At 40.1% G+C, this 144179-nt stretch overlaps 1 long non-coding RNA gene across 1 annotated transcript; it reads right to left on the reverse strand.

Annotated features, from left to right (window-relative positions):
- Window positions 1-74227: 74227 nt before the first annotated feature.
- Window positions 74228-77412, reverse strand: LOC124108356 (uncharacterized). Its single transcript, XR_006856663.2, has 2 exons — window positions 77305-77412; window positions 74228-77006 (listed from the first exon to the last, which is right to left on the reverse strand). It is a non-coding gene; the product is annotated as an uncharacterized LOC124108356 (long non-coding RNA).
- Between the last annotated feature and the right edge of the window lie 66767 nt (window positions 77413-144179).

Genomic DNA, 144179 nt, shown 5'->3' on the forward strand with positions numbered 1-144179 from the left:
TGGTGGTGATTTGTGAACAGGTGGGCTTACTTGGCTGAACATTGATTGCCATTCAGTCTTAGGAGTTGGGGTTTTCTCTGCAGTTCTTTAGATAACCAAGGTTAAGGGGTTTGATCTGTGAATATGAACATTTCTAGTCATCACAAAAACAAAGGTCTCTGTAGCCCTCATCTTCATTGATGGTCTTTGACATGATGATAGACAGGTTTCAAAAGGTTCTGATGTTTGAGGGTTGTGTTTTGCCTGGCTGCTATCACCCTGCTGACCCTGGGAGCCTCTCTGACCATACTTTTCTCTGATAAGCTCTTTCCATCACCCCCTTGTCCTCCAGAACTATCCTGTGCCCCCTCTCTGCTCCTGATGCACTTACCACGCTGAATACTCATGATTTGTTTTGCATGTGTATCTTTCCTATTGGATTGGGAACTGCTGGGGATCAGAGACTTTATTCTTATTTATCTTTGTATAAATAATAAATGTACGGGAGTGTCTAGCAGTACTTAACACATTATTGGTATAAATAAATGAATAGATTACAGCTTTAATAACATTGTTCCAGGGTAACCCTTTAAAATATTTCCAATTTTGTTTACAATGCAATAAGTTAATCATAGAAATTTTAGATGAAAGGAAGAGAATAAAATCACTTATCATTCAACTACTAGGGTAACCGTTTCAAACATTTTGATATGTGTGGTAGAGAACTTTATTCCAGATGTGTGACCATAGATTTAAAGAGAGAGAGAAGAGAAATGGTATAATATGACACATACTATCTTCTAATCTGCTTTAAAAATGCTATTATATTGTGAATATTTTTCCATATCACACATTCTTGTGCTATCGTGCTTTTAGGGATGTTAGGATATATTATAATTTATGTGACCTCTCTTATTTTTGGACATTTATATGGTTTCCAATATTTTGCATCCACAGAAACTGCCACAGGAATGTCCTTGTGTGCATCCCTGATGACTTCCTTGGATAGATTCCTGGTTGTCCAATTGCAGGCATAAGGAGACATGCATTTTTAAGGTCTTCAGATTACATTACAAAGTTGTAATAATTTATATTCTCACCAGTGGCATATGACAATTCCCATTTCTCTGAATGTGTGCTATGAATAGGTGTTGTTATATACGTGTGTCAAAAAATTGTCATTTTAAAAGCCTAAAAACCACATAAAAAATCAAAATAAAACCTCGAATCCCTGAAGTCTCCCATGAAGGCCTCACATTACTGGAACTTGGGTGTGCCAGGGGAGGGTTAGTTTAAAATTTTCTGAAAGTGTAGCTATGTAGGGCTAGGGTTGGCAGGTTTAGGGAGAAGAGCGGAAGATGGGAGGCAACTTCTAGGAAGCCTACAACCTGTGTCATGGCAGGGAGTGTGGTGAGAGCTCTCAGGCCCAGGGAGGGATGCTGCATCTATCTGTACAGACATCAGCCTGGGCCAGGACTGGAGAACCAGGGAGAAGACAGGACACAGCAAGCATATGCAGATCAAAAGCAGGCCTAGGGATGAAGGACACAGAATGAAAGTCTGTGAGAAAGTCCAGACTTGAACTCAAAGACAAGGTTGGCTCAGGGTTCCTGAGCAGGTGGAAAGTAGATGCTGTTCCAGAGACCATGGAGAGATGACCTTTCCATCCAAACCTGCCAGAACTGATTTGAGTGATGGCATTGCCACATAGCACATGACCCTGAGCAAGGCACAAGGATTGTATGGTCTCACATTCTTTCCCCATTAAAAAAAAAAAAAAAAAAGAGGAGAGATTTAACAGTTTGGTTAAAATAGTCCTAAATTTCCTTCTAACCCAGAAATTCTCTGCTTCTCTTTTAAATGAAAACAAACAGGGCTCTGTTTCTTGGGGTGAGAGGAGGGAAGGATTATCCATTATGCAACCATGAGTTGAGCCTATATTTAGATTCATGCTTGGGGATTATTGCTTATGACAACAAATCATCACTCAGAAGTCCACTAATAAGTTGAAATAACGACTGCAGTTTGAAATGCTGAGCTGTGGTGCCGCTTCAATTTACTTGAATGAACACTGGTGATATAATCAGTGGCAAATATTTCTTTTCTACCCAAGACATCTGTCATGTCCAACTCCTTCCTAATGGCAATCCCTAAATGGGAGGAAAGGCTGCTCCCTCAAGCGTTCTCGTTTCTCTGTAGGTCTATCATTAATGAGAACTTTGGTTGGGTTGGAAGGGACCCGAAGTCTGAGGCAAGTCTGGGACTAAACCCCAGCAAATGTAAAGCCATCACTGCTTAATTCGAAGTGACACTTTTCTGTGTTTGGCTTTCTCAGCATTGCAAGCTGGGATGTTTGCCACTGGAAAGTCAAAAATGCCTGCAAAAACAAATGCCCAGTTTTCAAATATCTGGTCTGTATCATTTATTTTTAATACTAAATGTGACATAGTGTAATGTTCTATCGATTAAATTAAACTGCACGGGTGATGGAGATAGCATTTCAATCGAATTCTTAGATGAAAAATGAGCTCGTGTCGAGGCGTTTTCCTGGCAGTCGGCTAACATCCTGATAGATGTTGGCTGGCTTCACTTAAACAGCTGGATCCTTGCAGCCATCAAGCTGTGTCTAAACAAGGGGCGCCCCACTCAGGAGAAAGGGGTCTGGGGCCTTTAAGGAACAAGGAAAGGATTTCTTGGTTACTCGAGAGCTTTACAGATTGATTTTTTTCATCCTGTGATTGACATCTTCTTGGAGACCTTGCATGCTTTTTTTTTTTCCTTTGTGAAGTCATTATGATACGCCGCACAGCTGTAACAGAGGTGCCGAAGAGGCACTTTGTATTCAGTTCTACCAACCTTCCCAGTTGCCTATGAAAGACAAAAACTATTCTGTTGTTGTCTGCTGTTTAAAGATGCTCTTGTGCAAGACTGGGATCCTAATTAGAGGAAGATATATTCCATGTCTGTATAAATGTGTCAAAATATACTCTATTGTCATGTATAATACTAAAAAGAACAAAAAAAGAGTTAAAAAAAGAGAGAGATGCTCTTGTGTTTGGGTCTGGTGTAATTCAAATGTGCTATGGTAGGAAGGTGCTAGCTAAATTTAGAACCTTGAGGGGGCTTTTCTGGTAGGATTGCAGCAGTTTGAGGAGAAGCTATGTTTCTTGCATTAGCACAATTTCTTTTCTTTATTACACCCACAATATGAGACAACAATAATGTTTTTTTATAAGAGACTTCTATTTCTGAGTAAAAGGGTTGCAGGTGGGATGAGAGTCTCCTTAGTGACTCTTTGTCTAGAAATTTTGTACTCAGAAACTTAGGTCAAGATGAAATACCTTCTTTTGGAACATGATGATTCTGGGGAAACAGAGATGTTGGGAGAAATATGATAGAATGAGGCCATTTGGGGCCCAGCAGATGTGCTCATTTGGACTAGAAGGTTGTAACTTATAAGGTCATAAGTTTTTGTAGCTGTACAGCCCGGGCATAGTTCCCTAGAGAATGATTAAGACCTGAGACCCATCTCTTAGGGACAGATAGCCAAAGACAATATGTAACCACAAGAGTCTAAACCAAGAATGTCATGGGAAGGGAGTGCCACAGGTCAGTAAGGCTTAGGAGATGGTGCATTTCTCTGGAAAGAGCCCAGCACAGGTGGATGCAGTGCACAGAGTTCAAGAGACCATCAAAGGAGGCATGAATTGCCTTGGGAGGACATCAGGTGTGTGTGTGGGGGTCGGAAGAGGACCGTCCCAGCAGTATGAAGCAATATACAAAGCACAGAGATCAAGAGATACAGATGAAATACGCAAGAATATCACCAGTGAACGGTGGTGTCAGAACAACTAGAGTCATCAGTGGATGCATTGGAAACTGAGCTTAAATAAATTTGGAAGTAACTATTATAAACATGGACTTCAGAGAAAAGATGACGCAGAGAGAACCACAGAATAGGTTATGACACAGTTGCATAATAGAATACTATGAAGCAATTGAAAAGAATATTTAGATTGTTTTGTATGAATGACAGGTATATCTGAAGTGAAAACACTACGTTCTAGACAGTCTACTGTGATCCATTTGTGAAAAAAAGATGAAAAAGTGCATGGGTATGTGTGAGAACATGTATGTATTTATATGCATTTAGATATAATATTATATATATTTATATATAAAAATATATGTATTTATATATGTATATTTATATATTGTATTTTTATATATATTATATATAAAACATTTTTAGAAGTGATCACAGATACATGAGAAGCAATTTCTTCTAGGAGGTCAGTGAGGGTCAGGCTTGGGAAAGGATAGAAGAGAATAAGAAAATGGGACTTTAAACTTTTTCTTCTTATATACTGCTAGCATTTATTTTTACTGCGAGCAGGTGTTACTTTAGTAGTGAGAACAATGATGATGATGAAGAAGGCAGCAATAAATTGGAGAAGAAGAGAATAACATGTATGTTGAAACCTTGTTTCTAGCTAATCAAAGGAAGCTAGAATGATTTAACAATTGCTTAGTGACAAGTAATTCTCCCAGCTGGGTGCTACTCGTGGTAATGTGCCTGAGGGGGGACTAAATTAAGTATGAAGACAAGTCGAGTATGATATACAGTATTTTCATCCCTCAGTAAATCCTTTTCTTTCTGAAGCCCTGAGTGGACTGCTCAGACACACACCCAGAGATATTGGCTGAGCTGTCACCTGCCACCCTTGCTGCAGCCCAGCCATAAATGTGTCCAGGAAAGGCCCTGTTGATTCTGCCTGGGATGATGCTCACCACACAGATTCTGTCCACACAGTTGTGCTTGGACAGGTCTGCGTCTGGTCTGGCCTTACATGGGAGGGGCCGCCAGCTCAGCAGATCACTGAACAGGGATGAGGACACAACAGAATGCTTTGGCGGCCCTATTATCCTTGTGACTCAGGAATGTCTCATTCAATATATCAATGGGCTACTGTCTCCCCTTCCAGTGGGGGAGAGCAGGAAAGACTTGCATATCTTCTTGAGCCTGAAGGAGGGAGGCACTTCCCAAAAGCTATTCTCGAATGTCTTCCTCTTGTGATTATAAGGGAGGAGGCTGACTGGGGCTGGGGGTGGATAACATTTTTCAGCTTCTGGCTGGGCTAGCAGCCCAAAAATCTTTTTTTTTCCTCCCTGCACCATATGGATACAGGAAAAGTATAAAGGATGTGTTCCCTGCCCTTGAGGAATTTATAATCTAGTTGGGGGGCAGCCAAATTGCTGCTGGGCAGCCTTGAATCAGCTGCAACATGAGCTGGTGAGATGTGGCTTGTGCTATCCCAGCAGGTCCCAGCTGTGCCCTTTCCTGGGGGTCCAGGCCTAACCTCAGCCTGAGGCTGCAGGTCAGCAGGCTGCAGGGAGAGGCACTATCTAATTTCTTTTGTTTCATAGCATTGGTTTTGGCCATAATCATAGGAATTTCTCAAACTAAATGCTTCTGGTGAACAGTCTCTGGTTCAAGTTCACAAGCCACATCATTAATCATTCATAAATGGTTGTAGAATCCCCTTTCCTTTGCCAGAGAAAATATAGAGAATTGTAAACATACAAATAAAGGCACATCCCAGCACCTAGAAAATTCATCCTTTTTGTGGTAATAGAATTTTCAAAATTGGAGAAGACTTTAGAAATCACCAAGTTAAGCCCTGTGTGTGTGTGTGTGTTCCCGCGCGCGCACGTACATTTTCACCCAGGGCCTTGTGTGCTTACTACACAAGCACTCTACTATTGAGCAAAATTCCCAGGCCTGACCGTATCATTTTATATTAGGGATCTAGAGGGCAAAGGCACGTGTTCTGTTGATGGCAGACATTTATTAAGTAGATCATATTTTCTGCCTCTTAAACCTGTATTCTTTCCCGTGTTAGAATCTGGGAATGCCTATGAATGTAGATTGAGTTCATTTCATTTAAGCATTATTTCCAAGGATGAGTTTATGTCATTTCAGTGTATTTCAAAGGAAAAGAGATGAATTTCTAAGTGAGATCTTGATGTTTCCTTCTTTATTATGTGACTACCTAATGTCAACATGAGAGGTTGAAAAATGTAAAGTTAATTCATCTCTTGTGTTTCCATAGCTGTCAGGTATGAGCATCGGGGAAAGTTGGGCTGAGCGGAAGATGAGGAGGGAGAAGGAGGCTCAGATGTGCAGATTAGATGACTTGTCAGAGCAAGTTTGTGCTTGAGATGGGTTTATAGGTAGGAGAGAGGCAGATAACACATAAGCGGAGGTGGGAGAGGACAGGTGTGCTGCAAGGAGCAGGGACCATAAAAGGAACCAGCAAGACTCCAGTCCCAAAAGACCTGTACTCAAGGCAGGGACTTAGGAATGAGACAAATCCCCAGATACTGACATGGGCAGCTGAGTCTAGGGCTTTGCTTTTAGAATTGGGCACAGAGCCCTGGATTAACAGCAAGTTGACTAGATACTGAGTCTCGAATCTGTCAAGCCAGGATTCTTTCATTTCCTCCAGACCATGAGTGCATTCTGATGTGAGGCTTAAATTAAGCAGAAGGGACCAGGGAGCATGCGATCATTATAGGAGTTAAGGCAGAACAATGACCAGAATTTGGGAACAGATGGATTAAGAGCAACACAAAATGGATCAAAGGTATGCAAAAGAGAATAGGTCCAAGGTCAGCTCAGTAAGACTTGTCTGGTCTGACTTTCCATACTGAAATTTCTAAAGAAAAGCTATTATTTAGAAGGGCTTTTGGTAAAATATAGAAAATAGAAGGCAGAATCTAGAGACAAATGTTGGCAGTGGCTATCTAAACACCATCCAGGGAGCAATATTATCCAAAAGACTTGGAGTCTTTGGGTCTCACTCTAGTCTATGACTTTGGTAGAGGTGAAAGCCAGTTTAATGGGAATCTGAAATATTTGAATTGTAGAACCCCCCCCCCCCATACCCCTCTACCCTCTGGCTCCCCACCCTCCAGGCAGCTTTCTGAATGAGATCTGACTTCTCATATATGCAGGATACACCATCCTCTGTGCAAAAAGTAGGTTTCTTTTTTTTTTTTAATTGAAACTTAATGAATTGACTTTCTGATGTATACATTGGTCTCTGTGAGATTGCCATTAAAAGATGAGTCCACTCCGATCTGTTGTCAAGCTTTCTAGGGCTGAGGGCCAGATTCTAGTCTGCACAAAATTCTTAGTGTCGAATGCCATGTCTGGAGGTAGGTGACAGCAAAGGACTGTCATGAATGCTATGACAAGGGTTTGTCAGCGTGCTCACAGCGGGGGTGGGGGATTGGCAAAGACAACTCACAGAAAGAGCAACTTCTAAACAAGGACCCAAAAGGTCCTGTTGGATTGGGGAGAGGGTTGTAGGGAGACCGTGAAGATGAAGATACAAGAAATTCAGAAAGAGGCCTTAGTGTAAATGGAAAGGTGAAGAGAGCAAAGGTGAAAATAGTCTTTCAGAAACTTGGCTCTGAAGAGAAAGAAAATGAGCTATAGAGGTAGTTAGAGAACCAAAGTTTTCCCTGAGGCCCTTGACATAACCAAAGGCTGGTTCTTTTCTCCTCTGGGTTGACTCTTCCTTGGAGGGTATTTACCTAGTGATCAAAGACCCAGGGATTCGTCCCTGCCTCCCACTTTGCAAATAGTTGGTTCATCCCTTAAGAATATGTTGGCAATTAGGGGATCTGATAGCTAATCTGTTTAGCAATCTGGTTGCTAAATATAAAGAAAATAAACTTCATTTTTTTTTCTCCTTAAATCAAGGGAAATAAATCAGATTGAAAGAAGGATCAGGAGGGTCTTTAAAAAAGGTGTTTCTCTTTCCTTGAATGAGGCTTGTGGCATCTGTGGGCGTGGCTTGTTATCACTGCATGCTCTGTGCTGAGAAGGTGACTGAGTGAAAGATGTGACAGAACCGCAGAGAAGAAAGTAAGGACCAAGTCCAGAATAGATCTCTGCACCTCTACGCCTCTTCCAAGGAGATGGGACACATGGACGTATTTGGCTAGCGTCCACTGAATTGTTAGCACTCATGTACACATTGTGTCAGGTGATACAGTTGGGTGACAGTGAGGAGCCAGGCAGCCCTCAGGAAGATCACAGTGAGTGCTTTCCTTCTCATGCAGCTTGTTGGCAAAGAGCCCTGCACCCTTCTTTTCAGAATCACATTGACAAATGTCCCCTAAGGAAATTAACATTCCCATCGCTACTGACTCATCTGATGGGAACAATCGGTTCACCAACCGACATGTGGGCCAACCCACATGGCCTGTCCACCAAAGCTTAGAAAGTTCATTTTCCCCCATATGCTAACGAATGATGGGAAGAAGGAAGCCTTTGGCCCAGCCCTCCCCCTTTTTGTTGCCATCAACTGACCTACATTTCTCTGATGTTCTGGGAATCATGAATGAGCTCGACATTGTAATGGTAGCATGCTAGAGAAGAGGGGGAGAGGAAAGGAGCAGAGAGAGGACATTTTATCATCTAACATATTTTACCAAATGTCACAGAATAAGCCAAGGCAGAATACCTCCAATTGCAAAGACCACTGTTCAATGAAATGTTTTTTAAAAAAATCTTGCCCAGTTGAACAGGGCAAAAAATTGAAGCAGGGGCATATTTATTCATATGTACCTGTCTGTCCCTTTTCACTTAAGAGTGTTCTGAAACACATTAGAATTCTCTATGTCATTAGGGACTTGCTGGGTAAAGACTATACGCCTGAGCCAAGTTGTACCCTTAACTAGGAAGGATAATGATGTGGGGTATGTGGCATTTAGCTTAAGAACACATAAATCTCCTGATTTGTAGCTCTCATTAACTTATTGACCAAACAAAACAAACCTATCAACTGGCTTTGGCTGCAGGTAGCTTATTTACTGACTGCCTCTCTCCTCATCTCCTGACATAAGAGATAGATGTAATTTAAGATGAGGATTAGAAATAACTATTCCAAAATCCATGTAATTCTGGTTTTGCTTCTGGTAAAGGTTATTGTATAATTAGTTGATTCATAATGTACTCTAAGTATCATATCAGAAGACAGAACCCTTTGGAAACAAATGACAGATGATCTACAAAATAGATAACCTGGCAATGTAAACATTAGTAGGGGGAATTCATTTAGTGCCTGCTAACAGCATTTGATTTAATTTTGCCTATCTTTTATCAGATTTTTCATGTATAAACCTAAATGACAAATGATAATTATCTTAAAGGCATGTGGTATGATAAATCTAAAGACACATGATACGTTTTCTCATTTTTTATTGTCTCAGTTTTTTTTGCGATTTATTTATTTTTTTATTTTTGGCTGATTGGCTTGTTTCAAAAAGCTCATGAATTTTTACCCATAGTTCATTTCTTGGGGAAGGGCCATGATTAAGGTCTCAAAAATGAATAGGCTTGGTTTAATTCTCAAATGACAAGGAATCATCCATGATGTTTGCATATCAATCTAATCACATTAAAGTATTGGTTTGGGGAACATTTGATTCTTTATATTTGCCATTTTTCACTTGTAGAAATCTGAGTTTAATTTATGATGGTTTATATTTCTAGCCAATACCACTAATGTTCCAGGATTTTTCATACTATGTATCATTTGATACATATTATCATAAAGCTTTTATATTTTTCAAACACTTCAGCAGTTTTATGCATGGAGTTTGTTATTAAATGTCATTGTGTCACTTTATGGGATCCTATTTGAAGACAGTTAGTAGCTAGAGAAAGAGATGAGAAACGTTTATAATTTGACCCCAAATAAACTCAAGGGCAACATAGGACTTAGTAAAAGAGAATGTGTATTTTTTTTTTCATAAAATGTAGCCTAAACAAAACAAAAAGAAAACCCAAGATCAGACCAAACTGAAAAAAAAAATGTACTTGGTAGTCATTTAGTAACCAGATATTGGGTTTTATATGTATGAAATTCTAGACAAAGTATCATGTATTGGAACAACCCTTCCTATATTTCACTATCATCCTATATGTCACTCTGTGACAGCTCAAATGTCCCTTTCTCTACTTCCCAGATAGCATTAGGGATTCCTGTGCCTGCATTACCATCACATTTTGTTCATATACATGCTTGTTCTCATGTGGTCAGTTGGCTAGTTTACATGACTAATACCTGCTCAGACTGGTCTTCATAAGGAACAAGGACTTTTTCCTGTCTGTCCTTGTTTTTCTAGTGTCCAGTGTCTCTTCCTGAATCATAGAAGGAACTCAATCAACATTTCTGAAATAATACTTTATATGACTTCTGGTCTGGGGATATTAAGAATTTCATCATCATTACAGAAGGAAAGGTCTGATTGGATCATCCTTCTTATCAACCATTTTAATGGTTTAGTGGTAGGGTAGCTGGATACACCTAACAGAAGAGGGAGTAGAGATCTGGCAGGAATTGACCGTAGTATCAGTAATGCAAACCAAGGAGTTTACACATTACCTATATTGAGGCCCTTTTCAGTTGGAGCCTGTCTAGAATCAAAGAGATGTGTAAAAGAAAAATTCTTTAAACATGGAAATCCCTGTTTCCCTGAATATTTTGGGTATCCTTTCTAAGCTGTTGTAGCTGGTACATTGCCTAAGAGGAGGCAAGTGAACCATATTTAAGTTGGGTCCTAGAACAGCAGTGTAGACAGTTACCACCATGGTAACAGCAGTGTAGACAGTTACCACCAAGCTCAGGAATAGCAAAATACTCCTACCCTGAAATATTTTCTGAAACTCATCCCTTCGTTATAACATGCAGAAATAGAAATTTTGGGATATTGTATTATCTTTGGAGCTGCCTCTTCCAGCACTTCCAAGCATTCAACTCTGGTTTCTGGGCGTGGACTCTTCAATTGAATCCTTGTTCCAAAATCTGGGAACCTCCATGTTAATCTGATCCTTATCATTAAGCAAATAAGAAAGATGACAGCCTTTCCAGTTAAGGAGAATTCTGAAGATTTGACGGCACTGCACCGTTCACACTGTGCGACAATCACCCATTGTATTTTTTTGAAGTAGCTCCTGGTCTTAGTCCCTCTGTGATGTTCCTCCCTGTGGTCCACTGTCAGTTTGCCTCACTAGTTACCTGCTGGATTCCTGTAGGCATTTGAGGTAGGTAGCAGTCTATGCCTTCTGTCTCTGACAGTTGTTCTTTCCATGATGGTGACTGCCATTCATAAAATAATATTTATGCCTCATGTGTACATACTGAAAGTGAGAGAATCCACTATTGTGCTTCTTGTCAAGCTTGGCAGGAAGTGCTATTTTTTAATTGTTTTTCTTTCTTTAAGAAATAATTACATAAGGGGAAAGCTAGGCAAGTTGGTGCATGCCTATAATCCCAGCTGCTCAGAAGGTTGAAACAGGAGGTATGCAAGTTCAAAGCCAGTCTCAGCAATGTAGTGAGACCCTGTCTCAAAATAAAAAAAAAAAAATGGGTTGGAATGTAACTCAGTGGTTAAGCACCCCTGGGTTCAATCCTTGGTACAAAAAAAAAAGAACATACGGCTGATGACTGTTTGCGAGGGTGGTGAAGTTTCCTAACTGTTGATGAAAGTCAAAACCACAGAGAGAAATAAATGCTACAGGTTTAGAGAAGATGAAACTGAACACAGTGTTCTGGATGGGTGTCTGTTGCAGTCATGTCAAGGGTACCCTGGAACTTCTTGTTGTGGCTTTAGTTCTCCTCGTCCCATCTTGAACAAGGGCTTATCTAGACATGATACCTGGCTGCTCTACACTCATCCCCTCCCAGTACAAAGAAAGAAGACAAAGAGAAGGATCAGTGGAATAGATATGCTGGGCTTCTGTTTTGTTTCTACAGCTCTATCTCAAATCTAAAATGTACACTTTCTTTCTGCCTGACATACAAATCACTCTGATCTCTTTTAGAAATGGACTATTATGAGAAAAAGACTTATCGGCCAATATTCTACTTTTTATTTAAGTTACAGTAATTACCCTCAATATTGAAAGAGAATAGTTAAAGAAATAGTTTTAAGTGGACCTACAGCCTAAAAAGAGGTTTTAGTAGGAAAATGGTCAAAATGATTTAACATTTTGAAAAATCCCATTCTGACCTTATCCTAATGCATGTCATCAGAAAATTAAATTTGAGATGCATCCCTTTGACTTGGTGTCAAAGGACACAGGGCCTTGAAAGAGACTCACAGGTTTTTGGTTCAGTCCTTTACAATTGAGATGGGTGGGGGGAGAGGAGAGGAGGTGCAGAAAAGGCAAGTAGTTGAAGGTGGGCATTTCCTGTCTGTTTCAGTGCCTTCTTCTTGTCTGTAGCCCTAATACATGATGTGAGGGGGGGGATTCAGACTTATCATTGGGAGAAAGATCAGTACATGGTTAGGTAAGTTCACTTACAAGGAAACTTGCAACTCAGTCAAGGAAGAGACTTTAGGTCTCTCTGTACTGGGGAGGTGGCCTCTGTGGTCACCAGCTGGGCATAGTTCTGATGGAGTTATGTGGTGAGTGGTGAATGGTCTCCACAAAGTCTGGCTGGAAGAAGACAAACGTAAGGGGAGATGGGAGGATGGAGACAGTCTCTCTCTCTTTCTGGCTATTACAGCTAAGGGAAAATGGGATGTCTGTTGAGGATCCATGTATCATATTTGTGGGCAATGACAGTGGTGAAGAATGGTGTCATTGGGAGTTGGGGGCCTTGGACCTGTGGAAGCATGTCACAAACCCAGCTGTGGCTTGGCATTGCCTTTTGGTAAACTATGGCCTTGTCATAAAAGTACTGTGCCCCGAAGCCTTGAGGATGTCCAGCTGTGTCAACATGTTTTTCATTGTAACTTTTGTGGTTTTTAAAATTAAAATTGCTTTTTTTGTTGCTGCAAAAGCATTTTTTTGTTCGTCTTTTAAATTATACATGTTAGAAAGTACAGGTAAAGAAAAAAGAAGATGAGAAACACTCATAATTTCAGTTTATGAGAGTTAAGCACTGTCAACCCTTTGGGGTGGGATACACTTCTCTCTCCCAGTACTGCTTTGAAATAGTCTTGATTTAGTAATGTGGTATGGACACAATTCCTATCAGTAAGTGCTTATCTAAGTTAGGTCTGAGGGCATATCCATTGACAGAGAGATTTTGCTCCCCAGAAGGTGAACTTTTTTTGGAGGGGTGATATTGAAGTGGTGAGCCTAGGAGAAGGAACGGACACGTGATTCACGGTCTTCTGGATTCTCTCCAGGAAGAACAGGACAAGGGATTCTCTTACTAACCCCAGTACTTAGTCACATCGCTGTTACTACTAACCTATCTATATGCAATGTTTTGCTGAGATTTCATTCTTTCAACTTGGATTGGGGTACCAAGTACAGTGAAGAACTTCCTAACTATGAAACTGTGGGGTACAGTGTCAGGCCCTATATGACGTTTTCCACTCCTGTGAAATCCAGACACTATGACCAACACTCTTAAATTTAGACTCCCTGGTAGGTGAACCCCTGATTCGGGTAGAAAGTTGGAATCGATGGCCACTGACCTATGAAAAGCTACTTTGGTAGTAATTTGAAGATGGAGATCTTGGCCCTGATCAGACCACAAAGCTCTTAGCAAAAAGCCCTGTCCACTATTGGGATGCTTGGTTTTTATTGCCAAACAGGTGAATGTTGGGAACATCTAGGCATATGTTTGGGATTATACTCTGGTTAATCATATAAAAAAAGTGTTAAGATGACTAATTAATTTTTTAATCTTCTGTAGAGGCACTATTTACATCCAATGGGATTGGAACCTCTATAGGACTTTTCTATTATCTCCATGTGAGGTAGGAAAGTTGGGGTTATAAAGGAAGGGAAAGTATTTCATCTGGGGCAAACTTGGCAATCCATCCTTTCTTCCCATCTCAAAGGCCACCGCCTTTGTCTGGACCTTCACTTCTCTTGTCGGGACTACTTATTGGGCCCTGACCTACAGTTTTTCTGAAAGCTTGTCTGCCCTTGGATTAACTTCTTATTAATGTAAAGCTCAGTTGGGTCCATCTTGATAGTTTTGCATTGTGAAAAAAAATATCCAGTCTCTTGTTGTAACATTCAAGGGCTTCTAAAATCTTTCACAAATCAATGCATTAATTTTGCATATTTTTGAGCACTTGTTATAAATACTGCAGACAGTGGTATGCACTATGGAGTCTTCTTTAGTGCTGTTTCTCTAAGGTTCTTGTGAGTCAAACTTAGAGACGCTCCCTCTGGGCTTCTGTGCCTCTGAACCTTGATACCCACCAATCCTTCTGGCCACAATACTTTTTCTTCAAGTCTCTTGATTGAAATCCCTTAAGACTCAGTTTGAATACTACCTCTTCTGTGAAGCTGGCTGTGAACCCTCGGGCAGGAAGCATTCTTTCTCTCTTCCAAACTCTCTTAAATGCCAGAATCTTCCCCTCTTGGTTGATGGATTACACTTTGTCTTGCATTTGAGTCATTTCTGAATATGTATTAAAATCTCTCTATTAACCAGTAAGCTCTTTGAGAGTAGGATGTCCTCTCATTTATCTTTCTTTACTTCTTTTCTGGAGGATAGCAAGACACAATGATTAAGAATTTGGGATTGAGAATGTAGCTCGGCAGTAAAGCACTTGACTAGCATCTGTGTAACTTCTAGTTCCATCAAAACACTGAAAAAAAAATCTGGACTAAATGTTGGCTTTATTAACTGACTGGATGCATTACCTAACACGGGGTGAATTATCATCTGTAAAATGGAAATGATAGTTGGATTTATCTCAGAAGTTTGCTTGTGAAAATTAAATAAGATAATCTATGTAACAGTGCTTACCACTGTGCCCAGCACAAAATCAGAGTTCAGTAAATGTTGTAACATATTCAATTGGAACATGCAGCACCTAGTCATTCTTTTGTTCTTAATATGTTTGTTAACAGAATTGGCAACTGGTATCTTAAGTAGCTCAGTAATCATTTTTAAGTACTTGTTGATGAAAAAAATGAATCTTACTATAGTCATCTATATTTATAAATTGTTGTTTGGAAAGTTGAATGATCTGAAAAACCAGATTGTTTCTTCATTTTTAATTTATTTTATTTTTTAGTTATCAGTAGATCTTTATTTTATTTTACTTATTTTTAAAAATTTGTATTAGTTGTTGATGGATGTTTAGTCATTTATTTATTTATATGTGGTGCTGAGAATCAAACCCAGAACCTCACACATGCCAGGCAAGCACTCTACCATTGAGCCGCAACCCCAGCCCATGTTTCTTCATGTTATCTTCTCTAAATAGGTTGTCCGGCTGTATCTTTCTTACATGTTACCTTTGTTTTGATATGAATAGTAAGAAAAAAAATGACAAGTAGTGACTATGAAATGAATAAAACTAGCCTCCCGTCATCTCCTTAGAATTTCTGGAAGCTGGTTGCTTCTGCCTGAATTTTCCAATGGGAGAGAACTCTACCTCAGGAAGAGCAAGGCCCTTTTGCAGCCCCAGAGAAAGAACCATTCAGGCCCAATAAGCACAGGTCTCTGGATGCAACCTAGATCCATAATGAAGCTGAGCCCCAAACACCTTCTTCCAATTTGTTTTTGTTTTGAAAAACAAGAATGCATTGTGAAAAATACTCAACCGTTTTTACCAATGGTGGAAAAATCTACATTTATGACCTGTGAGCACAAGGAAGGCTGATGGTTACAATGAAAGTTTCTGCTGTTGATAATGAAGATGATCATGTGACAAACTCAAATCAGGGATGCAGCATCAGAGAGGCAAGGGGCTTAGGGGGACCAATTCAATCCTTCTGTTTAAAAATGAGGAGTGGTTCAAGGACTAACATATGCCTCTGGCAAAGGGCAGGGTGGCATGGTGGAAGCCAGATTGATAGAGTCTGGCCATGAGTCAACTGTGGGCACCAGTTAGTGACTTGCCCGACCTGTGCCTCAGTTTCTTTTCATATAAAAAGGGGATGACTGTACTTAACTCATAAGGGTAGAGTGGGTACAAGATCACTTAATGTATGTAAAGTCAAAATTAGTCCAACCCACAGTGATTAGCACTGAATATAACTTAATTTTAGTGGTAGGAAAAAAAAGGAGGTATTTAAACAGAAACAAAACAAAATGAAAAAAAAAACTTTCCTTTAATTAATCTACTTTCTTCTCAAAATATGATGGTTTATAAAACACACTGACATTATTCCCCACTGAAGGAAGAAAGTAGGGTTACCATAGATGCCTAAAGAATTGCCATTTGGGTATTTTGTGGAGGTGCAGATCAAGGGTAGGAGGAGAGGGGAGGAATTGGCTGGGGTTGGTATGTTAAGTGGGCTGCACCTGTGGTGCGCCTTCAAAGACCAGGGGAGATGTCTTTGTATCGAAACTCTTCTGGTGTGAGTGTCCTTAAAGTCCCTTGGACAAATTCTTCTTTGGACCATTCGTGGCCCTCTCTGTGCAGTTCTCATTCAACATGAAGACATTTGGCACTGGAGTCAGGGATAACATCAAGTGATTAACATATTAGCACTAGGCCTGAATTAGTTTAGCCAAGGATCTGAGGCAAGTATTCGGTGCCAAAGGAATACAGAAGAAGAAAGTGCCCAAGTCAATCTTTACTACTATTTCAGTTTTGCCTTGGACTTGCAGAGCTGAGAATGGAACAAGGAGGGCACCAGAGACCTCCTGGGGCCTGGACTTGGCCTGGCTTCATGCTGACAGACTGCTGAAGGCCGGTGCTCCCTGACTCAGACCTTAGCCAACACCATGCAGCTGAGAGCACGTTGGAGCTTCTGAAGCTCAGCAGGCCCCAGAGGCAGAATACGCCTCTCACAGTCCACTTTTACTGCTTGCTTGCTACCAACGTGTGATCTGTGAATAAATTCAAATAGCTGCTTTGTGGTGCACAAAATGGTCTTTAAGCCACCAGAAGGGATTAGAAATTGAGAGTCTTCTTGCTTATTTATTCTTATAGTAAATTTAAAAATGCTAAGTCAATGCATATTCTAAATTAAGAAGAGAAAGAAAAGGCTCTCAGGGTGAAATTCTGTATGTCAGGCTCGATCAAGAGCTGGAATTGTAAGGGGAGATTTAGAAAATCTGGTAATGTGTTATTAATAAGCTAGCAGAAATGAATCAACAATTTCAATTGAGAAACGTACTTTGCATAAAATATACTCAATAAGAAAGAATGCATAATATCTATTTTTCACCACATATACCAATTTTGCTATCTAAACACTTTTAAACTTACCAACTTACCAGGAAATTTATACACTGTTGAAGGTCAGATTAAATTTGTAAACAAAAAGAAAAATCCAGAATTTTTTAAGGCATTATGTCTCATACAGCTTACAAATAAATTATACTATTAACTGTAGCACACACAGAAGCAGAGAGCAGAAATAAATCAGTTCTAAGTTCTTTGAAGTGAAACAATTGTTCTTTTCCTCTGATGAAAAGAAAGTGGAGTTGGGCACAGTAGAACATGCCTATAATACCAGTGGCTTGGGAGGCTGAGGCTAGAGGATCACCAGTTCAAAGCCAGCCTCAGCAACTTAGCAAGACCCTGAGCAAACTCAATACCCTGTCCCAAAATTAAAAAAAAAAAAATAAAAAGCATTGATTATGTGGCTCAGTGGTTGAATCCACCCCTGGATTCAATCCCTAGTACCAACAAAAAAAAAAAAAAAAAAAAAAGAAAGAAAGTCCACACTTGTACACACTGGAACACAACATCTGACTTTTAATTTTTAGATTAGGAGCTATTCTAAGGACTATGTGTATCATTTGCTTGGCATTCTAGAGTAGTGTTGAGAAGCAGGAGAAAGACAGGTACGTGCTGTGAACTGAGTTGCCCTGGAGATGGCTGCTAATTTGACAATATTCTCACTGTACTCTAGGGGAGTGAACACAGAGCGCTGCTCATGCTCAACCCTTCCCAACTCTGCGTTCAGTGCTGCTCCTCTGGTAGCTTGGAATCATCCCAGTGGAGGTATTTACACCAAGCACCACAGACAAAGACATATGCCACAAACTCACCCCACCCCCAAAATGTATTCTATATGGCTCTCAGCAACTCGCTAAGTGTCTTTATTCCTGTTTCCTTGTCTCTGAAATGGAGGGAAAATATCTGGCCTCGGGTGGTTTGGATGAGATAATTTATATAATTTATAATGGGATAGTTTATATAATTTTTTCAACAGTGCTTAGCCCATGGTTTTTAACAAATAAGAGTTAACATTATGTTTGGGGTCAACAAGGTTCAAGGTCCTCTAGTGGAGAAATCAATGTGATAAGTCCTTATGGGGAAGTGGTATGTAAGTGAGGATGAAAAACAATAGTTAACATTTTTAGAATATTCCCTGTGGATCAGGCACAATGCTAGGCACAATCTATACATGATGTTCTTAAATCCTCATTTTACAAACGGCGAAAGTGAGGCTTAACAAGAAATTTACCCAATGATGTAAACAGTAAGCTGGACATCTGCAGTTTGAATCAGTTCACCTCCACAGTCCATACTCTAAAGTCCACAGGCTTGTGCTTCTGATAAAGCCGGAGAGGGCATTAGAAGAGGACCTTAGGTCAACCCAGTTCAATGTCTTCTTTCTCATGAGGATCAATGAAGCCAAGGGAGACAGAATGACTTGGGCCAGGCCACAGACAAGCTTTTGTATTTCCTGATTCCACATCAGCCTTCTTTTGGTTTAATAAGAAGATAGCAAGACTTGCTATTCCCTTCCAAAGGGAAGTGGGTAGTGTGTGCACCCTGAAACGGGATCGGCAAAACAAGGAAGGCAGAGTGAGAACCCCAAATCTGCTATTTTAGGGTCATTCTCATATGGGGGCCAATATCCTTTCAGGAGTCTTTTAGTGACAATATGATGGCGCTTTTATTCAGCAAGAGTCAGAAGCTGATCAATGGACTTCACATAAACTTTTTCTTTTTTCTTTTTTTTTTTCAATACTGGGGATTGAACCCAGGGGTGCTCTACAACTGAGATACATCCCTAAGCCTTTTTTGTTTTCCTCTTTCTTTGTTTTGAGAATTTCACTAAGTTGCCTAGGTTGGCCTCAGATATGCACTCCTCCTGCCTCAGCCTCCACAGTGTGTGTCACCATGCCTGGATAAACTTCTAAATCCCAATCAGTGTGATACCCAAACTTTACTTAGATAACAAACACATTTCTTTCCACTTCTCTGTGTATGTATGTATGTATGTATATGTATATGTATATGTATATATATATATATATATATATATATATGTATAAAAAATTCCCCAGTGTTCAAGCCATCTAACCCTTGCTAACATTTATCCCTTCCCAAGCTGAACTACTTGTTTATGTAACAGCCAGAAAAGCATGTATGTGTGAGCAGGTATGGCTATGTACAGATGTGCTTGTGCAGTTAACCTCTGAAAGAAGTGTGGAGTGTCCATGTTCCTACAACTAGAGGGTTGCCCTGGTCTCAGGGCTGAGAATGTGGGTGAGGCTTATGACCTGACAAAATTTTACCCAGCCTAACCTGGAAGGTAATCTTACTAATCCTTGCTGGGCAATTGACCTGGTCCAGGCAATCTTATTAGATACAAACCAGGGGGAAGGTCTGCTCTTCAATGCATCAAGAAGATGAAGTGATCCAGGAGACTTCTAACCCAAATGAAGATTCATTCTTCCTAGTGCACAGCTCGCAGTTACATTGGCAGAGCAAAATCTCCCATATTTTTGGCATCACTTGCTCAGGAAAATGATCCTAAGTTATGAATGTTTTCTATTTTTATTGATAGGAAAAACTATATAGTGACTTAAAATATACCTTGTGTAAAAGTTGAGTTTCTCGACAGGAGGTAGATGTGGTAGGATATTGAGTAAAGTGAAAATTGTTTGAGAAAGGATATTCTGGAGGGAGAGGATAGGATAGGGGCAGGTGAAGAGATCTGAGTCTGGGGAGCAGCTAAGATCGTTGTCTTGGTGTGTGGAACCAGAGCCTGAGACAAGGATTCTAGAGGATCTGATGTATTGAGGAGGTGTCCTTGAGGAAAGGGATACAGAAGGCAGGGAACCAAGCAAAGAAGGATGTGCTTTCTGCAGGAGCTAAGCTTCAGCTTGGACTTATGAGGTCCACTGGGCAGGCAATTGCACCATAGAGATGGCTGTCCCTTAAAACACAGGGCCAGCTCTTGTGCCCGAGGTAGTCATTCATGAGCCACTGACCTTCCAAGGTGAGGCAGTTCCAACTGGGCAGATGGTGATTCTCTTAAATTGTGCATAGCTGTGTGTCTTTTGCATCCAACAGCCCAGAAGCTGGGGGCTGGGTAGATCAACCTGAACATGGGCAGGTACCAGATCATTCGTTATGTTCATGGAATAGCCCAGTGGCATGGTGTTGAGAGTTTGGGTCTGATCAAAATCATGCTGTGGAAAAAGGGTATGGGGATCTGTTGTGGTTCTAAGCAAGCAGGCTTCAGAGCAGACTCAGTAGCTGGAATCAGCCAGCCCCTAATAGGATACAAATTCCCTGGGCACTGGCAGTGAGGGCCTGAGGACTCAGAGGGACTTGCCTCTTTCTCTCCTGTTCTTGAGGTGGTGTCTATAAAACCCTCATGGAATTTGCTTAGCTGCTAAAGGGAGACTTATTGCTTTGGGATTTGGTAATTCTCTAATGTTTGGGGGAAGGGGAAATGGAAGAGGGAGAGGCAATGTAAAGATTCAGTTTTTCCATGAACTGGGAGAATAACATGGAGGCAGGAGCAAAGATGGAGTTCAGAGTCTAGGCTTGGCCAGTTTCATCTTTGGCCTCCTAAACAGAGGGCCTAAATTCTTGTTTAGGTGGAATCCATTTTCTGGATACTTAATAACTTCATGGTCTGGGGCAATTTGCTTAAGATTTCTGTGCCTTTCTTTCTCTACCAATTAAATACAATGAGATTGATGATAGCAAATTCATAATTACTGTGAGGACTCTATAATATATTTAAAGTTTTTGCATGTAGTAGTGCCAGTAAGTTGGGTTATTACATGAGATGTTTTTCTTAGAAGTTGATGGACTTGGTTAGCAGTGAAAAATTGAAAATTTCTCTTTCTTCCTCTTCCCTTCTTCCTCTCTATAAATCATATACATTGAATGGGTTCCGATTGTAGTTTGGTGTCTAAACATAAGGGAAATTTTAAAAAAGGAAAGAGAGAATTCAGAATGTTGCAAAAGAGCAGATAATCAACATATATTTTTCCACATATGTTATTACATTCTATGTGTGATTTTCTTTTGCTCGGAACACTTGCATTTGTGAAACTAATTTGGGAGCAGTTAGAGCCCAGGAGATGAACCGAGTTGAAGTAAAATCTTGCTGGTTACCATGTAAAGGGACTGGCAAAATTTGACTTTGAATTAGCCTAGTTAAAATAAGCTTGTATTTTAATAAAGTAACAATAAGACAGTGTAGGCAGTTGAGGAATGGGAATTGTTTTGAATGACATACTACTTGGGGGAAAAAGACCTGTGATCAGAATAACAAGGTTTCACTGTACACTGCATATTGGATGAATTCTGCTGCCTCTTAGAAATACTCTTTATGTCTTGAGTCTTTTATGATTGTCGTGCCATCCGGGGAGCCACTTAGTCTTTTGTGTCATTCTGTTGTCAGCCATAATGAAATAATTGGGATGACAATTATTTGCTTGTTTGGTTTCAAAAGTTTTCTGTGTCTAATTTCTTCTATTGTCTGCCTCGTGGTACCATGGTGTGATACATCATGCCTGCCCAGATTTCAAGAACAAAAAAACATGCATTTTTTTTTTCTGGGAGAAAGGTCCCTTAAATAGAGTTTAATAGAGATATATTAAAAGTACCATACTGAGTACTCAGAATAATTGCAGTCATTTATATCTCAAATAGTTTAAACATAACAAGATGGTGGACAAGGTTGTATCTACTATGGTTGTCCTAATTGTATAAACTCCAAATGAAAATCAATAGATAGACAATGAGAGATAGGTTTGAGATTGGACTTATTATAAACTTCTCAAGGAATATGTCAGCTTGAAATACAACAGTATATATTGTACCTATTCCATGTTAGTGATTCAAATGGCATGTTTTGATTGTGAAACCTGGGTAACTTTGGCTCCCTCTCATTCCTTAACCCTGCCCAAAGATTACAAGGAATTGACAAAGGGTTCAGTAAAGAAGGTTTGGATCAGGACAGTGATGGCTGTCGCCATTACTCTGCTTTATAATCTTGGCAGGAGGGGGGTTAACCAGGACCATCCTCCAGCCTGGGATGACACCTATTGAAAGTGCTCCAGTGCTATTTTGAGGAGGGTGGTCAGCTATGACCCAGATAAGCCAGGGTAAATGCATTATTAAGAGGTATGTTTCAAAGTCTTATCTTCAAAAGCAAACTCCCCCTGCTACTTTACTTTTACAAATTATTATTTGTTTAAAGGTGGGGGCATGGATAATAATTCTTCCCTCATAGTGTTATTGTGAGAATAAATGAGACAATGCAGATAAAGATATTTAGTCTTTAGCATAGTGCATAACATAGACTCCTTAAATGGTTGTTAGTTTTGTATTATTTTGCAATTCTTTCAGCCCCTGCTACATTCCCCTGTGTGTGCCTCATCTACCAGCAATTTGCAAACACACTCAGGGTCAGCAATTCTTGGTTCTAGATTGCAAGGTATGGGAACATCTGCCCTCTTCCTCAAGCTCTTTCTGGGCTGTCCTCTCATGTTTGCTCCTTGGCCCTACTCTGAGGTTTGGTAGGCACAGATGGAAAAGAGCCATTGGTTTTTAGAAATGTTTAGCAGAAAAGACGATGAAAGGGTCTGACACTACATTTCCTATCTGAAACAATCTCTCAAATCTGTCATCTTAGGAACACATGTATACATGTAAACAGATACATATACTGTGCATGTCAGATATAGTCTATAGGAGAACAAAAAGTCTTGATGAAAATGAATAATTCAGCTGATCATCCAGATGTTTTAGCTATATGGTGCCACACAGCTGGTTGATCTGAAACAGCTAGCTGGTTAGTGACTTGCAAATAAAACATGTAGATAATAGAATCTCCTTTTCTTGTTGCAGATTTTTGGCATCACGTAGATATAATCTAAATGATATGACAACATATGGTAAAACCTCTCACATTCCAAAGCATGCAAGCAGCTAGCTAACACTTTCTACTAAAAAACTTGCTCATAGGTATTTTGATGAATCTAAAATCTCACAAGGCACATCATTTGAAAGAAATATGGCAGCAAAAATACTGCCTTCAAAGCAGGGGTATTGAAAAGTGTCAGGCAAACATTTTTAACCTTGTGTTTGTGCTCAATATGGTCAAAATAGAGTAGATTTTTCTTTTATGGAAATAGTTTTGAAAGGGGCTAAAAGACAAAGATTTAATATTTGCAGGAAATCCTTCAGATTTGCCTAAAAGCTACAAGAATTTCATGTTTGGCATTCTCATAGAGTGAGCATTTTTGTTTCTTGTGTTCAGTTCAAAGGGAACAATTTAATGTTATGCTTTGAAATTAATTACTGTGGAAAGTCTATGTACATTTGATTATAAAATAGAAATCAAGTTGGACAGGAAGCGAAGTGAACGAATGGAAAGCTAAAATAAACACACGAGCACCACGTGAGAGGTGGGAGGTAGTTCATTTTTAGTTTTTCAGATCACAGTAGATTAGTTTCAATTGCTAGATTGAAATTGTTAAGTGCCTTTTTCCAACCCATGGAATGACTGAAATTGAAGAGTAAAATGAAAACATATTGTACTGGATTTTTCATTCCAGGTGCAGAGCTTTAAAGAAACAGGGAGTATGAAGACTTGAATGGGAGAAAGAGGACATCTGTTCAGGGTTGCAACTATAAACGGTCCCAGTCCAGTCTGGCAATGTATATGCCCATGTGCCATTAAGGAAGGCTACTGTCCCTTAGCATAGATCATGAGCTCTAGGGGATTGCTGATATGCAAAAGGTCAGGACCCAACATCAGAAGCTACTCCAAGGTTTCAGGACTATCCCACCATCTGGATTTTTATGTCAAAATTTTGAAAAAAATTTTTCCACCTTGTGGAGATTTCTGCAGTTCAGTAGTTAAACCCGGCATCCTCTGCGAGCACAACAGTTCTCTATCCATGATAAGTTTCAACAAGGCCTGATTAATTGGATCCTATGGATCCTTGAAGGTGTTAATGTCAGGTATTCTCCTGACTTTTTCATTAATTCTTTTCTCAACAAGCATTTGTTGTTGGTATATGTCTTTCAATGCCGCCTACATTTTTCTTTGTTCTATACATTCATCTCAAGTTACTTTTCTTCACCTCTATATTTCATATTTTCTCTTTTTAAAATTAATGCTTCCCAATTTTCTTTATGTCGTATGACTTGTGTCTAATTTTTATATTTGACTTTTACTCTTTAAACTCAGTTTTTGCAAGCTCCGAAAGTATCTTTAATGGAGAATATCTCTACTATGTATTGCTCTGCTTTTTATTAGAAGAAATAAAACATGAATTTGTAAATCTGGATCTTACACTAACTGGAGCCAGAGAGTGGTTTGACGGGAAGGATGTCCCTCTTGATCCCCACAGAATACGAGGAAGAAGTTCCACCTGTTTTTGAGCCTTGGGTCTTAAATTCAATGTTTTTAAGAGAAAGGGTCTTACCTGAAATAGCAGTATGTATGTTCAACCTGTGAATTCTCTCCATGATTTCAAGTGATATCTGGGAAAATTCATTTCCAAAGGCATGAGGTGCAGAGAAAGGGAAACTTCTCTCATGAGTATTTCAGGAGGTTGTATTGTGTTCTTGGCTCTTGTGCTCCCACATGAGAAAATTTCAGGCAAGATACAAAACTTAGTGAAAGTATAGCAATTTATTAGAAGGGCAAGGAGAAGGGAAAAAAGAGACTCAAGGGAGAGACTGTATCCTCCCAGAAAGTAGGGTGACAATGTGTCCCCTGTGTTTTCCTGTTGGAAGGGTCTTAGGGAAGTTTCTAGAAAGTGCCACCTAGATACCCCTTCTTAACTTTTGACTGACAGGATGACTGCATCAGATTTTTAAGTTCCTACTGTTATTTTATGGTCAGTGGTCTTTGCTTTGAATTATCAGGTAGGTCTTTCTGAGTCCTGGGATCTTTGGTCTGTATAAAGGTCATAAAAGTCCCACTTCAGAGTAATGTGTGTTCTTCATATCTGTAAGAAGTTCCTGACAGTAGTTCTGCAGATAACAGGTTTTTTGATGAGGAATGTAGCATATCCTATTGACTTAAGGCAGGGTAGGGCCAGAGTGCTATAGGTAAATTGCTTTTTTCAAAAAAAGTATGTGTGTGTGTAGGCATGCAATAGGGGGCCAGCACAGTGTCTCCTTACAAGTTTCTGCTGTTTGTGTCAATCTGCTGCCTATCATGAGGACTGAGGAGTGAAGAACAATCAGAGATTTATTACTTAAGGACTCTCAGCCATTCCCACACAACCCACCTTTAAAGCTCAAAGGGGGAACTGTGCTATGATTCTGTTTCTCATCATCTCCTACATCTCCTGCATTGGGTAGCACTTCAGCTTCTGAAGACCTTTCATGTCATGGTCCCTACCTCTCAGCGAGGAAGCAGAGGCTCAGAGAAGCTAAGCAACTTGTTCAGTCTCACAGCTAGACTGATGAAAAGCTAGACTACTTGGGCTTAGGAGTCTTGTTGAGAAATTCAGTTCCTAAGCTGACACGATGGAGTGTTGGGCTTATCTTTTCTTTTAGAAGATGTAGGGTCTTCTGTTTAGTAGATGTGTAGGTTTCTGATCCACTTTAGAGTTTTGTGCAGGGTGAGAGATAGGGGTTCAATTTCATTTTGCTACCTATAGGTTTACAGTTTTCCCAGCACCATTTGCTGAAGAGGCTATCTTTTCTCCAATGTGTGTTTTTGGCGCCTTTGTCTAGTATGAGAAAACTGTATTTATGTGGGTTCGTCTCTGTGTCTTCTATTCTCTTCCACTGGTCTTCATGTCTGTTTTGGTGACAATACCATGCTATCTTGGTTACTATGGCTCTGTAGTATAATTTAAGGTCTGGTATTGTGATGCCTCCTGCTTCACTTTTCTCACTAAGGATTGCTTTTGCTATTCTGGGCCTCTTATTTTTCCAAATGAATTTCATGCTTGCCTTTTCTATATTTATGAAAAACATCATTGGAATTTTAATAAGAATTGCATTAAACCTGAGTAGTGCTTTTGGTAGTATGGCCATTTTGATAATATTCATTCTGCCTATCCAAAAACATAGAGATAATTCCATCTTCAAAGGTCTTCTTCAATTTCTGTCTTTAATGTTCTGTCGTTTTTATTGTCGAGGTCTTTCACCTCTTTTGTTAGATTGATTCCCAAGTATTTTTTTAAGGCTATTGTGAATGGAATAGTTTCTTAATTTGTCTTTTGGCTGATTCATCATTGCTGTATAGGAATGCAATTGACTTATGGGAGTTAATTTTATATCCTGCTGCTTTGCTGAATTTGTTTTTAAGATCTAGTAGTTTTCTAGTGGAGCTTTTGGTTCTTCTCAATATAGGATCATGTTGTCAGCAAATATTTGTATCCCTTTAATTTCTTTCTTTTGTTTGATTGCTCTGGCTAGAGGTTCAAGGACGATGATGAACAGGAGTGATGAAAGAGGGCACCCCTGTCTTGTTCCAGTGTTTAGAGGGAATGCTTTCAGTTTTCCTCGGTGTAGAATGACATTGGCCTTGGGTTTAGTGTATATAGCTTTCACAATGTTGAGCTATGTTCCTCCTATTCTTAGTTTTTCTCGTGTTTTGAACATGCATCAACACTATATGTTGTCAACTTCTTTTTCTGCATCTATTAAAATAATCATGTGATTCTTGTCTTTAAGTCTATTGATGTGGTGAATTGCATTTATTGATTTCTGTATATTGAACCAATCTTGCATCCCTGGGATGAACCCCACTTGATTGCGGTGCACTATTTTTTTAATGTGTTTTCAAGAATCAATAAATGGGATAATATCAAACGAAAAAGTGTCTTCACAGCAAAGGAAACAATCAAGAATATGAAGAGAGCCTGCAGAATGGGAGAAAATGTTTGTCACCTGCACCTCAGATAAAGCATTAATCTCCAAGAAATATAAAAAACTCAAAAAAATTAACACCAAAAAACCACAAGTAACCCAATCAATAAATGGGCAAAGGTACAGAACAAACACCTCACAGAAGAAGAAATATGAATGGTCAATAAATAAATGAAAAAATGTTTAATTTCTGTAGAAAGAGAAATGCAAACTAAAACTACACTGAGATTTCATCTTACTCCAGTCAGAATGTTATCAATCAAGAATAAAGGTAACAATAATGTTGGTGAGGATGTGGGGAAAAAGGTACACTCATACATTGCTGGTGGGACTGAAAACTGGTGCACTCACTGTGGAAAACAGTATGAAGATTCCTCAGAACACTTAGATGGAGCTACCATTTGACCCAGTTATCCCACTCCTTCGCATATACCCAAAGGATTTAAAATCAGCATACTACAGTGACACAGCCACATCAATGTTTACAGCAGCTCAATTCATGATATCTTAAGTTATGGAACCAACCTAGGTGTCCTTCAACAGATGAGTGGATAAACAAAATGTGGTATATAAGTACAATGGAATATTACTCAGTCATAAAGAAGAATGAATTTATGTCATTTGCCGGTAAATGGATGTATCTGGAGACTATTATGCCAAGCAAAAAAAGCCAATCCAAAAAAAAAAAAAAAAACCAAAGGCTGAATGTTCTGTCTGATGAGTGAATGTTAACACACAACAAGATAGGATGTGTGAAGATTTGAAGTTTAGAAGATTAGGCAAAGGGGAATGAAGGGAAGGGTTGGAGAAAAGGAATAGGAAAGACAGTGGGATGATTCTGACTTAACTTTCCTATGTACTTATAGGAATACACCACAGTGAATCTCTACATCATGAACAATAACCACAGGACTGGAATTCTAATAAGTCTACTCCATGTTTGTATAAATAAGTCAAATTACTCTTCTGTCATATAGAACTAAAAAGAACAAAAATTAAAAAAAAAAAAAAAAGGAAAACTAGACTAGAGCTTGATGGACCTCAGTGCTCTTTCTTTCAGTACCTGAGCTCTATGGTGGCTCAACTGGCCCCATGTCACAGTGATGGTCCCTATTACATGACCTGCTGGGTAATTTCACACATCCTCTGCCCAGCACTTCCTTAGATAGTGACTGCTACAAAGACAGGAGCTCTACCCGGCAGCAATTATTAATATTAATAGGTAGACCTCTAACTCTCGGCACTCTGTTATTTGTGCACGAGGGGGCTGTTATGGAAGAAAAGGAAGAAACATTTTCCTGACGGGGCTTTTCAGGCTGGGAAATCGGCCATTCTGACTTAAATTCATATTGTTACTAATTGGGGGTGGGGTTTTTGTTCCTGGATATGCCTCTGATTTTCCTCACTTACTTGATTTTAAATGAATCCACACATTTTACCTGATGAAACAAGAAAACAGCTTGTGCTGCCTTGGGAGGAAGTATCTCATCTAGTAATCATGCTTTGGAGGCACTGGCACCGCTGAATGCTGACCCACAGACAGACCAGCGACAGAACCGTGGGAAAAGCGGTTCTGTTCAGGGCTTTGTCCTCAACTGGATTTTAAAAACCTAGTCTTTAGAGCAAAGCCTTGAAGGGTGAGAGGCGGCATGCAGGCAGATTATTAAAGCATTTGTCATGAAGTTGCAGGCATGCCCAGGAAGGGTGCCAGTCCTGCAGGCAGAGCTGCCTTGCAAAAATGTCTGGTAAATCATCAGGAGTTCCCCAAAGAAATCTCTCAGCAGGAAAAAAGAAAGGGCAAAGTCACTTCCTAGCAGCTCTAGTTGCAGTGGCTTCTGATCTCTATCTTCAGAAATGGTCAGCCACTCGTGGGAGGCTGAATTTGGGGATCAGAAGACTAGACCTTTAGGATTGCTGCATTGATGTTTCTGGGTTCATGTATATTTGCAGGTTCATTGGTCTGTTTATAAGAATGAGAAATACACACGTATAACGTTGGAGATTTTTCTCATGATAGAGCCTGTTCTGTTGTATTTACACATTCACTTCTGATTTCTAGTCTGATTAATTTATACGGTGGTCAATTCTGTTGACTTCAATTCAGTTCATATAGGAATATGCTATTTTTTTTTTTTGGTTTCAATTTCACTACAGTGTTTAGTTAAATTGCCTATTTGGCTTTGGCCATGGCCTCTAAAGGATAAGTAAACAAATGTCCCACTCTAAAATTATTGATGGCATCTCTGAAATTGAGTTGATCAATGGCGTAGTGGCTACCTTACCCACCTTCATGTCTAATTGGCATAATAAAATCAGTAATAGAAGCAAATCATGCCTATACGAATAATCACATTAAAATACAGGTAAACATTCCACATGTAATGTGCTTTATATTTTGAAATCATCAGTCCATTTAAAATACATGTGCATGTTTATTATTTTAAGAGTAAAATATGGTAGTTATTGATGATTATGAGTGTCTTGCAAACAAAACAGTAAAGAATGTTTTAAGTCAGGGCTACAGATTGACAAGTTAGTGAAAGGATATTAGCTACATAGCTTTAAGAGTGATTATTTCTTTTTTGAGCTAGCAAATGTTTATAGATAAATAAATAATACAGAAAACCCCATAACAATAGAGATTGCATTGTATCATAATTACTGTCTTTGTAGAACTATTCATTTGCATTTGAAAAGTTAAACAAAACTTTAGGAATAATTTATTTTTTTCAGTTATTTAATTTTATTGAAGTATAAATTTTTAAAGAACAAGGAAATAAGAAATTCTTCAGAGGACTTGTTATTACTAGTACCATCATTTTTTACCATCATTCCAAACTTAAAAATTTTAACTTTGCATATCTTAAAATCAGTATATATGATTTACAAACAGCAAAATTCAACCTTTGAGCTGGGCATGGTGGGGCATGACTATAATCCTATCGATTTGGGAGCCTGAGGCAGGAGGATCACAAGTTTTCGACCAGCCTCAGCATTTAGTGAGTCCCTGAGTAACTTAGTGATACTCTGTCTCAAAATAAAAAAGTTTAAAAAGGGCTTGGGGATGTAGCTAAGTGGTAAAAGACCCTGGGTTTAACCCCAGTAACAACAATAACAAAAAAGTCAACCTTGTAGATGTATAATTCTATGAATCTTGACAAACATAAACAATTATGTAATCACCAAATATAAAAATTTCCTATATTAGTTTGCTAAGGCTGCCATAACAAAAATACCACAGACAGTGCAGCTTATACAACAAAAATTTACTTTACCATAATTCTGGAGGCTAGAAGTCTAGGATCAACATGTCAGCAGGTTTGGTTTGGGTTTGTTCTGACTTTTCCTCTGTGCATGGACATCAGCTCGTATCTTCCTGGAGAAACAAATTTCATTTTCTCAGATTCTATGGAATCTGCCATATTGGATTAGGCCCCAGCTAAACGCCTCAGATTAACGTGATTGCGTCTTTGTAGGCCCTATCTCCAAATACAGCCGTATTCAGAGGTACTAGAGATTAGGGCTTCGCATATGAACTTGTGGGGACACAAACTTGAGCCTATAACAGTTCCCATCAATCAGTACCAGAAGTTCCCTTGTGCCCCTTAGTGTCAGTCCCCTCCCTGTCCCCAGCCTCTGGCCACACTGGTCTCTTATTCATTTCTCTAGTTCTGCTTCCCAGACTGCCCTGTGAATGAAACCGAGCAGGGCTGTCTTGAGGGATGCCTGCTTGCCATTGGAAGTGGCAGGATCGTCCTGGTATAGGGACCACCTAGTGCAGGGCCACACACATGGAAGTGGCCCAAACTCCTAAACTGCCAGTGCCCTCTGAGTTGATGTTCCTGCTGAGCTAGATGAACACAGACATTCCCCTGGGAGCAGCTGCATCCACCATAGGACCACCCCTTGGCTCCCCCTGTGCCCAGTATCTCTCCCAGGTGGAGACAAGCAGAAGGGAGTGGGAGCAGCACCAACCAGGTGGCTGAGTGAGGTGGATTAGCTGGTGCTTACCCAGGAGGAAAACACGGTGACCATGCCTTCTCACAAGGGCTCACAGCTCCTGTACATAAGGACTAGACAACCCTCTTTGGCTCTCCTGTTCCTAGAAGCCATGAGTGTCATCTTCCTTATTCCAGGCTTTGTCTTGAGATAGTTTACAAGGCAATCGATGAGATTATGCATTAATACTATCAATGGCTAAAGTAATCTCTATACCACCCATAATGTGACGGGCAACAGTATAAATGCTTGGGGTAAGTTATAGTGAGCCCCATGATAGCATAATTAATTATCCTTTCCTTTCCATGAGGTCTTACTGAAAGTGAGGTGTGATTTTGCAATTTGGGGGATTTATAAGTAGAAATTCGAAGTGCTTAAGGTATTAGGTTAACTAATTTGTTTTTTGATACTGTAGTGTAGCAATTGGACTTGTGAAATTTTCTGCCATTTATTTCATGGGGTAACAGAAAAATTGCCCTCATGAGCTTTCCTTACCCCTGTCCCAGAGAGTGAACTGCTCTTTCTCCATCATAGGAAGTGGGTAGGCAAGAGGACCTGATAATAATGACAAATGGCAGCATAAAATCATTTCCCTTCTCTTTTCTAAAACACATTACAACTAACAAAATATTTTAAAATCATGATCTCATTTGATTCTCTCGACATTGCTATTTTTGATCTTTCATACTTAAAGGAAATTCTCCAATGTTAGTTTATAGAAACACAGACCTGTGGAGCTGGAAGACGCCAGGGAAATCAGTTTTTTTCTTTTAAAAATTGTAACATTTCAGAGAGAAACATCTTAGTCTGGAATTAATGTGTGTGTGTGTGTGTGTGTGTGTGTGTGTGTTTATGATACAAATGAGGAAGCTGAGGCCAAGAATATTTCCATAACTTGATTTGATTCTCAGGAATGGATGTGTGGTTGCCTGGTCTTCAGCTCACTGTCGGTGCTATACTTCTACCTGCCTCTCAGAAGGTCAGGTTAAATTCCCACCATTAGCATTACAATTTTTTTCCTGTTCTAAGGTGCGTTTGGCATACGGGGTTCATTTTATGATCCAACCCTACATGTTTGAAGTGCTTACCAAAAGCATTGTGTTGAGCAGAATTTTGAATCCATGTCTGGGCTAAATGCAAAAGAGTGTCATAATTGACTCCTGATGTCTTTTATGGATATAGGTTGGGGATAGTAGCAGCACCCATATCTGAGAACCCTGGGTTAAGGAATTACTACTCCCAGGGGTCTTTTTCTTTATTATTTAAAAGGAATATCTTTTGGAATATTACATGAGGTAAATAAGTGTTCCCAGCAATTAGTAACCTCTAAAGATAGGTGATTTTGAAGGGAGACAGGATACATGGGTCTGGCGGTTGGCAAATTGGCTATAGAAGGCATAGTAGGGACCTTCAGATGGTGGTGGGGTTCTGGAAGAATCAGGCAACCTGGGGCCTTGGAAACCCAGAGCAGAGCTATGGTTAACACTAACAGGATAAAGGATTCTAAACCAGAGGTGGGAGGACCCTAGGATAACCCTATTCCAGATTTCCTGGGACGTAAGACTTTCAGTTTTAAAACAGTCTGGGGCAAACTGGAGATATTGTCACCCAAGAAGGCACTAACAAAAATTTTGCATGCTTCATTGTTTGCTAAGGAGAGAAATACCATTGATCAGTGTGTTCAAAGCTTTGTCATCATAAAGGTGCAAAATGAACTCCCAGATCTCAGAGGCTTCCAACCACAAACATTTCCCCTTTTTTGCTTGGCAGTTCTGTTGTGGCTTGGCTGATGAAAGCTAGGCTCAGCTGGACTCTAACTTGAAAAATTGGATCCAAGCCTCCTCCATATGCTTCTTCATTCTTCATTCATGTTTTCTGGGATAATTTATTCCTATAGAAATGGGAAGCAGGAGAGGGCAAGGTAAATTATACAAACACAGTCAAAACCTCTGCTCACGCTACATACACTAACATTGGCTTAAGCAAGTTATAAGGCCAAACCCAACATCAGTGATGCGAAGAAACAGAATCCAATTACTCTAAGGCCATATTACTGCTGGGTCATATGGTGGAGTATGTGCATGCGTATTCCTCCCCAAGACAGGAGTGAAGCCTGGGAAGGATACACAATCTATAAAGTCAGTAGTTTGAATACAAGTGTATCTCTAGTGCCTGGCATGGTGGGTACCCCATAACTGATAAATGAATAAATATAGGATTTTCTAAAGTGGTGCATGTTCCCACTTTAAAAAAAAAATCATTCAATTCCTTTCTCATTAAATATTAGGGCTTCCTAAATGGCTGCTGAACATCAGATGTTCCAAATGGCTACTAGGAAAGCTTCCTCTGGCCTCCTGTTTACCCCTTGTTATCTATGAGGTGCTTTTTGTTGTTTGTTTTTCAAAGTTGCTTCTAATTTTGTTCCTTATCTTCCAGCTAGCCAGCAGGTTCCTGGAGGCCAGAGGAAGTCTGAGAGGTGTCCTTGGCCTTTCCCTAGCAGGGACACACCATGCCTTGCATATTTCAGGAAAGGTGTTAATTGCCTTTGATCTCTTTTGTCCCCTCCAGCTCCCTTCCCCAGCCCAGTGGCTGGCGCATGGTTGGTATTCCAAAAAGAATCAGGCATGGGATTTTAGAACATTATTTTTAAATTTCAGAATTAAATGAAGACACTGCTACCACCTTCTCTTCCCCTGTTCCTCTGCCCCAGTGGTCTGCGTATGTGTGGTAAATTAACTAAAAATCATTCTAAGAGTTTTCTATGAGTCTAAGTATTACATCTACAATTTGGGATACTTTTGAATCTTTTTCCCCTAAGCAGCGAAAAAGATAGGTAGTGGGGGGAGGAGGTGAGGAGGAAAAATTAGCCTAATATTAGACGCGTCTGCAGGGAAGTTGAACCCCTGAACCTTCTCTGGCATACAAAGGGACTCAGAAGCCTCTATTTCCCTTTGCAAAGACTCAGGTGTTCTTTTATATGTAGGATCCAAAGTACACAGGAAAGAGTCAAGGCTCTGAGCTCTTTAGGTCAATCTTGGCTTTGGCTCTGAAGACCTACACAAAAAAAAGTCTGAGCTCCTAGCACAGCGGAAGCCACAGTTTCCTTTCAAGCTAGAAAATTTATTCAGAGGCTTAAAATAAAACACTGGACCAAACCGGCTGCCTTCTCTGTGCATTCCCCCAGGGAGGACTCCTCTTCAGGCAAAGTTGAAGTTACGCACCTGAACACAGACATCTCTCCCTATTCAAAACACATGTTTAGGAACACATGTGGGCTGCATAGTAATTTCATGATGTAGAACTGTATACTTTTTCATAGGTTTGAATAAAGAGTGGAAAATGCCTTCTAACTAAAAAGTAGCCTCCGAATGGCTATAAGATCACATGATAGAATGAGAAGAAATAGGACGTTAGTATTCCTTAAAAGAATTACAAATTATAGGCACTATAACTGGATGCTAATCCATATAAATCATTTTGTGAAGTCATCACTAGGGCAACGTATTAAAATCCCGAGGATGATATTAGAAGGGGTCACTTCAGAGATTGGCCTTCCCTGGACTCAGAGGCTTTGGAATTGGGGCTTCCTTCCTGTGCCAGCTTCCTCTCCCCTTTACTTCTCAATGTGGTAGCCAGATACACAGAAAGAAAATATGCAAGAGAGTTCTTGTTGTTGTACTTCTTCTCCTTCTCCTTCTACTGAGGATGTTTTTTTTTTTTTCCAGGTACAAGGGTGTTTTACCATTGAGCCACATCTCCAGCCCTTTTCATTTTTAGACAAAGGTCTTGCTAAATTACTGAGGCTGGCCTTGAACTTCCATCCTCCTGCCTCAGCCTCCTGAGTTCCTGGGATTACAGGTATGTGTCACCATGCCCAGCTATAAGGGAGTTCTTATCAGCACTTTTAAAAAAAGTTTTAGTTGTAGATGGACATGATAGTTTTCTTTATTTTTTTTTCCTGTGGTGCTGAGAATTGAACCCAATACCTCACACGTGCTAAGCAAGCACTGTACCACTGGGCCACAACCCCAGCCCCTTATCAGTACTTTAGATCATTTGGTTTTTTTCTTGTCAAACCCTGAGGAACATAGCACACTTTCATCACTAGTAATAACTTGCTGTGACAGTGACTTTCCACTGGGGTTCTTGTACAGTTAAAAGCCCTTCTGAGTAACTGCCCTTCCCCTATAGCTATTTCCTTACTATAAGGCTTGCTTCAGTTATCCTACTCATTTGCAAGAGGGAATCCCCCCACCAAGCCCCCCAGTTCTGGGGATCAAACTCAGGACCTTGGGCATACTAGGCAAATGCTCTACCACCAAGCTACAGCCCTAACCCCTAAGTGGGAAAATTTTACTTGCTAAAATAAAAGACAAATGAGTTCATTTTCATACACCCATTTAAGAAAACAATCCTGGTAATCACCATGCTAATAACTACTCTTTAATGAGAACCTTCTAGTCTCCAGGTAGAGAGCCTAGAGGCTTTTCATGCATCATCTCATTTATTCTTCCCAACAAACCTGGGAGCAAACTGGGATCATCCAACACAGAGAAGAGGAAACCTTGGTTCTTAACTCTTGCTAATGTCATTCTGAATCAAGAGTCAAAGTCTGCAAGCAGGGCAAGGGTGGTTTACTGCTTGGGTAACAGAATGTACTTCCTGTCTTTACTTTGCTCCATTTGCCCTTCCTCTGCTCAAAACAAACAACATCAAATAAACAGGAAAACCAAAGTTTCTCCTCTTTAGTAAAGGCATTCAGGGCCACCAATTTTGTTTGCACACACAGTGCACCTTCCATCTCCTGAGGTCACCAATTATGAGGACTATTTTGTGAGTGGTGCCCAACAAAGTAGTGTAATGTGGGAGTCCCAGAAATCAACTGTATCCCCTGTCTTAAACCGATAGTCTCTTACACCATCCCATGATATATCATGGTGATGCTTTGGGGCACTCGTGGTCCAGACCTGCAATGGAGGTTGCTTTTAGCTTTAGCCTTACTTTGGCAGATGAATGAAATCAGCACCCAGACCCTTCACAGGTAACACACATCTTCATGCTGTCTTCTTTTGAACTGGTTTTCCATACACATTTATGTGCTGGGAGATGTCTATAAGACAAGAGTTATTTAACATTATAAGTGTTTCTCCCTCTAAAAAGGGGAACAGTTTTATAAAAAAAAATCAACTTTAATTATAAGAATGTATGATGTCATTATGGCATTGGTTTGTTGAAAGCCTGATAATTGGATTATCATTGTGGGTTGTCATTAAGGAGAACATCACTCTGGATTAGAGGAGTGGCCTAACTTGGTCTCAGAGCATTTTGTGGGCTTGTTTCCCCTTGAGCCAGGCTATACTCTTGTCTGAAGTAATTTTTTCCCCCCATGGAGTTATGTACGAAGATGTACCATGTCTGCATTTGCCATTTTTATTCCAATGAATAAGAAAAGCTGCTTTTTAATCTGTTTAATTCATTTTCACAGATCAGTGCATTTGCAAAAGTAGAGAACAGAGACGTGAGGTGAAATAGGGAGTCCTGACAAAAGCAATTGGCAAAGGCACAATTTGCAATAAATGAGAATCTTGGAATTCTATTGCCAAATTATGCAAACCTTTCCAGAAAGAGCAGGTCAGAGCAGATCAGATAACTGGCTCACAATTAACACTAACAAAGACCAGAATCACTGCAGGTCCTGCTCCTTCTATTTGTTTCCCTGTGGGTGTCCAGAGTGAAGAAGTTGTCTGGGAACTTGTGGGGGGGATGAGTTAGTCTGGAAAGCAGAGAGAGAGAGCAGCAGGTGTAAAGGGAGGAGGGTCCAGCACTGTTCAGACCTTTGGAGGACTGCATTCCTGTTGCCAGGCTACCTAAATCTGTTGGATGTCTCAAAGCCAGGAAGTGCTAAAAAAAGTGCATTAGTTGGACCCAAATGGACTTTTGGGACTTTCAATAACAAAGAAGGGTCTCAAGGCTTGATCCACACAAGTTAAGAATACCCCCTGGAAAAGGAAGGAAATCCTGGTTGTATAGGCCCTATCGGTTTGGCACTTCGGAATTTGAACAGTGACTGAATTATTGAAAGACCACATGAGTGGGTATTTTAGGGCCCTGGACATAACCCTAATATGTGAAACTGTGGCCAGTCCAATGTTCCAGTTCTGGCCTGGCCCTCTGCCTCTGTGTCCTGTGGGGCTTCTGCCTGGCTCCATTCTGGCTCCTTCCATTTCTGGCACAGCCCTATTGTTTCCTAGTCCAGAGCCCCAATGTGGTCGTTGCAAATCAGAAAGCCAGATGGATCGGGAAGGAGGTAATACTGAGTCATCTCATTTGTCCTCACAGCATCCGTTTGAGGTAGGGAAGAACAAGAATTAAAAATGACATTACAGATAGACACAGTGAAGCACTGGGAAGGTCCAGAGCCAAGATGGTGGTGATGGGATGAAAAGCCAAGGCTTCCTCCAGCCAGCCTGAGACTCACAGGCTAGATGCAGCTGCTTGCAGACAACAGGGAAACAGAAAAGCTATGCTCAGCTTTCTGAAAATAATTTCTAGACCACATCCCAGCTAAAAGGAATGGGAAAATAGAACATGTTTCTCCCTCTTTGTTGCATTGGTCAAGCAGATTTTCATTCTTGTGGATCCTGCCTGGTCAAAAATCATCTGGAAAAGTGGCCAAGACAGAACCTGCTGTTTCCCTTTGGTTCTGACAAAATAGAATGGCAAACTGACATGGTGTGCAGATCCTCCCCAAAGTGCTGCTGGTCATGCCCGGGGTTGCCCTACTGCACTGAGCCACCCCATTCGGCTCAGACCCTGCTCACGAGGGTACCACCAGGCACCAGGCTCTGCCAGGAAAGAGTTTCAACACAAATATCAGGGAACTTGCCCCACCAGCCAGGGCACCTCCTGTTAAAGTGTGAGGCAGCCTATGGGAGGGAGCAGTGGGGGTGTTTTCTTTCAGAAAACTGGTAAAAAAAAAAAAGCTAGTGCCAAAGTTTTAGGATCCTTACAATGCTCTCAGATCTCTTTTTCCCAAATATTATTTATTGTCTCTTACATTGTGTCCTGTGGGGCTTCTTACATTGAAGAAGCCTCTTCTATTGAACCCTAGATGGCAGAAAATTTTAATGGAAAGAAACAAGCTCTGGGCAGGCACCTCTGCGGCTTGGGTCCTTTTTGATGGATCTAACATCTGTATTGTTAGTTATTCATCCAGTAGGGTGAGAGATGCATTCTGATTTTCTTTTGGGAAATTTCATTCTTATTAGTAAACACTGTTCTAGCCTTAAGGAATTTCCAATCTAATTCAAAGAGAAAAGGCATACATATTTTTTTTCCCTCACAATATCTTTGTTTTGTTTACTTATTTTTATGTGGTACTGAGGATTGAACCCAGTGCCTCACATGTGCAAGGTGAGTGCTCTGCCACTGAGCCCCAATCCCAACTCCAACTCCATAATTGTTTTTATCACATAAGAAGTTAATATTTGTAGAATGGTTCTTCCTGGTGATCTATCTAAGGGTTGCTTTTGCCTGCCAAACTAATCCACATCCAGTGACTCAGTGATCTACTGAATTGCCTAGCCCTGTCTTTGTGGTATGGCATTTTCCATCTGTAGACTTTCAGAGCTGTGTACTTTCTTTTTGCAGATAAGGACATTCAGATCTAGAGACGTTACTGCGTTTATAGGTGTGTAAGATACATCTTCCCCCAAATGTAAGAAAAATTTACCTGCCTCTTATGAGCCATAGTTACTTAGGAAGGAAGTTGTAAAATCCTGAATTACTTGATAGCAGTCATGTCTTCAAAAGAGAAAATACTTTATTTTGTTCCTATACAGTATAGTGTATTTTCACTGGAACATTAGAATTAGAAATGTTAACATGTAGCAATAATCTGGAGAAGATAAATTTTGAAGAAATACCACTGTCACGTCCATGAATGCAGCACAATTTATCATTTCCAATAAACTCATGAAGGAAGCACGAAAAACACACTCTCCTGTTCTGCAAAATTATGTTCCTCATATGTATGCATCTTTTACAGCAGTAAATACATTGAATAAAGCTTTAGATCTCACATGGCTGTCTTTGCAAATACTCCTTGCCCCTTCAGAAATAATCCATTGTAAACAATGTGCAGAACTGCTAAAGGGATTTCAAAGTTCTTTTTTCTCCATTATCAAAGAAAACCATTGGAGGGAAAGGAAGGAGCAGGCGGAGGCAGGGGTAGAGAATGTCAGAGATAAGAGCTACTTCTGCCAGAATCCCAAGCCCAGTGGCTGGTTAGCGACTCAATGCAGAGGGCCATAGAGAAAGCTCAGCTGGTGGTTATAAAAAAGAGAGAGAGAGAGAGAGAGAGAGAGAGAGTGTGCAAATCTGCTCTCAGCAAGTAACAACCTCCATTTTAACCTGGGCCAAGTGGGTGGAACTGCCCCTCCTCCCTAGCCCACGGAGTCCTCAGCTGCCCTTGACTTTCATTTGGCTCTGAATTTACTAGTACAGAACAAAGATGGGGGCTGGGAAACACAGTGGGAACTGCCCCAGGCTGCACACCAGGCCTTGGATCTGAATGGGAAGTATGCTATTAGTCTATGAAATTGCTCTCTGGGTTTTCCTGGGCTTATAAAGTATTTTTGTACTTCTATACTTTTTTTCCTTTTTAATGACTTGGTTTTGAATTGGCCAGTGGACCCGTCTGTTTGCTCAGCTTGATCTAAATTGGCTTTTGGTTCAAACTTCAAGCAGCTTTTCAGTTTGACTATTCTCCCCACCCTCCAGGAAGACAACTCAACCCCTATTTAGCATTTTTTTTTTTTTTTTTTTTTGCTGAGGAGAGAACCAGCAAGCTTGCAGTTAGAATCTACATTTGAATGTAGTATTTGGCAAAAAAAAAAAAAAAAAAAAAAAATAGAAAAGAAACAAAAAAACCAAATTCCCTTCTAGATTTATTGAATTTGGTTTCTTTATTTTGGGCCCAAATGCTTCTCTGTCATATTGTTCTATATTTCTCTGGAATTCACTTTCTGTGGCTCTTTCATAAGAGCTGTAACGCCAGCTCTTATGAACAAATGGGGAGGCAGTTTGAGTTATGAATACAGTGTTCATTCATCACAAGACAGTGACAGGAGACACCTTATACAGTGTCCTGAGCACACAGACACTACCTCCATGGAAGATTGCATTTTGAAAACAAAATTATCCCTTAATCTCTTAAATCAATCAAACCTCCACACTTAGTAGTTAGTGTGTCAATGATGAACATATGTGTGCTCCTAATAAAGTAATAATTAATCATTACTGTGCAGGTGCAATATTGTATATTAAGATTGGCAGTTTAGAACTATATGTAGAATATTAAGGAGAAAAACTAGTCGCTTTCTTTCCCATAAGTCAGTTTCAAGCAACATTTTTCTCTAAACTTCATTTGGGGATTCTGTATTTGATTTAATGTGGATAAACAAATTTGGGAGAGCAGAAAGGTTCGTAAAAATTGTCCTTTACAGAATCGCTGGGGCAATTGTGGTTACGTATTGATCCAGCTTAGAAGTTTTGAGTGAAACTAGGTGCAATGCGTAAACAGAGACACAGTACAAAGAATCACTGCTGCTCAAGGAAAAAACAAAACAAAAAACAGAGCTGGACAATAAAGCGACCCAAACAGATTTTATTCAGGAACAGGGGAAAAGAGATTTCACTATAGAACTGGGCTCAGTTCCAAATACAGCCTGGATAAAAGAGGATTTATGGCCCATGAGCAGGGTGGGAGTCAATGAATGGGAAAATCCCCATACTGAGAGGAAACAGGGGCCAGGAGGGATTTGGATAAAATAGACCAAACAAGATCCTTATTGAAGGCAGGCCAGGCTGATCAGGGAGGGGACTACTCGCTCAAACTTGGAGATGCAGACCCCATAGATAGACTCCAAGGACAAGTAGAAAGTGAAGTTTAGGCAAGGAGTCTAGTACTGCTGAGATGTGTGATGATTGCTTTAATCCAGCTAGGCTAGTTATATTTTAATGATAAAAAACAAACCAAAGACCAAAAACCCAAATTTTAATGCTTCATGTAATAGAAATTTCTTTCTTGCTGGCCTTTTTTGAGTGGTTTGATGTTTGTCCCCTCCAAAATTTTTTGAATTTTAAGGGTTATTATAACAGAATTAACAGGTGGGGTCTTTAATAGATGATGAGGCCATGAGGGTTCTGCCCTCAGGGAGGAACTAGTGTCATTCTCTCTCTCTTCCTCCCTTCCTCTTTCTCTCTCTCTCTCCCTCCCTCCCTCTCCCTCTCTCCCACCCTCCCTCCCCCTCCCTCTCTCCCACCCTCCCTCCCCCTCCCTCTCTCCCTCTCTCCCTCCCTCCCTCCCTGTCTCCCTCTCTCTCTCCCCCTTCTCTTTGCCCTCCTATCACGTGGTATCTTCTGGCATGGCAATGGCTGATGCAGAAGTCAGTCCTCACCAGATGCTGGTGCCTTGATATTGCACTTCCCAGCCTCCAGACTGTGAGCCAATACATTTCTGCTTATTATAAATTACCTACTCATAGCATGGATGGTGGAAGGAGACCCTCATCATTATACAAAATATATGTATGAAGATGTGGAAAAAAAAAGTGGAAATAGCTCTATGGCAGAGTACTTGCCTAGCATGCACAAGGCGCTGGGTTTAATTCCCAGTAACTAATCCCCGCCCCCCAACTTTAGTGTGCAGAACTGAAAATAAAAATAGAAATAACTTAACCTTAAAAAAAAAACAACATGTTTTTCTTCTGTTTTTGTTACAATTAAAATGGGTAAATTAAATTTAATATAAATGAGATTAGTCTTCTAAAAAAAATAAAAATAAATAAATTACTTAGTCACAGGTCTTCTGTTATGGCAGCACAACTGGCCTAAGGCAGTGAAAGAAGAAGTAAATCTGTTTACACAGTCGCTCACAAAACCTGACTGTTGAAGACCTGCACTTCTGGAGCAATCTGCTCCTTTGTGTTGCCATGGCAGGACAAGATACTAGAAAACTGTCCCAAGTCTTGTCATTGCCTCATCCCAGAAGTGGCACCTGCCACCTTCTATTATAGCTGATGGGCCAGAGCCAGTCACATGATCCTACCTAGCGACATAGGGGGCTGGGAAGGGAGTGTGTACAGGAAGATATTTGATGAGGATTCTTGTGGGCTCCACATTTATGCCTGTATATGTGTATACAACCAATGCCTTCTATTTCTGTTGGAACAATGGTGATAGAAAATATTGCAAATATGTTATTCAGGTAGAGAGGAATTCTTAAATTACCTGGGATGTTTCTTGTAATCTCAAGTCAGCTCAAAAAGATAAGATATATTTAAAATAAGATAATTACATGAAATTTCTTTACCCCAGACACCAAAATTCCCAAGTGATGGATACTCAGATTTCCTATTTTTAGCACTTTAGTGTCCTTCGAACTTTAGTTCAGAAAATATACTAAAAGGTGACAGCCTATATTTTGGAGTATCGTTTTTTGGGGAGGTGTAAGTAAGTAGGAGCTGTATTAGCCCAGCAGTATTTCTTTGGGCCAGATCAACATGTAGTAAATAACAACAGCCAAGAAAGAGGACCGTATTTAAGCAGTTTGGCACAGATACCACCACTCCCTATTGTTTTACTCCAGTTCATGTACTGATTGTTTTAACCTGACAGGGGCTTTCTGTAGTATTTAATGGAAGTATGTAAAAGAATCAGTAAAGAGGTATGCTAGGTATTTCAGAGAAATTAGTGAATAAAGTAGACATGCAGAGAGAACTATGCTAACTCTGGCAGTAGTGGACATTTAAAAGGTCAAAAAAAAAAAAAAGCCTGTATTATGCAGGAGGAAAATTCCAATTATGTAAATAGGGGGTTTCACTATATTACTTGTGTTAATCTCTTAGCCCCAAAGGACTAAATGGTTTTAGTGTCTAGTGTACAACACAGAGTCCTTAAGTCCATAAAGCAGTATTTAGTGGAAGAAATAGAAAACTCCAATTTAATTTAAAATTGATGCATTGTGGGGAGCTCTGACTTTTCAATCTCAGCACTTCAGAGATGTGAATGTGGAGCTGATAAGATTCTACTGCTGCCTATGAACTGGGGAGACCCACTCTTTCCTGCCCTGTAAGACCCACAGGGCAGATGTCAATATTTGGTGGGTCTGAAGCCAGACTATTTTCTCTCTCTCTCTCTCTCTCTCTCGCTCTCTTATTTTATTTTGAAATATTTTTTTAGTTGCCAATGGACCTTTATTTTATTTATTTATATGTGGTGCTGAGAACCGAACCCAGTGCCTCACACATGCTAGGCAAGCGCTCTACCACTGAACAATAACCCCAGCCCACTATTGTCTCTTTAACCAAGACACATGATTTGGAACAGAAAATTTTTTGATATCCACATGTCAAGTCAGTTAGAATTAACTAGTTTGCTGAACAGCTGAACCAGATTTTACAAACTCCAGCTCATTTGGGGTCCTAGATTCCTTCTCGGCATGCTGATTCTCAAGCTGGTGCCCATTATGCTGCTCATATTAAAATGCTATGAAAGCAAAGCATTTTGTGTTGAGTGGTTGAGCAAACTCTATTATACAGTAATTATACTATCAGTATAGAATCTAATTTTACATGGAGGAGGGGGTTTTAACCAAATGAAAGAGGAAAACTCACGAACAGTATTTTTTCATTATCACTATGGGATGGTAAAATTGCAGAACTATGCTAACTTGGGAGGCTATTTTTAAGACTATTTTTACTAAATAAAATTAACTCCAATTTTGCTGGAGATTAACACAATGTAGCCACTATAACAATGGATGTAAATTTCAAGGGCTTGCCTCTAGTTGCTGCTTTATTGAGCATGCTAAAATTTCTGTCGATGACCAATCATAGGCACACTTGCTCCATTATGCATGCTATTTTAAGAATCATCCAGACACTAGGCCTCAGGGTTGCAAATGAGTAGGACCTTTTCAGATATAATTCTTGCTGACAGTGGGCTGTTGAAAGTCCAGGAAGCTGGCAGAAAGACCTTGTTAGCTATAGTGTCAACTGAGATACTCAAGTTACTCGAGAAGTAACAAGATTGGTCATGACATTTGTGGAATTAAATACTAGTATTAAGTGTCTTCTGTGTAGGGACATGGTATAGGGACCATGCACCATTCAAAGATGAGGAAGAGCCAGGTCAGTTCTCAGTGAATAGATCATCTACTACTAATTGGTTGCATGTTTATTGATTGTTACATAAATGTTGGATATTAAGTCAATTACCAAGAAAGGGGTTATCCAGTGTGTGGATTAGCTGGATCTTTATTGCTCTTTTTTCTCTATATTGTAGCTCACTTCTACCTCCTCAGAGACAAAGATGAAAAAATAAATGGAGACAAAACCCAAAAGCAAATTTGCTGCTTGGTAGTAAACCTGGAAAACTGGGTAGTTTAGAGCAAAAAAGGTATCAGCACAGGAGTTATGGATTAGATGATTTTTGTTTGTTGTCTAATACTTACTGCCAGCTAAACAACATTTATGTATTCACTGGCTGTACACATATTCATATGTACAAATATATGAGTATCATGAATATTTATATAGTACAAATTCCCCACACACTTAGGCATGTGTATATGTATAGCACATGTGTATGCACAAAATCTATGTTTTACTGTGGCTTATCATGATTTGTATATCAAGTATACCTTAAAATCTGTGTATTTAAGGCTCGGTCACCAGCCTGTGGCACTACTGGAAGATGGCGGAATCTTTTGAAGGTAGGACCTATTGGAAGGAAATTAGCTCACTGGGGACTTTGAAGGGAATATTGGGAGAAGTTTTGTTTGTGCTCTCTGCTATGATGTTCTGCCTCCATAAAAATCCAAAGCAATGGGCCTCCATTATTGTGGACTGAACTCATGAACCAAAACAAATCTTTCCTCCTTTAAGTTTATCTCAGGTATTTTGTCACAGTAGCAGAAAGCTGACTAACACACCACTAAAGCAGAGGAAAAGCAAGTCGAATAATCAGGCTTGGGTCTCCATTTCCATAGTAAAAGATTATTATTTTTCTGAGGCTCTACATCCAGATGCCTCTTAGTCTTTGGTCCTTCTGTAGAATGTGTGGTAGCTTGCACAATAAAACATACTTGCAGAAAGCACTTTTTCATTTATCTGATGAGTTTCTTTTTTTTTTTTTAATTTTTTTTATTGGTTGTTCAAAACATTATAAAGCTCTTGACATATCATATTTCATACATTAGATTCAAGTTGGTTATGAACTCCCAATTTTACCCCAAATACAGATTGCAGAATCACATCGGTTACACATCCACATTTTTACATAATGCCCTATTAGTAACTGTTGTATTCTGCTACCTTTCCTATCCTCTACCATCCCCCCTCCCTCCCCTCCCATCTTCTCTCTCTACCCTATCCACTGTAATTCATATCTCTCCTTGTTTATTTTCCCATTCCCCTCACAACCTCTTATATGTAATTTTGTATAACAATGAGGGTCTCCCTCCATTACCATGCAATTTCCCTTTTCTCTCCCTTTCCATCCCACCTCATGTATCTGTTTAATGTTAATCTTTTCTTCCTGCTCTTCCTCCCTGCTCTGTTCTTAGTTGCTCTCATTATATCAAAGAAGACATTTGGTATTTGTTTTTTAGGGATTGGCTAGCTTCACTAAGCATAATCTGCTCTAGTGCCATCCATTTCCCTGCAAATTCTATGATTTTGTCATTTTTTAGTGCTGCGTAATACTCCATGGTGTATAAATGCCACATTTTTTTTTATCCATTCATCTATTGAAGGGCATCTGGGTTGGTTCCACAGTCTAGCAATTGTGAATTGTGCTGCTATGAACATCGATGTAGCAGTATCCCTGTAGTACGCTCTTTTAAGGTCTTCAGGGAAAAGTCCAAGAAGGGCAATAGCTGGGTCAAATGGTGGTTCCATTCCCAGCTTTCCCAGGAGTCTCCATACTGTTTTCCAGATTGGCCGCACCAGTTTGCAGTCCCACCAGCAATGTACAAGAGTACCCTTTTCCCCACATCCTCTCCAGCACTTGTTGTTGTTTGACTTCATAATGGCTGCCAATCTTACTGGAGTGAGATGGTATCTTAGGGTGGTTTTGATTTGCATTTCTCTGACTGCTAGAGATGGTGAGCATTTTTTCATGTACTTGTTGATTGATTGTATGTCCTCCTCTGAGAAGTGTCTGTTCAGGTCTTTGGCCCATTTGTTGATTGGGTTATTTGTTTTCTTATTGTTTAATTTTTTGAGTTCTTTGTATACTCTGGATATTAGGGCTCTATCTGAAGTGTGAGGAGTAAAAATTTGTTCCCATGATGTAGGCTCCCTATGTACCTCTTTTATTGTTTCTCTTGCTGAGAGAAAACTTTTCAGTTTAAGTAAGTCCCATTTGTTGATTTTTGTTATCAACTTTTGTGCTATGGGTGTCCTATTGAGGAATTTGGAGCCCGACCCTACAATATGTAGATCGGAGCCAACTTTTTCTTCTATCAGACGCAGAGTCTCTGATTTGATATCCAGCTCCTTGATCCACTTTGAGTTAACTTTTGTGCATGGCGAGAGGAGGGGATTCAGTTTCATTTTGTTGCATATGGATTTCCAGTTTTCCCAGCACCATTTGTTGAAGATGCTATCCTCCCTCCATTGCATGCTTTTAGCTCCTTTATCAAATATAAGATAGTTGTAGCTTTGTGGATTAGTCTCTGTGTCCTCTATTCTGTACCATTGGTCCACCCTCCTGTTTTGGTACCAGTACCATGCTGTTTTTGTTACTATTGCTCTGTAATATAGTTTTAAGTCTGGTATCGCTATACCGCCTGATTCACACTTCCTGCTTAGAATTGCTTTTGCTATTCTGGGTCTTTTATTTTTCCATATGAATTTCATGATTGCTTTATCCATTTTTACAAGAAATGCCGTTGGGATTTTGATTGGCATTGCATTAAACCTATAGAGAACTTTTGGTAATATCGCCATTTTGATGATGTTAGTTCTGCCTATCCATGAACAGGGTATATTTTTCCATCTTCTAATATCTTCTTCTACTTCTCTTTTTAGGGTTTTGTAGTTTTCATTATATAAATCTTTCACCTCTTTTGTTAGGTTGATTCCCAAGTATTTTATTTTTTTTGAGGATATTGTGAATGGAGTGTTTTTCCTCATTTCCGTTTCAGAAGTTTTGTCGCTGATATACAGAAATGCCTTTGATTTATGCGTGTTGATTTTATATCCTGCCACTTTGCTGAATTCATTTATTAGTTCTAGTAGTTTTTTTGTAGACCCTTTTGGGTCTTCTAGGTATAGAATCATGTCATCTGCAAATAGTGATAATTTAAGTTCTTCCTTTCCTATTTTTATGCCTTTAATTTCTTTCGTCTGTCTAATTGCTCTGGCCAGTGTTTCGAGAACTATATTGAATAGAAGTGGTGATAGAGGGCATCCCTGTCTTGTTCCAGATTTTAGGGGGAATGCCTTCAATTTTTCTCCATTGAGAATGATGCTAGCCTGAGGCTTAGCATAGATAGCTTTTACAATGTCGAGGTAAGTTCCTGTTATCCCTAGTTTTTCTAATGTTTTGAACATAAAGGGATGCTGTACTTTGTCGAATGCTTTTTCTGCGTCTATTGAGATGATCATATGGTTCTTATTTTTAAGTCTATTGATGTGGTGAATAACATTTATTGATTTCCGTATATTGAACCATCCTTGCATCCCAGGGATGAATCCTACTTGATCATGGTGCACAATTTTTTTGATGTGCCTTTGTATCCGATTCGCCAGAATTTTATTGAGGATTTTTGCATCTATGTTCATCAGAGATATTGGTCTGTAGTTTTCTTTCTTTGAGGTGTCTTTGTCTGGTTTCGGAATCAGGGTGATGTTGGCCTCATAGAATGAATTTGGCAGAGCTCCTTCTTTTTCTATTTCCTGAAATAACTTGAAAAGTATTGGTATTAATTCTTCCTTAAAGGTTTTGTAAAACTCCGCTGTATACCTATCCGGTCCTGGGCTTTTCTTGGTTGGAAGTCTTTTGATTGCTTCTTCTATTTCATCTATTGTTATTGGTCTGTTTAAGTTGTGAGTATCCTCCTGACTCAGTCTGGGCAAATCATATGACTTAAGGAATTTATCAATGTCTTCACTATCTTCTATTTTATTGGAATATAGGTTTTCAAAATAATTTCTAATTGTCTTCTGTATTTCTGTAGTGTCTGTTGTGATATTGCCTTTTTCATCCCGTATGTTAGTGATTTGAGTTCTCTCTCTTCTTCTCTTTGTTAGCATGGCTAAGGGTCTGTCGATCTTATTTATTTTTTCAAAGAACCAACTTTTAGTTTTGTTAATTTTTTCAATAGTTTCTTTTGTTTCAATTTCATTGATTTCCGCTCTGATTTTAATTATTTCTTGCCTTCTGCTACATTTGCTGTTGTTTTGCTCTTCCTTTTCTAGGGCTTTGAGATGAAGTGTGAGCTCATTTATTTGTTGGTTTTTCCTTTTTTTGAGGAATGACCTCCAAGCGATGAATTTCCCTCTTAAAACTGCTTTCATTGTGTCCCATAGATTCCGATATGTTGTGTCTGTATTTTCATTTATCTCTAAGAATTTTTTGAGTTCTTCCTTTATGTCTTCTGTAACCCATTGATCATTCAGTAACATATTGTTCATTTTCCATGTGATGTAGGATTTTTCCTTCCGTCTTTTATCATTGATTTCCAGTTTCATTCCATTATGATCAGATAAAATGCATGGTATTATCTCCACCCCTGTATATTTACTGAGGGTTGCCCTATGGAATAATATATGGTCTATTTTTGAGGAGGATCCATGTGCTGCTGAGAAAAAAGTATATCCACTTGATGATGGTTGATATATTCTATATATGTCAGTTAAGTCTAGGTTGTTGATTGTGATATTGAGTTCTATAGTTTCTTTATTCAGCTTTTGTTTGGAGGATCTGTCCAATTGTGAGAGAGGTGTGTTGAAGTCACCCATAATTATTGTGTTGTGGTCTATTTGATTCTTGAACTTGAGGAGAATTTGTTTTATGAATGTCGCAGCACCATTATTTGGTGCATAAATATTGATAATTGTTATGTCTTGTTGGTGAATGGTTCCTTTTAACAGTATATAATGTCCTTCCTTATCCCTTTTGATTAATTTAGTCTTGAAGTCAATTTTATTCGATATGAGGATGGCCACCCCTGCTTGCTTACGAGGACCGTGTGCATGGTATATTTTTTCCCAACCTTTCACCTTCAGCCTGTGTATGTCTTTTCCAATCAGATGTGTCTCCTGGAGGCAGCATATTGTTGGATTTGTTTTTTTAATCCATGTTACCAGCCTATGTCGCTTTATTGGAGAGTTTAAGCCATTAATGTTTAGAGTTACTATTGATATATGGTTTGTACTTCCAGCCATGTTTGATTATTTATCTTCTTTTTTTTTTTTAATTTAGTTTGTTTCTCCATGGTTAGCTTTCCCCCCGCCCTCTGTCTTTATAGAGGCACTTCCCACTGATGGTTTTGGTTATTGTTTTTCATTTCTTCCTCGTGTAGTGTTTTGCTCAAGATGCTTTGCAATGCTGGTTTTCTGGCTGCAAATTCTTTTAGCTTTTGTTTATCATGAAAGATTTTTATTTCGTTATCGTACCTGAAGCTTAATTTTGCTGGATACAGAATTCTTGGTTGGCATCCATTGTCTTTCAGTGTTTGAAATACGTTGTTCCAGGATCTTCTCGCTTTCAGCGTCTGTGATGAAAAATCCGTTGTTAACCTTATTGGTTTACCCCTGAATGTAATCTGCCTCCTTTCTCTTGTAGCTTTTAGTATTTTCTCTTTGTTCTGTATATTGGATATCTTCATAACAATGTGTCTTGGCGTTGGTCTACTGTGATTTTGTGTGCTCGGTGTCCTGTATGCATCTACAATTTGTATATCCGTTTCCTTTTTTATTTCTGGAAAGTTTTCTGTAATTATTTCTTTCAGCAGGTTACTCATTCCCTTGGTTTGAATCTCTGTACCTTCTTCTATCCCGATGACTCGTAGGTTTGGTTTCTTTATGTTATCCCATATCTCTTGGATGTTTTTCTCGTGGTTTTTAACCAGCCTTTCTGAGTTGGCTAGGCTCTTTTCAAGATGATATATTTTGTCTTCATTATCTGATGTTCTGGCTTCTACTTGCTCCACTCTGTTAGTGATACTCTCAATTGAGTTTTTAATTTGGTTTATCGTTTCCTTCATTTCTAGAATTATTGTTTGGTTTTTTTTTATAATCTCAATCTCCTGATAAAGATGCTTAACTTCTTCTTTTATCTGTCTATGTAATTCATTTTCAAAGTGTTCTTTCACTGTTTGGATTTGCTGTCTCGTATCCTCTTTAAGGTTCCATTCCATCTGTCTAAGGTATTCCTTGAGTTCTTTATATGACCATTTTTCTGCTGACTCTAGGTCCTCCTGAATATTTAGGCTGTCCTTCATTGTTTGTACTCCTTTTCTTCCTTGCTTTTTTATGCTGCTCATGTTACTTCTTGTTCTGTTTGACTGCTGAGTTACTGTTTACTCTTATAGATTTATTTGATGCTGTCGCGCTGGTTTCAATGCAGTTATCTCCTCCGCCCGTGACGCCATTTCTCTGCCATGGTGATATCCCATGCAAATGGTGACCGTTTGTTCCCTTTGCCGGATGACCAATGCAATGGGTGGGTCCTGACTGTCTCTCCCAATCCCCGTTTCAGTCCTGTGGCCACTGCCTATGAAGGCTCGGTTGGCTTTTACCTCTGTAAGTTCCTACGGGCCGGCCAATTATTTCAGCGGGATCGTTAGTGCTGAGTCACACGAAGCAGGCGAACCGGAGCTTAATTGCCTCCGATTCGGGCTCTGTGTGTGTGTTCTGAGGGGCCCAGCCTGTACACCCCAGATCCACGTCAGCTCAGCATTGCCTAGTGATCCTGAGCAAACCTATCTGATGAGTTTCAATGTGTTAATATCTGCAAGAAACTTTAACAAAATAAAAAGAAATATTCATAATAAGATAAAATCAGGAAATGGGTCAGCTCATTTGCTACCATGTCTCTGACACATCAGTGCCAAGAAATATGCCATTTTTATTGCATCATTTACTTTGGATTCTGGTTTTTGTTTTCAAACTTGAGAAGGGAAACTAATTCCAGGAGAAGGTCTGGCTTTCCATTTGGCCAGAATCGCAGGAAGAAGATATTACCCTTGCAGAAGATGGGAAAAGAAGAGAGGATGCTGTTCCCTCCACCTTCCTTTCTCATTATCTGGTTAATCTTCCAGAAGGAAATGGGTGATCTTTCAGCCCAGTGCTGTCCCCTGCAAAACTGAGTCTTTCTTCTTAATCTAGTGGTTTCCAATATTTGGGGACAGGAGTGATAGCCCTTTTCAACCTACAATCATTCATGATCTCCCACATGGTACCTGACTCCGTGTTTTTATATTCTTTTAAGGTCATGATTCTAGAGACCCACTGTCATGGTTTGAAGATGAGGTGTTCACCCAAAGCTCCTGTGTTAACATAGGAAATTTCAGAGGTAATATGATTGGATTATGGGTCTAGAACCTGATCAACCCATACTAGTTTGAATAGACTAACTGGGTGGTGAGCGCAGGCAGGTGGTTGCATGAGGGGTCTCTGAGGTAAGGCATGCCTTGGAAGGGTTTGTCTTTCCCATGGTCCCTACCCTCCCCCGCTGGGCTTCTGGCCACCATGAACACAGCAGCTTTCTTCCAACACCTCTGCCATGGTGTTGTATTTCACCTTGAGGTCAGAGCAACAGAGTCAGCCCAGCACGGATGAATCCTCTGGAACCAAGAGTCAACTGAACTTTCTCCTGTAGGTTGTCCTTGTCAAGTATTTTTATCACAGTGATTAAAAAAAAAAAAAAGCCTAACTAATATCACCCTGCACATCCTCAGGTGAGGAATGTTATGGGGAAGATTCATATTGACTTGGGTCATATATCCATCTTTTCCTCAAATAAGTATCAGATCCAGCCCTCTGGGCAGGATCAGTCCCATCTAAACGACATTGAATGGGCTGCTAAGAGAAAACAGCAGTTTTGTAGTCAGAATAAAGGAGATGGGATAATGAGCTGGCAGAAATAGTAAATGTTTCCTACATTTACAAAAGTGCTTGGAGAAATCATGTAACAATATACGAACGTAGAGCATTGACTGCTTTCTCTCCTTCTGCTATAGATTTGAAATATTGATTAAAAAAAGTAGAGCCTTTGTATTAATAAATACAGCAAACATGTAGGCAGTGTGCTCTACTTCACTAGTTTTCAAGTGCATATAGTCAGATCTCTTACTTTGCAATTTAGTAGCTCGAATACTCACTCATGTTTATGAAAATAAATTCTAATACATCACTCTTGGATCTTCTGCTAACACTTATTTGTCTAAATGTTCCCAAATTCACGTGACCCAAAGAGAGTCAATTACTGATGTCCTTAGAGATTCTTTCTTGCATACATATGTTGTCACTGAAATCTCGTCCTGAACTGTCCCATTGATGGACCCACGGTGTGTCTGACACCTTCGGTTGGTCTTGTCATAGACTCCAGCAGAACCATCTCACATGCTCAGATACCATTTTTCCCACCCTCCAGCCAGGATGGAATCATGTTCAACTTCAGCTTAATGTTATTTGGGGACACCATCTCAAGGGGGTCCTTGGAGCTACCATGATGGATTGTGAAACCACGGCCTCCATTCCTGGTAGGTTTGCCTCTGGGATCCTCAGGTTACTTTTACTAGCCCTTGGTCATGGCTCCCAGTTGTTGTTGTTGCCCTGTGGTATCTAGATCTTTGTGTCTGAGTTAATACCCAAAAGAAATCTGAGTAAGATTCTCTGAAAAGGCATCTGGATTCTTGGATTTATCACACAAATTGGGCGAGTGGGGGAGGGACTGCTTTCCCCAAGCCTTTGCGAAGGGCAGGTTTTAAACGTACCTTTCCCAAGAACAAGGGGGTGTTTTTTAACTTTAAGTTTTATAGAACAGCCAAGCTACTCTTCCAAGAAAAACAACACAATCTTCCCCAAGGGGACCTTCTCTTTCCAGATGGTAAAAGAGTAGCATAATTGTTTTAAAATTCTTCCTCCTTGGGCATCCTGTTAACACAAATGTAAACCTGGTTTTCTGCCTCAAGTTTAACCCCTCCGGATGTGTTCCCCACGTTAATGAATGCCATCTCTCTACCCTGGTGACCAAGGCAGAAATCTGGAAATTAAGTTTGGCCTTTCTCTACTGTGTTTGAGCAATTAGAAAGTCTTGTTTCTATTTCCTAAATATCAGTTGGATTTTTGTATACACCTTTCAATGCCTCTCTTTCCTAAGTACCGTAAAGCCTCCTCTGAATTTCAACAATGGGTCATTCTAATCTGGTGTTCATTCTGAGGATGGGGCATTTACTAAAATGCAGATGTGATCCTGTACAGATTACACGTGGCTATGATGACTACGGTTGTCCTGGTTGTCTTTAGTCATGATTCCAGAACCTTTCCAGCATCTTTCTCTCCTCCCCAGCATCTTTCTCTCCTCCCCAGCATCGCCTCTCCCTGTTTCAATTTTCATAGTCTTTGTTGCACTCATACCAGAGTCCTCACACTTCCTTGGGGCTCCAGGCTCTCTCCGGACCTGACACATGTTTGGCTTTCATTTCCTGGAAATTCTCCCTCCACCATGGTGCGCATATTCCTACTTAAAATCGACTGCAGATACTCCCCAGCATGGTGTCGCCGCCCCTGCTGTGCACCCTGCCTCTCCTCCATCATGTCACAGCTCATGTCACTGCTCTCAAATTGCTTTCCTGTCAAGACTCCAAGCTTCATGAACATAGGCCTTATCTGCCTAATCAGCATCATGTTCCCCAAAGTTAGAACAGCACCTGGTGACACTGCCGGTTCCAGGTTTACCTTGATGAGTCCTGCTTCCTCAAATGTTCAAGGGTAATATCAGAGAAGCACATTGAGGCAAGTGTAGAGTAGAAAGTGAGAAGCTTTATTAAGGGATAGTAAAACAGACTCCTCCTGGGTGGAAGAAGGGGACCCGAAGGCGGAATCCATGGGACAAGGAAGTCCCGTCCCTTTTGAACACCTAAAGTTTCCTTTGTTCTCCTGCATTCTTCTCCCTTCTCTTGTTCATTTCCCCTCATCCTGAATAGTGACTGGGGGATGTTGGTGGAAAGGCCAGCAGGTGAGCAGGTGGCCTGGAAGGACTTAGGAGAAGTGCTAGGCAGGAAGGGAACCACAGCCCAGGGTGCGTTGATTGGCAGTTCTCTGTCTGCTCTGAAGTTGCTTCATTAACAACATTTTTCGGAGGAGTAGGTAGTGTCAAAGGGCTTTGGAGACTTGAACATTCCAGTCTCCAAGGGAGGGGGGGTGGGTGATTTCCAATTTCCGGGACTCAAGTCAGACTCCATTTTCTCCATCAGACCCGATTTACACTAACTTCACTAACTACTTGTCTTTAAATCTGGCTTCACTGGTACATGATGGACACCTAATGCACATACACTTAAGCAGTAAATACAAAAACAAATATGAGAAGACAGTATGATCTGTGGGAGAAATTTCCAATGGCAGTCAGAAGGTATGAGTTTTCTTCCTTTTCTTTTTTTAAAAAATTTATTCTTACTCCTAGTCTGATGTTTTAATGATGACTTCACATTACTTTTCCACCTTAGATGAGTGATCACACCTGATGGGAGAGAATCTGTCCTTGGGCAGGGGGTTCCTGGCTGGGGCTTCTGGAGGTGGCTGTCATTCACTCTTGATTAACTCTCACGTTTTCTACCCGTGACCCTAACTACTATGGAAAAAAAAGTAAATGCCACTCAGGCACCTTAGAATATGAAAAAAAAAAAAGCGTTTGAAGTCCCCCGAGTGAGATGACTGATTAGTCTAACGGTGACTTTCCAGTGCTCTTGAAGTGAAATAATGGTCTCAGAGGTAAATTATACAACAGGAATAATGTTGCAGCCGATAACACCAACTTCCTGACCCAAGGGTGCTCTCTTTACCCTCCAAAAACTGCATTTCCACCAATAAAATTCAGAAAGCTGCTTATCTGGGCTGGAGTTCCTGTGACTCCGTTAGACACAGGGAATGCTGGCAGTGGCTATCTGTACTAATTTTCTCCTCTTAAAAAATGCATTTAGAAAACTGTTCAGTTCCTGTAAAGAAAATATACATCTATTTTTTTACAGTGCATTTTTAAAATGGCAAATCGTAAACTACTGACCTTAAGAGAAATTCAATAAATCATTAAAATGCTCTGCTTGCAAGCCCAGTTCTGACTCATTCCTTACACTTGGCATTATCAGACACATTAAGACTTTAGTCACTCTGACCAACCACTTAGATATCGCACACTGCGGCAGCCTTCTGCCCGATGTTCGCTTCTGAATCAGGGAGATAGGATTTTCTTTTTGGCTCCAAATGTAGTATTTATGTATTTATTTTTTGAGATGAAAGGAGTGGAACCCAACTTTCTGTTTTTTCTGCAGCCCGAGTGTTGAAACCTACCCATTTACAGAAAGGCTCTCTGCACCTCACATGGCTAGTTGGGGTCTCTCATCCAGAATGAGTGAGAACTGATAGACACCCCCAAATGTCAATCTTTGGCTATTCTCATTTCGAGAGACTAAATGTGGGATGAAATATTTTAATTTATTCCATTTGACTATTTTATTGTTGTTATTTGTGATTTTTAAAATTTCAGTTACTTGAAGGAGCTAACAAGTCATCTCTGTTTAACAGTTAAAGTGATACAGATATAGGTCACATAATTCAAATTCTTCTTGAGTTTTCTCTTCTCCTACCCACATCCCTAATTTTAAACTTCCATACTTATGCAAGTATATAGACATGTGTATAGGAGATTTGACTTCATTCTATTTAGAAATATTTATTGATATGAGGTTCACATGAACGAATTATCATAACTTGTGTATGCTTTTTAAAAATAATTTTTAAAATTTGTTCTAATTAGTTATACATGACAGCAGAATGCATTTTGGCACATCATACATACATGGGGTATAACTTCTCATTCTTCTGGTTCCACATGATGTAGTTACACAGGTCATGTAATCATATATGCATACAGGGTGATAATGTCTGATTCATTCTACTGTCCTTCCAATAACAACAAAAAAATGTATGGCAGATGGCTCCGGTTGTCCTGCCTTCTGAACCCCACGGGACTTCTGCTCTGTGAATCTGGCTCCTGTGCACCACGGTCAGTGCCTGTGTTTGTTTTTATTTTATGTGTTCCTATTTTCTCCCCCCAACTAGGTTTAAAGCACTATCTCCCAGTGCTTGGCACTCAGTAACTGACCATTTAGAGCTTTTTTCTAACCAACTTGCAGGCCGTAAGTTCAGTTTAATTTAAATGGAGTCCTTTCTGCAGGCACATGCTTTGAAGCCATGCATTTTATTCTCCATGTCCACTAGAGCCAAATATCTGTGCAACTGAAGTAAAGCAGACAATTGTATAATTGCCCAGCTAATTGCCCAGAGAGGGAAGGGAGTCCTATCTGAATAAATCAGGTGATACTGGCATAGAAAACTTGTAGAGAAGGGAATTTTTTTTTCTTTTATTAAACTGTTTCTGTGGCATGGGCATGGGGGTGGAATATGCTTCCTGAATAGGCAAGGATACTTGGTGAAAGGTCCACCAGGTAATAGTGAAAGTCACCTTCCCCCATTATTATTACACCACCAGGCACTGTGCAGGAGGTGGGAAGTCAGTGCTGAATAGAAATCCATAAGGTTCCGCTCTCAGATGGCTAATAGTCTGTATGAGTTTTATAAGGCTGATATAACAAAGAACCACAAACAGTGTGGCCTAAAACAAAAGAAACTTATTCTGGAGGCTAAAAGTCTGAAGACAAGGTGTTGGTAGGGCCATCCTCTTTCTGAAGATGGTTGGGGAGAATCCTTTGTCTTTCCAGGGTCTGGTAGCCCCAGATACTCCTTGACTTGTGTCAGTATGATTCGGATCTCTCTCTGTCTACATATGGACACCTTCCCCATGTTAATAATGTATCTTATGTAGACCAATGGGTGCAGAATAGAAGACACAGAGACAAACCCACATAAACACAGTTATCTCATACTAGACAGAGGCGCCATACATATACATTGGAGAAAAGATAGCCTCTTCAACAAATGGTGCTGGGAAAACTGGAAATCCTTATGTAGCAAAATGAGACCCCTATTTCTCACACTGCACAAAACTCAACTCAAAGTAGCTCAAGGACCTACACATTAGACCAGAGACCCTGTACCTACCTGAAGAAAAATAGGCCCAACACTCCATCATGTCAGCTTAGGAGTTGAATTCCTCAACAAGACTCCTAAAGCACAAGAAGTAAAAATAAAGAACCAATAAATTGAATGGTATCAAAATAAAAAGCTTCTTCACAGCAAAGGAAACAATCAAGAACATGAAGAGAGCCACAGAATGGGAGAAAATCTATGCCACCTGTATCTCAGAACACTAATCTCCAGGAAATATAAAGAATTCTAACAACTTAACAACACCGAATAACCAAGTTAATAAATGGGCAAAGGAACTGAACAGACACTTCACAAAAGAAGATCAACAAATTGATTGATTAATAAATATATGAAAAAATGTTCAACATCTCTAGCAATTAGAGAAATGCAAATCAAAACTACACTGAAATTTCATCTTACTCAAGTTATCAAAAACACAAGTAACAAATGTTGGTAAGAATGTGGGGGAAAATAGTACACTCACACATTGCTGATGGCACTGTAAATTGGTGCAACCACTCTGGGAAGCAGTATTCCTTAGAAGACTTGGAATGGAACAACTATTTGACCCAGTTATCTCCTCAGCATATACTCAGAGGTCTTAAGATCAGTATACTATAGGGATGCAACCACAACAATGTTTATAGCAGTGCAATTCACAGTTGCTAAACTATGGAACCAGACTAGTTGCCCTTCAATAGATGAATGGATAAAGTGAGTATGGTATGTACTCTCAAAGGAATATTACTCAGCCATCAAAAGAATGAAATTATGGCATTTACTAGTAAATGGATGGAGCTGAAGACTATCATGCTAAGTGAAATAAGCCATTTCCCCCAAACCAAAGGCTGAATGTTCTCTCTGATATGTGGATGCTAACACACAGTAAGGGGGAGGGGAGGAAGAATAGAAGTTCATTGGATTACAAAAGGCAATGAAGGGAAGGGAGGGAGGTTGGGAATGGGAAAGACAGTAGAATGAATTGGATATTTCTTTCCTATGTAAATATAGGAATACATGACCAGTGTAGTTCCACATGATGTGCAACCACAAGAATGGGAACTTATTTTTTTATTTTTATTTTTTTTACATTGTACATGATTGTAGAATGTATTCATATTATACATACATATTATACATTCATATTATACATACATGGAGTATAACTTCCCGTTCTTGTTGTTTTACATGATGTGGAGTTAAACTGGTTGTGTCTTCATATGTGAAGATAAAAAAAATTATATACAATTCGTTGTACTGTCTTTCCCATTCCCATCCCCATCCCTGCTCCCCATTCCCCTTGTCCAATCTGGTGAACCTCCACTCCTCCCCCAATCCCTACTCCTTTCCTATTGTGTTTTTTGAGTTCTTTATATATATTGGGAGACTAATGCTCTATATGAGGTACAGGTGGTAAAGATTTTCCCTCATTCTGTAGGCTTGCTCTTCATGTTCTTGTTTGTTTCCTTTGCTGTGAAGAAGCTTTTTAGTTCGACACCATCCCATTTATTAATCCTTGATTTTACTTCTTGCGCTTTAGGAGTCTTGTTGAGGAATTCGGCTCCTAAGCTGACATGATGGAGTGTTGGGCCTACTTTTTTCTTCTAGTAGGTACAGGGTCTCTGTTCTAATGCCTCTGTCCTTGATCATTTTGAGTTGAGTTTTGTGCAGGGTAAGAGATAGGGGTCTAATTTCATTTACATATGGATTCTCAGTTAAGAATGGGAAGCTATATTTCATGGATGTATAATGTTAAAATACATTCTACTGTCATAGAGAACTATAAAGAAGAAATAACAAAATTTTAAAAAAATCATGTGTTTTTTGTGTCTCCAAAGGCTTTCTCTGTGTGTCAGTTTCTGTGTTCAAATTTTCCTCTATATTCATATACATATGAATAGGGACCTTTGAAGGACACTATTCATCTTAACTTGCTTAAATCTCCAAAGACCCTTGTCCCAAATAAGGACACATTCATAGATTTTGGGGATTAGGATTTCAACATCTCTCTCTCTCTTTTTTTTTTTTCGGGTTGGTGATGGGAATTCAGTGCAACCCACGGCAAACCAAGGTTTTTACCCTAGTGACTCAGACAGACATTTAGTCAAATAATTAGAAAAACAGATACAAAATAACAAAGGAAAAAAGACCATAGAGGAGAGAGCAGGATCATATAATGGGGATTAGATTTGGTCAGGATTTTCAGAAAATAATGCTTGGCTGAATAGGTATTTAAACTAGGTTCAGAGGAAAGGGAAAAGCAGGTTCAGGCAGAGCAATCTGCACATGCCAATGTCCCAAGGGAGAAGAAGGCTTAGAACATCAAAGACTTATGTGACTGGAATGGAGGAGCCTGGGGGTGTCCATAGGGTGACTAATGCCCCAGAGGTTCCCCACCATCACACCACTAGGGCCTGAGAGAGGCACTGGGCCTAGCATTCTACACCTAAGAAAAGTAGGTAGCCACTGAAGGGTTTATCCCCAGGGCAATTTGTTGGACCCTCATATCTCAACTGTCACTCTAACTGGAGGGTGGACAGGCAGGACAATGCACTCAGGAAGCTCTGGCAGGTGCAAGGTGACCCAGCTCAGACTGGGGAGGTAGAGCTAGAGACCCATAGAAGAGGAGACATCCCAAAAAAAGATTTGGAGAAAGAAAAACAAAACACAAATAGAAATGAGGGGTTGACAGGAGAGGGTGAGGACTTTGCCCAGGAGGCATGAAGGCTCCTGGCCTGGGAAGGCTGGGAGCCAGCCCTGGAGGACCAATGGCTTTGGGGAGGGAAGCTGAAGAGAGCAGTTGTGTTTGAATTGACATTAACATGACATCCAAGAGGAGGTGTCCAGCAGGCTGGTGGATACGCAGGGCCCTGGGGGAAGCAGCTCACACCTTATTGAGACACTGAAATCCAATGTAAAACTGAAAAGAGGTTGGGTGAGGGTCCAGGCTCCACTTCCCATGCCTGGGGTAAGATCCTGGGGCCTCAGGGGTTCCAAAGCAACACACAGCAGGTCATTTCCTACTAGCCGCATTATCAGTGTGGTAGCCACCAGTGATCAAGACTGGGGAGCCTGCTGATGGGCACACAGGCCTAGTGATGGGATTTTTTTATTCATTTTTAATTTTTATTCTATTAATGCATTATAAAAATACCTAACGTTAGCTTGATTAAACCATATTCTTACATACACATAATATAATTTGATCCATTTCATTCCGAAGTGCCTTTCCTTCCTTCTCTGCTCCTCTGATCTGTGTGCTCTAATCTCTCTTCTATTATTGTTATGTTAATCAGTGGTTATATATCTATGCAGGAGTCATGTGGCATATTTGTACATAGACATAATTTGGTAGATCTCATTCCCTAGCACTTCTCCATGCCTCCTCTCCTCCCTCCCTCTCCATCCCCTTCCTCTACTCTGTTGGCCCTTTTTCTATCTTCATGTTAAAAATCTTTTTTTGTCCTTTGCTCTCTCTAGTCTGAATGAGAGAAAATATTCAACCCTTAATTTCTGAGTCTGGATTATTTCACTTGGCATTATGTTCTCCCGTTCCATCTGTTTACCTGCAAATGACATAATTTTATTCTTTATGGCCGAGTAAAAATTCATTATGTGTGTGTGTGTGTGTGTGTGTATGTGTGGGTATATATATCACATTTTCTTTATTCATTCATCTGTTGACGAGGTTGGTTCCATAACATGGCTATTGTGAATTGTGCTGCTATAAACATTGATGTGCCCATATCACTATAGTATGCTGATTTTAATCTTTTGGATAAATAGCAAGGAGTGAAATAGCGGGGGTCATATGGTGGTTCCATTCCTAGGCTTTTGAGGAATCTCCTTACTGCTTTCCAAAGTACTTCTACTAATGCACTTCTACCAACAATGCCTGTGTGGACCTTTTCCACCCATATCCTTGCCAACAATTTTGATGACTACCATTTTAACTGGGGGAGATGAAATCTCAGTGTAGTTTTTATTTGTAGCCCCTTTTCATATGTTTGTTAGCCATTTGTATTTTTATTTTGAGAAATGTCCTTTTTAGATTTTTTTTTTGCCATTTATTGATTGGGTTACTAGTCTTTTGGGTGTTGGTTTTTGAGTTCTTTATTTTTTAATTTAATTTCATTTTTGTTGCAGTGATGGGAAAAACAAGGTTGACTGAGGGGACAGAAATAGCACACAATTTAACAGATTTTAATTTCTCCATTAAAAAATTCACTAAAGTAGCTGGGTAGTTCATGATCTCTCATTGCTGTTCTGTTTTGCATCACAAAGCAAGATTTACATAAATAATTTAAAAGGCTGATGAAGTACTACTTTCTCTAACCTTGCCAGCATCCTCTCTACCCCATGCAACTTTACTCCCCCTCCATCCTCTTGAGGACATCTACTTTCTCTGGCTCTTTCCCTTGGCTTTCCTGGGAGGCACATGTCCTTTAGGATTTAAGATGTTTATAGCTCTGCCTCTTGATCCAGTCTCCAAACTCCAGCCAGATGGTCTCCTCCCTGGCATTCAGCTCTCTCCTGGAGTTAGCTCGCTGCTCTCCAGGGCTCACCTCCCTTTGCTCTGGGCACCCAGCTCGGCACTGCCCCTTCCAGCCAGGACCACCTTGCTTTGCTCATTCAGACTTTCCCCAATATAGAAAAAAGAAGAGCTGAGAGCGTCGCCCTTTCTCTCCAGCCTGGCTCAAATCCGGAAACAATTTCTTTCCAACTGGGGGAAAAGTTACCTTAGCAACTAATTAACTCAATTAACTTTCCCCATCCTCCTTTATCAATATTCAATTAACATGCAATCGCTTCTTTGCTATGCTCTGTGGTTTTATAACCTGTGGAGCAAAAAGCTGAAGTGGAACAGGACTGCAGAGGAGCAGGTGAGGCCCGTCTCAGAGGAGCCTAAATGTTCAGAGGGAGACCCAGAACCTGATGGCGCCTCCTGTGCCCCCCACCCCCTTGGCTTGTTTTACATCCCCTGGATGCAACCGAGAAGCAGCCGCTGGCAACAGAGGAGATAACAACAAAACTCTGGGGTGACAGATTAAATTTCTGGCATAGTCAAATAGGGGCTCCAGAGCAGAAATAGGCAGATTTAAGGAAAAATGAAGTTACAATTTGTTTTTTCAGTTTGAGTTTATGGACAGGAATTCATATTATAGTTGTCAAAAATAATGGAGGGCAATGAAGTGATGCCTACTCGATTCACCGACTGTTTTTACTGTGAAGGTCAAGAAGTAGAAGGTGGTTTTTCCCTGCAGGAATGAAAGGGGAAGTGAGCTGGGTGCCAGTTTTTCTCCCTCTCCTGTTCCTGAAGCTGAGGAATAGTCTAATCCCCATATTGGTTTAGAAGCCCAGGTATTTTCTTCACCTTCTCCAAATGTGGAAACGAATTGCTCAGCTGGAAATTCACACTGCTACACCCACCATTTCATTTGTTTCTATTACCTCGTGATCACCTGCCCTAGACAATTTCTGCATCTTGCACCTGGCCGTGTATTTGTTGTTTGCATCATCCATTCTGAGAATGAATGGGGTTAAGAACAAACACATCAGTTATCCCACTCCTCCGTATATACCCAAAGGACTTAAAATCAGCCTACTATACTGATGCAACCACATCAATGTTTATAGCAGCTCAATTCACAATAGCTAAGTTATGGAACCAACCTAGGTGCCCTTCAAGAGATGAACGGATAAAGAAAATGTGACACACACACTCACACACACACTATGGAATATTACTCAGCCATAAAGAAGAATTAAATTATGGCATTTGCTGGTAAATGGATGGCACTGGTGGCTATCATGCCAAGTGAAATAAGCCAATCCCCCCAAAACAAAGCCTGTACGTATGTTCTCTCTGATAATGTGGATGCTAATACACAATTGGGGGCAGGCAGGAAAAATAGAAGTTTAATGGATTAGATGAAGGGAAATAAGAGAAAGAAGGGAGGATGGGAATAGGAAAGATAGTAGCATGAATCAGAGATAAATGTCCTGTCCTTATGTCTGAATATACAACCAGTGAATCTCTACATCACTGAATGGGATCCTAATTAGAATAAGGTATACTTCATGTATGTATACTTATGTCAAAATAAACTCTTACTATCATGATTATCTAAAAAGGACAACAAAAAAGAATAACCATAGAATAACTATTCTTCCAAACAAATCATTTTATTTGTGATGCCTACTCAATTCACAAATAAAATGATTTGTTTGGAAGAATAGTTATTCTATTCTATATATGTATTAATGCATAAATACATAAAATAATTCTAATGCCCCTGTTGGGTGTTTACTCCCTGTAATGTGTACTCCCTGAGAACTTGGTTATCTAGGTAAGGCTGCCCTGTGAACTAGATGCTACTGGCCCCATTTTACAAATGAAGGAAATAAGGCTAATGAAATGTAGGTATCTTGGATAAGGCCACATGTTGAGTCACCAAAGAGCTGACATTTGCATTCAGGTCAGTTAAATGCTGAAGACATTCACTCAGGTCCTAACTGCACGCATGAGCATGGGAAGAGAAGTCATTTTCAGACTCACACACATATCTTCTTCAATGTTTTGTCCAGAGACTCCCTGACTCTGACAAGTTATCAAATAAAGTCGATGCTTCCAGAGGTGCAAGTCAAGTGTATACACCAGGGGATGATCTCATGGAAAGTTTTCAGTGGTGAGATTCACCTCCCTCTCCCCACTGTATAAAATCTATACATATCGTGTTTGTGGGCAGCCAACTCTGTCCTCAGGGCTACCCAATGTAGCAAATAAAGTTATAAAGGGCCAAACTAAATTTAAATTTCATAGAATCAATGGATTATTTATAATTGTCAGTATCTCCTATGTAATATTTGGGATACACTAAAAAGAATTTCAGTGTTTGAAATTAAAATTTAACAAGGTGACCTGACTTTTATCTGGCAATCCTGGCTAGACTATAAAGTATGTGCTTATATTCTTCACTCTCTTGCCCGATACTGAATCGCACTGTTGGCTAAGACTAAAAGGAATCACACGTTCACCTGGCCACCGGAACACTTCCTGGGGAACGGCCTTTGGGGGTGTTTTGCCCCAGGTTGGTCTTTCCCAGCAACTCCTGTCTCCTTCTCTGAGCTCACCAGCTGAGGAGACGCCCATAACTTGGCTCTTCCTCCCTCTCCCTGTCATCACTGTTTCCCTCCCTGATACCAAACACAATCATCGCCGCCTTTCACAATCAGTACCTGGGTACAGATGATTCTGAGGTCAGCATGTTAGAGGTGAAGAGAATGGTGGAGATCTTTTCACAAGCAAGGAAGCTGAGAGCCTCAAAACACCACCTGGTCAAAGTCACCCAGCTAGATAGGGGCAGAGCTGGTACCTTACCATGATATGGGGCCAAGTTTCCCCCTGCCCATTTGTCTGCAATGTGAGGTACTTTCCCCCTTCCCTACAGTGATGAATCAAAAGTACCTAAAACCAAATCAAATGCAAAATTGCCACTGATTTGGTTTTAGGTAATTTTCATGTATATTTCTCTTAGTCATTACAGTGACCATGAAAATAACTCTTATTCATTGCTAAAGTTGATCCACCAAATTTTCAGGCTACTAAATCTAATTTTATTCTTCCTCCAAATACCCCAAGTACAAAAGGGCCCATTTAAAAATAACTTACAAAGACTGAGTTTGTGAAATACATATTTATTCTTAACCAACTCGATCCTTTTTTCTTTTTTTTTTGCTTCTTATTTCCAAGGGTGATAGTTATTGCCTTTGGTGAGGCAACCTATCTAATCTGGTACTGACCCAATATACACAGCCAAAGTCTTCTTACATTTCCTCCTTCTTCCTTTTCTATCAATCCCAGCATGCTGTGCAACACAAGTTTATTTTATTGCTTTGAGGAGGGGAAGAAGATTTTTGAGTGTATATTTCATTTAAGAAAGGAGGAAGCAAGAATATAACACAAACACTTAGAGGAATCTTCTTTATTCTACACTGGAAATGGTTGTATTTGCTATGATTAATTTAGGAAGAGCTTGCGTTCATTGGAATATATGAATTATTACAGTCACTATCCTTAATTAAGCACTAGCTTACATCATGTAAGGTATGTTATTTACTGCAACTCTATTTCTCTCAACAGCCATGTGAGGTAATGGTTATTATCCATTTCACAATTGAGGTAAGGATTATTATGCATTTCACAAGAGAGGAAAAATGAGTCTTTGAGAGATTAAGGGATTTCCCTAAGGTCACATTGTCAGGAAATAGAAGAGTAGGGAATGCAAGACTGTCCAACATGAAAGTCAATGTTCTTTCCAAATATTCGTGTTTAAAGAAAGTTATTGAGTTGTATATTTAGGGAGAATTTTACATTATTTCCTCCACTTAAAGTTTCACAAGGCATATCAGAATATTAAAGACTGAAAGTTTCTGGAGAATAAAAAAATCTCCTTGGCTTTACTTAGAGTTTGCACATGGAATTTATTTGATCATGGGGCTTGGTTTTTGTCAGGGGCCCTCTGCCAACATCTCATGGAACTAATGCTTGGGATAGCCTTACTCATCCCATAGAAAAGGTTACGGTTGCACCTGGAATTACAAAGAGCTTACCACAGGGCCTTTTGAGGCTCAGGGAATGACTTTAGGAGGAACTATTCACAATGTAGAAGAGAATAATGAGCAGAAAAACGAAATTTGAAATATCTCAAACACTATCATGTAAAAGAGGGCGGATTGGATTTTTCAAGTGTTCACGAGGGGTGAACTAGCACCAATGCACTGAAGGCACAGGAGGACAGATTTTGGTTTTACTTAAGTAAAGTGCCAACAACTGTACTGGACCGCCCATTATTAGATGTAATGGACCACAGGCTCCCTGCTGCTTGGTTAAGAGTGCACTCTAACATCAGCTGAGCTCTCAAATTTGGTGACCTTTAAAGGTTTTGCCAAGCAATATTCTCTGCTTTTATTTAAGCTGGTTAATCTTATGCAAAATATATCAATATAGTGATGAACAGTTGGTATACCAGTTTATAATTGTACAGAAAATAGCCCATTGCATATCAAACAGTCAATCATGTGACTTCTTCTGTTTTAATTTTTTTTTTTTTTTTTTTTGTTCCTGGCTGCGCATGCTGTAGGATGCTGATGTGAATTCCACAATTTCTTTCTGAAACAGGCATTCTTTCTTTGGGTGTGTTTCACTTAACAGAGGATTGCTTATTGATGTAGCCAAGAGCGTGGAAATGGTCTCAGGAGCAATCCCGATAACATGGAATCAGAGTGATTTTTATGGTGTTAGTGTGTTGAGGTTGGTGCTTTATTTCTGTGCAGACAGTGCTAAATTTCTGATGGGACAGGTCTGTGTAAACAGATGAGATTTTAAACATCTTCGCTATGTTACTTAAGTAAACCCACATTAAATATATTGACATATGCTGCCCAAACTCTCAGAGAAGAAATTGTGAAAACATTAAAACCTTTTATTCCCTAGGAATACAAATATCCACTGTGACCTAAAATGCTACAACACCTTCAGGGTGCAGAGCGTTTGGGAGCCTTGATGCTGTTTATAGAAGGCAGTGATGTGTTTCCATTAGACTATGAATAATTTTACAGTCAAGAAATATGACTATCTCATATGCTTGCATTATAAATCCATGACCATGAGTATGGGAATAACCCAAGCTGCATACACACAAATATATTTTTTCTATTAATGTGTGTTTGCTGTCTGTTTCCTTTCTGATGTCTGCTAATTTGCTCACAGACAAGCTGTAGCAGGCACTGAATTGAAAAAAAAAAGAAAAAGTGAAGATTTATGTAAGCCCAGTCTAGATTTTTCTATAGTGATTCTGTTCTGAGTGCAATTCAATTCCATATGGATTGTCTAAGGATTCCTGGGCAGTACTTTGATCATCAACTGCCACTGTCCCTAAGCCTCTACCTCCCCCTTTGTATTCACTGCTGCTGTAGACTCAATTCTATGGATTCTTGTTACTCACTTCCTGGCGCCTCCCGACCCTCTCAGTCAGAATCTGCATTTTAACAAATTTCCCAGGAATTCATGTCCATACCAGCCTTTGAGAAGTTTTGCTCTTGGTCGCCTCTTGGCCTCTCATAAAGGTATTCCTCTTCACCTCTCCTGCTTTGTCTCAAGTATGGACACCAAGGACTGCCTTGCCCCTGTGATATATAATACATTTAATTCATGGCTTCCAGGGACCGAGGAGCATAATAGCATGAGAACATTGGAGAGTGTATCTCAGAGTCTCTGCTCCCCAAGCCTGTCATGGTTTCTTACAGGAGGACCATCTCCTTCTCTCAACCTTACACTGAAGCTATGTTCCTGGAGCCTACTCCCTCCTCAAACTGAAGTTGGCTTTGTTACAGATTTCCCCCTTAAGTGCTCAGGACTCTAAGTCTCCTACCTCTGACACACTCAGAGTAGGCCACAAAGTAGCACCATGACTGTTGCTTCCAACAAAGGCAAACCTCCCCACCAGGTGTCTTCACTCTTCTCTCTTCACCTTTCCTTCTAGGCCTGGTCTCCATTTTTTCATGGCCAGAAATCTCTTTAAAAGGTTTTTTCAAGGTGCTGGGTTATGGCTCAGCAGTAGAGCGCTTGGCTTAGCAGTAGAGCACTTGCCTAGCACGTGCAAGGTTGGATCCTCAGCATCACATAAAAATAAATAAATAAAATAATGATATTATGTCCAACTACAACTGAAAAATAAATTTAAAAAAAAGGTTTTCCCAAGAAAAATGGCAGATTTTCCCCCAGGGTTAGGTCAAATATCACTATGAGAGATGGAATCAGTTGTTATAAGATTTAAAATGAATATATATACACAAACTCATGTTGTGTGGATATACATAAGAAATGGTACTATATATTGTATGCTACGTAACATGCTATATATATGTATATATGTGTGTGTATATGTATGTATATGGCATTCTACACTTTAAATACATATGGTGTTCTATACTTTAAATTGAAAAGTAATATAATTTTTTGGATAAATTAGGAACAGAATTCTGTTATTTGGATACCAACTGCCATGAAGAATACTGTTTTGAAACCCTCATTTTATTCTTTTTATTGTGTTGCCTAGTTTCAGTTATGTTTATACCTCCCAATTGACATTTCAGGCAATGACACTAAATTATTTTAGAGTTTCTTAGGAGGTAGATATTATTTTGTAATAAAAGAGATTTGCAGGCAAAATTCAGCCTTCATCTTTATTGTCCTTGCATCTTTTTTTTAGAGCTTCTATTACTTTGTTGTCTTCAGCTGGTGTATGAAATATTTGAGGCTGGGGACTGAGTTCATTAATTGAAAACTTTTGTGTGTGTGTCTCATTTTACATTTAATCATTACAAAATATCTGTGATATTACTATTATTTCTATTTTAAAGTTGATCACTCTACTGATGTTAATTAACCATTTGGCATAAGTCAGGGAGTGCATATGATTGAGTCCTGCCCTTAAGGAACTTACATTTAGTAGAAAGCTCAATTACATTCGATAGACATGAGACCAACTGCCTCATTTTCGAGATGAAGACACCAAAACTGCAAGAGTTTGTTCTTTTCATAGTCAACTTATTAGTCAGGTCCTAACCAAGACTGAAGCTGGTCTGACTCTGAGCTCATGCTCTTCCTTACACCACAGGTGAGATTGTACAGCCTGTAGCTTCTCAGTAGGTGTTTGGGTGATGACATGGTGAAGAGTTTGTTTGGGAAAAAAATATGTTTTTAAATTGCTTAGGGTGGAGATGGAGGTGTTGGGGCATGCTCAAACAAAAGATTCTATCAATCAGATTAAGAAAGACTTCCTCTACCCTTTCCAAGAAGAAAGGAAAAGATTTAAAAGAATGTGTGAAAGGAAATAGAAGGGGGGGGGGCGCAACAGGGGGCAACAGGGGGCAGCAGACTCTTAGCCAATTGGTGAGTTCAAACTCCTGAAGCTACCAGTAATGTCTGCTGAACAGCCTGAGTGTGAGAACAGCCCTATTGCATGGGGCCAGAGGCTATATATGTGGCAAGACTATCTTTTCTCCTTCCTTCCTTCCTTCCTTCCTTCCTTCCTTCCTTCCTTCCTTCCTTCCTTCCTTCCATGAGTTCACAAACATCTGTTTAATTCATTATTAAATACTTTGCACAATGAAAGGAATACAAAACAATACCATGCCATTATAATCCTAGGAGGGAAGAAAGAAATTAGAATATGCACATGAGTAAAGAGTTGTGGATCTTGAATCCTGGTACAGAAGGAAAGAAAGAGGAAGAGGAGAGCTGATAGATAGGATTGCAGAATGTTAGCCTCTTGAATTTGGGTATCTTAGAAATGAAGGGCACTGAATTTTTGAAAATATATTTTTAGGAAATATTTTAAATATAGGAAGCATACACAATAGTACAACGAACGTCCGTATAGTCACCATCTAATTTCATTAAATGTTAATAATTTCATTATTTTTCCCTATGTATTTTTATTATACAATTTCTCTTCTTGTAATTTCTAAAATTTTTAATATTTTTACTGGTGCATTATAGCTATACATATAGTGGGATTTGTTGTTACATATTTGTACATGCACATGATATAAAAATGTAATTTCATTTATATCATTCTCTAGTATTTCCCCTTTCCCTCCTTTCCTCACTCCCTGTACTCTATTAGTCTCCCTTTGATTTTCATGAGACTTCCCCCAACCTTTCTTTGTCTTTTTCCTCTATAGCTTCCACATATGAAAGAAAATATACAACCCTTGATTTTCTGAATTTGGCTTATTTTATTTAAACTGGTTTCTTAGGCTGGGATGTACCTCAGTGGTAAAGTGCTTGCCTCACTTTTCTAAAGCCCTGGGTTTGATCCCCAGTTCCAAAAAAAAAAAAAGTGTCCTCAAGCCCCACCATTTTCCTACAAATGACATAATTTTATTCTTCTTTATGTCTTACAAAAATTTCATATAAATTATATATATATATATATATATATATATATATATATATGTGTGTGTGTGTGTGTGTGTGTATTTATCCATTTATCTGTTGATGTGCAATAGCCAAACTATGGTTCCATAGTTTGGCTATTGTGAATTGTGCTGCTGTAAACATGGGTATGTGTGTATCACTATAGTATGATGACTTTTAATTCTTTAGCTAAATACTGAGGATTTAAATACTCTTTAGCTAAATACTGAGGTATAGCTGGGTCATATGGTCATTTCATTTCTGTTCTTTTGAGGAAACTCCATACTGATATGCATAGTAGTTGTACAATCCCATCAACAATGAAAAAGTGTTCCTTTCCCCGTACACCTTCTCTAGCACTTACTATTGTTTGTCTTTTTGATGTGTCCCATTGTAACTGGAGTGAGATGAAACTCAGTGTAGTTTTGATTTGCATTTCCCTAATTGCTAAAGATGCTGAACTTTTTTTTTTCCAAATATGTTTTGGGAGAGGCCTTCTTTATGAAAAAGAGCATAAAGTCACAAGAGATGTAAAAAGGAAAAGAGTCTTGGAAGGGCCTGCACAAATGAAAGGAAGGCTGGTAGGTTTAAGCATCATGAGCTCATCAGCTTCATGGGCCATTCACATCTGAGAGGATCTGTTGTATTAAAGGTGTACATGAAGTAGTGAAGGGTCTGAACACAACATCTGGGTTGAGGGGAAATGAGGCAGAGACAGTTACTCATATGTGGTTGGGGAACCAAGAGGTGGGGTGAGGGATTTGGCATGAGAATGTAAGGGTTGGGACCTTCTTCCAGATTGAAATGGATGTGTGTGTTGGGGGATTGGGTCTATTTTACCTATTGAGTAAATCATACCTAAAGCTTGAAGGTAGAAGACAACTTGGTAACATCAGAGGGCTTTAAAAAATAAATTAACAAATAAAATGGTTACTATTTCTTTTCATGCACCCTATGCTTTAGTCAAATTGAAATATACTCATTGTGTTGGTAATTTGCAAACTTACACATTTAAACACCTAAAACATTCAGAGATGATAGCAAAGCCATTATAGAAAGGTTCCTAGCAGAAGTGGGAAGATTATAAATGAATCTCAACCAATGATAACAGACTCTTAAAATGAAGTATGACTTACTGTTCATGGGTAGGAATTTAATTTTTTTGAGTACTTAGCTGTATTCTGGATACCACCTAGAAAGAATTAGACAAACATTCTCTCCTAAAAGAGATTACAGACTAGTAAGGAGCTATCTCAACATTTCTGGGAGAAACAACAGGATAATATAGAAAAATCACGGTTGTAAGGAAGTCTGAATTCTTAATGAAATCGTGGCATGAATGAAGGGAATGAGGTTGGCAGTCCCATTGTAATGGGTTCTTCGATGGAGCAATTGGGAAAAAGGAGAGATGGGGCCTCCAAGATGATGTGTCAAGTTCGCTTCTGAGGAATGTGAATCTTGTGTTGAGGAGCTGGGAGCTATAGAGGAGGCTGAAAGAATAATAGGATACAATTACCCCAGAGACTCCTGTAACTCATCATGTGGCATGTTATGCCCTGGACTGACAAAGGGACTAATATCCTGGCAAAAGGTGCATACTTTGGATAGTTGGGACATGACTACTTCACTCATTGGCCTCATAGTAACTAGCTGCTCCCCAAGTCTAGTTCCTCTTTTTCTCAGGCACACAGCAAAGCTCAGGTTCCTGGCATCTTTTGCAGTTAGATGTGCTGATGAAAATGAGTTCTGAACAATGAAAGGTGGTTAGAAGTAACGCAGACCTTGAGAAGTTCCCCATAAGAACCTTCCACATGAAACCCCACTACCCTTTCCACTATAGATGGGTCTTAGAAGTTCTGTGTGGAAACATAGGAGCCAGGAGATGGAAGAAATCTGTGTCTCTGAATCACAATTTGGAAAGTGAGAATAAAAATCTACTAACTAAGAAGACCTAAGCTGGGCCCAATGGTGCACACCTGTAATTCCAGCAGCTCAGGAGGCTGAGGTAGGAGGATTACAAGTTCAAAGCCAGCCAATTTAGCAAGGCCATAAGCAACTTAGCAAGAACCTATCTCAAAATAAAAAACAAAAAGGGCTGAGGGTGTGGGTCAGTGATTAAGCACCCTGGGTTCAATACCTGGTACCAAAAAAAATAAAAAATAAAAAATAAAAAGGAACTGTTTTGAATACATGTTAGAAATGTTTGTTGTCTTAGCCTACCTACCAAGATTTTGGTTTTCTGTTTTCAGAGACTATATTATTCAAACTCAAAGTTCAACAATCTGTGACCTCTGGGTCAAATCTAGCCCTTGTAACACATGAAAAAAATATATATATATACATTTATATTTTAAAAGTGTTAATGAAGAGGGGCTGGGGCTGTGGTTCATTAGTAGAGCGCTTGTTAATGAAGAAAAAAATATGTGACAGAGACCGTAGGTGACTCACAATATCTAAGATATTTGCTATTGTGCACTTAGCAGAAAAAGTTTGCTGATTCCTGTTTTAACCAATATAGATTTCCTATGACAGAGACCTTGAATCCTAGACAGATAGAAAGTCTTCCAATTATATGACAGATAACTTTTTGGGTGCAAATATATTTGAATATGTTAAAAAAAGAAAGCTATAGATTTCCACTACTAGGAAAAAAAAATGGAATCCTGGCAACTGACTTTACATTTTGATCTAAAACAATCACAAACCTTTAAGCCTCTAAATATATGTTTTCCAGATATTGAATATCAGTCAATGAACAGTGATCTCAGAGAGACTGGAAGCAAGTGGTGAGCTGTGGGCTTGCCCAGCCCTCTGCCTGGAAATTCTCTAGGCCTTGTGTGTGCCTGTGCACATGTGTGTGTCTGGGGGGAACAGCTTGGGGCCTGGCAGCCTCTCTGACTTGAGGAGAGAGACAGAGCTAGGTACCTGAGGAGGCCAAGGTTGGGAGAGCTGTATTTAGAACTCTGGAGAGGGGCAGAGTCCCCCAAAAATAAAACTGTTGAGCACTGGTTACCACATCCACATGAGGAAATTAGCTGACTCTGAGGAAAGACCCATTCAAGAGAAAGTTAAAAAACAATCCTCATAGCTAATGCAGGAAAAAACTAGAGATAGTGCCTATTTCTACCAGAGTAGGAACCTCATAATGCCATCCGCTGGAGTACTAAGAAGGATTTGCCCTAGCAGTAGGGCAGAACAGCCCTGAAGCTAACAAAGTTTAAAAGCAATATCCAAAGGATTAAACTTTCCCCACGTAATTTACCTGCATCCCAAAACAAATAAAAATCAAGAAAGTCTGTAGGAAAAAAAAAATTCAGTTCCTAGAAAGGTAAAATTTACAAGGTGAGGCGTCTAATAAAAATTACCATAGCAATTACAAAATTGGGTGGAGGACTTGAACAGTGACTCCATTGAAGGAGATACCCCGGATGGTTAATAAGCATGTGAAAGATGTTCCAATTCGTTAATCATTAGAGAAATGTGAATTGAAACCACAATGAGGTACCAAAACACACCTATTAGAATGCCAGGAGTTAAAAAGACTGCTGATACTAAGTTTTGGTGAGGATATAGAGCAACAGGAACTCTTATTGGTAAGAACGTGAAACAGTACAACCATTTTCAAACACTGTTTGGTAGTTTGTTGTAATGTTTACGATACCTACAATAGGATTAAGTCCAATATTCCAGATGCTTATTCAAGTGAAGTGACAGCTGGGATCTGCACAAAGATTTGTACATGGATTTTTGTAGCAGCTTTATTTGTAATAGTCCTAGACTAGAAGCAACCCAAATGTCCATCAGCAGGATAATGAATAAAGAAATTGTGGCAAAACAGATTACCAGACCAGGTGGCTTAAACAATAGAAATTTATATTCTCACAGTTCTGGAGGCTAAACTTCTGACAACAGGGTGTGGGCAGGTTTGATTTCTTCTGGGGACTCTCTCCTTGGCTTGCAGTTGGCTGCCTTCTTCTGATGCCCACACATGGTCTTTTCTTGGTGCCTATATCTTTGATGTCTCTGTGTGTCCTAGGCTCCTCTTCTTCAAAGGACTCTAGTCAGATTGGATTATGGCCTCATTTTTTTAAAATTAATTAATTAATTAATTCTCTCTTAAAAGGCATTTATCTCCAAATATGGTCATATTTTGGTGTACTAGATTCTAGGGCTTTGACACTGAAATTTTGGGGAGCCATAATTCAGTCTGTATAACGCCATGTCATGGAATTCTACTCAGAAAAAAAAAAAAGAACTATTGTGACATGCTACAACATGAATGAACCTTGAGATAGTTATGCTGAATAAAATAAATCATTCAAGAATGACTGTATATTCTTTGTCTCCACTTATATAACCTTCTGGAAATTGCTAACTATAGTGGCAGAAAGGAGATCATTGTTTGCACGGGTTGTGTTACAGTTGTTCGATATCTACAGCTTATTGTATTTCAACTGAAATAAAATACCTTAGTAAAAAAAAATTTTTTTAAACATGAACATGTTATAGTTTTATTTATAAAGCATGACAGGCCTAAATTCACATTGCCATTTTACTATTCTAAGAGTAAAAATAAAGATAACTACCCCCCAAAGTGACTGGTTTGGATGGATCACCACTGTTCTGGTTTTTATCTATCTTCAGCGCCTCCTTTGCCAGTACCAGATCAACTTCCTCCTTTTTTCCAAAGGAAGAACCTCCCATCTTTTGGTAACTATTCCAATGACAGAAGTTAGCGTGGGTTCACAGAATGAATCTACCACAGAGAGAAGTTGAACTGAATGCTGGAAAGAGAGAACTAGCATTGTTTGAGATTCTGATTCTGGTTCCAGTTGATGCTGAAAATCAGTTATATCTCTAATCTTTCCAAGTAGTTTTTTTTTTCTCCTCTCATTGTTCCTTATTCTTTTTGTGTGAATAATTTCCTCATTTCTCAAATTGATTTAATGGAAGCTCCTGTCATCAAATAGTGTCAACAGTTTATTGTATATTTAAGAAATATATTTCTAATTTCTATTTCTTTCAATGACTGAAATCCTGGCGTAACCCTGAGTAAATAATTGGAGGTGGGTCTGACCAAATCAACAATTCCATTTAATTTCAACATGTTTATCAAATAACACCTGAGGCATTGTATAACATGGTGAAAGGTATTTTCATCAAGAATGCATTTAGACAGACACTCAGATTTTAAACAGCTAAATAATTTTGAGACTTCCCACTGTAAATAATTTTGTAGCAAAACTCCCAGGTGTGCATTTCTGGAAACAAATATAAATGGAGCCCAAATTTAACTCACAGAAAATATGTGACCATGGGGAGATGAAAGTCAGTGAATAATAACTTTTACTTTCCTAGAATCCTCTGGATTCCAAGCCACCTGTGGACTAGACACTGTCTCTTAGGCTTTATCTTTCATGCTAACTTACACTATAATCAAGGGAAAGCTTTTTGGTTCCAATGAATTTTAATTTAATAAGATTCTCTGAATGCAGCCACCCATTCCTCTCTATTACCCCAAGCCTCTTTGGAAGTACAAAATGGAACAGCTTTTCATTAGTGTTTCTGTTTCATTTTGTCTCGTTGTTTATTCTTTAAACCCTTTTGCACATCGCAACTGACGAGTTACATTCTTAGTAGTTTCAGAAGTAAAAATAGGTCTTTCACATCATTGCAGGGCTCTTTTCCTAAAGCACGGTGGTGATGACAGAGTTAGGTGTCAAGTTTCCTCTTCTCCCTCATATAAAGTGAGATAGCAATGTCCTAGCAATGATCAGATCAGGGCAGAGAAGAGCTAAGCAAGTAATAGTTCTTAATAAAAACCTATCAACTGATCACATAGTGGGAGGTATTCAGAAATTCTATGACAAATATTCACATACACAACCATTTCTCTGAAATAATTATTTAAAATTAAAGAGGAATACAAAAAGCACATGCATTTGGAAATGTTTCAGGGTTTCTTTTTTTTTTTTTTTTTTTTTGAGGTAAGCAAAATTTGTGTCTTTACATTTGTTTGAATGAGCACCTAACCAAAACTATTCCTAACTCATCAGCCCAGGAGAAGAGCCCTGTATTTTTGATGCCAAAATACACTCTTGTTACATTTTCATATTGTCAGACTGTGACTCTTACCCCAATAGGATCTTTTGGCATCATTAAAATACCTTACTTTTTCACTGCTTTCTCCTTTTAAGAGGATTTAGTTCACAGACACATTATCATTTCTAATAACAGCACAGCATTTTATCATACAGTTCCGTCTCGTGATAGAACTCAGAAAAACTTAAAATATTAGCAAGATGAGGTATGGTTCTTAGGATGCCTGCTCGTCCTGCTTCCCCCATTATAACTTAGTCTCACTGTCTCACTTCCTACCTCTAAAGCAAGACGTTCAATTTACTCAGTATGTTCTGCAGGGGTGACATGTGGGATTAATGAAGACTATCAAAAGTGATACTTTTTAGGAAGTGAAAATTGAAAGACTGACCTCTGACACAGGTGTGAGATAGGAGAGACTCAGCTTGCTTATCTGTAATATGGGAACGGTAGCAATGTCACAGGGTTGTCATGACAATAAATCTTCAATGATGAATGAGAAAGCATCTGAGCATCCACCTCTGAAAGCATCACAGCTGAAAGGAGTCAATGAATATCAGCACCCACCAGGAGCCCTGGCTTTCTGCTCCAAGTCTTCCCTCTCTCCTTGCTTTGTCAGTTCCTCCTCTTTTCCCACTGCTGGTCCCCGGGAAACTTGTGTTTCCTTCCTTCCTGTCAAAGCCCAGATCCTTCCTTTACAACCTAGTGCCAACAGCCAGTAGACGCTAAAGAACATTTTAGCAGGCCGTGGGTTTTCAGATGTCTGCGCCTGGGTGGGGTGGGATAAAACCCAGGAGATGGGTATTCATTTACCTTGCCTACCTACTCATTTACCTGGCATGAGTCTGCCTTGATGACTGGCAATAACAGGGTTGATATCTCGAATATTAACAACTGGTTCTTCCTCATCAGAATGGATGCAGTCAGGAAACAACCGGTCGGGCCAGAGGGTGGATACTGGCTCTATTGATCTTGGTAAATCATTCTAACTGATCCCTGTGTTCTTTGTTCTGTGACTTGTGCAATTCAGTATCATAGTAAGAGCTGTGGAGTAGTAGAAAGAACCCAGGATTGGGACTTCCATTCAGATCCTGTCATTTCCAAGCTGTTCAACTTGATGGCAGTTTTCTCATCTCCAAAGGAAAATAATACTCACTTCGTAGGATTTGTTTGTTTTCAGTCCAGTTTCTAAAGATACTCTTTCCTCGGCTTCTGGAGGTAGCTGGGGTTTCAGGTGTGAACACCACACCCACCTTCAAAAGAGATTTTTATACGGGGATATTTTATAATGAGAAGAAGGTGATAGAGCTATTAGTTCTGATGATTCAGTAGTTCCAGTTTTTCTATATGTAACAATGGCCACCAGTGATGCACCAAGGCCACAGATTTCCAAGATTCTGGATTTTGTATAAAATGATATCTCACATTTCAAGGCTTAGCAAGATGTGCTGGTGTATATTTCTGGGTGCTTGGAACTCTTTCTCATCTCTGACATAGCATTTGTCCTAAATCATTGCTAGTTAGTTCTCTTCTAACTCTTTAAAAATCTATGCTTTCAGGGCCAGGCCTTTTTATTAGGATATTTCTTTGGGGCTTTGTGTTGCCTGCCAAGCCAGTTCAGACTCACTTTAACTGAGCTCAGCTGCTGAGGATTAGTTTCCTGTCCACTTCAAGGCCAGGCTTGACCAATTCTGATCTGAATACACAGAGAAGGAGAGAGAGAGAGATGTGGACAAAAGGTTTCAGGCTTCCCAATCAGGGTTTCCTGTGGCCCTCCCCGCCCTAGCTATTGTGTGCTTCTTTTGTGGGCTGACTCAAAGCTGACCTGCCATGCAGTGTTTGATATTTATATTTCTGGAAATGGTTAGCCACATTACTAGGTAATAAGGTTGCAAATTCTAAAGTCTCCCTTGTAATCCAGGTCAGATGTTGTCCTGGGAGTGGGTGGGAAGGTAGAGAGGCCAAGACTGAGGTTGCTATGCTTGAGGGCAGATGATGAGATCATTGCCTGGCTGCTGCAATCCTCCCTGATACTTATCTGCACTCTGGTGCAGAACCCACTGAGCTCTTAGTTCAAGTTCAAGAATTCTTGTCTCCTTTAAATTTATGCTGCACTTGAATTTTTTCGATTGTTATTAACACTCCATATTTAATGGAATTTGCCTTTTAAAAATAGAACATTAGCACGGGAAGAGAACCAAGAGATTAAACAAGCCAGGGCCCCCGCCCCCCCCTTAGGAGAGGAGGGAACACACATTTGACTTGCCGTGGGCCACAGAACCATTCTGTGGAAGAGTCAGGTCTGAGGGACCCAATTTCCTGATTCCCAGTTGGCTGCTTTTTCAAAAGCACTTTCCACGCTAATTCCTGCTGGTGAGGTTTGCCCTTGACTCCTCTGATGCTCTCGGTTGGCTGCATCCATCTGTTTGTTCTAAATAAGTGCTGTTGTTTCTAGCATACACATCCCGGGGCATTCTCTAATATACAAGGATCAAAAAGTGCTCAGGATGTGGCCAAAACCTCTGGGAAGGCCAGGGATGGGAGAGAACAGAATCTATACCAACATACCACTGTTTCATTGACTAAGTCAAGGTAGTGATGGATTTTAATACTTCAAGTTCACCCTTGGGATGGCCCAGGGTGGTGGGCCAGCTATCTCGTCTCTTTTTCCCTCTCACACAGACACCTGGAGCCAGAGGGTTTGTCAGTTTTAAGGCCCCGCCTCTGGCCCTTGGGGTACTGGCAGGTACTGACTAGTAACTGATGGAGCCAGCTAGTCAGTTGCAAGTTCCTGACATCTGGCACCGGAGAGGAACACAAGGTAGGAGGCCAAATAGGGAATAGACAAGCCCTGTGGCAGGAAAGTGAAACTGGACAGAAGTGGCTCAGCAGGAAAATGGAGAGACATGCTCACCGGGGGCATGTGCAGACACATCCACATTTTGTGGATGAGAGCCCACAAAAACCGTGCCACTCCCACACCAGTGCAGCGTCAAACTGTGCAGCACATTCATTCCAGGGTCTGCGACCCTATGAAGAATTCAGGAGAGTAAAGGAGGGAGACAGGGTAGTGGTCTCCAATTTGGCCTAACCACAGGGATCCCACATGCCTCATTTTTGACGTGCAATTTTTGCAGTTCCTGTGTCCCACAGCAGAAAGGCTTCTATTAAGAAGCCCTGGGACAATTGGTGAAACACTGCTGGGAAAAAAAGAGACTTAGATTTGGAATCACTGGAAGTTGACTTTTCACCCCAGCTTGATTCTGCATTAGCTTTGTGTCTTAAGCAAGTGTTTTCTTTTCTCTTGTTTTTTCTTTTTGTGGTACTGGAGATTGAACCCAGGAGTGTTTAACCAATGACCCACATCCCCAGCACCCACCCACCTTTAAAAATTTTTTTTTTGAGAAAGAGTCTTGCTAAGTTGCTTAGGGCCTTGGTAAGTTGCTGAGGCTGGCTTTCAACTTGCAGTCTTCCTGCCTCAGCCTCCTGAGTTGCTGGGATTGCAGGCATGCGCCACTGTGCCCAGCTCTAGCAAGTGTTTCCTAACGGCAAAATGAGAGGTGGTCCAGAAAAGAGTATGAGGATGTAATAGAAGACCTGGGTTTGCAATCCCAGCTCTGTTGCTCTGTGTTATTAATCAAGTTATTGAACATCTTTTCACCTTGGTTTTCAAACAGCGAAACAGGGAGGATGATTGTAGTCTTTTTCAAATCCTTTTTATGAAGATCAAGTATATAATTTTAATTCACTTGGAAAGGAACGGTATCTTGTTCATTGAAGGACTGTACAACCATTTGTTGTTAACATTAAACAGTGGATAACGATATTGTTTCCTCGTTCTGGCTAAGATTTACAGAAGATGATACAAGTAACTTACCTGGTACAAGTTTGAGGCTCAATAACCAGGACCAACTTTGTTTTTGTGATGAACTGGCTACATAAGAATGTTTATAAGCTTTGTGGACACTGGAGTACATTATCATGTCGTAAACTTACTACATACATACTAAAGAGACCTCAGGAAAAGAAGGAAGCTAAATCTGAATCTTCCTCAAGGCCAATGTATAAGTTAGGGCCCCGACTGAGCCATCAGGCTAAATTATAGTTCCTCCCAGGGAGATGAGTGTACCTATGGTGTGAAGGACAGGAAGGATGAGAAAGCCTGAGGGCAACTTCAGAGGCCTGAACTATTGTGATCAGCTCAAAGCAACTCTGATCCTGGTTAAAAAAAGAAAAAAAAAAAAAAAAAAAGAAAAAGAAAAAGAAAAAAGAAAGAAATGGCATTCAAAAAACCTAGCTCATTTGAAAACTGCCCAAACACATGAGAACAGCTCCGGAAACCCCATCTGTTTCACGTTTACAGAACTTCTTGTCCCTTCAGTCTGGGCACAACTGACTCACTTTTCATTGTGTTCCTATGGCAGAGTGTCTTGTCATTTCCAAAGAAACCAGACAGCAGGTTTCACATGCTTGAGAAATGTGCATGCCGCCTCTGTAATTGGTGAGTCTGTCTAAGGATTTGATTATTGTGACTCACATGGAAAAGGGATTAGATAATTAGCAAATTTACAAATGCATTTTTTAAAATGTAAAGCGATGATGTCTAGACCACAAGCTATCCCTTTTCTTTTGCTTGCATCTCTGCTGTGAGACTTCAGTCTAGCTGTAGCAAAGATTTTAAGAGCATGGGTGAACTCTCAAGTCTGACTGCCTGGCTCTCTCGTAGTTCTGCCATGTACTTGTTGTGTCCTTTGGGCAAGTTAATTGACTTCTCTGTGCCCCAGTTTCCTCATCTGTAAAATGGTTAGAGTAAGAGCACCTGCCAGTTTTATTTAGGTAATTAGCCCTACCTGCTCCCAAATCTTAGAACAGTGGTTATTTCTTGCTCACAGCATAGTCGACAGCATAAAAGGCTCTAGGTGGCTCCGTTTGAAGCAGTGATTGGACCTAGGTCTCTTCCATTGTGGAACCTCATCAACCCCGCCCGGTATATCGTGCTCTCTAGTAGTCCAGGAGCCACATTTAGTTTTTTAAACTTAATTAAAATAAAATAATATTAAAAGTCACTTAGACCAGCCACACCTCCAGTGCTTGTGAGTTACGTGTGTCTGGTGATTACTGTATTGAACAGCACATATAGAACATGTGTCTATCCATTAAATAAAATTTAATTTTTTTTACCTTTATTTATGTATTTTTATGGGGTGCTGAGGATGGAACCCAGTGTCTCACATGTGCTGGGCAAGCACTCTAACACTGAGTTACAACCCCAGCCCAGTTAAAATGTAATTTAATGACACTTATTCAAGCAGGGTAAGGAAGACATCACTTGGGACTATTGCAAAAGATATAGGGACTCAATTTCGAATAGAGGATGGCAAGTAGGAATTCCAAGGTAAGGAGCAGGGTGGAGGTAGGTTGCTGGAAACGCACTAAGAGGTAACATCCGGGTTAAGGAAGATCCTGTCTAAACACATCTAAAGAATGGTTGCTGAAGACAGGCCAGGCCAGCACATCAATCACCTGAGGGATGGTGGAGGCTGAGGAGGAATCTGGTCAGATATCAAGGGAGATCAGATATTGAGGGCTGGCGATGGGATTCTTGCTAAACTGGTTTAGCAGGGTTCTTGCTAAAACTAATTTTTACAGGAAAGTGCATATATAGGTCTAGGAGATAGTGCAGAAGCCTGGCTAAAGTTTGCTCAAGCAAACAAAGAATCTTCATCAGAGCATTACAGAAAGTTCTAGTGGACAGTGTTGCTTCAGGGCTTCCTTGCAGTTTTTCCCCTGCTTGGCTTCCGTGTAGCTGGTGAGGGAGAAGACAGCCCTCTTAGGGTCTTTCAGGATAGTAGGAAAGGGTTGCAGGAGTTTTCCTTCCTATGAAGTATTGGGCTTAAAGCCTAGTTATCCATAGATCAAAGGATTCTGTTTTCTGAGTATAGAGGATACTACGCGACCTGAGTCCTTCAGGCTTGCTTTTTGATATTCTACTAAATTATAGAACATGCTCTCTCTATTTCTCGACGTAGTTTGCTTTCAACTTTATTGCCTTGGTGGAAAAAAAATCCTATTTTGAATGTCAGAAGCTGAACATTATTTTCTGTTTTCTTTTTCCTTTCCTTTTGTAATGGTCTCTGCTGTGGCCTTGGAAGGAAGACTTGCTCACCCTGGACAAGAAACACACCAGAATGTGTCCTACTGTGACCCTTGTTAGCACACCTTGACTCCTTTGACTGATCCCTGCTTCTTTCCCAGGTCTCATATATCTCAGTAAATGAGGTAAAATGTGTCCAGCACTCTGATTGTGACCATATAATGCCAATAAAATTATCCAATCAATTAATGACAAGATAGCAGTCAAATTATTTTCTTGGTACCACGTACCCACTTATATGACTACTATTTCATTTGGATTTTTCCATTTTTCAGAAAGAAAGTTGCATCCTGACCCGAAGGAGACAATCTTTCGGTTGTCTTTCCAACATCGTTTTCTGCCTTTTCAAAGGCATGACTGGAGAATGTATAAGGAATTTTCCATATAAATCATAACTTTGTCACTTAACAAGAACAGAACAATGTTTTACTCATTTTTATTCATCATTTGACTCTTCCACCCTCATTATTTTGTTCTAATTTGATTGAACATTTGATTCAGAACACTGGGTGAGGAGAGGTGCAATTTCAGTTTTGAGGAGAAGTCACAGGTCAAAGTCAGTTTATGCTTGGTGGATTCCAGACTGCAGAAGGGTGAGTGAGCTTGGCATTGAATCTTTTATTTTGAAGAAGTGTTCTGCACCTTTGTGTCATCACATGTGTAATTAGTTTGAACTAACTGAGCACTTGCTATGTCCAGAGTGACACACAGAAGAGAACTAAAACAAAAATGCCTGTCATATCACCCAGAACCACTTATTTCCCTTCTCAGTCCTTATCACATGATCTCATTATCTTGCTTATTTACTTGTTTACTTGCACATTGTCTGTCTTGCCCACTGGAAATACAGAGATGTCGCCTCTCTCTTACTGCTGCAAAGCCAGCACCTGGCACAGTGCCTAGAACAGAGAAAGGCTCAAAAACAGTTTATTATCTAACTAAAAAAACCAAAAAAATGATGCTTATATTTTCCAGTAAGAATGGTCTCTCTCCTTCCTCCTTTATGTTTTCTCTGTCCCATTAAATCTTCCATTCCTAATCCTCTTGGCCTTAAGCAGCTCTTTCCCCACTAACACCGCAGTGATAGCTGCTAGTACTACCCACTTGATCTGTCCTTGTTTATCTCCTCACTGATATGTGCAACAGCATTTGTAACATGTAAAACATCTCTGCAAGTATTACTTCTTAGGGTGACTGCAAAAGTTCCTTGAGATCAGTGATACTGGAGCATAGTTTCTCCTATGAGCCTTGGCAATAGACCCCAATTATCAATGGATAAATTGGATGAGCAATGACTTTGCCTGTATCTCTGAAGATGAAAACCAATCATAACCCCCAACCCCAATTTGGAGTTTAATTGCACCTGAATTGTATCCTTATGTAAACCCCTGTATGAGCATCATCTTGGGGTTTTCTACCCCTACTGTCCCTCTTCTTCATTTTTTTTTAAATTTTAATTTTTTAAATTTGTTTTAATTAGTTACACATGACAGTACAATGATCTTGACATATCATACCCTCCTCTTTATTTTTAAATGAGCATGCATGCTCACATGGATGTAAGGCAGATTTGCTGTCTAGAGTCAATAGCCTGCTTAAGGTGGGAGAGGAGCAATTCAGTTGCCAAGGGAAACTGCATCCAGGGACCATGTCATCCAGGCCCATGGGGTCCGGTCACCAATACAGGCCACTGGCTTTGACTCAGACCTTGGCTCCATCGGGGATGTTTTGTGTAGTACTGAACTGCCAGAGGCCCTCCAGGAAGAGAATGCTCTTCTTTTGTCTTAAAACTATGCTATGATGGCCCCAGCATATCATCAACTTCCCAAACCCTATTGTCTAGGAGAGTCAGATAGGATTTGAGTCCATGCTCATTAAGGACAGACATTTGGATATATGCATATAGCACAGAGCAAGGTGCTGTGCCAGGAAAAGGTGCCAGTCCTCAGTGCCATGAAACGCCATCCAATTTCAATGGCAAAGACATCATGGAAGACCCCGTTGCAAGGGAGTGGACTTTGCCAGTTTTCCCACACAGCCATAGGGATAACAACATTTGGCGCCAAGATTTTTATAGCAACTTGTGAAACACAATGCCAAGTTCTATTGCCTGGAATCTCCTTAAAGATTGGCTAAGATGTTGGCACAAGCGTCCAAAGGCATGTTTTCTGTTGTTTATTCTTTTGATTTTTTTTTCTTTGTGCAAATGAGAACCAAAGGTGTAGATGTTCCACACCAAAGGAACAAGATTCTATCCAAAGTCACACCTCCTCTGCCCACACCGACAGCTCACATGCACATCATTAGTTTTAATCACATGGGCTCACCATGCTGCTAAGTACACCAGAGGAATTCTGTTCTCCATGTCTGCATCGCTTCAGGGCACATTTCAGATTAGAACTGGATGGACTCACCTGGCAGGGTAAATTAGACTTGGTGGTTTGCTGTGTTTCAATGTGCTCCAAGCTATCCCGGTTTACTGGTTTCTGCCCATGAAGCGAGAGAAGACTTTATGCATTTGTGTTCTGACAAGAGAAAAAATTAAGCAGTTTCCACAAGTTTGGCAGTTGAGGGTTATGGTGGAGCTGAATTTGGTATTGCCCAGGCAAAATTCAGAATAGTACTCTGGCTCCCCCACCCCATTTTAAACCCAACAGACTGGTGATTTAACTCTTGCGAAAATCCATGCACGGTTTCCTTTGCCTTTCCTGTGGGATGGCTTCAAGAAGTGACCCAGACATTGTTGAATGCTCCAGGTGAAATCTCACCACTCCCACTGGGGCACATCCAGACAAGCCTTTTTTTTTTTTTTTTTGACTCCACATTCATCTCTCTTCAGAAGCTGCGAGGCTGGACTGATGACCCTGAAATGTGGTTTTGTTTTCCCCTTAATTATCTATCTAGCTTCACAGGAAATGGATGTTTGGTTGCTAAAGACAAAAAAGCTCTTCTGCAGCCTCATGCTTCATGGCTGGAACGTTGCCATTTGAGGCTTGTGAGAAGTCCATTAGAAACACACCCAGGCTGATGTGCGATAGGATCTGTGTATCTACAGGTCTTTCAAACAGCAGCCCAGTGTGCATCTCTGCTTTATGGGGTTGTGCGAGGGGCCTTCTCTGGTCTGATTCTGGTTAGATATTGACAAGAAACTCTGAGACCCATTGTAATGCATCTGGCAGACAACCTCTTAGCTTCCTCTATAGAGACCTTTCCTCCCTTACTGGGGTCACATTCAGGGCACCTTTAGTTCTCAGATGACCTTTAATAACCCACAGTCCATTTCCTGTTGACTTGGAGCATCCTCTATTTCCTTAAAGTTTTTTTTCTTTTTTTTTTTTTTTAAGCTTTTCTTCAGTTGCCACTCATCATTAATAAGATGCTCTCCGGGGTTTCCCCAGCACTTCACTATTCTTTCCTGGGCCTTTGAAGGTTCTTGTTTCCTTCCGGAGTTGTTTTTTCCTAGGTTTTCACCCTCTCCTCTTACCCTGTACACATAAGGGGGACCACATCCTGCCTCTGCTCTCTCAGAACGTTCCTCATGCTCAGCCCTCTATTTTCTTAGTGATTTGGAAAAAATCATGTTGGAACCTTTGTTCTGGCACAGTTCAATGGCATTTTGGCTGGAAGTGTTTTACACATTAAAATGATGAAAGATGACTTCATTTGCCAGCCCGGGCAAAAGATCTTTATAAAGAGAAAAAGAAAGGGAAAGAGAGAGCAGGAGGGAGAGGGAGAGAGGAAAAAATAGAACAAAACAAAAAGGTCTTTGGGAGCTACTGTTTAAGGAAGACTGTTGAATATGTAAAAGCTTTTAGGGCACAGCGGGGTGGGGCCCTTGCTCCAGGGTTGGGAAGCTTCTTTTCTGGCTACCCTGCCCAGCCTTTAAAAGGCATTAACTGTCTCCGCAGGACCTCTCTTGACCCTGAGCACTTCCGGTGTACACTCTTTGCCTTTATCCTGAGAGGCAGAGGGCATTGAAAATGCTCCCAGCTGGAAACTGAGATAAGGGAATTACCCCAACTTTGCACTTTCATAGATTGGCTCCTAGTTAGTCTCTTAATTTACCCAAAAAAGCCAGGCATCACGGCTTTCCTCAGACCTGAAGCAGAGGAAGAGGCTGAATTTTTTCTAGGCATGAGGTACAAACCCTGGCTCCTTTACGAATATCCTGTGGCAATATTTCCACCCCTGAGTTGGGCTGTATTTCATCTTATGCCTGACTTCACTTTGGAGACCGTTTAGCAAAGGATAGCTGTGTGGTGACTGATCACGGCTTTGAGAGCTTTTGAGAGCAGTCTCTCCAAAAAGCCTGCCCTCAAAGATAGAATGACTTTTTTTTCTCTGTGGCTAGGACTGAGTGCCAAATTGCACCGGGTTTCACACCCAGTCGTGGAAAGTGCCAGCTCTGTAGGCTTCCCATAGGCAAATCCACCCCTTCCTACTCGCACTGTGGTCAGTGTGGTAGTCTGTCTACACTGTGCAGATGAGTAGCCATTCAACAGGGTTTTTTGAACCTGTTAGATTGGGATCCAGCTTTTAATGATACAACAGCCTTATCAAGGTTAGAGGTATCGTTGAACTTTCAATGATTCAAATATTATTGATGCTTTCCATGTGCCAGGTCTGGCTTAGGTAGGCACTGGAGTAGGTGGGAAGAAATGGTCCTCATGGAGCTAAGGGCCTGACTTAAATGTTTTCATATAATATATGAGTTTGACCGGGCTAGGTAAGACACCATCATATAGTGCTAAAGAGTGCATATTCCATCCAAAATAGTTCCATTGTGTAGCATCAGTGTTTTGAAACAAGCTCAAACCTATCTGTTTTACAATCAGATATGTAAAATAATTCATAATGTGGGTATTATGGGAAATGGTATCCAATTAACGAATACAGGAAAGTTTTCCAGTAATCACACATGAGAGACTTAACACCAACTGTTAGAAGATGAGGTGAGGGAAAAATGAGGTAAGGACCCAGGGTAAAGGCAGAGAGGATATTGGGAAACCCACTTCATGTAGTTATGACAAGGTAGACTAGAAGCAAAATAAAACAAAAAGCTTTTTCTCTGAAAACATTGTTGGTGAGGGCTGTTAAGTAAAAGTCCAACTTGTTTCCTCTAGCCTGACTTCTCGAATGCAGTGGTGCTGGGAACAGTTCTGCTGATTAAGTTTTTTTTTTTTTTTTTTAAACCACTCACTCCCTTTTCTGAGAGAAAAGATATTTTATGCACACAAGTCTGTTCTCGTTGGATTTATATCTTAGCACTATAGGCCCTTAAAAATCTTCAAGATGACACAATAAATCCCCATTTATGATTCTTGACAAGGGAAGCTAAGATAGAAACAAAGGGCAGAGTAGAAAGCGTGGTGGAGGAGAATGGAGAAAGTGAAGGAAGAGTGGGAGGTAGAAGACCTGGGAGGCTGGGTGTGGGTTTGCCCTGGGAGGTCAGGCATTACTTTGGGTAAAAGTCCATATAATCATTATTTCCTTTCTGTACCAGCCTATCTTACTGCCCTGCAGGTGCTCTATTAATGCCTCTTCAAAATTTTCATAACTTCCTGGCATACAATGTACCTGTCACAAAACCTGACATCAGCTTGCTTTTATTTCCGTCTTGAGAGTAAGTTTCTCAAATATCGAGTATAAGTAAGCAACAGTACAGAATGACTTTTAAAAGTCTATTTAAGTCAGACTGAAGTTTGCACTGGGTTGAGGGAGGAGTAAATTTAGACTCTGTGATTGCCTCAGAATCCTCTGTAACCTCGAAGAATGATCTGGAAGGCAGAGCTCTTAAGGGATTTGCAGAAAGGTTCTAGAGAGATGGTTTCTACTATTCTTGCTTTGCATGATGACCTCTGGGTCTTAATTGCAATTTTATATTTCATTCAACATCTAACATGGCATCCTTCTTGTAGTAAATTAAAAATATGTTCCTTCCTAATTGCAGAAGTCATACTTGCTTGTTGTAGGGCGTTTGAAAAAATTCAGGAAAGCCCAATTAAGAAACAAAATTACTCATCATCTCACCTTCCAAAGATAACCACAGTAAAGATTTGGTGTTTCAAATGGAACTTTATCCAAAATAGACCATATTTTAGGCCACAAAGCAATTCTTAGCAAATACAAAAAAGCTGATGTAATTCCTTGCATCTTATCAGATTCATAATGAGATAAAATTAGAAATCAATCTGACAAAACACTACAGAAACTATATGAACACATGGAGATTGAACAATATATGTTTGATTGATAAATGGGTGATAAAAGAAATTGGGTAAGAAATGTTAAAATTCTTAGTCTCAAAAGAGAAGAAGATACAACATCTGATGATCCTCTGGAACACAGTTCTAAGAGGAAAATTTATAACTACCAGTGCCTACATAAGAAAATCAGAAAGATCCCAGATAAGCAACCCAATGATGCATCTTAAGGACCTTAAAAACCAATTCCAAAATCAGTAGAAGAAAATAATTAAGACTGGAGCTGAAATCAATGAAATTGAGAAAAAAATTACAAAGGATCAATGAAACAAAGAGTTCATTCTTTGAAAAGATAAACAAGATTGATGAACTTTTAACCAATCTAAAGAAAATAAAAGGAGAGAAAACCCAAATTAATAAAATTAGAGATAAAAATAGAGAAATCATGACAGACATTACAGAAATCCAGTGGGTCATTAGGGACTACATTGAAATTTCATACTTCAATAAATTGGAAGACCCTGAAGAAATGGATATATTTCTAGACAAAAAAAAATCTCAAAAATTTAACCAAGAGGATATAGAAAATCTAAATAGACCAATAACTAGCAATGAGATAGAAGCAGTAATAAAATGTCTTCCAACAATGAGAAGTTCAGAACCAGATGGATTCTCAGCTGAATTCTACCAAAACTTTAAAGAAGAATTAATGCCAATACCCCTCAAATTATTAGAACACTTCTTAATTCATTCTGTGATGATAGTGTCACATTTATACTAAAATCAGATAAGAACAGAAATTACAGACCAATATCCCTGATGAACTTAGATGAAAAAAATTAAAATATTAGCAAATTATGTTCAACAACATGTTAAGAAAATTGTACACCATGGCCACATTGGTTTTATTGAAGAGGTGCAAGGATGGTTTAATATATACAAATCAATAAATGTAGTTCATCACATAAATAAAATTAATGACAAAAATCACTTACACATCTCAATAGATGCAGAGAAAGCCTTTGACAAAATTCAGCAACCATTCATGATAAAAACACTGAAGGAAGTATAGAAGGAACCTAACTGAACTTCATAAAAACTTTATATAAAAAAACCCCAAATCAACCTCAGGGTAAATGGGGAAAAAATTGGAAGCATTTCTTTAAAATCTGGGACAAGGATGTCCACTCTCACCACTACTAGAAATTCTAGCACTATGTCAGACAAAAGAATGAAATAAAAAGGATAAAAATAGGAAAGGAAGAAGTCAAGTTATACTGTTTGCAAATGATAAGATTCCATAATTAGAAGATCCAAAAAAATTCTACCAAAAGACTGCTAAACTAATAAACAAATTTGGCAAAGTGGCAGTTTACAAAATCAACATAGAAAAATCAATACCTGAAGAGAAAAAGAAAAAGAAAAATCAATACCTTCCCTGTATACTAACTGTGAATCTGCTGAGAAAGAAATCAGGAAAACAATTCCATTCACAATAACTTACACAAAAATAAAATAAAATAATAAAATACCTGGGAATAAATCTAACCAAGGAGGTGAAAGACCTATACAATGAAAACTATAGAACATTGAAGACTTGAGAAGATGAAAAGACCTCCCATGTTCATGGATAGGCAGAAGTAATATTTTTAAAATGGCTATTCTACCAACAACAATGTACATATCCAATGCAATCCCCATCAAGATATCAATAACATTCTTCACAGAACTAGGAAAAAAAACAGTCCTAAGATTCATTTGGAAGAATAAAAGACTCAGAATAGCCAAAGCAATTCTAAGCCCAAACAGCAATGCTGGAGGCATCATAATACCTGACTTCAAATTATACTACAGAGCTATAGGAACAAAACCAACTAGTAGTGGTACAGAAGAGATGACAGAGACAAACTCACATGTCTATAATCCTCTATGCATTGAAGAAAAGAGAGCCTTTTCAACAATGGTGCTGGGAAAACTGGGTATCCACATGTAGAAGAATGAAACTAGACCCTTTCCTTTCACCCTGCAAAAAAATTAACTCAAGATGGAGAAAAGACCTAGGAATTAGAATGCAACTCCTAGAAGAAAATGTAGATACAACACTCCAGCATATAGGCACAGGCAACGGCTTTCTCAATAGGACACCTAAAGCTCAGGGAATAATGCCAGGAGTTAATAAATGGGATGGCATCAAATTTAAAAGCTTCTGCACAGCAAAGGAAACAATTTGGAATGTAAAGTGAGAACCAACAGAATGGGAATCAATCTTTGGTAGGTACTCTTCTGACAAAGGATTAATATCTAGAATATATAAATAACTCAAAAACTTTACACCAAAAAGTCAAATAACTCAATTAATAAATGGGCAAATAAATTAAACGAACACCTCTCAAAAGAAGAAATACAAATGGCCAACTAAAATATGAAAAATAATTCAATATCATTAGCAATTAGGGAAATGCAAATTAAAACTACACTGAGATTTCATCTCATGGAGTCAGAATGACATTCATCAAGAATAAAAATAATAATAAATGTTGGAGAGGATCAGAGAGAAAAAAGAACATTTTATACTGTTGGTGGGATTGAAAATTGATACAATCACTATGGAAATCAATATGGAGGTTCCTCAAAAGACCAGGCATGGAACCACCATATGACCCAGCTATACCACTCCTAGGTATTTATCCTGAAGAATTAAAGTCATCATACTGCAAAGATACATGCATATCCATGTTTATATTAGCACAATTCACAATAGACACATTATAGGGCCAGTCTAAGTGTCCATCAAGAGATGAATGGATAAAGAAAATGAGGTACATATATACATTGGAGTTTTATTTAACCATAAAGAAAAAGGAAATTGTGTCATGTGCAGGAAAATGGATGGAACTAGAGACCATTATGTTAAATGAAATAAATCAAAACTCAGCAGGTTAAGGGTCATATGTTTTCTCTCAAATGCAGAAGAAAAAGGAAAAAAGAAGTGGTGGTGAATTACATGAAAATCAAAGGAAGATCAGTATTGGAAAGGGACAAAAGACTGGGTAGAGGGAAGGGATGAAGGATTGCTGGGGGAGTGTATCAGCCGAATTATATTGTTATGTTATGTGTTGTGTGCATGTGTGTGAATATGTAACAACAAGTCCCATCAGAATGTACAACTATCATGCACTGCACCAATAAAAAACTGTGGGGAAAAATTGGTGTACATCTTGTCAATCTATGGTTATGCTCTCCCTCCATTCATTTTGATGATATTTATTTAAAAAAATTTTTTTGGTAATTGTAGAAGGACAGCATGCCTTTATTTTATTTGTTTATTTTTATGCATGCTAAAGATCGAACCCAGTACCTCACAGGTACTAGGTGAGTCCCAGCCTTTTGATGACATTTTTATATGTTGGTGAATAGGACTAGAGTTTAGTCTAAAAAAAATGAATGAGCTGTAAGTAACTAAAATGTTTATGAAATATTTGCTGAGGATTTTTTTTTAGTGGAATTAGCTAGTCCTTTTGAGAAGCCAAGTATATGTTTAGAAACTTGCAGTTATTATTACTTGAGAAATCAGTCAGTTTAATCTTGATATCACAAATTAGAGATTCTATGCAAGCACCAAATATCCTGTTACATTTTGGATAGCAAATGTTCCCCAACAGCTTATGGTTGTCAGTGCATCAAAGTTCCGAGGTGGGACTTTGGGGAAGTGATTGGATCATGAGGCCTCTGACCTCCTCAGTGGATTCATCCATTAAGGGAGTCATAACTAAATGGACTATTGGGAGGTGATAAAAACTGTAGGAGGTTGAGCCTAGTTGGAGTAAAAAGGTTATGGTGGTGCGGGGAGTATGCCCTGGAAGGTTTTATCTTGTCCCTGACCTCTTTCTCATTTTCTCTTCTTCCTGAACTATGAAGTGAGCAGTTTTGGTCCCCCTATGCTCTCTGCCATGATGATCTCTGTCACCACAAGTCTACAGTAATAGGGCTAAGTAATTATGGATTGAAATCTCTGAGCAATAAGCCAAAATAAATCTTTTCTCCTTTAAGTTGATTTTCTCAGGCATATTATCATAGTGATAGAAGATGGACTGTGGCATTCATTGCTTAGCTTTAATTTTTTTCCTGAACTTTACTTTTTTTTTTTTTTTCTGAATTGACACATTTATTTTACAAGGCAGCAGTAAGAACAGTGAACTTGGAATGAGATACTAGATTAAATTCTAGTTTCTAGCTAGGCTTCTTAAGAGCTTTATTACATGGGGTCAAATGAGCAAAAGTATCTGGACAGCAGATTTCTCCTCTGTAAACCATGATAATGCTGCTGACCTCACTGGTTGTAGGGGTAACAGGGGAACAGAGAAGGAGTAAATGAGAAGATATAGACAGGTTATATTTCAGCACAGAGAAGTGTCAAACCAATAAGTATTCTCATTATATCTACCTTTGAAAACGTGAACCCATTTTTCATGGAAGAAGTTGTTAGGTGAATTGTCCAAAGACATTTGGTGAATTTTCAAAGAATGATTCCCTTTGCTGCAATTCTGTCTAGGAAATAGTAGCCATTTTGTTGTAGGAGAATTTCTGAAGCTTTTCTGTACCAATTAGAATAATGCTATGAGGTCTGACAGAGTAGGGGATCAGGCATGTTTTGGGTACCAAGGAACTGCGATTTCTTCGTTAATAATCATTGTTCCTCCACAGCAGCCAGCACACACACACACACTATCGGCATGCTGCTCTTCAGAATGAACCCGTCTGGATGATAGAACTATAAAAGGAAACACTTCCACACAGCTCCAAAACCTAACCACTCCCAAGGTAGGTGGGAAACTCATCTGAGGTCTCTGAGAACACATCCTGTCTGATATAATCTCCAGATGGTGTTCCTCTGGGAGTATTTCTTTGAAGTCTCTATGTCAAAGAAACAAAAATTCCCCCTTCAGTTTACACGTTCCCTGCTCCCTACCTTCTCTCCCATAGTAACCAAATACTTCTCAACATTTTCTTATGTACATGGGTCATAGTTTAAATTTATTACATATGGTTTTATAGAAATTGAGACATAAAGAGAGATTAAGTGGTTTGCTATGGAACGTACCTGTTGACAACCAACTCAAAATGAAGAACTGATGACCTTCTTTTTTGCTAGATCCCAAGCCTACCATTTAGAAAATAAATACATCTAGAAATATATCTCCACTTCTGCCCCTTTGAAGATACTCTTTCTCTTCCTCATTGTCTCATCTACTTTCTTCTGCCATTTATATTTAGATCCCTATTGTACTTTGATTTCCTTCATTGTCAAATTGTCCTGTTACTCATTTATGTTTTGTTCCTTCTTCTTATTTGCCTTCTGAAATTAAAAGATATTTCTGTGAGGTATTTTAGGCTTCCATTTCTGGTGCTCAAGTGTTACTTGCATGGTGACTACAGCAAGGTTAAAGAAAGGTTTACTGAGTGTGTGTGTGTGTGTGTGTGTGTAGGTAAGAACATAACATTTGTATTCACCTGTCAATGTGCACTTAGCAGACTACAAGAAAGGAAAACAGAGCAGGGAACGTTGGAAGAGCAAAAAATTAATTGTTTGTTAACAAAAGGTTATGAGTCATAGGCAAAGGGAAGAGAGAGCACCAGAGAAAAGGGAAGTAATTAGGTCCAGGGAGGCAGAAACTCTGATCCAGATAGTGGAAGCTATAGGGGAGGGTAAATCACACATCAGAGAGAGACAAGAGAAAGAGGGAGGACATGAAATAGGCTGGTGTCCAGTAATCTTATGCCAGTATGGTAGGAATGTAAGAGGAGATGCTTCCACAAAGAAACAGAATTTAACCACTCCCAGGTACGTAGAGGAACTCCTTAATAAAATAGTCTCAGTGTTGGAGGGACTGGAGAACTGCTCTTCTTTAGAGAAATTTCTGAATTTCATTCCTACAGATTTCTTTATCTTTGTTAGATTTATTTCATGGGCCTTGGTCTTATTCCAACAAACTGTTCTGTAAGCTCTTTGAGGTCAGGGTTCATATTATATATATATTTTTTCCAAAGTCCCTAGCACAGATGAAATCATGATAAGAGTTCACTAAATAATTGCTAGCAGATTTAACAATTAATAGTACTTATTAATGGAAGAGGGGAAAAGTCAAATTTGCCTTTGAAATGAGCACAAGTCATGTCATTGCCTGGAGATTCCAGAGAACCTGTTGCCAATGGAAACAATGAGAAAAGCTCCTTGAGAGGACCCATGTTGTACATGGAGAGTGATCTGCCCCCTGCCATAATCCCTTTCCCCAAATGCAGACGCAGGGCAAAATGGAATAGGGAAACGGGCATGGGATTGCAGTGAACTAAGCCAGCCTACTATGTATAAGAGAACTTCATCTCCGTGTATCCAATTCAAATACCAGTTATCAGAATGTTTCCCAATGACTGATATTAGTCATGTTGATACTTAGTGAAGTATTTTTTACATTTCCCAACTTCTAAGGAATCTCAAAATGGCAAACACAAGTGTGTCATTCCAACATACAGCTAGCTATCCTTATTCAGAATAGCCTCAAAGCCAAACACCCCTGTACCTCTCTGCATCTATTCATCTATATTAAATGCATCTGTATTTCAAAATGCAAGCCAGGAAGTGGCTGACTTTACATAGTTATTTCCAGGCTGTTAGCAACTTTTCTATTACCTTAGTTCAACCAACCTAAACTTCCAGCTTTGTTCCATTTCATCTTACTACATTTCAGGTGCTCAATCTTACTGACATTGTCCTATCGTTTCCATGATTAAACAAACAAACAAACAAACAATGCTCCATGAGAGATATGATAAACCCCCTTGAAGCCATGTGTAAGAGCTGGATAAGGATATTTGAATCCGCAGTAGTAGTCTAAACAATGTTTGAAGTGAACAGAGACAAGAATATCACACTCAAGTGCCAGAGACCCTCTTTAAATTTGACTCAACTAAAACAAACATTGTACAGCATCAACAAGACGGAGGGAGGCTATCTTTTCTGATCCTTAATTGGCTCAATGAACCAAAAGATTTTGAATGAATACCTCTCCTTCCCCCAAATGGTTTCCTAGTGAAGTGCAGGCTCCAAGGACTAAACTGATTAAGTGGAAAATAAATGGTTGTCTAAGGCTCATTGAAAGAGTGTTGTAAAGTTTCAACTCTGGGAGATTATTTGAGGTGATGTCTTATCGTGAAAATTCTGAAGGGATGCTTCAGGAATTAGACTTTTAAGAATTCTTTTGGAGAAGGATACGTCATATGAATAAAAACATTACTTTGAATAATTGACTTGAAATAGTCCTATAACAACCAATTTAGCTTTTATTGCTGGAAGTCGGAGACCTAAGGAAAGTGAAATGAATACAGTGATATTTTAAAGGAGGTGAAAGAAATATCTGCCAGGATCTAAGTCTTTGAAATGACCTGTGTTTTTTGTTCTGTCCCACCTCCACACTGGGCACACTGAACATCTACCAGCAACAGTGTCTTGTTTTCTGCTGGTCTACATGTCACCTTTAAGTGATAGCTCAAATTTCACCTTTTTTAAAACCTTCTACCTTGTCCCCAAATATTGTCTTCCACTTCTAAACACTCACAGTCATTAGTATCCTTGATATTCATCTGTCACTTGGCTTATCTGGCTTCATATTGTTCAGGTGATGTTCTTTGTATGTAGTCATGGGACCTCATCTTAAGCACATCTGCCCATCACCCAGATTAAGAAAGGGAACACTCCCATTTCTGTAAAGGCAGCAGCTCTGTTTGCACATTATTTGTGCTTTAGATGAATGTAAAAGCTCCAGGGGTGGAGTCCTGCTTGCCTCAGGGCTGTAGCAAAAGCTAAATGGCTTCCTCATGGAAGAAATGACTTTATGGAGGGCACATTTACAGATTTTGGGTTGAGTTAGGGAAACTGACAAGGGATCCTGAAGCCTCTAGAGACAAGCTTAACAGGTAGAACCATCCCTAGCTCTGGAACTGAAGGAGATGGGGCTGTTGGACATGTTGTAAGGGCCGGATAAGAACTTGAGTCTCAGAAGAGAAATGGCCCTGGCAGGAAGAGCAGCCTAGAGCAGTCACCACCCTAACCCAGGGAGACACCTGGAAATGCAGATCCTGACTGTTGTTCATTCATCCCTTCACCTCTCCTTAGGGCCTTCCCCTGGTGGAGGCCCATGGTGAGGCTGAGGGCAAAGACGCCAGGCATGTTGTATGCAGAGGTCAGCCTCTCCAGGAACAAAGCAAGACAGAAAAAAAGTGGAGAACAAATGTGAGGTATAAAGTATAAAGAGACAATAACTAGCAAGGACCACTGGATGCTTCTGTGTCCTATGTAGCATTTGGCATATTGTTTTACCCCAAAGGAATCAATTTTTTGCTTACTATAGAACTATTTATTAATTTATAAAAAGATAAATTGGGATTGGGCCAAGGCTTTGTGACTCTTTGTGAGTCAGCAATAGAGCTATGATCCCAATGTGCATGGTCCCCTCCACCCCATTCATATGTTGAAACTTAATCCCCAGAACAGCCATATGGGGAGAAGCATCTGGGAGGTGATTAGGTCATCAGGGCATAATGCTCCTGAGTGGGCTTAGTATCCTTGTGAAAGAGGCTGGAGGGCACTTGTTCACCCCTTCCACCATGGAGGACGTAGCAAGCAGGTGTTATCTATGAGGAGCAGATCCTCACCTCCACTGATGTCACCTTGAGCTGGGACTTTTCCGCCTGTAGAACTGTAAGAAGTAAATATCTGCTGTTTACAAATTACTCAGTCTAAGGTATTTTGTTGTAATAGCCTGAATGAACTAAGAGAAATAGCAACTGCCCAGTTCCTTAAAGAAAATGGGAACTGGCAATTGTGAATTCAAATTTCTGTTTAGAATATCATCAGCTTTGCAAAGGTAAAAAAAAAAAAAGCAAAAAAGGCTCTTCTCCTTTGTGCAACTGATACAGGATTTCAGAGATTCCTGATGGATCTTAGAGATTCAACACAGCTTCTGTGCCATCTATCACTCAAGTTATTTACAAGACGTTAAACACCTGGTAATGCAATTGTTATATTAGCTCCCTTTTAAAGCAATTAAAGGAAAAGGTGAACATATTTTTTATATACCATTTGGTGGGGAAGTTTCATGACTTGGCACTTTCCGTGTGATTTAGCTACAAACTTGTATATATAGTAAGCACTACTCTGATTTACTGGAGGGTTTTTGTGGGGACACATTTAGCTTCTCTTGGTATCCACAAAATGAGGACCAAAACATAGTTTAATGGAAAATATTTCTTGTAGAATTTGTATTTATCTTTAGAATAAAAATTTCATTGGTACTATATAAATGCAAATCTTTTCTTGAGCATATCTTTAATTATATTTACTGAGGAACATTAATTTAAGTGATACCATTTTGTCCAAAATATAAATTAAACTCTTGGCAAACTTCAATATGTTTTGGAAACAGAGAGAATGATCTGTTGGAGGCTTCCACTTATTTTCAAAGTAAATCAGACCAAATCAGAATCCTGGAAGCTTATACCACCCAGGAGTCCTGCCAAACCAAGGTGAAGCTTTTGTAAATCCTGGGCTCTTGCGTCTTATTTCCTATTCACTTGTTCCAAGGAAATATACCTCATCAAGAGGTTTGAGGATAATGAGTGTCCCTAGAGTAGCACTGAAAAACCAGCCTCTACCTCAGAGCAAAGCCTGTCCAAGGAAGGGGGCGTGACCCTTGTCCTTGGAAAAACCCACAGAGCACTCCTAGGCACATACCCACCCTGCTGAGTTGTTTATCTACAAATAACAGGAAAGATCTGCTGCACCAGGGTGTCCCTGACTCAGTCAGGCTAGGTGGGGACCCATAGCAACCCCCTAGCAACCACCAATCAGCATGAGACAGGGAAAATACCTGGGATGCCAGATGACCCTCCCAGTAGTTTATGGTGCTTGATAACATGTTGGGAAACCATGTAGTTAAGCACGTACACCCCTCATGGCTTAAACCAATCAGTTCAAACGAATCCCCCTCTTGTCCTAACCAATCACCCTTACCCAACTTGTTCCCGCCAGTGAATGTGCTAATCATATTTTAGAGTTGTTTTATGATTTTCCCGAGGTGTGTGATGATTTGCAAAGAGATGCTATGATGTATGTGAAGTCCCTGCCTTCCCCAAAGAGTGTATAAAACTGCTGCAAACCCTGGGCTCGGGCCTCTCAGCGTCACCAGTTGCTGTGTGCACGCGGAGGACCGAGCTAGCTCGCGATAAACACCTCTTTGCTGCTTACATGGATCTTGCTCTCTGGTGGTCTTTTGGGGGTCCTGATTCGAGTATAACAGCACATGCTGATTTTCATAATGTCTTAACTGGGGCAATAGGGTGAGAAAGGAGCCAGGTCATGACTGCCCTCAGCCCGTTGGTGGCAAAACTACCACTGTTTCCTGTGAACACGTGGATACTATGGGGTGCTTTGCCTAACCTGTTGCTGCCTTCAGCTTTCCTGAAGTACTTGTTCATGTCCCAAATCCTAGTTTAGCTTTGTCCACATCATCTTAGCCCCCATAAAGTGATTAGCTTGTCATCTGGGTGATCTATCATCTCTGCCTATTCTGACCTTGGCCCCTGCTCTGAGTTCTCTCTGGTTCCATCCTGCAGATCTGTTTCTTGGTTCTGTAGTTCAGTAACCTGCTTGGTGCCTACTTTCTGGGTTGGTCCTGACCTTCATCCTGTACTCTGTCCTCATGTTTGCTGCTTTGTTCTCTACACTTAGAAAAACTTCCATATTTTTCTTTACCTGGTCCTTCACGAGCAGAAGAGCACAGGGCAAGCCTGCTTTCTTTTATTTTTTTTTCCTTTCCTTTACTTTCTTTTTTAAAAAATCCCTGTGCATGAAATTTCAATAGCATAATTTAGGAGAAAATTTTGAGCCTTGCAAACAGAGTTTGAGACTTCTGTATTGGTAGCTCACATGCCTGTGAAGAATTTCTAGACTCTTAACTTTGAATGCGATTCACTGAGAAAGGGAGAGAGAGGGGAAAGAAGGGTAGGAGTGTGCATGGGGGTGGGGCGGGGAAGCAAATAGATAACTTTTGGTGAAGCCCAAAGAAAAGGATACCACACCCTCCCTTGCTGAGCACATTTCTTGGCTCCGAGGACTGGTTCAACAAAGGCAAACACCATGAAATACTAATCTAAGAGAAACTCAAGAAGGCAAACATCCTTGGAAAATATCATACGTGCATTTAAACAGCTGCCGTAAATGATCCGTGGCATGATTGCCCTGTGTTAGTGCAAGTCAACACTCAGTTGACTCTCTAGTTGCTGCAAGGTAGCTGGTAATTCCCAGCCAGGCTGAGCTCACAGGATTTGAAGACAAAGCAAGGTGAGGTTCTCTCTTTGAAATCAAATTAGAAACATTTGAATTTACATCATAGCCAAGTGCAGAAGAAATGGTTTGTATAATCATTACTAATATTGTAATTCTCCAATTCTCAAGAGGTACAAGAATCCTAACAAGAATACATCCCCAAACAGAAATAATTGGAGTGTACAGAGATTGTAATGCCCTCAGTTGTACTTAGCTGGTTTGGCTTAAGCAGTATCATATGGGTGACAGACAGACTCTTCTTTTTTTTGGGTCCTCTCCCCTTTGCAAATGCGAATGTGATGAACAGTGACAAGAGGAGAGGAGGATCTGAAGTTGGAAGGTGGACAGTATCCTTAGAACAGAGAAGGGAAATTGATGGGGCTGCTAAGGCCTGATAATATCCACCTCCTTTGTTCTATTTCTAAAATCACCAGGAAGCCTATGTAATTTGATTTCCTGTGTAGTTCTACCTACCAGAAGGAAATGTGCAGACAGTTGGCCTAGCTCCTAGACCAAGCCATGTCACCAGTTCTAAATGAATAAATTGGCATTCTGGTGTAGTAAATCAGAGTTGTTTTGCATGACCCGTAGCATCAGAGACACTTCATCTGTGGATGAGATTAAAAATTGAGCAGTAGGATCCAGGAAGGGCTTTTGGGGTGAGACATGGATATAGGTGCATTTGTATAAGAAGAAAACTCCTAGCTTTTTTTTTTTTTTCTTTTCAAACTCTTAAAGGGGACCTGATACTGACATTGAAGATCCCCTGACATTGTGTGTATTTTCAAGCTGAGACCATACTTGGGCCCTGGAGTGATCATTTCCAGGTTCTCACATAGAAGCCTTTCTGTTTAACGTCCCCATCATCAAAGACTCTTCACATTTTTAGTTGAAGTAGAGTGTACCCTTCTGGGAGTCCACAGGGCTCAGGTCAGTTTTTTGAAGGAGATCAGTTATTCCATCACTTAGCAGAAATTTCTTTCAGAATTGCCCCACACCTCAGTAATTTCCACAGTGTGCTATGAGGAGACATACCAAGGTTCTCTTCTGCATATGTTACCTACAAACTAATGAACAATTTGGGATTTTTACTTTAAAAAAAAGAAACTCCAAGACTTGAGAGAAGAGACAAAGAGGTTGGAGAAAATGAGAATAGCCAAACCATCTAATCTGGTGGGGAGAGGGGCTCCATTTCACTTCAGATCTGTACTATGAGCCCTTATTTTGCTCTATTGCTTTAAAAAAATTAAGAATGACATAGGCTTTCCAATTTATGATTTTTATCTTTACATTACATCACAAGCAAATCTTTCTGTTTCTGGAAATCATCATTCTCTAGCAGTCATAGAGATTATCGTACATTACTGTAGCCAATAGGAAATTCCTCAAATATAAGTTTTAAGTGCTAAGAATGACAAAAGAACAGTGAGATCTGGGAAAGAAAGACAAAAGGAAATTTAAGATACTGCATTATTTTTGTGAGAAGAAATTTTGTTAAAGGGTAGTCAAGAATCATATTAAATGCTTCACAAACTCTGGGCCCACAAGGACAAACAGTAATTAATAATAGTTCTTTTTTTTTTTTTTAAACTGGAGGCAGACAAACAGAAATTGTAAAGTGGGAGGGTTATGAAACATAGTGATTAGTTCAGGCAACTCCAGTGCTGCTCTGAGGTGGGATGTGCCTAGGCAACATGGTGGTGGGAAAGAGAAGTGTTCTAGAACGGACAGGATGCAGAGGTTGGCTCAGGTCTAAGGGCACAGCACAGCCACGTGCACATGTGCAAGGTGACTTGTGACCCAGTGGCTTTTTCAGCTAAAATACCAAGACATTTTATTGGAAAAACAGAAAAATGGCTAGCGTTCAGAACAAACAAAACAAAACAACACTCACCTCAGGTAGCAATTCGAAATATTTATATTCTTTGGAAGCACTTCAAATTCTAAGTAGTTATATGCAGTATGAGTACATTTATAACATAAGTGAATGAAAAAATCTCCATGTAGACTAAATAAATCTGAGGCTTTTGTGATTTTTATAATGGAATGATCACCTTTCATGGTCGGAGTTATGAGGTAACACAGACTTTTAATGCTAATAAGTCTAGTTCAAGCGTCTTGGGACAGTAGAAAATGCCATGAGAGCCAAGCGCCACAGTGAACCTGTAATCCTAGCAACTCCACAGACTGAGGCAGGAGGATTGCAAGTTCAAAACCAACCTCCCCAAGTTAGCAAGGCCCTGTTTAGATGTCAAATATAAAAAGGACTGGGGCTGTAGTTCAGTGGTAGAATAGAAAAACACTTGCCTAACATATGCAAACACCCTAATTCAATGGCCAGTACTTGGAAAAAAAAAATAGTGCCTTGAGGAATGGAGAAAGTTGTGGAACTGGGTCATTTAGATCCTTTCTTAAAAAAAAAAAAAAAATATATATATATATATATATATATATATATATATATATATATATATATTCCTAAGGGGCTGGAGTCATTTCCTCCATATTGTTTCTTCAGGTTTAGATTGCTGCTTCCTCTCTGAGGCAGTGTGAAAAAGTGAACTGTGGAATAATGGGAATAATGTGTCTTTTCAAGTCCAATGCAAACAATTCCACCTTAAAATAGCAGAGTTCACCTTAAGCCTGAATTGGCAGCCTGCCAGGGAAGGGCATGAAAGCCGCACTTTAATCAAAAAGATGTGTATTCTTTATGCAGACTGTGGAAAGAACAGCTGGGAAGAGAATTTTTATTGATCCTTTTTATTTCCTTTTCTTCTTCCCCCTCCCCCCCTTTCCAACAAACACATTTAAAATTTACTGGCAGACCTTTTTTTTTTTTTTCCCCTTTTTGGAAACCTGCTAAAATAAAATCTCTTTCCTTTTCCAAGTTCTTCCTCCATAACTTGGAAGCATCCTAATGGAGCTACCAGCTGCATCCTGATACTGCTTTTACCTTGGCTGAAATCAAGTGCAGGCAAAATTAGTTGCACAAGGATCCCCAGAGAAAAGGAAATAGTGAAATGCTTTGAGTAGAATGAGTCACTACTGGAGACCGGATACAGGCAGCCAGTCTCGGTCCATGGATTACAAATGCTTTAGTTTTAAGGGATGAAGACACTAAGATTCATATACTGCTCTGCCTTTAATGATGGCAGTACTGACAGGACTATAAAGGGTGGCTGTAATTGCACATAACTTTTACTGCTGAACTAAGTGAGAAGGAACTTTAGGCATGCAGAAGATTTGGGTATATCAGTAGTAATCAGTAATGTCACCAATCAACCTTGAAGACAGAGGACCACAGGACAGAACAGACATCACATCATGAGTATTAAAAATAATCTTTGCAAGAATTGGGGACCAAAAAGTTCTGAAGGACCTGTGATCAATTTGACAGGTGTGCCAATTGGGGACCTGGGCAACAAATCCAACTTGACCTGTTTTGTTTGCCTACTTAATAGCATCTATTAATTTTTGAATCAGTGTTAACATTTGAAATTTAGGAGTTGCCACATAAATCCAGCTTTTCAACTTCTCTTGAGCAAAAGAGAAAGATTGGCTAGATCTGCTTTCCTTAGATGAGGCAAATGCTGGACAGGTTGACAAACACTACCGTTCTGCCTATGGGGCCTGCCTGGCCTAGGCAGGCATTTGAGTTTAATCCCTGAAGCAATGTGCAGTAGTTCTATGAGCAAGTAGCTACTAAATGTCCTCTACTCACGTTCAGATTCTATTATGGGACTTTCCAGTCGAAAGCTTTTCATAGCTCTCTGTTGTCAACCCAATAAGGTCCAATATCTTCAGCTTGGAATTAAATTCCCCAACCTTTTGCTGTGATTTACTAATGTGGAGTTCTCTTCTCACACTCCCCTGGATGTACATAATCTCTTTCCCAACATCACTGGTCTTGCTAGTCCTCATTTGTTTCCTACACCCCCTCTTCTGAGCTAATCCTGCCTGCTTCCTTGTCCCATCCTTCTTCCACATATTTAGTTGTAGAAGTCTTCCCGACCTGTAAGACCCAGTCAAGGCCAATTGGTCAAAGACAGTGCTTCTCAACCTCTTTGTGAAAAGGACCAATTTCCTTTTACTCTCTCCTTTCTTCTTTTCCTTTTATAAATTTCCCATCCGTTCACAGCATACAAAACACAAGTTGTAATTTCTTATGAATAGACTCAGGGATCATAAATTTTACTTTGTCAGTTGCTCTAAGAATTTCCAAGTGCTCACTCTCAATTTCTGAACTTGATTTCACATGGAGTTGTAACAAGCATGGATCCTTGGACCACACTTTGAGTAGGTTTACTCAGATGATCTTAGGTAAACGAATCTCCCCATTACCTTCATTCAAACAGACATGTATCTCTATCTTTGCCATAGCAGACTGTTTCAGACCTGTCCAGATGTCTTTGTCTACTTCACTTTAAAATTTAAGGGCTAAGAGCTCTGTTGAGCCCCATCACTCATCTTGCCCCCCCACCCAAGTCTATTTGTAAATGAAAAAGGCTCAGTCAATGTTAAATTGTTAGCACTTTTGCCAGCAGATGTCCAAGTAGAAGGATTCAGTATTGTTCAGCCATAGATTCAGACTTCAAGGAGTTTACAATAATATGGAAGAGAGGACTAATGTTAAAAGGTAAATTTTTGGCATATTGAAATTTTACAGTTTATTCGAGTTAAACAGGAATTCATGAATTAGTTCCAAATTAGAAGTGGTTTGGACTCACCCGACATAGTTGAAAAGGAAACTTTTGTAGGGTCCATGAGGAAGCCTAACAAAGAAATCATTTAATTGTTTAAGTTCAAACCACTTCTTTGTTTGGGCTACCCTATAGGAAGTTCAGGACAGTATAATTGATGCCCAGTGGCCACCTGTGATTCAATGGGCTCAAGTTTCTTTTGTTTTTAAAGTAGTTGCTCAAGGGAAATGAGTCTGCTAGGTTTCCCTTTGCTTATGTAGAACCCCAGGATGTTCAAGTTATCTCACTCAAGTGAACTCTCATTTAATTGTTTCCATACCAACCTGCAGAAAGCTACAGTAAATACACACAGCAAGGACGTGTTGAGGTTTATGATAGATCTTATGAAAATGTTATAGAAAAATAGGCTGCTCAGTGAGTGCTGGGCCAGTCTCAGATTCCCAGGTAGGACATGAGAAAAACCTTCCCATGGACAATGGAAGCCCTAACTGCTGGATTATCTTGGAGAAAGCACACTGTGCTTTAGTTTGCTCTTTCCACGGAGGGGCCCACTTAGGAGAACGCCTTAATTTCTCTGACTGTGTGACTTTTAAAACAGAAGTGTCAACCCTGGAATAATAATCGACCATGTAATATAGTTCACAGAAAATTGTTAGAACTTACATATTTTAAAATCTCTTCTCCCAACCTACCATTAGGTGAAAAATCTAACTTTAAGATAATTCTTGATCATAAAAATCTCTGTAAAGCATAAGCGACCATCCAAATCCAATCCCAATGCAGATTCTGAGCAACCACTATTGAAAACATGAAAGGAATTAAGCAGATTCCTGAGAGTTTGTGATGCTGGGATTTGACTGGTCCTTTCATTGGCCTTTTCTGTTATATTCGTCCTTCATTTTACTGCCAAAGAGAGAGGATTTGTTGTAGCATAGGCCTCAAGCCCACTTTCAGGATCTATACAGAACAACCAACCAAGAGTCTTTTGTTTTGTCCCCCATTTGACCTCCTTCCAGATATGGTGAGTCCACTTCCCTGAAACGTCTGGGCAGGGAGAGGTGACTGCAGCTGTGTTTGCATTTAGACACCTCCTTTCTCTCCCTTGGCTGTGGCCCAGGAACTCGGGCTCACTCTTTGAGTCACACAAACCACTTCATTATCATATTTTTGAGGATGTTGGCCAGAGGAAAGGGCAGACCAGTCAGTAGCCTGGAAAGTTAGAAATGTGTGTGTTTATTTTCCCCTCCCCTTTCTGTGGAGCTTTTGGACCTGGTATAGAAAGGGAATAGCAAGACACAGCTGCCCTTTCTGGAGACTGGCAGCCTGGGAGGGGTGAAGAGAAAGCAGTATTTGTGCAGGCGTTTGATAATCGCTATAAAGACCATTAGAAGCTCATTGATCAAACAGTCACTGCAGATTTCAATTACAACTTAGATACTTAGGTACTTTTGAAGGAGGAGCCAAAATGAGCAAATATATTAAGCACTTGTCACTTAGGATTAGCACTGGGGCTGAGTTACACAGAGTGAAAGAAAATCAAATTAATTTTCTCCCTGTAAATGTGCTTTGTAAAATAATAAAGTGCTATGTAAATAAGTTGGTATCGTTTCCAATGCATAAAGCTATGTCTTTAGCTCGATGAATATTTATTTTTAACTCATTAAGTCTGATTATAACTGATAAAAGAGACCAACACACCCTGTGATGCATAAATTCCAGTATATCTTTTAAACCAGTTACATGTTTTATGTAATGATTCTGTATCCACTAGGTCATAATTACCTAGACCAATGTATTGAAGACTTGTATCATTCCATGGTTCATATGCTGTTCGTACATGGTATTAATTTATTTTACCTTTAAAAATATTATCTGTTGTTATCCCCTACAGATGAGGAAGCTAAGGCACAAATTAGTGGTATCCGAGACTTGGTTGTAGCAATGGAGTTCTAAATTTCAACAAGATAGTTTGAGAGTACAAAAGGAAACTAGGAGGTTTCTGAAGAGAAAATTTCTCAACCTTTTGCCTGTAAAAACTAAGTTAGGAGGGTTGGGGCTGTAGCTCAGGGGCAGAGCACTTGCCTTACATGTGTGAGGCACTGAGTTCTATCCTCAGCACCACATTAAAAATAAAAGAAAATAAAGGCATGCTGTCCATCTTCAAATACATAAAATAAATAAAAATAAAAATAAACTGAGTAAGAATTTGCTAGACGAAGGAGGTAGGAAAGTACTGTCCATCAAAATTATGCCCCTCCCACTAAGTGTTGCTGGACACCTTTGCAACATATATATTTAAAAGTACTTTCAAAGTCTGTGGCACATTTTTTAATACTATCAACTGTGACAGAACTTTGAATTTGAAAAAATATTTTACTGTTGGAAAAAGTGAAATATCATTCACATCCAATTTTGCTAAATCAAACCAGTCATTTTGTCAATATTAGGAGAGGGCTTAAACATAATTTTTGTATGTGACTTGTATATAATTATAAATTAGCTCTAAGGCTCATTCCAAAAAAGCTTAAAGAGCATTTCCAGCCAACCTTACAATTAGAAGCCTAAATAATAGGAATATAAATGTACATATGCAAATGGGAGACCATCATTTCTTAAAAATAGAATGTGAACATCAGATATATTGGTCCCCTGAGCTTCTGAGAGTCTGTGTGTTCATCTCTACAGTCCCACTCTGCATGTAGGGGTGACTGTGCCCACCTCTAGGTTCTGAGATCCCTGGAGGCAGCCATTCAGTGTCATCAGAAACTGGCACAGTGCCTTCAGGGTAGTGACTTCTCGGTAGATGCTTATTTAAATGAGTTGTATTAAATCAGCAAATTTTGATCTTTCCATAGATTGTCACACTGGAATGGTGGCAAAGAGATGATTTCTCATTACAAGCACCCTTCACAGGCAGAATGAGAAGGGGCTTATTTATGTTGCTAAATAATTCAGATTCTTGTTCCCACATTGGTCTCAATTAGTGGCTGTCTCTACTGCACTACTAGATTTTATGTGTTCCTGGTAACGTTAATTGAAGGAGAAGATGCCCTGAGACAATTCAGATGGAAAAAAATAAATTACAGTACATAAAATAAACCACGATTGTAAAGAATGGAGAGATTACATCCAACTTGGTTTTAGGGTCTGGGGAAGAAATATGTGTTCCTGTGTCATCAGTTTGAGTTTAAGGATACAAGTACCCTTAAATATGACACAGGCTGGAAATGAGCAGAGGAGAGCATTTTGGTTAACAAGGCACAACATGAAACACCATGATACTCTTAAGAATTTCTCCACTTGGTCCTAATCCCACGTACCCTTTGAAGGGCAGCTCTCCTTCAATCTCCTTCCTGAAATTGTTCCTGGTCTCTGGATTCTAATTGACACCTCCCTTCTCGGAATGCTCAGAGCAGCTTACCTCTTCTTTCCTAAGGAATATAACACTTTCAGGCTTGTTTAACATTTACTGTTAAGTCATCTCCCCTACCCACTGCTGTGTGTTGTCCCCTTTGGGAGCAGGGTCTGCTCACCCTCTTGGTTTCTTTTCTTTTCTTTCTTTTTTTTTAATATTTTCTTTTTTTAGTTGTAGATGGACACAATACCTTTATTTTATTTTTTTTATGTGGTGCTGGGAATTGAACCCAGTGCCTCATGCATGCTAAGCAAGTGTTCTGCCACTGAGCCACAACCCCCAGCCCCTCGTCCTGGTTTCTTTACATGGTATCTGGCATATCACCTTCTTCATGTGGGTTCTTAATACATGATATTGAAAAACAAAATGGCATAGCCGTGACCAAGCAAAAGGGCAAAAAACCTCTCCTTGCTAAGAGATGAGACAGGCAGGTTCTGACTTCATGAACACACAGCCATGCAGCTCTACAGGGAAATGAACTGTAGGTTTATTTTTGTCATGTTTTTTTTTTTTTTTTTTTCTGAGTCAAGGCGTCCAATCCACTACACTGTTTTCTTATACACAGATGGAAACTTATCATGCACAAGAGTCTCTGAAGGAAATAATTTTTGTTTAAACTTTGCCTTAGAAACTTCAAGGGAATCCAGAACAGGATTTCTTTAATGATCTGGCCATATTCTAGTGCTGATTGCCAAGCCGAAAAATGTTTGGCAGAACTTTTGGCTTCTGAGGTCTTGGATGCCTTCCAGGTAATGTGCCTCAGAATTTTGAAATATAAATAAATGAGTTCCAGTTCAAACTTTTTGGAATTCTGAGCTGTCAGGCCTTTATTTTCCTCCCGTCTGAACGTTTTGGTACCGAAACACCAGCCAAGTAGAAAGAAGATAATTAATCGACATTTTCAGAGATTATTAATGGCCGTGATTTAGAAGAACAAAATGAGAGTAAATGGTTTAAAACTTCATGTTTCTCAATAGTCCCTGACTTATGGCTGCTGACATTTATTTTTCAGGATGCCCCCGCCCCCACCATCCCCGTTTCGATTTGGGAAAAGAGGATGAGGGTGTTCTTTGCTGCTTTGATTCTGCCAGCAGGAAGATTCTGAATGTTCCTTTGTCAAACATTACACACTCTGCTTTGTTTTACTTTCTTGTCTGGTAGCCAAGTATTTTTCAAGTCACTCACCACTCTACTGAGGCATGCTAGTCACTGAATACGATTATAGAGCAAAGTTTAACATGCACTGAAGAGAAATGACGGGGTGCTTAGCCGCTGAGCACCACACCCACGGAGGCCCAGGGTGATGTGGCTGGATGATGTGACTTCAGTCATCTCTATAATTCTTAGAGTCAGTTCCTGCTGATTTCTGAGAGGAATGGTAGTAGAGGTTGAACCCAGGGGCACTTTACCCACTGAGCTACATCACCAGTCTTTTATGTTTTGAGACAGGGCCTCTCTAAGTTGTTAAGACTGGCCTTGAACTAGCAATCCTCTTGTCTCAGCCTCCCGAGTTCTGGAACTGAAGGTATGTGACACTATATCTGATGGGAACATAATTATTATTATTATTATTTTAAATTAAAGACAAGATAAAGAAAGAAGGCTTCTGTTTCCCCGACCAAAACACACCCCGCCCCATTCATGTGGGGTGTGTGCATACATATGCTCAGGAGTGAAACTGATCTATGTGGACTTGTGACTGCCACTCCAATGCTGTTGTCCTAGTGGTCTGGGGTAACTTTATAAGTATGCCAAAGAATAGAGACCAGGTGATATGGTTTAGATATGATATGTTTCCCCAAAATTCATGTATGAGACAATGCAAGAAAGTAGAGAGGTGAAACAATTGGTTTATGAGCACCTTAACATAACCAGTGCATTAATCCACAAATAGGGATTAACTAGGGAGTAGCTGTAGGGAGCGTGTGGCTGGAAGTGGTGAGTCACTGGGGGCCTTCCTTTGGGGTTTATATTTTGTCCCTGGTGAGTGGAGGTCTCTGTTTTTCTCTCTGCTTCTCTGCTGCCATGTCCTGAGCTATTTTCTTCTACCACATCATTCTGCAATGATGATCTGCCTCACTTTGGGCTCAGAGCAAAGAAGCTGGCCATCTACAGATTGAGACCTTTGAAACCTGAGCCTCAAATAAACAGTTACTCCTCTTGGTTGTTCTTGCCAGGGTTTTTGGTCACAGCAGTGAAAAAGCTAATTAAAACACCAGGTGAAGTTCAACTGCTCTTAATTTTAAGAAATCCCTCTTTTTTAAAGCCCATATTAACTTTTTTTCTTCAATGATTCCTATGCATTTACAATAAAAACATATCCCCAGAATAAATTGTCCTTTGAAGGGAGATAATATTACCTTCAAAATTTTCCTTCAAAGTTTCAGATACAGTGAGGTTTATTTGTCCTTCACGTTGGTTTGGGCAAAGAAGAATGGTATTTCTGAATATAATTCAAAGAAATGAGATTTAAATAGTCTTTCTCACATAAAATTTTGAATGCTTTTTTAACTTAAAAAAAATTCCTGTTCATATGGGAGGTTTTGATTGAAAAATGCATTTTTTTTAGTGTTTTGTATGATTTTTGTCCTTTAATAGTAACATTGAACTTGTCTCCTCACTTATAAGCTCTCCTTACAAGCTCATGGGAACAGAGCTGCTTAGCCCGTCAACCATGCACACAACCTGGACATGGGCTGGTGCCACAAGTGGGCAAGCCACCTGAATCCTAGAGTGGGCCTTGACCTCTTGACTTTGACAGGTCTCACTCTGTTTCAGCCACTCAGTTCTTTTGGACATTTCAGAATAGCCTTGAAAAATCTAAGCAGCAAGACAATAAGAATGTTTTCCCCAGGGAGCTCTCATGTTCCCTCTTCTCTTCTTCTTCCACCAGGTGCCTAGTTCCTATTGTGGGCTCTCCAAAGCCCTCCAGTGTGTTGTGTCACTCTCCTGGGTGAGAACCTTCTCTCTGGGAGATTTGTGACTTTTCTTCTTTCCTTTACAATCTTATCCCCAGACTCCAATTCCTTCTCTGTTGCAGACCTGGCATCAGATGGTGGTTGTTATTGCCATGAAAATAAGAATAACTAACATTCATCACAATCTTTCCGTGTCACACCCTCTGCTAAACCTGGTGGCTAACCAGCCTCATTTAAGTACTACAACCTTACTGTGACTGCTAGGGTGATGGGGGGAATTAATGACATATGTGTATCAAGTTGCTAGCACATGGCAGCCTCTCAGTAGACAGTGGTCCCAACTCTCAGTACCGTCAGATCAGAGCTATGCTTTTTATGAGCTATCCAATGCCTCACCCCAATGCATGGTTCATCTGTCAAGTCCTGACACTATAGTGATCAAGTGGAAGCTGATAGTTTTGTAAGGGGTTTTGGGAAGATCTTGCTGGTCTCCACTGGGCATGCAGGTGGCTGCATTTGGCAGAGGCTTGGCTTCAGGAAAGAATCTCTGGCTGGACAGGGTTGGGTAGTACACTCAGGGCAGGTGCAAGACAAGACCAGGGTATTTTCATGGACACAGAGTATGGGTAAAACCCTGAAGAAAGGGCTTCTTGAAGATGGCGGCGAGGGGAGTGCATTGCCCCCGTGTGCTGCGTCACTGTGTGGGAGTATGACAAGTCAGGACGGCTAAAGGCTATCTTGTTAGGAATTTCCAGCAATAGTGGGGTGCTCCGGACCTGGAGGAAGGATTTCCATCGCATGAGGATCGGCTGCGGGGACTCAAACAAGAGAGGTTTGTCGCACGGAGGGTAACACTGCTTATTCAGCAAATCGCCCCGCGGCTAGAGTCTGCAGCGCGCACTGGGAAACGAGGAGATAGCGACGCAGGGATACAGCGCTGCAGTTTCTGCCAGCCGTGCAAGCACCGTACTCAGTGCTGAATTCTGGGTTCGAGACGGGGGAAGGAAGCGGTCCAATTCGGTTCTCCACACCAGTCAGAAAACAGAGGCGGCCAGCGGCCACCATCTTGGAAAGCTGACGTCACCATCCCTGTTTTCGACTGACCGCAGCTCATTCAGCCATAGAACAGGTAATTTCAGGCTGCCATTCGCCTGCGGCTTGCAGACAGATTACTCAGGCTCAGTGCTAGATGACCCGCGGAGACTGCTTCTTGGAGCCTGCTCTTATCGGAGCATACACCGAGCACGGAGCGGCTGAGTTCCGGCTCCCGGAACTGCTCTGGCCCAGGGCTAAGGAGCCCGCGGAAACTGCTTCTTGGTCCGGGTCCTGCTGAGTACTGTGGAGGTAAATACCAACTGAGCCTTCGTGGGCAGTGGCAACAGGACTGAGATGGGGCCTGTGAGGGCCGGTCAGGACTCACCCGTTGCTTTGGTCACCCGGCAAAGGGAACGAAGTGCTGCCATTCGCATAGGATACCAACATGGCAGAGATCTGATGTCATCAGAAAGCGGCGGAGGAGAGAACTTCATCAATACCAGCGGAGACAGAAACAGTTGGTCTCCTGGTAGGGGGGGTGAGTCACAGACACCCGAGTCTCTCTTGCTTTGTCTTCGAGCCAGAGGGGAGGAGCCGGGCTGCCGCCTGCGCCTGGAGCAGGCCCAGCGGCTTGCTGGCGTGGTGGTCGTGTGACCCCAATTGGAGAGGGGGCGGAGCGGAGCCGCCACCCGCGCCCGCAAGGTGGGCAGACCTGCGACCCAGTGGTACGCGGGCGTGGTAGAAGGGGCAGGGCAGAGCCGCCGTCCGCGCCTGCAAGGTAAGCAGACCTGCGACAAACTGGTGGGTCAGGCCCATCGGCCTGCCAGCGTGGTACACACGTCACCCCAACTGGAGTAGGGGCAGAGCAGAGCCTTCACCCGCGCCCGGATCAGGCCCCGCTGTGTGGTGGTCACGTGACCCCAATTGGAGTGGGGGCAGAGCGGAACCGCCACCCGTGCCCGCAGGGTGGGCAGACCTGTGACCAACCTGCAGATCAGGCCCTGCGGTTCCCGGGCATAGTAGGAGGGGCAGGGCAGAGCCGCCGCCCACGCCTGCAAGGTAGGCAGACCTGCGACAGACAGGCGGATCAGGCCCAGCGGCCTGCTGGCGTGGTACACACATCACCCCAATTGGAGTAGGGGCAGAACAGAGCCGCCACCCAGCGCGAGGAACAGGCCCAGCGAGCTGCTAGCATGGTAGTCACGACACCCAATTGGAGTAGGGGCAGAGCAGAGCCGCCACCCGTGCCCGAAAGGTGGGCAGACCTGCGACCGACCAGCGGGACAGGCCCAGTGGCCTGCCGGTGCGACAGACACGTCACCCCATTTGGAGTAGGGGCAGAGCAGAGACGCCGCCCGTGCCCACAAGGTAGGCAGACCTGCGACCGACCGGTGGAACAGGCCCAGTGGCCGGCCGGGCTGGTAGGCACGTCACCCCAATTGGAGTAGGGGCAGAGCAGAGCCACCACCCGCGCCCGGAACAGGCCCAGTGACCTGCCGGCATGGTAGTCACGACACCCCAATTGGAGTGAACAATAGTTTACTGAATGATCAATGGGTTATAGAAGACATCAAGGAGGAAATTAAAAAATTCTTAGAGATAAATGAAAACACAGACACAACATATCAGAATCTATGGGACACATTGAAAGCAGTTCTAAGAGGAAAATTCATTGCTTGGAGTTCATTTCTTAAAAAAAGAAAAAAACCAACAAATAAATGATCTCATCCTTCATTTCAAAATCCTAGAAAAAGAAGAGCAAAACAATAGCAAAAGAAGTAGAAGGCAAGAAATAATTAAAATCAGAGCTGAAATTAATGAAATCGAAACAAAAGAAACAATTGAAAAAATTGACAAAACTAAAAGTTGGTTCTTTGAAAAAATAAATAAAATCGACAGACCCTTAGCCGTGCTAATGAAGAGAAGAAGAGAAAGAACTCAAATTACTAGCATATGGGATGAAAAAGGCAATATCACAACAGACACTTCAGAAATACAGAAGATAATTACAAATTATTTTGAATCCTTATACTCCAATAAATTAGAAGATAGTGAAGGCATCGATAAATTTCTTAAGTCATATGATCTGCCCAGATTGAGTCAGGAGGATATAGACAACCTAAAGAGACCAATATCAATTGAGGAAATAGAAGAAACCATCAAAAGACTACCAACTAAGAAAAGCCCAGGACTGGATGAGTATACAGCAGAGTTTTACAAAACCTTTAAAGAGGAACTAATACCAATACTTTTCAAGCTACTTCAGGAAATAGAAAAAGAGGGAGAACTTCCAAATTCATTCTATGAGGCCAACATCACCCTGATACCTAAACCAGATAAAGACACTTCAAAGAAAGAAAACTACAGACCAATATCTCTAATGAACCTAGATGCAAAAATCCTCAATAAAATTCCGGTGAATCGGATACAAAAACATATCACAAAAATTGTGCACCATGATCAAGTAGGATTCATCCCTGGGATGCAAGGCTGGTTCAATATACGGAAATCAATAAATGTTATTCACCACATCAATAGACTTAAAACATAAGAACCATATGATCATCTCGATAGATGCGGAAAAAGCATTCGACAAAGTACCGCATACCTTTATGTTCAAAACTCTAGAAAAACTAGGGATAACAGGAACATACCTCAATATTGTAAAAGCAATCTATACTAAGCCTCAGGCTAGCATCATTCTGAATGGAGAAAAATTGAAGACATTCCCTCTAAAATCTGGAACAAGACAGGGATGTCCTCTCTCACCACTTCTGTTCAATATAGTTCTCGAAACACTGGCCAGAGCAATTAGACAGACGAAAGAAATTAAAGGCATAAAAATAGGAAAAGAAGAACTTAAATTATCACTATTTGCAGTGACATGATTCTATACCTAGCAGACCCAAAAGGGTGTACAGAGAAACCATTAGAGCTAATAAATGAATTCAGCAAAGTGGCAGGATATAAAAGCAACACGCATAAATCAAAGGCATTCCTGTATATCAGCGACAAATCCTCTGAAAAGGAAATGAGGACAACCACTCCATTCACAATATCCTCAAAAAAAATAAAATACTTGGGAATCAACTTAACAAAAGAGGTGAAAGACTTATACAATGAAAACTACAGAACCCTAAAGAGAGAAATAGAAGAAGATCTTAGAAAATGGAAAAATATACCCTGTTCATGGATAGGCAGAACTAACATCATCAAAATGGCGATATTACCAAAAGTTCTCTATAGGTTTAATGCAATGCCAATCAAAATCCCAACAGCATTTCTTGTAGAAATAGAGAAAGCAATCATGAAATTCATATGGAAAAATAAAAGACCCAGAATAGCAAAAACAATGCTAAGCAGGAAGTGTGAATCAGGCGGTATAGCGATACCAGACTTCAAACTATACTACAGAGCAATAGTAACAAAAACAGCATGGTACTGGTACCAAAACAGGCGGGTGGACCAATGGTACAGAATAGAGGACACAGAAACCAATCCACAAAACTACAACTATCTTATATTTGATAAAGGGGCTAAAAGCATGCAATGGAGGAAGGATAGCATCTTCAACAAATGGTGCTGGGAAAACTGGAAATCCATATGCAACACAATGAAACTGAATCCCTTTCTCTCGCCATGCACAAAAGTGAATTCAAAATGGATCAAGGAGCTTGATATCAAATCAGAGACACACCGTCTGTTAGAAGAAAAAGTTGGCTACGATCTACATACTGTGGGGTCGGCTCCAAATTCCTCAATAGGACACCCATAGCACAAGAGTTAATAACTAGAATCAACAAATGGGACTTACTCAAACTAAAACGTTTTTTCTCAGCAAAAGAAACAATAAGAGAGGTAAATAGGGAGCCTACATCCTGGGAACAAATCTTTACTCCTCACACTTCAGATAGAGCCCTAATATCCAGAGTATACAAAGAACTCAAAAAATTAGACAATAAGATAACAAATAACCCAATCAACAAATGGGCCAAGGACCTGAACAGACACTTCTCAGAGGAGGACATACAATCAGTCAACAAGTACATGAAAAAATGCTCACCATCTCTAGCAGTCAGAGAAATGCAAATCAAAACCACCCTAAGATACCATCTCACTCTAGTAAGATTGGCAGCCATTATGAAGTCAAACAACAACAAGTGCTGGCGAGGATGTGGGGAAAAGGGTACACTTGTACATTGCTGGTGGGACTGCAGATTGGTGCAGCCAATTTGGAAAGCAGTATGGAGATTTCTTGGAAAGCTGGGAATGGAGCCACCATTTGACCCAGCTATTCCCCTTCTCGGTCTATTCCCTAAAGACCTAAAAAGAGCATGCTACAGGGACACTGCTACATCGATGTTCATAGCAGAACAATTCACAATAGCAAGACCGTGGAACCAACCTAGATGCCCTTCAATAGACGAATGGATAAAAAAAATGTGGCATTTATACACAATGGAGTATTACTCTGCATTAAAAAATGACAAAATCATAGAATTTGCAGGGAAATGGATGGCATTAGAGCAGATTATGCTAAGTGAAGCTAGCCAATCCCTAAAAAACAAATGCCAAATGTCTTCTTTGATATAAGGAGAGTAACTAAGAACAGAGTAGGGTCGAAGAGCATGAGAAGAAGATTAACATTAAACAGGGATGAGAGGTGGGAGGGAAAGGGAGAGAGAAGGGAAATTACATGGAAATGGAAGGAGACCCTCAGGGTTATACAAAAGTACATACAAGAGGAAGTGAGGGGAAAGGGGAAAATAATACAAGGGGGACAAACGAATGTCAGTAGAGGGAGCAGAGAGAGAAGAGGGGAGGGGAGGGGAGGGGAGGGGAGGGGAGGGGGGATAGTAGAGGATAGGAAAGGCAGCAGAACACAACAGACACTAGTATGGCAATATGTAAATCAATGGATGTGTAACTGATGTGATTCTGCAATCTGTATACGGGGTAAAAATGGGAGCTCATAACCCGCTTCAATCAAAGTGTGAAATATGATATGTCAAGAACTATGTAATGTTTTGAACAACCAACAATAAAAAATTAAAAAAAAAAAAAAATACAAAAAAAAAAAAACCCTGAAGAAAGGACAGGAGGTGGGAACTAGGGGAAAGCAGGCCTGTGTTTCTACTGCAGCCTCTCATTGGAGTTTGAACTAGTGGGTCCAAGTGAAAGCACTCTTCTTCATGACTGTCATTTGCTGTGGACATTGGCAGCCTTTTTTTAAAAGTAGATGTTCTGTTCTTGGGGAACTCAGCAAATGTAGGGACTAATGGGCCTTACAAGTGATGACACCATTGAAGATAGGGTAGCTGTCTCTTGTGACTCTGATGGCTACAGGCTTGGGATGATCTCAATGGGGCAGTGAGAAAAATCTATCCTTATTTTGCACTCTGAGCCTCCCTATTTTCCTTCTTCCCTCTTTCCAACTATCTTTTCTTTCAAGATTAGATGCCAAGGGACTGCTGGTCTCCCTTTCACCCCACTTATTAACTTCTGTGAATAGGAAAACGTGTGCTCCTAGGAATTCATGTAAAATGCAAAGACCTGTAAACAGATGAAAGTATATACTTAGACAATGGAAAATAAACAGTTAAGAACAAACAAAGGTGAAAAAACACTTCATCTAATAATAGACCTTTATGACCCTTGAGACAGAGATAGGTGCTCAAGTTCACCCACACTTTAGTTTTGGTCTCTCTGAACACATGGCAACACTGTATTTTCCAGGTGAGACCATGTGACGCAGTCCTGGCTGGTTGGACGGGAGCTAGAGTGACAGGCACCATTTGCAGGAAGGACCCATAAAAGTGTCCAGGTGTTATCATCACTCTCTTCCTTGCCTTTCTTCCTTGTTGGCTGGCGCAAGAGAGAGGCCTGTAAGGGCCAAGGGACACAGGGAGTCATGACTCAGTAAAGGTCCTTGTCCTGCAATGGCTCTGGGAAGAGCCCCTCCCCCATCATCCCTCACTAGGCTGTGAGGTGAGCAGGGAATAAAATCCATTGTGTTCAGCAGCTGCCTTTTGGGGTTCACTTGTTACATAAGTTAGATGACTTTAAATAATAGAAATAATAGAATCCTTTGACTTTCTTTTCAAGAAAAAGAAAGAGATATTACTAACTTCCCAAATTACATGTTTGCTGGTACTTTTAATTATCAGGGACTTTTAAGGGGAGGAAATCAAGAAACTACATAAAGATACAAGTTTTCACTTCTAGGGGATTAGTTGTGTCACAAGGGTTCTGGATGGTTGTTACCTCAATTAATTATGATGCTCACTGACCGACTCTGAAAAACTTGAGAGAGAAGGAAACTGAAAATCAGAGAGATTAAGTAACTTGGACAAGCTCACACAGTGAGTGTCTGCTTCAGATTCACATGTGAACTCATATGTTTTCGCATTTCAAATTCCTTGTTCTTTCCAGTATTTTAGTACACTGTTGTAGGAGCTACCCTCCATAAAGTATGAGTAGCCCTCATTCCACCCAATCCACTGTAGGCCTTAAGAGAACAAAAGGTTGAAATTCCTTGAGGAAGAGGAAATTCTGCCTGCAAATGTCTCCAAATATCAGGTGTGATATTAACTTTTCCTTACATTACATCTTTAGTTTGCCATCATTCCTTGCAAATTTCAGACCTGTCAGCCACATGATTTTGATCTAGTATCTAGTTTTAATCTAGTATCCCAGGAACCCAAGCTTATAACCTGGGCTCATGATGGTCCTCTTTCTTTTTCACCCCTTTGGTTTTGTTATCATCTTACAGAGTTTCTAAAAAATACATAGGTATTTTCTATTTGTCAAGGTTTTGCTACCTCTCCTGAAAGTCCTCAGATATACACTCTGTATACATGCTCATTCTTGGCTGCTCTTTTCTTCAAAAGGAATGCACAATGTGCTCCTACAACAGTGTACAGTTTCCTTCTCTCTCAAGTTTTTCAGAGTCGGTCAGTGAGCATCATAATTAATTGAGGTAACAACCATCCAGAACCCTTGTGACACAACTAATCCCCTAGAAGTGAAAACTTGTATCTTTATGTAGTTTCTTGATTTCCTCCCCTTAAAAGTCCCTGATAATTAAAAGTACCAGCAAACATGTAATTTGGGAAGTTAGTAATATCTCTTTCTTTTTCTTGAAAAGAAAGTCAAAGGATTCTATTATTTCTATTATTTAAAGTCATCTAACTTATGTAACAAGTGAACCCCAAAAGGCAGCTGCTGAACACAATGGATTTTATTCCCTGCTCACCTCACAGCCTAGTGAGGGATGATGGGGGAGGGGCTCTTCCCAGAGCCATTGCAGGCAAGGACCTTTACTGAGTCATGACTCCCTGTGTCCCTTGGCCCTTACAGGCCTCTCTCTTGCGCCAGCCAACAAGGAAGAAAGGCAAGGAAGAGAGTGATGATAACACCTGGACACTTTTATGGGTCCTTCCTGCAAATGGTGCCTGTCACTCTAGCTCCCGTCCAACCAGCCAGGACTGCGTCACATGGTCTCACCTGGAAAATACAGTGTTGCCATGTGTTCAGAGAGACCAAAACTAAAGTGTGGGTGAACTTGAGCACCTATCTCTGTCTCAAGGGTCATAAAGGTCTATTATTAGATGAAGTGTTTTTTCACCTTTGTTTGTTCTTAACTGTTTATTTTCCATTGTCTAAGTATATGCTTTCATCTGTTTACAGGTCTTTGCATTTTACATGAATTCCTAGGAGCACACGTTTTCCTATTCACAGAAGTTAATAAGTGGGGTGAAAGGGAGACCAGCAGTCCCTTGGCATCTAATCTTGAAAGAAAAGATAGTTGGAAAGAGGGAAGAAGGAAAATAGGGAGGCTCAGAGTGCAAAATAAGGATAGATTTTTCTCACTGCCCCATTGAGATCATCCCAAGCCTGTAGCCATCAGAGTCACAAGAGACAGCTACCCTATCTTCAATGGTGTCATCACTTGTAAGGCCCATTAGTCCCTACATTTGCTGAGTTCCCCAAGAACAGAACATCTACTTTTAAAAAAAGGCTGCCAATGTCCACAGCAAATGACAGTCATGAAGAAGAGTGCTTTCACTTGGACCCACTAGTTCAAACTCCAATGAGAGGCTGCAGTAGAAACACAGGCCTGCTTTCCCCTAGTTCCCACCTCCTGTCCTTTCTTCAGGGTTTTTTTTTTTTTGTATTTTTATTTTTATTTTTATTTTTTTTTAATTTTTTTATTGTTGGCTGTTCAAAATATTACATAGTTCTTGACATATCATATTTCACACTTTGATTCAAGCGGGTTATGAGTTCCCATTTTTACCCCGTATACAGATTGCAGAATCACATCAGTTACACAACCATTGATTTACATATTGCCATACTAGTGTCTGTTGTGTTCTGCTGCCTTTCCCATCCTCTACTATCCCCCCTCCCCTCCCCTCCCCTCCCCTCTTCTCTCTCTACCCCCCCCTACTGTCATTCATTTCTCCCCCTTGTATTATTTTTCCCTTTCCCCTCATTTCCTCTTGTATGTACTTTTGTATAACCCTGAGGGTCTCCTTCCATTTCCATGCAATTTCCCTTCTCTCTCCCTTTCCCTCCCACCTCTCATCCCTGTTTAATGTTAATCTTCTTCTGATGCTCTTCGTCCCTACTCTGTTCTTAGTTACTCTCCTTATATCAAAGAAGACATTTGGCATTTGTTTTTTAGGGATTGGCTTGCTTCACTTAGCATAATCTGCTCTAATGCCATCCATTTCCCTGCAAATTCTATGATTTTGTCATTTTTTAATGCAGAGTAATACTCCATTGTGTATAAATGCCACATTTTTTTTTATCCATTCGTCTATTGAAGGGCATCTAGGTTGGTTCCACGGTCTTGCTATTGTGAATTGTGCTGCTATGAACATCGATGTAGCAGTGTCCCTGTAGCATGCTCTTTTTAGGTCTTTAGGGAATAGACCCAGAAGGGGAATAGCTGGGTCAAATGGTGGCTCCATTCCCAGCTTTCCAAGAAATCTCCATACTGCTTTCCAAATTGGCTGCACCAATTTGCAGTCCCACCAGCAATGTAGAAGAGTACCCTTTTCCCCACATCCTCGCCAGCACTTGTTGTTGTTTGACTTCATAATGGCTGCCAATCTTACTGGAGTGAGATGGTATCTTAGGGTGGTTTTGATTTGCATTTCTCTGACTGCTAGAGATGGTGAGCATTTTTTCATGTACTTGTTGATTGATTGTATGTCCTCCTCTGAGAAGTGTCTGTTCAGGTCCTTGGCCCATTTGTTGATTGGGTTATTTGTTATCTTATTGTCTAATTTTTTGAGTTCTTTGTATACTCTGGATATTAGGGCTCTATCTGAAGTGTGAGGAGTAAAGATTTGTTCCCAGGATGTAGGCTCCCTATTTACCTCTCTTATTGTTTCTTTTGCTGAGAAAAAACGTTTTAGTTTGAGTAAGTCCCATTTGTTGATTCTAGTTATTAACTCTTGTGCTATGGGTGTCCTATTGAGGAATTTGGAGCCGACCCCACAGTATGTAGATCGTAGCCAACTTTTTCTTCTATCAGACGGCGTGTCTCTGATTTGATATCAAGCTCCTTGATCCATTTTGAATTCACTTTTGTGCATGGCGAGAGAAAGGGATTCAGTTTCATTGTGTTGCATATGGATTTCCAGTTTTCCCAGCACCATTTGTTGAAGATGCTATCCTTCCTCCATTGCATGCTTTTAGCCCCTTTATCAAATATAAGATAGTTGTAGTTTTGTGGATTGGTTTCTGTGTCCTCTATTCTGTACCATTGGTCCACCCGCCTGTTTTGGTACCAGTACCATGCTGTTTTTGTTACTATTGCTCTGTAGTATGGTTTGAAGTCTGGTATCGCTATACCGCCTGATTCACACTTCCTGCTTAGCATTGTTTTTGCTATTCTGGGTCTTTTATTTTTCCACATGAATTTCATGATTGCTTTCTCTATTTCTACAAGAAATGCCGTTGGGATTTTGATTGGCATTGCATTAAACCTATAGAGAACTTTTGGTAATATCGCCATTTTGATGATGTTAGTTCTGCCTATCCATGAACAGGGTATATTTTTCCATCTTCTAAGATCTTCTTCTATTTCTCTCTTTAGGGTTCTGTAGTTTTCATTGTATAAGTCTTTCACCTCTTTTGTTAGGTTGATTCCCAAGTATTTTATTTTTTTTGAGGATATTGTGAATGGAGTAGTTGTCCTCATTTCCATTTCAGAGGATTTGTCGCTGATATACAGGAATGCCTTTGATTCATGCGTGTTGCTTTTATATCCTGCCACTTTGCTGAATTCATTTATTAGCTCTAATGGTTTCTTTGTAGACCCTTTTGGGTCTGCTAGGTATAGAATCATGTCACTGCAAATAGTGATAATTTAAGTTCTTCTTTTCCTATTTTTATGCCTTTAATTTCTTTCGTCTGTCTAATTTCTCTGGCCAATGTTTCGAGAACTATGTTGAACAGAAGTGGAGAGAGAGGGCATCCCTGTCTTGTTCCAGATTTTAGAGGGAATGCCTTCAATTTTTCTCCATTCAGAATGATGCTAGCCTGAGGCTTAGCATAGATTGCTTTTACAATATTGAGGTATGTTCCTGTTATCCCTAGTTTTTCTAGAGTTTTGAACATAAAGGGATGCTGTACTTTGTCGAATGCTTTTTCCGCATCTATCGAGATGATCATATGGTTCTTATTTTTAAGCCTATTGATGTGGTGAATAACATTTATTGATTTCTGTGTATTGAACCAGCCTTGCATCCCAGGGATGAATCCTACTTGATCATGGTGTACAATTTTTGTGATATGTTTTTGTATCTGATTCGCCAGAATTTTATTGAGGATTTTTGCATCTAGGTTCATTAGAGATATTGGTCTGTAGTTTTCTTTCTTTGAAGTGTCTTTGTCTGATTTAGGAATCAGGGTGATGTTGGCCTCGTAGAATGAATTTGGAAGTTCTCCCTCTTTTTCTATTTCCTGAAATAGCTTGAAAACTATTGGTATTAGTTCCTCTTTAAAGGTTTTGTAAAACTCTGCTGTATACCCATCTGGTCCTGGGCTTTTCTTAGTTGGTAGTCTTTTGATGGTTTCTTCTATTTCCTCAATTGATATTGGTCTGTTTAGGTTGTCTATATCCTCCTGACTCAATCTGGGCAGAACACATGACTTAAGAAATTTATCGATGCCTTCACTATCTTCTAATTTATTGGAGTATAAGGATTCAAAATAATTTTTGATTATCTTCTGTATTTCTGAAGTGTCTGTTGTGATATTGCCTTTTTCATCCCGTATGCTAGTAATTTGAGTTCTCTCTCTTCTTCTCTTCGCTAGCATGGCTAAGGGTCTGTCGATTTTGTTTATTTTTTCAAAGAACCAACTTTTAGTTTTGTCAATTTTTTCAATTGTTTCTTTTGTTTCGATTTCATTAATTTCAGCTCTGATTTTAATTATTTCTTGCCTTCTACTTCTTTTGCTGTTGTTTTGCTCTTCTTTTTCTAGGATTTTGAGATGAAGTATTTGATCATTTATTTGTTGGTTTTTTCTTTTTTTAAGGAATGAACTCCAAGCAATGAATTTTCCTCTTAGAACTGCTTTCAATGTGTCCCATAGATTCCAATAGGTTGTGTCTGTGTTTTCATTTATCTCTAAGAATTTTTTAATTTCCTCCTTGATGTCTTTTATAACCCATTGATCATTCAGTAAACTATTGTTCATTCTCCAAGTGATGTATGCTTTTTAATTCCTTCTAAGAGTTGCCCTGTGACATAATATATGATCTATTTTTGAGAAGTATCCATGTGCTACTGAGAAAAAAGTGTAACTGCTTGATGTTGGGTGCTATATTCTATATATGTCAATTAAGTCTAGGTTATTAATTGTGTTATTGAGTTCTATAGTTTCCTTATTCAACTTTTGTTCGGAAGATCTGTCCAGTGGTGAGAGAGGTGTGTTGAAGTCTCCCATGATTATTGTATGGTGGTCTATTAGACTCTTGAACTTGAGAAGAGTTTGTTTGATGAACATAGCTGCACCATTGTTTGGGGCATATATATTTATGATTGTTATGTCTTGTTGGTGTATGGTTCCCTTAAGCAGTATGTAGTGTCCCTCTTTATCACTTTTGATTAACTTTGGCTTGAAATCTATTTTATTTGATATGAGTATGGACATTCCTGCTTGATTCCGAAGTCCATATGAGTGATATGATTTTTCCCCACCTTTCACCTTCAGCCTATGTATGTCTTTTCCTATCCAATGCGTTTCCTGTAGGCAGCATATAGTTGGGTCTTGTTTTGTGATCCATTCTACTAGCCTGTGTCTCTTAATTGGTGAGTTTAAGCCATTAACATTTAGGGTTATTATTGAGATATGGGTTGTTCTTCCAGCCATATTTGTTTATTTATGTTACTAAACATGGTTTGTTTTCCTCTTTGATTATTTCCCCCCCCTTTACTGTCCTACCTCCCACTGTTGGTTTTCATTGTTATTTTCCATTTCCTCTTCCTGTAATGTTTTGCTGAGGATGTTTTGAAGAGATGGTTTTCTAGCTGCATATTCTTTTAACTTTTGTTTGTCGTGGAAGGTTTTAATTTCATCTTCCATCCTGAAGCTTAATTTCGCTGGATACACAATTCTTGGTTGGAACCCATTTTCTTTCAGTGTTTGAAATATGTTATTCCAGGATCTTCTAGCTTTCAGAGTCTGTGTTGAAAGATCAGCTGTTATCCTGATTGGCTTGCCCCTAAATGTAATCTGCTTCCTTTCTCTTGTAGCTTTTAAAATTCTCTCCTTATTCTGTATGTTGGGCATCTTCATTATAATGTGTCTAGGTGTGGATCTCTTATGATTTTGCACATTCGGCATCCTGTAGGCTTCTAGGATTTGGGATTCTGTCTCATTCTTCAAGTCTGGGAAGTTTTCTAGTATTATTTCATTGAATAGATTGCTCATTCCTTTGGTTTGGACCTCTATACCTTCCTGTATCCCAATGACTCTTAAGTTTGGTCTCTTTATGTTATCCCATATTTCTTGGATGTTCTGCTCATGATTTCTTAACAGTCTTGCTGAGCTGTCTATGTTCTTTTCAAGTTGAAATACTTTGTCTTCATTGTCTGATGTTCTATCTTCTAAGTGTTCTACTCTGCTGGTAGTATTCTCAATTGAGTTTTTAAGTTGGTTTATTGCTTCCTGCATTTCTAGGATTTCTGTTTGTTTGTTTTTTATAACCTCTATCTCCCTGTATAGTTGATCTTTTGCTTCCTGGATTTGTTTGTGTAATTCATTGTCGAAGTGATCTTTCATTGTCTGATTTTGCTGTCTAATGTCTTCCTTGAGACTCCAGATCATCTGAAGCATGTATATCCTGAATTCTTTATCTGACATTCCATCTGCTGCAGCTGTTACCTCTTCTAAAGTTGAGTTGACCTGCATTGCTTGTGGTCCTTTCTTTCCTTGTCTTTTCATACTGCTTGCATTTCTTTCTGTTTGGTGAAACTGTTGTGTTTTTGAAAATTTTTCCCCCTATATATTTATATTGCTCTTGTATAGTTGAAAAGTCTCTCTTGCAGGGTCGGGCGGTGTTCTGCCTACCTTGAAGGCGCGGGCGGCGGCTCTGCTCTGCCCCTCCTCCAATTGGTGTGACGTGTCTACCACACCCGCGGATCGCTGGGCCTGTTCTGGGCGCGGGCGAAGGCTCTGCTCTGCTCCTACTCCAATTGGGGTGACGTGCCTACCACCCCGGCTGGCCGCTGGGCCTGTTCCACCGGTCGGTCGCAGGTCTGCCTACCTTGCGGGAATGGGCGGCAGCTCTGCTCTGCCCCTACTCCAATTGGGGTGTCATGACTACCATGCCGGCAGGTCGCTGGGCCTATTCCGTGCCCGGGCGGCGGCTCTGCTCTGCCCCTACTCCAATTGGGGTGACGTGTGTACCACCCCGGCAGGCCGCTGGGCCTGATCCGCTGGTCTGTCAGAGGTCTGCCTACCTTGCAGGCGCGGGTGGCGGCTCTGCCCTGCCCCTCCTACCACGCCCGCGGACTTCTGGGTCTGTTGTGCTGGTCGGTCGCAGGTCTGCCTACCTTGTGGGCGCGGGTGGCGGCTCTGCTCTGCCCCTACTCCAATTGGGGTTAAGTGACTACCACACCGGCAGGCTGCTGGGCCTGTTCCGGGCGCGGGCGGCGGCTCTGCTCTGCCCCTCTGGCTTGATGACAAAGTGAGAGAGACTTGGGTGTTTGTGACTCACTTTCTTTACCAGGAGACCAACTGTTTCTGTTGCCGCTGGTATCAATGAAATTCTCTCCTCTGCCGCTTTCTGATGACATCAGATCTCTGCCATGTTGGTATCCCATGCGAATGGCAGCATTTCGTTCCCTTTGCCAGGTGACCAAAGCAACGGGTGAGTCCTGACCGGCCCTCACAAGCCCCATCTCAGTCCTGTTGCCACTGCCTATGAAGGCTCAGTTGGTATTTACCTCCACAGTATTCAGCAGGACCCAGACCGAGAAGCAGTGTCCGCGGGTTCTTTATCCCTGGGCCAGAGCAGTTCCGGGAGCCAGAATTCTGATAGGAGCAGGCTCCAAGAAGCAGTTTCCGCGGGTTATTTAGCACTGAGCCTGAGTAATCTGTCTGCGAGCCGCAGGCGAATGGCAGCCTGAAATTACCTGTTCTATGGCTGAATCTGTAGTGCACTTATAATAAAATGACTAACAGAAAATGTCATTTAAAAAAGAAAAAAAGAAAATGTTATTTAATATGTTTATCCATCACAAATTGGCTGTGATACATAGTAACTGACAACTCATACCTGGAAAAACCAAAACCAAAACCAAAACCAACCAAATGATGAACATTCACTCTTTCTTGATCTTGAGGAGGGGTTATTTTGTGGTCTAGGAGTCACTGATCCATAGTTATCACTGTACCTGCCTTAATGTGCTGATTTACCCCTCTGATATCTCTGCATCAGTGTCTGCTTTGCCCCTTCCTCTATCTATCATATGCATCACGTGCTGGGGGGCCCTCTCTGCAAAGCTCTGACTTCCTTCTTTTTAGGTGTGATGGTAGCAAGATACACGAGACTTGCACTAGGAGTTACCACAGTTGCCTCTGTTGATAACCTTTGCAACATAATGTTATTGCTGAAGATCTACCTGGTTTTTTCCATAAGTGATCCAATATGCCTTTTGTCAGTTTTGGAGTGCATCTTAATGCAGTTCCTGGTGGTCAAACCATCCTTTCCTCTTCTCCATTTTGTTATCTGAACAGTGATGGACTTGTAAGCCTTTCTCATTCTAAAATCCAACATATTTTATCTCCCTAAGTGGGTTGTAAAGTCTTTGAAATAAAAAACTATACTTCATATTTGTTGAGTATCTTCACATAGCAACATGAGGTACTCTATAAATATTTAACAGGTTTTAGAGACTTAATTTGTTTGTTCTGAGTAATTTGCTGTCAAGTTAATAATTGGGCAGAAATTATGTAAGGTATATTAAAAATGTGCTCATACAGAATGTTAAAGATAGTCAAATTTGACTGTGGGACAGAATTTATGTAAAGAAGAAAATATCTTCAAGAGAAAAAATATTTTCTTCTCCTCCTCCTCCTCCTCCTCCTTCTCCTCCTCCTCCTCCTCCTCCTTCTTTTTCTTCCTATTATATTTTGAGAAAAGTACTAAAGAGCCATTGCAAGGAAGTGAATTTCATGTACTGGAGTTACTGTCAACAAGCCTTTGAGTGAAATATGTTTCTGGACTTATGCTTAGCCAGATGATGACTAAAATGGTTGACTGTGGACACAATTGGTTGTTAGCTTCACAGAGCATCTTTGAGAGCCCAAGGTCAGTTCAAAAAGGAAAAGAAAGGAAGGAAGGGAGAAAGGAAGGAAGGAAGGAATGGACAAAAAGAAAAAGAAAGAAAAACAAAAGAAAAAAAAAGGAGGCTTAGCTGAATTCTTTCTGATCCTAACTCTGAGATCTTATGAAATCCAGAAAAAGGTCTTCAGACAGAGGTGATATGTCTTTTCTTTTTCTTTTTTGGTGCCAGGGATTGAACCTGAGGGTTGCTTAACCACTGAGCCATATTCACCAGCTCTTTTTATTTTAAATTTTGAGACAGGTTCTCGTTAAGTTGCTTAGGGACTCACCAAGTTTCTGAGGCTGGCCTTGAACTTGAGATCCTTCTGCCTCAGCCTCCTGAGATGCTGGGATTACAGGCTTGTGCCATCACCTCCAGCTTAAAGTTTTATGATTTAAAATTGTAATTATTGTTGTGAATATTTGAAAATATCTGGTCTTTTGGGTCTTGTATGTATGGTGCACCATGGACAGTTATTTTAGATGCCATTTGTTGTGCTCTACCTTGCCTCACTGATTCTAATTCAACAGAAGAAAACACTTCAGTGAATGAGGAAGCAGAAAATTCTAAGGGATCAGCAACAGTTGGAGTGCTCACTTGTCACTAGGATGCAAAAAAATGCTGTTGTTGACACATCTTTTCCCGGCTCCTGACACAAATTAGGTAACTTGCTGACTTACTGTCTCTTCACAAAATTGGTGGGGGTGTGATCAACGTCTATGCAGGATATAGAGATATTCATAACAAAGAGCTATGATTTGAAAGACTTCCTTTGCCTACAATAGAAAGAATAACTCATGTTCTACATAATTTGCGCCAATATATTTTGTTGTTGTAAATCATGGTTTGCTCAATAAGCTGAAGTTCATTGCTTCATCATGGTGAATCTTGAACCCCAAATCTGAGGAATTCAAAGGATCAATTATTTTGCCTCCTGCATCTTCTGTCTCATAGCTATGCAGCCCACATTCACGGCTTCACCACTCTAATGAAAGGAATTATTTTTTCTCTCCAAAATAATTTTGGAATTCTGATACATAGGAATGTAAGACAGGGACTTCTAAAATTTTCCATTCTATGTTTCCTGAAAGAAATGATCTCAGATAAATGGATGATAACCTTGTTTTTGACCATTTGAAAATAACATCCAGTAGTCATTCAAAATATTTATTAATCCCTAGTTTTGATCATTGTATTATGGTGATGTGAAATATAAACATTAGGGAAAATTAGGTGAATGGAATGAAAACCTTAAAAGAAAAGCATTTATTGAGCGATTAGTGTCTGCAAGGAATTGTATGAGGCATTGGCAAACAGTGGTGATTAAGCAGAATTTCTTCCTCTCTTCACTTAGTTATAAAGTGATCATCCAATCAGACCCAAATCTCTTATACTGCCATTGAAGCCTATTTGTGTCTTATCTCTTCTAGAAGACCTTAATTTTACAATGTACTCAGCACTTGTACTGAGCTAAGCACTTATTCACAGGTGTTTTCCATATTTGATTATTTCATTCTTATAACACATCTACTCAGTGTTATTATAATTTGCAGATGAAGAAACAAGTGAGAATAAGTTGAGTGAGTCATCATCTCATTCTGTGGAGTGACCAATTGGGGACTTTCAGCTGGGATGGCTAAATCCATGGATTCTCATCCTCCCTCACAGATCACCACTGAGAAGAATCACCTTCACGTCATGGACTCAAATTTCCTCTCAGAGTAAGGCCTGCTGGCTCCCTTTCCTCATAGCCCCAGTCTTATGGCATGTATTACCTGCCAGCAAGCTGCTCTCTGACCTTTCATTATGGCTACTCAGTAGACCCACACACTGGACGCAAGTTCCTTAATCATGGTTGGGTTGATATAGAAGGAGCTGTGTTAGTGGGCACAGATCCAATGTTATGGAATAAACAGTACCTTCCAGTGGAAATAAAGTGTGAATAACAGTAGGTGTTTATACCAGCGATGAGATAGGCTTGAAATATCTGTACACTTTTTTTTTAAAGGCTACTTCCACTATTCCCTGATAACATTTCAATGTAGGCCTTTGTTTCCAGATACCCTTTGGAGTCAGAAAATAAACAAATCCTTGAACAATGTTCTTCATCTGTTATAAATTTGGCTTGCTAACTATAATATGCAAAGCTTTGAACTGCATCTACCTGAGTTTTCTGGGCCAGAGTACATGGGTTCCTTTCATCTCAGCGAGATGGAAATCTCAGGATATCAAAGAGACAGAGAGTAGACAAGGCCTCTTATTTCCCAACGAACGTGAAATGGAATGCCGCCATCTCCTAGCATCTGTGTGGATGTGACACTCCCAAGGCTTCTGGGCAACCAGGGCTGTTGTTGTCCCTTGGTGATTGAGGCAGATATTGCCACAGGAGGTGATTCTGTGGTATAGTCTAGTCTTTCTGCTTCTGGCAAAATCATGGGCAGATTTCTTTCAGGAGTCAATATCAGGCGTCCTATGGTTATTCCAGTAGATCATGTTCCTCATACACAGTGAATATTTCTCCTTTGTGTGACTGTCAAGAAGCTTAATTCCAAGTTTAAGGATCTACTAAACTGTGCTCAACTTGGTTCTGGCTTTATCTCACTTTCCATTCTCATTTTCCATTAATCCTGATTTTTTCATTTATTATTTTTGAAAAAATGTTTTTATACCTTATATATCATCTCAAATCCTGTTTTTTTTTTTTTGAGAAAGATTTGTTTTGGCTCACACTTTCAGTCCATATTTGGAACATTAATTCCTTTTGAGAATTTGGTCAAATGTAAATGATCAGTATTACTAATAAATAGTATTTGAACAGCTTTATACTTATCCACTAAGGGAAGTAATTTATCATTTCTATTTCCCTCCAAATAATTATACTGTAACAGTTCAATGAACAGTTCTGTTGTTTGGGGGCAGAGTCAAGGCCCACCATGTTGAATCTGACTTTAGAGACCCTTGTAAGAATTTTGCACGTTGACTTTGCATCTGATAAACAGAACATGCAGCTGTATTCAACATTTTTTATGATTCTTGATATCTAGTATCTCTTTCCAAAAAAACAATTATAACTGCCACCTACCATGAATGAGATTAAAAGAATCACTACATCTTTGCAGAAATTGGGATAGTTTTACTTTAGTCTACATTAATACATGCTAGTCATTTCTAAGGTTGGGTTTTCAAATTAGGGACCATATATTTCTGGGAGACTTCACAGATCCTGAGAAAGTTCCTGGTTTCAGAAAATGATTTTACTGGAAGGAAGAATCGGATCACTCTTCTGGGCTCAATCTCTAGTTATACAATTTAAATGAGAAGATTCTGACTGGAGAAATAAGAATAACATCTAAAGAGATGAAAAGGGATGCTGTGGAGACTTGTGAACCCTCTCTAGTTATAGGAGAATAATACGGAAGGGTAACAGGGTAAAGCTTTATATAAGACATAATACAGGTTTAATGGATGAATTAATGAATTCAATAATCAACTAATTCATACTACTAAAGATTGAAAAAATACTTCAGGTAAAAATAGTATGGCTGAGTGAGGCTGACTCTTTGTAGAACACATTTACATCTTATGTCTAGCCATCTTGTTTTCAATAGGAAGCCACAGTATAATAATATAGGACCATGACATTTCAAACCTTTATGTATTTTAAAGAAATAATTAACCCACATATTCTCAACTGATTTGCCCTTAAATCATTGCACTGTTGCAAAGTAAAAGCTACTTGATATCTAAAGAAATATCTGGATTATTTTTCAACAATAATTTCTGTCAGTTTTTGCCAACAACAGAGTGGATTAGAAAAGCAATTTTGCTAAAGTGGAGCCAATCCCTTTGAGCAGGTTCTGCATTTCTTGTAGTAAACTTCCATTTTACCAAGGCACATCTCTGAAAATGTGAAAAGGAGGCTATTTAAAACACCGAGAGCACAGAGTTAAAGAAGGAGTCCTTTTCTGAAGCCAGTTCCCTCTTGTCATCACTTATTAATAAGAACTACAAGTCTCCTCAGTCTTTCTCCCACGCTTTCCCACAGGAAGAGTCGGCTTGTGAAAAGGCCAGTTCAGTCCAGTTCAATGTGAACAGGAAGGTGCCCTTGCTTTGAAAGGGACCTTCTACCTGGTGGGGGAGACAGACAAGGGCCCCGGCACTGAGTAAGGGTGCTGTCAACGTTGTATTGGAGCTTCAAAGCACTGTGGGACACAGGAGAGAAAGGGTCCATTTGGCAGAGAACAGATTGGGGAAAGCTCAATGGAATAGATGAGGCATTAAGATCGTATTAATTTTAACAACTTAGCTAAAATAACTAATTACATGGTTTTATTGTTTACCAAGAGGACCAGGAAGATGAAGTAGGACTGGCTGGTGTATGTGGGCTTCTCCTGCCTGGAACAGGCCATGGGATGAAGATACGTAATGGTGGTGAGAGGAATGAAAGAATGGGGACGAGAAGAGTAGGGAGAAAGAGCATACAAGGTCACGGTCAAGGCAGGTTTCTTTTACTTTGTGAGTTTTTCTTCTTTAATAGTAATAATTTTTAAAAATGTGTTTATTCTTATCCCTTTGCCACCATTCACGATTCTCTCCCTTACCTACTCCTGGTTCTATCTATCCCATCTTTTAAAACTAAGTTCAAAGATGGCTCATTCTGTGATGCCTTGCCTTACCCTCCAGGTGAAATTTTTCACTCTCATAGCTTTTCAAAAACATTGTAGATGTTAAATTGAAAAGAATGAAATTATTCTGAGAGGATTTAAAAACATTAACATATTTTTTTTTTCAAATATGGTCATAGTAACTGAAGACTCACTGTGCTGGAATTCATAAAGGGAGGGAGCCTGTGGACGGACACAGTCCCTTGGTGTGGGGAGTCAAATCCAGCAGTGTGGGGGAGGGTAGGGAGGAACCCTCAGCAAGGTCTTGGCAGTCTCCCAGGTGAAACATGAGTTGGGAATGTTCTTGGTTGTTCTCAATCATAGTTTCTTTGGAATTAAGACAGCTAACCCCATTAATAGAGGTTTACTCCTGCATGTGCCATTAAAATCATGTACAGTATCTAGGTACAACTTTTATTCTATCAAAGCATTTTAGAGTGAGGTTCTAAATAGTTATATGCATTTAATTTGTGCAAATTGACCTATAAACCAAGGGTATAGGGGATAGGAACAGAGAAGAAGGCAAGGGGACAGGTGAGATCAAAAGAGAAGGAAGGAGAACAAAACCAAAGAAGATGACTCTATGGACAAAGCATATGCCTACTGACTAAGGGCTGTTGAAGTTGAAAGACATAAGTCTTTTAAATCTGGGTTAGCTGATCTGTTTAGGCTTTGTTAAGGAATCTCTCTTCATGCTGAAGAATCTAGTGCTTAAAGGCCCCCTCCCTTTTTCAAACTGACCCCAATTTGGGGAATGTTTTAATTTCAAGACAGACTTTTCTGACTCATGTCAAAGATTCATGGAGCATCACACTGGGAACCAATCCTTTGCAAAAACCCAACCCAAGATGCCATCAGTGACATTGCTGCTGACTCCCCTAGCCAGAAGATTTCATGAATCACAGTTTATTTAAATGTAGCCCAAAGATCATCTTAAAGAGAACTAACTGGTTGACTTAAAAATGCAGATTCTGGGACATAACCCCAGACCTATTACTGCATCAGCATCTTTATGGGTGGCTCTAATGTATACCAAAGTTTGGGAACCTCTACTATTAATATAATAAATAGACCCAAAGGACTTAAAATCAGCATACTACAGTGACACAGCCACATCCAATATTTATAGCACTTCAACTCACAATAGCTAATCTATGGAACCAACCTAGGTACCCTTCAATAGATGAACAGATAAAGAAAATGTGATATATAATATATATATATATATATATATATATATATATATATATACACACACACACACACACACACACACACACACAATAGAATATTTCTCAGCCTTAAATAAGAATGAAATTATAGCATTTCCTGGTAAATGGATGGAGCTGAAGAATATCATGCTAAGCGAAATAAACCAATCCCCCAAACCCAAAGGCCAAATGTATTCTTTGATATACAGATGTTAATTTACAATGGGAGGTGGTGGTGCTAGGGAAGAATAGAGATATTTTGGATTGGGTAAAAGGGAATCAAGAGTGGGGAAGGATATGGAGTAGAAACGATAGTATAATGAATCTGACATTATTACCCTATTTACATATCTGATTACATGACCCATGTGATTCTACATCATGTTCAACCAGAAGAATGAGAAATTATACTTAATTTATGCGTGATGTATCAAAATGCATTCTACTGTCACATATAATTAATTGGAACAAATAAAAAAAAAAGAAGACGCATCAAAGGAAGAACTTAGCTAGGAGGCCCTGCCCAGATTAAAAAACAAAAACAAAACAAGAAATTACACTGAATTAATTAATTTTGCAAAATATTGTCATTCTTATAATTTTCCCATACCATTTATCCATTTAACCACATATTTTTCTTTTTGCTCTTTGAGTTATTTGTAATTTTCTCCATAGAGATCTTATACATATTTTGTTCAGTTTGTGTCTGAGTAATGTGTAATTCTTTTTGTTACTGCAAACGATATCTTGGTTTTTCTATTATAGATATTAAGTGGCTTTACCAATGTACGTGGATGCTAGTGATTTGTGAATGGATTTTGATTCAAACCAACCACAGTTTTGCCTACTTTTTGGAACTCAGATTTTGCTCTTTCACATACCATGATCCTGAATGCAAGACAGCTGAGTGCTTCACCAGGAGCCCAATCAAAGAACCATCACTCCAAAAACACAGGGAAACCTGGCATCTTTCTGAAAGCGTTTGCCAGCCGGAGTTTGCATAGGGTTCGCTGCACTTTTCGTCATTACAGCTGACTCTAGAACAAATCCCCAATTTAAATGTGGTTCCACTCCATTGACACATCCATCGATTAGACAGTGATCTCCCTAAGACAGGGACTAGGCCTCATTATTGTTCATCTTTTGTATTCAGAACTCCTAACACATAGAACTGTTTAATAAACACTGGCTGAATTAACAAATTATCCCCCCACCACTTTTTTTTTTTTGCAGCTTCAGTATAGCCCTTTCCCTGCCCATCCTTCTTTTAGATTTATGATAGATATGATTGACCCAGATAACCTTCCATTTCTGAATTGCTATCCTGTGCTCTCTGAGCATGCAATTTGCTGTCTTTGGAACTGTCCCTAGGAAACAAACAATTCCTTTTCTGTCCATGTCTGAGGAATGTGGGGCTGTCTGTGCTGCTTGTTTTGCCTGTACCTTCTAGTTGTTTCTTGTTTTATTAAGAAGAATCCATGAGTTGCTGTAGAAAGAAGAGTCTGAAGCTTACTCTTCACATGGCAGGTGCTCAACAGGACAGAAGGATATATCCGGACACACCATGGAGCCTCCATTTCTTTTGGCCTAGCCTGTGGCTCAGCTGAAATAAAGCTGTCCTCTGGCTCCTGGAAAAGATGAACTGAATTTCCCCTTCTTGTGCTTCCCCCACAGGGAGGTGACTATGGCTGTGGGTGCTGGCTCAAACTGGGAGAGTGAATACGCTCCTGTTGAAATGTTTGGAAGTTAAGAAAGGCCTGGAGCAGGGGGAAGCCAATGGGTTCTGGGGTGCACATTCAGTGGGGCACTGCACTCCAAGCCTTCACCTGATGCTTTTGAAATGAGTTGGGGCTAAAGTAAATAAGTAAACAAATGAAATCATAGAAAATCGAGAGGAAAGAAAACTGTTTCTCACCATTCCCTTTGCAGGCTCTCCCACAGGGCTGATTCCAGCTCAGCAGTATTCACAGCCCAGCCTCCCCACTGCCTCCTATGCATGTGGTCCCCAGCAAGGGCACCCCCAAGCCTGGCAACTGCACCGTGGGTGCTGTCACAGGGACTCAGACAACTGCTGGAGGAGAACACACATCCACCCTGGATTTGTCTGGAGTTGTGGTTGTGGGAAGCTCTTTGGCCTGGCAGCATCTGTCAGAGATATTTGCAGAAACCAGCTTAATACAAAAGACTCATGCTGAAATATTAATGGTAGTCTCTGTACAGTCTGTGTTTGAGGACTGTACTTCGTGCCGTAATGTACCTTGATGACAGCTGCTCGAGTTGTCAGGTCTTGTAAAAGCCACAAAAAGAGCAGCACAATACTTATTGGCTGAGTGGTTTTGAAACAGGAAATTCTTTTAGCATAAAAGAAGATGAAATTCATGCTAACATCCAAATAATCTTAACTCTGGATTATTACAACCAAATCTCTATTTTTTAAGAAGCTTCACAAAGCCAGCTAACAGACCTTAACAAGACCAAGTGATTCTAAGTGGCATTAGATAAAATGAGCAATTTAATTGTGAATTGGCATGATGCTAATGAACCAGGATTGCTCATTTCCTCTCTGTACTTTTTATCTGGTGGTTAAGACATAAAATGGTTTTTATAACTGGGAGAAAACCTAATGGTCTCAAAATGGTGTGGAAAATTCGGTTTTCAGGTGGTGGGTCATGTATATAACACTATTTATTTTCACTGGAAAGCATAATAAATCTCCATAGGACACAAAATTTTGAGAATTTTTTTCCATGATGTCTTTTGTTGTTCCTATTGGTTTTAATATACTTGCAAAAAACACCACTGACTGATCAGCTTTCTAGTAGTCCCCAGTGGGGGGATTCATTACCTCCACTGGGCAGGAAAAGAAACAGAGAGGCACAAGAACACTGAAGAACAGATTAGGGGGTGGCCCTGGACCCCAATATGCTGATGAAGCAGTAAGGGGCATTGTGATTTGGTTTTAAACATATGATTCATTTGTTTTATTGGGCAAGAATTCCCTCACAACCTGGAAGATATTTCTATAAATATACATTTTTTTTGCATTGGCAGAATTTTTTTAAAAAATGGAAGAGAGAAATTGAGAGGAAAACATTTCATCTACTTTTATTTCTGCACTAGGTGTAAATATCCTTTCATGTATGTTGTTTTCTAGGATGATATGTATGAGGATGTATGGTTTGGCCCAGCCCTGCTCAGCATTAACAAACAGGCTGAGACGAGAGGAATGACCCGCTATGGTAAGAAACATCACCCCTTAACCTTCAGACCTTGAAACCACCAGCAGGACAGGGCACAGTGAAGAACAGCACTACGTTATCCTAGTACTAAGAATGTCAAAGCATAATTTTCAAAGTTAGCATAGGATTCTCACACGAATACAGAATAAATATGAGCCAAAGATTTTACTCAGCTCATTAACTGATGAAAGAAATAGGAAAATCCTAAACCTGGTTCAAAGTGCACTTGAGGAACTGCAAGTTTATAGGAAATTTAATAAATGAATGCTAAACCAGATTCCTAGGTAGAAACAAACTGGTTCATCTCCAACAGTACCATGGAACATAGAATTTGGGACCATATTTTTCCCTCTTGGACAGAAAATATTGTTTATAGTAACCTTCAACTTCATAGAGCCTGGACTTCATTTATATTTTAAATCACGATGTGAAACAATGGTAGATTCTTTTAGAAAATCACAAGATCCTTGGATGGGCCTCTTAAACACTGCTTCTCAGTGACACAAAAACGATACACAGTCCGCCTTTGTCCTCTTTGTTTACATGTGTGGCTAACTCTTGTTAATCAGTGGTATGAGGAATCCTGAATTCACCACCTAATCATCTGTTATATTTTTGTGAAAACGTGATGCTTCTTAAGATGAAATTTTAATAGAGTCTCTGTCAAACTTTTCTTGCTTCCTCGACTCTTTCAGCATTGGGGGTTGGCACGTGTGCGTTTTGCAGCTCAGGAATTAGGCTCCTGGATTGCTCCAGTTCCTAACAGCCTGGCTTACTGAGCAGGCAGAATACAGGGCAGTGAGGACCTGTTCTAACCTGACATGCACAGGAGCTGGGTGCTGTGATTTTAGCTCTGCCTGTGCCCCCTCCCAAATGCACATAAGCACACACAAGCAGCACATACTCCGTGGGAGTGATAAGTCTAGACAATCTCATGAGGAAAGGAAAAGTGCAAATCCCCCTTGAAGAAGATGACCTCCCTCTGGGTTTCCTGATCATCTAAATGTTAAAACCAAAGCCTTTGCATTGGATGGGACCTTTGAGGTCAACTATTCCCACTTCCCTGTCAAAGCTGGAGTCTCCAGAACAGTCCTTCTCTGTGATCTTTGTAAAATGCAAATGTGATCATGTCACTCTCTTGTTTAACATCAGTCAGTGGCTCCCCATTGTCCTTAGGATAAAGTCCCAATTCCCTAACATGACTTACAAGGTCTAGCCCCACTTTTCTCTCTGTAGGCTCAGACCTCATCACTTACACCTCCTTTGTGTTTTTTTCTTCTGGTACATGGATTTATTTATTTTTCTTTCTTTCTTTCTTTTTTTTTTTGGCACTGGAGATTGAACCCAGGGGTGCTTAACCATTGAGCTACATCTCCATTTTTATATTTTTTATTTAGAGGCAGGGTCTCACTGAGTTGCTTAGGGCCTTGTTAAGTTGCAGAGGCTGGTTTTGAACTTGTGATCCTCCTGCCTCCGCTTTCCAAGCCACTAGGATTAAAGGCATGTGCCACCTTACCCAGCAGATTTATTTCTTTATTTTTAAAAATGTTCCCTTTCCTTGTTGACCTCTGAAAACAGGCTGTGTCTTTTCCCTGGGCAGTTCATGGTTGGCAGGGCACATCTGAAGAAGGTTCTGTGAATTTCACCCTAAGTGCCTATTTGCTTCTTAGAGTAACAGTCAGTACCTTTGGTCCTTGAGTTGGAACTAGGTATGAAAAAGCAAAATAGGTTTGTAGATCAGGAAAGTTTTGGAAGACGGGTATGTAGCACATTGAGATTTTGGCTAGGCTCTGACAAAGTCATTCATGATGTCTATGGGAACAGTGAGAGGGATGCAGGTTGGACCACAGTGCCACGAGTGAAACTTGTAACTGGGTGAACACAGAATCTCAAGGGGACCTAAGGAAGAGGTGGCTAGCGTGCTTGAGGGAGGTGTCTGTCTTAACCAATGACAAATCATTATTTTCATAAATGTTTTAGAGGTAGTCTATAATGGCATGTTGGGAGAAGTTAATAATTTAGATGAAGATTATTTGATAAAATGTTCCAGAAAAAATTAAAATAATGGGTTATATCTAGCCAGAAAAGATTTTAAGCAACTGATCCTAATGAACCAGCACAGTGATAGGCTAGTATGAGGATCGGGAAGGAGATTTCTAACACATATTTGGTGAGTCTAGTTGAAAGTTAAGTTCTGTTTGAGTCCCTGGGGGTGACATAATTTCTCAAAATGGCTAGATTCTTTGGCTGATTTAGTGAAAACAGTGTTTATATGGAAGAGCGTTTTATTGTCTCTTTTCTGACTTGCTGTCAGCTCAGAGATGGGGATCCGTTTGGGTTCAGGTGCGTATTTCAGGAAGCTGGCAACTAAAGTATATGCAGAGGAAGGTGCACAGGCTGGAGAGAATCAAAAGTTTTGTAGTGGGAGGGTTGGTTGAGGACATTTTTCTGCATTGTTTAGTTTGGAAACAAGTAATAATTGGTTTCAAATATTCAGAAGGCTAGGATATGGATGAAGGATTTGTTTTATTTGGTGTGGTTCCATAGTTTGAAGTAGGACCAATGAGGGAAAGTGGTTTAATATAACCCCTGTCTGATGGAAATAGCATCACAAACCCAAACTGTGAGCCGCTTAAAGCTGAAAATATTCAGAGGCAGACAACCAAAAAGCTGTCGGACATGCAGGAAGGGTTCAAGTGCTTACGGGAGGGGGTATCACCCTTTGATGTTTTTTCAATGTGAATATAATTGTTGTCTCCTTATTAAGAACTATATTGCATATACTATATAAAGCTAAAGTTAAATAAGTCTGTATAAGGAACAGCATTGCATCAGCTCCTTGTATAACTTATGGACACAATGGAAAAGCCCAACTTCTGAAAACAAACAGGTATGGCACAGTTTGGCTGTATGGTCCTGGGCAAATCCCTGTACTTTACTTTGCAAACTGAAAGAGATAGGACCAGCACTCACTTCTGGCTTAGATAAAGCACAGAACAATCTGTACATTAAACTAAAAACTAATAATCCAGAATAAGCTAAGTGTAAATGAATGCTGAGACATTGCAGGTCACAGAACTTCAGACAGATGCTGGATCCCTGTGAGCTGGTAAGAAAAGCAGTTCACAGTTCAGTGTTCTCCCAGGCCAGATACTGTTTTTGCAAATATCAGGTCATTTCATCCTTTGCCAGAGCTCCATGAGGAAATGGGCCCAGAGCAGACGTGTGACATCAAGATCCCTATAGCTAAGCCAGGAAATGACTCCAGGCTGCCTGGCTCTGAAGCTTGCACACTTTCTCTCTTTTCTGCCTACAAAGAACATGTCATGGATAGGCTGTGCCTGGCACACAGTGTAGTTGTGGTTGAGGCCAGAACCAATCCTGCAGGGAGATCTGGAGCTGGAATGTCTCTTGGGAGTTGTCCCAGATCAAGAGCCTGGGGAGGTAGGGCCTTTGTATCCCCCTGGTATCAACTCGAGGTTATACCCTTTCCTGAGGGCCATTGAGAGAGCCAATGACTGGCTGAGGCTGTATTGGAGATTGTTCCTAGAAAGGGGTGAGGAGGGCACAACAGCCAGTCTTCCCCGACTCTGTGGATGGCTACTTAGGTAAAGAGCAGATCAGGGCAGAGCCCAGAAGAAGCCATTACACCTGGTATACACCTGGTGTGAAGCTGGAGATGCTGATGGTAAGGATGACTAGTACTGAGGCCTCTTTGAGCGGCAGCTCTGTCTCAGGGCCTTAGCCCTTATCCCTCCTTGAAAGGGTCCCTGATAAGAGTGCTTTCATTTATCTTTAGTGATAAATGAAATGAAGCACAAAGACATCTAGAAACCAGGGCAAGATCATTTGGCCATTAAGTGGCAAAATGGGAATTAAATATATATATATATTTAAATTTACAACTAGTAAAGTCTGCTTTTTGGTGGCTGTTTCTAAGAATCTTGACAAATAACAAATGACAATCAAGATACAGAACAGTTCCATCTCTTGGTCCCCGCAGGTGCCCCAGCTTCCTTTCCCCCTAAGCTTCATTCCCATCCCTAGGTCCGGCAGCCACTGATCTGTTTTTGCTCCTATAATTTTGCCTTTTCCAGAGTGTCTTGTAAATGGAATCACACAGCATGCAAGTCTTTTAAATTCAGCTTCTATCGCTTATCCGACTTCACGTGTCTGAGAGAGATTCGCACTTGCTGCGGTATTACGTATCACTGGGGAGCTAGAATTAGTGCTCCGGCTCCCAGTGGGCTCTGATCCCTGGCTTCTGCAAACTCCCTGTGGAAAATCTAATGGGTAGCCATGTGATATTGCTTTTTTCCGGCATGGACACGGAAACTATTCAGTTTCTTTCCTATTAGCAACGATATTAGAGTTTACTAAAAATTATTCATTTGTGAAAAAGGTTTTTCAATGGGAAAAACCCTGCAATGGACTTTGAATTAATTAATCAATGTGGTTTCTCATTGGGAAAGTCTTGAGTTGTAGCTTGTTATGATCTTCGTACAGAAGTTTTCTGAGATTTTTTTTTTTTAAGAAGCATTGAGAAAGAAGATAATTTGGATTTATGATCTGTCTCTTGGAATTGGGCCTGATCCTGCCATACACTGATAATAGATTTGCTCAGGGAGTTTCTGTTCTGTTCCAATGAAAAGGGAGGTGTTTCTTAAGTAATAATGGCCCACAGGCTTGGATGTGCAAAGCTGAAACCTTCTTTATAACTGAACTCTCTAGTCCCTATTTCTGCTTTTAATAGAACTTAATCTTGTTGCTTTGACAACATTCATTTCTGGTTTAAATCTAAACTAAAATCCAAAGTTGGTCTAAAATTGAGTTTAATCAGAATTCTCCCTTTCTTTCTGAGTCCCCTAAATTCCTGGCAAGTCCCTGTGGCCTGAGGGAAGGGAATCAGGTTTCATTGTCCTCCTCTGATCTCTTTGGACTCCACAAGGGAGTCTCCTTCCATTTGGTCTTTGGTCTTCCCTTCTTGAAGAGGTAATGCAATTTGTATCCTCTGCACCAGACCATGAGGGATCATCTCTCTTCTCAGATCATCTCTCTTCTCCTGTGACTTTCAGGGAGGGTGGTATACCTCCTCAGGAACTCTTGGCTGTTTTCCATGTACTGCATTGTGGAAATCATGAGTTTGGGGACGACTTCATTAGGGAGCGCTCTGCTATCTGTATCCCTTTCAGCCCTTTGAACCTACATCTGGTCATCTTGTCGGACTTGGTGCTTTGAGGTGAGCTGGGCAGAGTTAGAACCACATGGTGAAAAGCCAGGACATGGGCTCCTCTCTCACATGTAACTTCCAGCATATGTACAACTTTGTCCTCTGATTTCCATCCAGAGCTGGAAAGGGCAGTGTGCTAGGCCACTTTTCATATTCTCACAACAGGAGAATCATACAAACTATTATCTCATATCCAAATGGTAGGAAAACTGCTCATGGGATAGTTAGTTTCTTCTGAAATGTTTCCTACTCTATGAATCCTTTGTTCTGCTGTATTTTCCTGGATTTTGCTTTTATAATTCAAAGCCAAATCTTTACAATCTCCAAAAGCTTTTTATTTTCTCTTTTTCTCAAGTGCTCGCCTCTGCTAATGTCATGAATCAATTGTGGAATTGTAAAGCCAAAAATGTACTGTTCTCCGTACCCGCAGCCCACTTGTCCCTGAGAGATTGTATGGAGGAAAACAATTGCTGAGAAGGTTGAGTACAAACGTGGCCATTATCTTGGGCAGGAGAGAAGATGGTGAGGTTAAGCTGAAATCTGAGGAGTAGGAGGCAGTTGGGTGGGAAGCAGTTAGGTGGGAGGGGTGGATGCCGTGCTGGGCTGTGGAGCTTGGAAAACCTCCTGCTGTGATTTCCACATAAATTCGCCCTCTCCTTAAAACCTCATTTTCTATGAGCTCTTATCAATATGCTATCATATATCAATAAGTAGATGTCGGGTCATCATTTCCTACAATTCAGGGTGCCCATTCTTTTCTTTTATCCTTAATAATTATGAGACACAGCTCTCTTGTCCATCCTCTTGTCTTCCAAACTCAGTGCAGTGAGTCATGTGGTAGAGATTCCAGATATTTCTATAGTGTGCATGATAAGAGTGGTGGAAATGATACTTAGAATTGGCTTTGGGGAAAAAAATTATGTCTGAAAAAATTAAGGACACTATGATTTGGAAGGAAGAATGATTCTGGGTTTGGCAAAGGAGAAGAAAGGGAAAAACAGTTTCTATGTACAGAGGTTTGTATTTTAAAACCAGGATGGCACAAAGAGTCATGAATTATTTGTACTTAGGGCTGGGTGGATTTTAGCTTCTTGTGGACAGAACATTGCATCTGCCTTCCCTCTTACCCCCTTCTTCAATAAGATGTGAAATTTTGGTTACTCCTGTGGCCACAGAGCAGGAGCCCTATTCTCTGAGCTGTCCTGTTATTCCAGCCAGGTCATGTCCCCAGAGTCCCACCAGGAGAGGCTCAGATGGAGGAAGCAATTTCAAATAAGTGCTGTGTTTCTCCACTATGCCGTGGCTCTCGGCGAATTCCCCATTTATTTTCTACCCCTTTAAAAGCAGAAATAACAGTGGAGCTGAAATGTCTAGCTGGTCACTTTCAAATCAGTTATGTGACATTTTAGACTGCTTACTATATCAGAGGAATGAGGGAAAATTATTTTGAATTCTATAGTACTGTATCCTACACAGTACTTGTGTTTTAAAGCAGTGTGGTAGTGAATCATTAGTGGTAACATATTAACAATCCCATGTCAGATCTGTGGTATTTCTTACAGAAAGTCACCCTAGCTAGTACTATTTTATCTATCTATCTATCTATATCTATCTATCTATCTATCTATCTGTCTATCTATCTATCTATCTATCTATTGTACTGGGAACAGAAAGTCACCCTAACTAGTTCTTTTTATTTATTTATT

This window comes from Marmota monax, unplaced genomic scaffold (genome assembly GCF_021218885.2).
Source record: "Marmota monax isolate L192 unplaced genomic scaffold, Marmota_monax_Labrador192_F-V1.1 WCK01_AAM20220418_F8-fsc00074, whole genome shotgun sequence".
NCBI lineage: Eukaryota > Metazoa > Chordata > Mammalia > Rodentia > Sciuridae > Marmota > Marmota monax.